This window comes from Schistocerca cancellata, chromosome 7 (assembly GCF_023864275.1).
Source record: "Schistocerca cancellata isolate TAMUIC-IGC-003103 chromosome 7, iqSchCanc2.1, whole genome shotgun sequence".
NCBI lineage: Eukaryota > Metazoa > Arthropoda > Insecta > Orthoptera > Acrididae > Schistocerca > Schistocerca cancellata.
The window spans coordinates 238,871,608-239,015,786 of record NC_064632.1 but is presented as its reverse complement, the minus strand read 5'-3'; the positions used below and the strand labels follow the sequence as shown (position 1 = coordinate 239,015,786).

The 144,179-nt window shown below is 43.9% G+C and overlaps 1 protein-coding gene across 1 annotated transcript; it reads left to right on the top strand.

Moving 5' to 3' along the window:
* Nucleotides 1-81,799: 81,799 nt before the first annotated feature.
* On the top strand, nt 81,800-142,080 carry LOC126092713 (uncharacterized). Its single transcript, XM_049908437.1, has 3 exons — nt 81,800-82,000; nt 116,241-116,431; nt 141,873-142,080. Exons 1-3 carry the CDS (start codon nt 81,800-81,802, stop codon nt 142,078-142,080), a joined length of 600 nt encoding a protein of 199 aa, XP_049764394.1.
* Nucleotides 142,081-144,179: the final 2,099 nt, after the last annotated feature.

The window sequence follows — 144,179 nt, the reverse complement described above, 5'->3', positions numbered from 1 at the left end:
ACAGAGAGCGTCCAACGTACGCGCTGGCGCCGCCCGGTCGCGCGCTGTTTTAGCGCCAAATGGGCTGAGCTCTGATTGGGCAGTTCATAAGAAAGTACGGGAAACGCTGAGAGTCAACGCCCGCTGTCTGAACGCAGAAATTTTGGATAGGTGAAGAAATTGTATTACTCCGCGAGGGAGATGTGGGAGGCCTTTGCAGCGTCGGGATTGGCTGATTCGAGTTTGGCGGCAAGATTGTCGCAAGAGCATCGTGCAGAGCGAGGCAAGAAAGAGTGTCTTGTGCCGTGAAAGCGGGACAGTCGCAAAGTTCGGTATCTCTGAGATAGGGACTTAGATTCTGAAGACTGTGCTGTGTATGATCTAGAGTCTGCAGCTACAGTAGTACATCGGCGTTCGCGATAGGCATTGCATTGACTACTAGTATAAATGCAGTTGATTCCGCCTTATAGGTTGGCAGTCACTATTGAACGTAGTGAACCAGTGCACAGAGTTATCATACTGGTATTGCACGTTAGTACAAGACACACTGGGCTGCACCTTAAAGGTTGTTGAGCCAGTCTTGAAAACGTTGTATGCCATTTAGAGGAAATATAGGGCTTGTGGTATTAGTGGTTTCTTAGTAGTTTATTCTGCTCAAGATATTTGAGAGACTTCTCTTAATTCAGCGACTTCGCAGCTGCAGTCGTTGCCCCAGCAGTATCGACGGAGCCAGCACGCTGGTAGACGGTATTGTAAAACTTACAGCAGTGGCAGTAAAATCAGAAATAGTTGCTGGATCGTGTTCTTGCCATCCACTGAGCATCCGTGCAGCTTTGCTTACGATATGTTATTGGTTATTTGTCTTTTTGCATGTTGTTTGGTTTGTTTCTTGGTGGTGGTGTCCGAAGTATGTATTATTTCAGACACAAAAGAGATTATAGGAACGCAGTCAGATCGCATTTGCCATTTGCTTATCCAGGGGCATAATTAAATCTCACTTCGTATCAACATTAAGAGCTGAGAGCCAATCTTACCAGTGTAGTATATCTACGAACAGTGTACAATTTGTTTAATTTGTTTTTATTCATGATCTGTTCAAGATGATATAATTTATATCGTGAGATAATTTACAATAAATAAAAGTTATTTACAATATCGCTTTTGATTCAGCAGTAGTGGTAGTTAGCCCTCACAGTCACATTAATATATTTTATTCATGTTTAATATCGGCCACTACCCCAATAGCAAGACCTCCAACTGAAGCAGCCATCAAGCAATGGCGCACAGACGCGACACAGGCGTGGCGAGCCTGCTCCTTATCTTGGCGCTTCACGGGTGTAGGGAGCGGGAGGGAGTGGGAGGGGGGAGGAGACGTACTGCAAGCTGCCGTCTGCAAGGGCGGAGCTGGGACGCAATCTCGCGGCCTCCCGGGTTCGAGTCTGTCCTCAATCACTGACGGAGCCGTCCTGGGCAATCGACTGGATCTGCTGAGACTGTGCTGCAGCATCGGTTGCTGACTGTTACCCTTCGGCGCTCTGCATGGTGATCGCACCTGAGGGAGTAGCCAACCGTGCTCCGGAGGACAGGCGCGGGGCTTCTGGCTCTTCCGACAGCCGTGCTGTCAGGACGAGGATAGGAGCCGATACGTCACGAGGATGGAAAGTGCTACTGATGTGCGGTTTTCGCAGAGTGGATTGGTTGTCCGGAGTTCGTATTGGTAGCGAATAAACATACTGTAATAATACTTAAAAAGTGTATTTTTTGTGCAAACAAACACTTTTTAAAAGGAAAATCGCCTATTCATAGTATGAAGGCTTTCACGACCGGATGACATATCTTCTGGTAAACCTTCCGGGATGTAAGGTCGTGGTCCATGAAACTCTTCAGCTCCTAACGTTTCGTCCAGTGCTGCGCTGGACATCTTCAGAGGGGTGTATCTCCTCCGGTGAGTCAGTCGGCAAGACTCACCGGAGGAGATACACCCCTCTGAAGATGTCCAGCGCAGCACTGGACGATACGTTAGGAGCTGAAGAGTTTCATGGACCACGACCTTACATCCCGGAAGGCTTACCAGAAAATCGCCTATTGACATTAACATACTAAAAGTAAGGCATATTAGAATATCAGCGATGTTTGTTGTAGAATTTTATTGCGAGTAGTTTACGAGATATCGTTTTTTGGAAAGTTTCAACATTGACACTTGTTTGTGCCATTCAACCTGAGTAGCTAAGTACATTGTTGATATACAGCGTGTTACAAAAAGGTACGGCCAAACTTTCAGGAAACACTCCTCACACACAAATAAAGTAAAGATGTTATGTGGACGTGTGTCCGGTAACGCTTAATTTCCATGTTAGAGCTCATTTTAATTTCGTCAGTATGTACTGTACTTCCTCGATTCACCACCAGTTGGCCCAATTGAAAGAAGGTAATGTTGACTTCGGTGCTTGTGTTGACATGTGACTCATTGTTCTACAGTACTAGCATCAAGCACATCAGTACGTAGCATCAACAGGTTAGTGTTCATCACGAACGTGTTTTTGCAGTCACTGCAATGTTTACAAATGCGGAGTTGGCAGATGCCCATTTGATGTATGGATTAGCATGGGGCAATAGACGTGGCGCGGTACGTTTGTATCGAGACAAATTTCCAGAACGAAGGTGTCCCGACAGGAAGACGTCTTAGGGAGCACGGAACATTCCAGCGCCGGCCGCGGTGGTCTAGCGGTTCTAGGCGCTCAGTCCGGAACCGCGCGACTGCTACGGTCACAGGTTCGAATCCTGCCTCGGGCATGGATGTGTGTGATGTCCTTAGGTTAGTTAGGTTTAAGTAGTTCTAAGTTCTAGGGGACTCATGACTACAGATATTAAGTCCCATAGTGCTAGAGCCATTTGAACCATTTGAACATTTCAGCCCATGACTCGCGACTGGGGAAGACCTAGAACGACGAGGACACCTGCAATGGACGAGGCAATTCTTCGTACAGTTGACGATAACCCTAATGTCAGCGTAAGAGAAGTTGCTGCTGTACAAGGTAACGTTGACCACGTCACTGTATGGAGAGTGCTACGGGAGGACCAGTTGTTTCCGTACCATGTACAGCGTGTGCAGGAACTATCAGCAGCTGATTGGCCTCCACGGGTACACTTCTGCGAATGATTCATCCAACAATGCGTCAATCCTCATTGCAGTGCAAATGTTCTCTTTACGGATGAGGCTTCATTCCAATGTGATTAAATTGTAAATTTTCACAATCAACATGTATGGGCTGACGAAAACCGCACGCAATTGTGCAATCACGTCATAAACACAGATTTTCTGTGAACGTTTGGGCAGGCATTGTTGTTGATGTCTTGATTGGGCTCCATGTTCTTCCACCTACGCTCAAGGGAGCACGTTATCATGATTTCATTCGGGATACTCTACCTGTGCTGCTAGAACATGTGTCTTTACAAGTTCAAAATGGCTCTGAGCACTATGGGACTTAACATCTGTGGTCATCAGTCCCCTAGAACTTAGAACTACTTAAACCTACCTAACCTAAGGACATCACACACATCCATGCCCGAGGCAGGATTCGAACCTGCGACCGTAGCAGTCTCGCGGTTCCGGACTGAGCGCCTAGAACCGCTAGACCACCGCGGCCAGCCGTCTTTATAAGTACGACACAACATGTCGTTCGTGCACGATGGAGCTCCTGCACATTTCAGTCGAAGAGTTCGTACGCTTCTCAACAATAGATTCGGTGACCGATGGATTGGTAGAGGCGGACCAATTCCATCGCCTCCATGCTCTCCTGACCTCAACCCTCTTGACTTTCATTTATGGGGGCATTTGAAATCTCTTGTCTACGCAACCCCGGTACCAAATGTAGAGACTCTTCGTGCTCGTATTGTGAGTGGCTGTGATACAATACGCCATTCTCCAGGGCTGCATCAGCGCATCAGGGATTCCATGCGACGGAGATGTGGATGCATGTATCCTCGCTAACGGAGGACATTTTAAATATTTCCTGTAACAAAGTGTTTGAAGTCACGCTGGTACGTTCTGTTGCTGTGTGTTTCCATTCCATGATTATCGTGATTTGAAGAGAAGTAATAAAATGGGCTCTAACATGGAAAGTAAGCGTATCCGGACACATGTCCATATAACATCTTTTCTTTATTTGTGTGTGAGGAATGTTTCCTGAAAGTTTGGCCGTACGTTTTGTAACACCCTGTATTTGTCTGCCGTGTGCTTGTGTTCCTTGACTGCATTTCGACCTACTAGTCAGTTAGTGTGTGACAGTCCAAGCAGCAGGTCGTGAGTGGACGATGGGATGTGTCGATGTAGAAAAAACCTGTATGCTAATGGTGTATGGAGAGTGTAGGAAGAATGCAGTTCGCTCGTGTACGGTGTATGAGGCAAAATATCGCAACAGACGTCAACCATCTCGGCAGTTATCAACATCTTCTACCAGTTATGTGAGACTGGTAATGTAACACCTGGATAACGTAACATATCTAAGCATGTGACGACAGAAGAGGGGGAAATTAATGTTCTTTCTGCTGTTGCAAATCATCCGTACGTTAGCTCCTGCGCCATCGCACGAGGAAGTGGCATGAGTCAGGCAAGTGTCCTGCGCATTCTCCATCGACGTATGTTCCATGTCTACTACACCTGTCTCCATCAAGATCTGCATGGAAACGATTATGAGAATCGTGTTACCTTCTGTGCATGAGCATTAAGACAGGATACTCCAGATGTAGTGTGTATCTTGTTTAGTGATGAAACCATGTTTCGACGGTTTACCTGGCCATAACTTGTAAATATGAACTATTGGTCTTGACAACCCCCTTAGGCTTCATCAGGTGTAACGTCAGGGTCCATAGAGTGTAAACATGAGCTGAGATAGTGAACCATCGGCTCATAGGTCCGTGTTTCATAGACGGGTCACTGAACGTGCACAGTATCACAGCCTCCTAACAGACCATCTTCCACAGATGCTAGAAGACGTTCCTCAGAAGACTAGGACGAACCTGTGCTACCAACATGATGGCAGTCCAGCCCATAGTGCACGAAGCACTACAGCATGTCTTCACGAATTGTGTTCATATCGTTGGATTGGACGCAGACCTGTATCTTGGCCGGCCCGTTCTCCCGATTTGACGACTGTGTACTTTTTACTGTGGGGAATTTTTTTTCACTTGCTGCTTTTGTTTAATGACCCACCGTCTTATTGCTTATGGTGGGTCTGTGAATGCCTCTTGGCCGCTGTGACTGGGTTCGGGGTCCGAGGCGGTAGTGCAATACTACCCCGGCACCCGACTCCACTCCCATTGTTGCCTGTGTCCCGCTACGTGGAGGCGGGCTTTTTTTCTGAAGCTCACTGAAAACTTTTCAGATTATAACTATTGTAGATAAACAAATACAAATCCATTACCATGAAACAAATAATAACAATTACAAAAACAAATATAAATCCAAAATCATTAAACAATGAAAAATAAATTCTGTTAACTACGAGAAGAAAAGATGGAAAGAGGAAGAGGAAAGAAAGGAGAAGAGAAAATATGTCCATCACCGATCTGGAGCGGCGGTGGGGGTCTTGGAAGGACTTCAAGTCCGCGACAGCGCTCCCAATTTCTATTCGTATCCTTGAATTTGCTACTTCTCTAGTAAAACTATATGTAAGTACTACTCTAAATTACATACTAATCTATTTACAAGACTACAACTTGAACCACTCCCAACGGCCAACAATCCGGTCGTTAGCTCGTCCTAGCTGCGGAAACGAGTCAGTCTGTCCAGTGGTTTCCCCCGATCTACTCCCGCATCTGTCGGGCTGGGCTTTGTGCAGAGGAATCACAATTAAGATCCTTCTGGCCAGGCTGCACGTCGCTGCTCACCAGGAGGCACAGGTCCCTCTAAGAGCTACCTGACAATAAGCCCCTTACCGACTGCTGCCCTCGTGGGACTGGACCATTTGATTTTCTGAAGGCAGCTAGATGTGTTTATATTGCATCGTCATCGTCGCTAGTAGTGTTTACGCTACTGTCCGATGAGATGTCTTCAGATGCAGCCTCATCACCGTCCACCCTGTGAACTTCCTGTCGTCTTTCCATATAGGCTTTCCTTCTGTGCAGTCTTGTCATCAAGCATTCTGTGTGTCTTGGTTTGGAGATATCGTCAGTTAGTTTACTAAAGCCGAAAGACGCTGTCTTCAAAGACATACCAACTACACCTGATGATATGCAGCGACGTATTACTGCAGCCTGCTCGGACACCTCCACTGAAATGCAAGCACGTGTGCGGCAGTTGTTCCGTACCAGGCAGAAAGCGAGTATTGCCGCTGCCTGTGTTAATTTTGAACACAATCTGTTATGGTCAATTGTCTCGTTCGTTACTGGTCAGAATCCAAATAACTAGTGTATGCACTTGTATTGTTCTCTAGTGTGTGCTACCATAGGTATCGTACAAGTGTCAGTGTGGAAACTTTACAAAATTTGTATTTTTTCCATCTTCTAACAAGATAATGCCCAAGGAGGCAAAATTAACTAAATGCTAAATTGTGAACTGAACGATTTATTTCAAAATAAAGCTTATGCAAAAAACTGACATTACTCAAATTATACAATTTTTCTTATATGTTTCCCATTTACACATCTGTAGCAGCAGCTGTACAGTTTACTTTTTCTTCTAGGTTGTAAATATAAGGTATGATTGCAAACAGATAAATAACTAAATAAACTACTACATCTTATTGCACCATACGCTTGCAACGAGTAATGCTCAACCTTTGACAACCGGTTATGAATTGTAAACATTGGTAAACTTCACCACACAGTCAGCACAGATTATTAAGTATTGTTTTTTTCAAGAGAGTACCACCAACGTCGACGCATCAGGCAATTGATGGTTATAAAAGGTAAGCGGCTGACAAAAAAATATCACACACTTATGGCTCATTAAGACCTTATACCTCCTGTAATACCACCCATTGCTACCTTATCTGAAAAAACTCAGTTTAGGACCCTTTGCCGTATGCATAATTTTGACCGCAAATGACTGGAATACACTGCAGGTTTAATATAGATTTATTCAATACTGCATCAAAATGATTTTCTTCCTCGTGAATTTACTACTAAAAGTATATCTATTTGTGCATTGGAATTTACATGTCTTGCGTCGCACACAGCAACAACTCTGTTAACATTTAGAGACTAGTAGCCAAATTTACACAGCAAATTGAAGTAAACAACGTTTAATGTGTTAATTGGCTCCACTGATAATAACATATTGATCCTTAACGAATGAATTTTCGAATGTTTGCACCACAGTGTTGGAGGCTATGGACGGTGTAACATTTTTCGGTCGGCACAGCTCTCTTCATTTCGGCGGAATCGTGGTGTCAGCGCTGTTCAGCTTTTGCTATTAGTTTATGGTATTAAGGATGTTCACTGGTCCAGCGATATATCGTCACAAGCCTATAAAAACCAATGCAAATGACAGAAGAGAGCCAGTATGAGATTTTCACTCTGCAGCAGAGTGTGCGGTAATTTGAAAGTCCCTACCAGATTAAAACTGTGTGCCGGACCGAGACTCGAACTTGCGACCTTTGCTTTCCGCAGACAAGTGCTCTACCGTCTGAGCTACCCAAGCACTACTCAGGTCCCCGCCTCACAGCGTCACTTCTTCTACCTTCCAACCATTACAGAACCTCTCCTGCTCTTTTCGAGTCTCGGTCCGGCACACAGTTTTAATCAGCCAGAAAGTTTCATAGAAGAGCGCGATGAGAGTTCTCAGTGTTTATCATGCAGTCGCAAAAGCGACGGGTACTGTCAATTTACCTATGAAACGACACTATAGTACCATGCAGAAAGAATTTAAAGACTGAGTTGACAATGAAAGAGAAAAAAATTACAAAGATCGACAGATGGGATTAATTGTTCTCTACATTAAAAATCAGGTCTTCGTTACGAGGTTACAAAATTGCTACAATATTTCGATAAATATATGTGGCTGAATGCTCTTTTTTTCGATTACGAAACTGAATAAGTCACGATTAATGGCAATGTGAGTGCGAAAATCTGTGAAATTGTCTGCCTCTGTTCTTAAGCTGACTGTTTGCACCAGATAAAAATTAAATTAGGTCTTCAGCACACCAAGAACAATTAAGTAACACTGAAAATTTGTTTTGTTTCAGATCAATGTTTTTGCGAAATGCTCTGCCATCTCTGCTTCCTCAGACATCGTGGCATGGTGGTGGGGGAAGTGTGCATCGAGGCTAAGCACTATTGTACTCGTGACAGGGCAGGCTCACAAGGCGAATTCCTGCCCACCCGTGCCGTAGGAGGAACCGGAAAAGGCAACTAGGAAGAATAGGTGATGAGATACTGTTGGCCATAACAGTGCAATACCAGGAATGACACAAATAACGAAATTGTACTTGTGCTGATGCACTATAGTAAGAAGGATACATTATTAAATTTGTTGGAGATATACAGGGGGTATAAAGCACTCCGTCTTCAGGCCACAAGTGGCCCATCGGGACCATCAGACCGCCGTGTCATCCTCAGTTGAGGATGCAGATAGGAGGGGCGTGTGGTCAGCACACAGCAACAGCGCATGGCGGCTGGATGGTCACCCATCCAAGTGCCGGTCACGCCTGACAGCGCTTAACTTCGGTGATCTCACGGGAAGCGATGTATCCACTGCGGCAAGGCCGTTGCCCATACAGGGGGTATACGGAACGTGAAATTTAGTGCACACAGCTGCCACTTCCGCCAGCAACAATGGCTATAGCCTGACTGGACAGCGAGTTTTAGCTTGGATGACAGATACGGGTACATGATTAAATAGTGCTTCAACTTGGCTGGAGTTCATCAATAGAGGGGGCTGGCAAATTATGGTTTGCCAGTCCCAGTGGGTGTGAGTTCTGTAACAAATTCTGGCAAGAGTAACAGCGCTATATCCTCTGCAATGTGGACAACGCAGGCAACATGTGGTCTTGTGTTATGTTGTTGAAATACTTCACGGAGATTTCGAAAATAGGGTACGTCTTCTGGCCTCAGCACATGTTAAGCGTAATGCGCGCTGTCCAAATTAACTGCCATGAGAACAAAAGATGTTTGTTGTGTAGAAAACGGGACCCGATACATCACACGAGGTACTCATTCCGTAAGACTGTGATGAATGCAATCTGGCAACGAGTGTTAAGAACATATCACAAGCTGTTATTTTAAGTGCATTAATTAAGCCATAGCTCGTTCTAGTCTGTATGAACACTGTCAGTTATCGCAGTGGTAGATACACTTCGGTGTCTTGACTTAAATTGCTTAATCGACGAGCAAAACATTGAACAGTACGTGTTGAAATACAAATACAATGTTTCACAATGTTGACCGTGCTTGGTATAACTACAACCGATAATACATCTTGGATACAGAACAACGTACAGTGCTACAGACAACTGTGGTGGTTTTTATTTCATATTAGTCACATGTGCAGTCTCCTCAAATGGATATGTCCATTACGTTGCTGTTTGTTGAATCAGTATTCGTCTGATAAGGAAAACGTGATGCCACACTATATTCACTGCCCACTGCTGCTGCTCGGCGCGTCACAGTCGGCAAACCACCCTCTGTTGCCAAATTAGGGGAAACCTAACAATGGTCATCTTTCTGACTGCCTGTCGTGTTCGATACGTCGTAGCACTGTCTGTACGCACACTTGTTGTAAACAGGTTCACATCCTCAAAGTACCGGTACTACCCAACCGCAATATTATTCCACCTGGTCTCCAGTGCCGTTTTGGAAACAGGCGGTGACGTTGCAGTACACAAGTACAGTGGCAAAGAGCACTGAATTATAGACGGTTTCATGCCACTTGTGCGTATACTATCAAGTTGTTCAACTTATTATTTTGAAATACCATCAGTAATGCAGTGCTGTGTTTTTCATAATCACGAATACCGCACGAGAGTGGAAATCAGAGGAAGATGTCGTGAAAGCGGAGACATTCAGGCGAAAAAAAGCTTATAATCAAAATTGTATAATTTTGTCAGGAAGAATAAAGCAGAATCAAGTAATGATGCCCTTCAGAAAACCATCTTTCGGGTGGAAAAAATGGTAGGGAAGGCAAAAATAGCAGTAGTAAAATACATTTTGAAAGACTTCAGAAAATCGGAAGAAACCAGAGAAAAAGCTAAAAATCATAGAAAACTTCTATAAATGACTTCAATAAAGGACTTATTCGTAGAAAATTTTTGGATTATTTTTAGCAGAAGAAGAAGATCGTAACGTTGAGAAAACTGCTTATATTTTTAAAAACTGAGATAAATTTTTAGGGGAGAAGAGATTAGATTTCGTTTCAGAATCTGTCAGAATAAGAGAATCATCCTAACACAACGTTCCGACATCACTGCAAGGCGTGCGAAATACTTGAAAGCGATCAACAAGTGGTATTTGCGAACGAAACGAGGGTGCATACGCATTATACCATGGGAAAGTGCTGGCAGCAACATAGGCCAAATAGTTATTGCCCGCATTAGAGGAGTAATGGGTTTCATAAAGAGAGCTGATTTAATTGATGATTCGCATCTAAATCCTAAGATGATTACGATGATATGAATGACATAATTACCACAGACGGTTAGAAGAGGAACTGATTCCTAACATCTCAGCAGGTAGTATTGTCGTTTTTGATTCCGGACCGGGTTATTCCAATCAGACGACTACAGTCTGCACAAAGGACATAACTGAACAGCTCATTCAAAATAAAGTTCGTTTTAAACCGAGAAATTGTATGTTATAATAAGCCAAAGCCTCTTTTTAAAGCAGTCTGGAACCGCGCGGCCGCTACGGTCGCAGGTTCGAATCCTTCCTCGGGCATGGATGTGTGTGATGTCCTTAGGTTAGTTAGGTTTAAGTAGTTTTCACTGTTCTGAAGCTCCCACCGTATCATTCCGCGTTGAACACAACACAGCTAACTTGGAATACAATGAAACAAAAAATGCAGAGAAAAACGTTTCTTCCATTAATTTAAGTACCTTAAAACAAATAAAAGTTTTTATCTATGTTTACACAACATGATAGGTTAAAGGTTTGTGAACATGTAAAAAGAACTGAAAATTGATACTGGCGCAGAGATGGGTTAATGGAAGAATAGATAATGTTGTTCTCGGGAGTGAAAAAGAATAAACAGAGGGAAACTCATACGGATGATGAAACTTTGACGGATTACAGAGAAAAAGATACAGCAAATGAAGAATTTGGCGTCTATCCCTTGTGTGATGGACCATCCACTGCAAAAAGTGGTTCAAATGGCTCTGAGCACTATGGGACTTAACATCTGTGATCATTAGTCCCCTAGAACTTAGAACTACTTAAACCTAACTAACCTAAGGACATCACACACATCCATGCCCGAGGCAGGATTCGAACCTGCGACCGTAGCAGTCGCGCGGTTCCGGACTGAGCGCCTAGAACCGCTAGACCACCGCGGCCGGCCATCCACTGCACAGTTGTAATCATCTAGGGTAATGCAATATTCATTGAATAACTGTAGTTGTACCGTCCTTCCTTCCCTCTGCAACACCGATTCCGAACGGATTCATGATAAGCCAATCGAATCGCCCTCACTCCCAAGTGCAGTAATACTCCCAAATGCAATAAAATTTCGGTCGACTAGTAGGGGATGAGGCTCTATGAGCCCGCTTGGCCGAGAGGAAAATACTCTCCGGTGCTAATCATGTGGAGGCATTGAGGTCCCTCTTGATTCCATAGATTCCACATTCGCATAACGACCATGGTAACCCGACCAATGCGAGCATCAATATCACCGACGATAAACCGACGTTTCTCCTCCTTACACGAGGCGTAAGAACAATCCTCTCAAAAAACTGAATGAGAATCTCGCTGCGTAAAATTTCGTTATGTACAGAATGTGAGTGCCTCTCCCACCTGGAATTAGCTGTGGGAGAAGCTGTCAAGATACCGCTTAGGAGTCATTGCCTAGTATAGTGACGGACTGAAAAACAGACAAAGGTGTTGGAGCCGAGGTATGTGTGGTACAGCCTACAGAGAGCAGTCTTTCTAGGGAAACTGGCCACGGTACTCCAGCGGAAATATGCGCCAGCGGAATGTGCAGGGAGGCCGAAGACAGCCGAATTTCGCATGGCCTGCCGGAAGCAGGCTAGTTCCGACGGCACGCACAACCGCAGTAGAGGCCGCCACATCTGCCGTGCCATTTTCCTCAGCCAACCCGAGCCCACATTGCTGGATTAATAGCTATCTAGTAGTCATCCGCTAAGCGGTTATAACTGCCCTTTCCCAGGTGAGTAACGGACAGTTCTGTCTCCACCAGCAGAAGCAGAAGATCGCCAGCATCACGCCCCCGCCCGGACTCGAAGTCGCCCTTGCCACCCGGAACCATCGCGCATAGCTACCCGCTGCTTCGGCCCTGGATTCTGATGATGGAACTCCTTATACTACTAAGACGGGACTTTAATTATCTGCCTATGTTGATGTCTAAGAAGATAGTTGTTCGTTTTGGTTCAAATGGCTCTGAGCACTATGAGACTTAACATCTGAGGTCATCAGTCCCCTAGAACTTAGAACTACTTAAACCTAACTAACACAAGGACATCACACACATCCATGCCCGAGGCAGGATTCGAACCTGCGACCGTAGCAGTCGCGCAGTTCCGGACTGAAGCGCCTAGAACCGCTCAGCCACCGTGGCCGGCAGTCGTTCGTTTGCTAGAGAACTTTTTAGAAGTTAGTCTCACGCAAAGATTTACTTATGTTGTTTCTCAAGAACTTTCAGTTGTCAAAGAAACTATTCCTTTATTTTCAAGAAGGACTTTTCTTGTTTGTTTTGAACTTATAACGGACCACAGTACTGACGTTTGTGAACATAAACTGATTGTGTCAATAAACTGATTTGTGAGTGTAATCAATGACTTACTATGAAAGTGCACCAAGCCAAGACTCTTCAGTTGGCGATGAGATGTTTCGAGAATTTCACGGGATTGTTACAGGGTTCCTTTATTTCTGTCGCCCTGGCGTTGGCCGACTCATCCCATCATCCTTCTGCTACACCAGATGCAACGGACCAACGAGGCTTTTCTGGTGGAGCTCACGGATCTGGAGCACTGACCAGTGGTGGTTTCATCCGGCGCCTCCCTTCTGTGCGTTCCACCACAAAGTAGAACCGTGATTGTGCTACATAGTGCAGAAGGAACGACATTTCCTGGTACACCGGTTGGCAGGCGACACGCAGCTGTACATTTATCTTCTGACCAATGCCGACCCCTCTGTGTACCAGCTCATCTAACAACTGCAACCCCAGGATCTGGACTCTGTTTCCTACGAACTTCTGAAGTCCAGCCTGTGTGACTATTCTGATTCCAACATTCATGCGCTTACGGCCCGGCACCGTTTTCTTAGTTGTCACGAACTTCCTCGTGAATCTTATGGGGAGTGGAATACGTGAGTCCAGTGACTCCGTCGGGACTGTCGTTTCCAGTGTGCTAAAGACCAGTGTAAACATTTGTACGCTTCTTCCCTGGTGCGTGACGGGGCTCTAGTGACTCCCCAGATGAGGCTCTCTGTCACAGTTTGATCGACCTTAAGCATCGCTCCCTCGAGTCTTACCTCCCCTTTATTCAGGTTTAGGAGGAGTCTCAGTACCACTGTCTTGATGAGACTCTTCTTTTTCTCATGTCATACCGAGCCACTCTGGCAGAGCGGCTCCATGGTCGTCCTCTCTGCTCCTTTCTCTGACTATTCTCCACCCCACTGACCGTCCCACCTCTCCCCCTTCTTCCTGTCGACATCGTTTTTCTTCTAGGGACCCAGCCTGGCCTATGCATTTTGTTTGCAGCCAATCCTGGTGGCTGCTGGTCACCGTTTCCCATCTCCTTGGTCTAGCTATGGTTCTCAGCACACTCCTCGATGACTCCCAATGCCACAAGCATATCAACCAACTCCGCCCCTGATGTAGTTCACTGCCTCCGACTCTATTCTCTGTTCCAGATACACAAGAGTCCGAATGCTGGCTGCGTACATGGCCGATGGGTTGCTTCCTCCACCTCATGCGCCCAGCCCATCCACTCCTTCATTCCGATGGACGTCGATCCACCTGCAGCCCTTGCCAGGCCCTGCGGCGGCGCTTCCGGCAACGACGCCGCCCTCGACTACGACTCCTGCCTCCCTCTCTACTCGGGGTTTTACGGAGAAGGAGGGGAAGCTATGTTTCGGGGGTCTCCTGCAATGTCAGCAACCCGCAACACAGCAGCGCTATGCCGGTCATCGCTCCAGCTCCGCAGGCGCATCAGCCGAAGGCGGCAGAAGATCGTCTGCTTCCTGCAGACTAGGAGTGCGCACAAGCGCAGTAGAGGCCGCCACATCTACGGACCTTTTAGTGCATACGCCGCGCCATTTTCCTCAGCCAATCCGAGCCCACATCGCTAGACCAATAGCTACCTAGTAGTCATCCGCCACGCGGATATTAATGCCCTTTCCCAGGTGAGCAACAGGCAGTTCCGTCTCTGCCAGTAGAAGCAGAAAATCGCCACCCGGGACCACGGCGCATCGCGATCTGCTGCTCCGGCAGTGGACTCTGATGCTGAAACTCCTTGTCCTGCTTGTGAGTTGGGACTTTAATTTTCTGCCTTCTGTTGATGTCTAAGAAGATGGTCGTTTTCTTTGCAAGAGAATTTTTCAGAAGGTAGTCTCAGGCGAAAGTTTACTTATGTTGTTTCCCAAGAACTTTCAATTGTCAAGAAGTTACTTCTTTATTTTCATGAAGGACTTCTCCTGTTTGTTTTGAACTGACAACGGTTCATAGGACTTACATTTGTGAATATAAACTGTTTGATCACTGACTTACTATGAAATTGCCGCAAGCCAGGACACTTTAGTTTCATTTCAGGCGTCCACGCCTGCTGAGGGAAAAAGAAAAGTGTCAGTTGTTTGTACTGGTATGTAATAAGGTAGACGTGGGGTCGTATGAAGAGTTTAATTTTCGACACTCGTGTTGAGACGGAGAAAGATCTGCTGGCACGAGCTCTGGCTGCTGCACTAGAAATTGAAGAGACACCAGGTGGGAAGTGGAGTGTGTACCAGAACGTGCTTCATAGGTAGAATGTCTGTAACAACATTGATGATCGCCACATCTAGCCGCTGTTGGTCAGTACTGTTCTGTAGGTGCAGTATGCTGGGTTCTTTTTTGTTTTGGAATAATGTAAACACGTAATGTTTAAGTGTTAATGCAAACAAATGTGCGTAAGTGATGAACGGGGGTTTCGTTGTGGTTTATTTAGAGCTGTAAACGTTATAACTGTACGGTGGCAAGCCAATTTCAGTACATCAAGCAGAAGTGGATGAGTTAAACATCTGTAGTGAAACTGTTGTAGAACGGAAACGGTATATTTCCAGACATGGATTCCTATTCAAAATATTTTGTACTCATTCCCCTCTGCAAGTTCGGTATAAATGATCCAGTACAAGGCTTCGGATGTTCAAGGCTATGCTCAGATGATGCGGCCGTGCTCAACAACTCCAGAAGACATTACCGATATGCGGGACGATCTTTAGAGGATCGGTGTATTGTGCAGGTTTTGGCAATTGACGCTGGACGTAAATAAAAGTGACATGTTGGGCAAAGACAAGTAAAGAGAGCCACTAGTGACAATTATCTTATTGATGAGAAACTGGCGGAAACAGTATCTATCGCAAAATATCTATGAGTAATTATCCAGAGCGACCTTAAGTGGACTGACAACGTAAAACAAACAGTAGCTAAAGCAGATGCCAGACTGAGATTCGTAGGAATAACATAAAAGAAATGTAATTCCTCCTCGAAGGAAGTGGCATATAGGGCGCCTGTTCGACAGATTCTTGACTACTGTTTATTCATATGGGATCCCTAGCAGACAGCACTGATAAGAGAGACAGAGAAGATCTAACGGAGAGCGGCGCGTTTCGTCTCGGGATCGTTTAGCCAGCACGAGAGCGTTCTCGAGATTCTCAACAAAATCCATTGGCAGTCGTTACAAGAGAGGCGTTGTACATTGAGGAGAGGTTTACTATTGAAATTTCAAGAGAATGCTTTCCGGGAAGTATCGGAAAACATATTACTTCCTTCCATACAGACCTTGCGTAATGATCACCAAGAGAGAGTTCGAGAAATTAGAGCCAATGCAGAGGCTTACCTACAATCATCACTCCCAAGCGCCATTCGCGAATAGAACGGTGTAAGGGGGATCAGTTAGTGGTAACAAAGGTACCCTTCACCACGCTCCATTAAGTGGCTTGTGGAATGTATTGTAGACGTAGATGTTAAGGCTATCGGCTGGCATTACTAAAATCACATTCAAAACAGTCTGTCAATCAGTACATCCATCCATCAATCAAACTTTCCTTATATACAGAGTGGCTTTACGCCTACATACTTTAGGCGATTCTGTTGGAATGCTGATGGTTGCATATACTGGTTTGTAAATCTCAGTTTGACCTTTCTTGCATGCTACTTTCAGGTGTTGAATTTCAATCGCCAGCAGCCAGTATCAGTGTTCGCCAGATCAAGATTTTGTCAGGGGGTGAAGGCGGGGAGAGGGGGTCCGATTTGTTTAAGTGGACCTTAAAACACTCCTGTTTTTTTTATTTATTCTGAAAATATCCATAAAGGACGATTAACAGTTTTATTCGACAATGATCTTGGAGTTTTCGCCAAGCGGAGATATGATCTCGTTACTCAGGAGTGCTATATTTTCGCAAACCACTAGCAGTCATGCTCCATTCTGCCTTCATCCTGTAAGGCCATTTTACGCTATACTTCGTTCTGCCTGGATTTAATTTGGGGAAATGATCAGGAAAGGACGAGCGCACATTTTCTGGGACACGGTGATTATTACCGACAGGGCTATTGGAATAAAGAGATCTCTCTTCGACAGAGAAGCTAGAACAATTTTAGGAGGCGAAAACGCAAAGGATCTGGAATTATTCAACTAGACACTCTCCCAAATTCCCTCATTTAAGTATGCATCTGTCACTTCTTGCAATGAAAGGAAGATCATTTATTGCATTAACGAATGTCCCGGCAGAAAAATGCATGAGCCTAAATGAGGAGAATTTGGACTGTTATTTATTTATCACATGGAATTTAGTGCCGGGAGTCTTTGAAGAGAAGTTCGGCTCGTCTTCAATTCAGCTCTTTTCATTTAAGCAGAGGGACTGCACTTTAAGGGAACTGGAATATGCCAGGAAAGAAAGGTATTTGGTAGGAATTGGCAGTGATCTGTACAAACGGACCAACTGCAGCATTTGCCTAAATTGAAAATGGGAAACCACATAAAACCGTTTTCAAGGTTGTTGGCGGATGGATGCGATCCACCTCGACTCCGGAATCCACGGACTGGTAGCTCAGCCACTCAATATGCATAGCTACTACAAGTCGGTGGAGAACTTGGAAAAACTAATTGTTGTACATTGTTTTAAAATAAAATAAAACGCGTTACAACAGAAGATTGAATTCTGACACTGCATGTTTTTCCCTTAGTGGTGCGTCTTTAGTCGTTTGATAGTGCAAGACAGCATGAGTATTTTAATGATTAATTGTGCTTGGTATTGTTGGCTTCAGTAATTACAGCATTACACGAGCGTAAACAGATTTTGGACGAAAGGAAGGAGGAGGATCCAGGGTGCAGTGCGCTCTGACGAATCGAAGCAGGTCGCTGAAAATATCTTTTAGAAACGAACTATAAAATGAACTGGCATCGTATACCCCTTCCGCTCCCCACAAATCCCTCCCCATGGTTCCGTGTCGGGCTGGGTTTACATAACTGGGTACCGACCAGGTGACCAGACTGTGCGATATATTTCCATCTGGGCTACTAATTATGGAAAATTGTGAAATTTTTTTAAAGAAAGCAACCATCGCCATTTGGGCGATATTTTTGTTCATCACTGCCTTTTTTCAGCGACACTGATAAAGCCAAGTATATTTTATGCACTGGTTTTCATTTAATGTTATTTGTAATAATATTTATCGCTCCGCTGTCTTGTGGAATACTCAGATATCGCAACCCCAAAATTCTACCAGCCTCCAACTAACGACTCCATTGGTAACATTAAACTGCTATAGATAGGAAATTCGGCTATTACAGGAGTAAATACATATTTTTAACTTACCGTAACATCTACATTTATACTCCGCAAGCCACCCAACGGTGTGTGGACGAATCAATATCGGTTTTCTTCTTTCTTGATACAAATTATAAACGATAGCACTTACAACATTTAATTCAACTTGCAAGTAAAAACTGAACTGATTAACAAAAGTGTTCAAGTAAGGCCAACAATTTGTCTCGGCTAAAAAAGAATGGGTGATAGGCGACAGAGCTATGGATATGCAGATAGTTTAAATCCATCGTTGGCCTTGCTAACTGTGAATAGTGAATACTCTTTTTCCGTCGTGTGATTGAAAATAAACTATCTTCCACCTTCACTACGTGGCAGTTAGGTCGTGTGTAATTTCCTTTATGTGCTAGGGAGGGGGGAGGTACAGAACTCCTTGACCCCCCCCCCCGTCCGGCCCCGCTTTTGGCTACATCCTTGGCCAGAGCTTAAACGTTTACAGCTCCAGGTCGTTGAGGCGGGCCAAAACGCTCGCAGCATTCAGAGTGGACGCGAAAGATACGGGACGTGGATCTCTGAAGCAGCAGTGCGACGTCAAAATAAAATTCGCCTTTTGGGCGGTCGAGCGCTGCGTGGGGCCAGGCGGCCGTCTAGTCGCCAGTATCGATTATAATTAGCTGCGAGCGGGGCGATAAGTCTGCGGCGCAGGTGCCGGCCGTGGCGCGGGGAGGGGGAGGGGGACGGAGTGCAACACCTGGCCCGCTACTACAGCGGCATTAAACTCGGTTTTACTCCCGCCATGAGAAGTGTAACAAAGTGCAAACAAAACTGCAGCACCGAGCACCAGGTGCAAGCGCACGCCGACGCCCCAGACGGCTGTAGCAGCACTTGCAAGCTTCAAGAAATAACCTGACCAGCTGCCGTCTGGTGTTTGACTACTGTCTGACGCAGAGCTCCGGCTGCACATAACATTCCCCTTTGCCTTACGTTCCTTTATTAAAAGCTACAGGTAGAGGTCTGCTGTCTTCAGGCAACTGACATTGGACGTTTTAACTACATGGTGTACGATGCGTTACCAGTCATCTATTATAGGAACATTAGACAATGTTGTTGTTGCTGTCGTCTTCAGTCCAGAGACTGGTTTGATGCAGCTCTCCATGCTACTCTATCCTGTGCAAGCTTCTTCATCTCCCAGTACCTACTGCAACCTACATCCTTCTGAATCTGCTTAGTGTGTTCATCTCTTGGTCTCCCCCTACGATTTTTACCCTCCACGCTGCCCTCCAATACTAAATTGGTGATCCCTTGATGCCTCAGAACATGTCCTACCAACCGATCCCTTCTTCTGGTCAAGTTGTGCCACAAACTTCTCTTCTCCCCAATCCTATTCAATACTTCCTCATTAGTTATGTGATCTACCCATCTAATCTTCAGCATTCTTCTGTAGCACCACATTTCGAAAGCTTCTATTCTCTTCTTGTCCAAACTATTTACCGTCCATGTTTCACTTCCATACATGGCTACACTCCATACAAATACTTTCAGAAATGACTTCCTGACACTTAAATCTATACTCAATGTTAACAAATTTCTCTTCTTCAGAAACGCTTTCCTTGCCATTGCCAGTCTACATTTTATATCCTCTCTACTTCGACCATCATCGGTTATTTTGCTCCCCAAATAGCAAAACTCCTTTACTACTTTAAGTGTCTCATTTCCTAATCTAATACCCTCAACATCACCCGACTTAATTCGACTACATTCCATTATTCTCGTTTTGTTTTTGTTGATGTTCATCTTATATCCTCCCTTCAAGACACCATCCATTCCGTTCAACTGCTCTTCCAAGTCCTTTGCTGTCTCTGAAACAATTACAATGTCATCGGCGAACCTCAAAGTTTTTATTTCTTCTCCATGGATCTTAATACCTACCCCGAATTTTTCTTTTGTTTCCTTTACTGCTTGCTCAATATACAGATTGAATAACATCGGGGAGAGGCTACAACCCTGTCTCACTCCCTTCCCAACCACTGCTTCCCTTTCATGTCCCTCGACTCTTATAACTGCCATCTGGTTTCTGTACAAATTGTATATAGCCTTTCGCTCCCTGTATTTTACCCCTGCCACCTTTAGAATTTGAAAGAGAGTATTCCAGTCAACATTGTCAAAAGCTTTCTCTAAGTCTACAAATGCTAGAAACGTAGGTTTGCCTTTCCTTAATCTTTCTTCTAAGATAAGTCGTAAGGTCAGTATTGCCTCACGTGTTCCAGTATTTCTACGGAATCCAAACTGATCTTCCCCGAGGTCGGCTTCTACTAGTTTTTCCATTCGTCTGTAAAGAATTCGTGTTAGTATTTTGCAGCTGTGGCTAATTAAACTGATTGTTCGGTAATTTTCACATCTGTCAACACCTGCTTTCTTTGGGATTGGAATTATTATATTCTTCTTGAAGTCTGAGGGTATTTCGCCTGTTTCATACATCTTGCTCACCAGATGGTAGAGTTTTGTCAGGACTGGCTCTCCCAAGGCCGTCAGTAGTTCCAATGGAATGTTGTCTACTCCGGGGGCCTTGTTTCGACTCAGGTCTTTCAGTGCTCTGTCAAACTCTTCACGCAGTATCGTATCTCCCATTTCATCTTCATCTACATCCTCTTCCATTTCCATAATATTGTCCTCAAGTGCATCGCCCTTGTATAGACCCTCTATATACTCCTTCCACCTTTCTGCTTTCCCTTCTTTGCTTAGAACTGGGTTTCCATCTGAGCTCTTGATGTTCATACAAGTGATTCTCTTATCTCCAAAAGTCACTTTAATTTTCCTGTAGGCAGTATCTATCTTACCCCTAGTGAGATACGCCTCTACATCCTTACATTTGTCCTCTAGCCATCCCTGCTTAGCCATTTTGCACTTCCTGTCGATCTCATTTTTGAGACGTTTGTATTCCTTTTTGCCTGCTTCATTTACTGCATTTTTATATTTTCTCCTTTCATCAATTAAATTCAATATTTCTTCTGTTACCCAAGGATTTCTACTAGCCCTCGTCTTTTTACCTACTTGATCCTCTGCTGCCTTCACTACTTCATCCCTCAAAGCTACCCATTCTTCTTCTACTGTATTTCTTTCCCCCATTCCTGTCAATTGTTCCCTTATGCTCTCCCTGAAACTCTGTACAACCTCTGGTTCTTTCAGATTATCCAGGTCCCATCTCCTTAAATTCCCACCTTTTTGCAGTTTCTTCAGTTTTAATCTACAGGTCATAACCAATAGATTGTGGTCAGAGTCCACATCTGCCCCTGGAAATGTCTTACAATTTAAAACCTGGTTCCTAAATCTCTGTCTTACCATTATATAATCTATCTGATACCTTTTAGTGTCTCCAGGGTTCTTCCATGTATACAACCTTCTATCGTGATTCTTAAACCAAGTGTTAGCTATGATTAAGTTGTGCTCTGTGCCAAATTCTACCAGGCGGCTTCCTCTTTCATTTCTTAGCCCCAATCCATATTCACCTACTACGTTTCCTTCTCTCCCTTTTCCTACACTCGAATTCCAGTCACCCATGACTATTAAATTTTCGTCTCCCTTCACTATCTGAATAATTTCTTTTATTTCATCATACATTTCTTCAATTTCTTCGTCATCTGCAGAGCTAGTTGGCATATAAACTTGTACTACTGTAGTAGGTGTGGGCTTCGTATCTATCTTGGCCACAATAATGCGTTCACTATGCTGTTTGTAGTAGCTTACCCGCATTCCTATTTTCCTATTCATTATTAAACCTACTCCTGCATTACCCCTATTTGACTTTGTGTTTATAACCCTGTATTCACCTGACCAGAAGTCTTGTTCCTCCTGCCACCGAGCTTCACTAATTCCCACTATATCTAACTTTAACCTATCCATTTCCCTTTTTAAATTTTCTAACCTACCTGCCCGATTAAGGGATCTGACATTCCACGCTCCGATCCGTAGAACGCCAGTTTTCTTTCTCCTGATAATGACATCCTCTTGAGTAGTCCCCGCCCGGAGATCCGAATGAGGGACTATTTTACCTCCGGAATATTTTACCCAAGAGGACGCCATCACCATTTAATCATACAGTAAAGCTGCATGCCCTCGGGAAAAATTACGGCCGTAGTTTCCCCTTGCTTTCAGCCGTTCGCAGTACCAGCACAGCAAGGCCGTTTTGGTTATTGTTACAAGGCCAGATCAGTCAATCATCCAGACTGTTGCCCTTGTAACTACTGAAAAGGCTGCTGCCCCTCTTCAGGAACCACACGTTTGTCTGGCCTCTCAACAGATACCCCTCCGTTATGGTTGTACCTACGGTACGGCTATCTGTATCGCTGAGGCACGCAAGCCTCCCCACCAACGGCAAGGTCCATGGTTCATGGGGGGCATTAGACAATATATGTCTGTATATAAAGCAGTCTCCTCGCGACAGTCTGTATGTGCAGGCTAAACTCAGGAACTGCTGTCGGGGGTTTGATACGGTTTTCAGTACAAACTGTCTTAATCAAATATATTACAGTACTGGCCATTAAAATTGCTACACCCAGAATAAATGCCGACGATAAACGGGTATTCATTGGACAAATATATCATACTAGAACTAACATGTCATTACATTTGCACGCAATTTAGGTGAATAGATCCTGAGAAATCAGTATCCAGAACAACCACCTCTGGCCGTAATAACGGCCTTGATACGCCTGGGCATTGAGTCAAACAGAGCTTGGATGGTGTGTACAGGTACAGCTGCCCATGCAGCTTCAACACGATACCACAGTTCATCAAGAGTACTGGCTGGCGTATTGTGAGGAGCCAGTTGCTCGGCCACCATTGACCAGGCGTTTTCAATTGGTGAGAGATCTGTAGAATGTGCTGGCCAGGGCAGCAGTCGAACATTTTCTGTATCCAGTAAGGCCTGTACAGGACCTACAACATGCGGTCGTGCATTATCCTGCTGAAATGTAGGGTTCTTCAGGGTTCGAATGAAGTGTAGAGCCACGGGTAGTAACACATCTGAAATGTAACGTCCACTGTTCAAAGTGCCGCCAATGCGGTCAAGAGGTCACCGAGACGTGTAACCAATGGCACCCATACCATCACGCCGGGTGATACGCCAGTATGGCGATGAGGAATACACGCTTCCAATGTGCGTTCACCGCGATGTCGCCAAACACGGATGTGACCATCGTGATGCTGTAAACAGAACCTGGATTCATCCGAAAAAATGACGTTTTGCCATTCGTGCAGCCAGGTTCGTCGTTGAGTACACCATCGCAGGCACTCCCGTCTGTGATGCAGCGTCAAGGGAACCGCAACCATGGCCTCCGAGCTGATAGTCCATGCTGGTTCAAACGTCGTCGAACTGTTGGTGCAGATGGTTGTTGTCTTGCAAAGGTCCCCATCTGTTGACTCAGGGATCGAGACGTGGCTGCACGATTCATTACAGCCATGCGGTTAAGATGCCTGTCATCTCGACTGCTAGTGATACGAGGCCGTTGGGATGCAGCAAGGCGTTCCGTATTACCCTCCTGAATCCACCGATTCCATATTCTGCTAACAGACATTGGATCTCGACCAACGCGAGCAGCAATGTCGCGATACGATAAACCGCAATCGCGATAGGCTGCAAACTGACCTTTATAAATGTCGGAAACGTGATGGTACACATTTCTCCTCCTTACACGAGGCATCACAACAACGTTTCAGCATGCAACGCCGGTCAACTGCTGTTTGTGTATGAGAAATCGGTTGGAAACTTTCCTCATGTCAGGACGTTGTAGGTGTCACCACCGGCGCCAACCTTGTGTGAATGCTCTGAGAACTAATTGTTTGCATATCACAGCATCTTCTGCCAGTCGGTTGAATTTCACGTCTGTAGCACGTCATCTTCGTGTGCAATTTTAATGGCTAGTAGTTTATTTTTTTTCAATACATACAAATCGTACAGGGATGAATGAGGTATCGTTAGAAAGGTTTTTTAGCCGGCTTCTAGCACTGCACACCGAATTTTCGCTGAAAATTACTATTTTTGGAAAATTTTAACATAAGGAACTTCTAACTATCATAGAGGTCAACGTGGATGCCCAGCTTCATATCTACATTTTACGAAAATAACTTATTAATCACGGATAAGAGACTCCCTTTTCATATTATCTCATTACAAAAAGAGTTTTATTCGTTTTAAAGAATTTATTAACTGGATAATTAGTATACAGCATTGTCATAGACAATATGCGCGACCATTGTGGTACTCCAGTGTCTCTGCCGTCGTACAAGTTGAGTTTTCTAGACGAATATACCTTCCCAAACGACAAAGATATTTGCCATTGTCGCCCTAAGTTGTGATTTATCTGTTGCTTCCACGTCCTAACGTGCTCATTGTACCTGAAAATGTTTGTCGAGGTAAATTTAGAGGTTATGTTGCTTAGGACAGTTAATATTTGGCTTGCCAGAGACCTGCCTGCTCCACTTGCTTGCAGCAGGGGCGAAGTTTTTCTTCAAGGGCTACTGCAAATGATCATCACCACATGCGCGTCTCCACTGAATGCTGTTTTTACTTGTGCGTCTTCTTTGCTGTCTGTCGGTAGCTCTGTGTCATTGGCCATTGTTGAGCAATGGATGTTTTGTGTACTTTGACTTTGTTTGAAACTTATAATTCTGTGTCACCCGAGTCTCCAGCGTCATTTATTCCAAGATTTAATTGTTCTGTCGGTAACATCGGCGACTATAGTTTTGTCATCTGATATTAGAAATCCTAGATATTTGAGTCTGTTGTACCTTGATAATTTGGTTAAGGTGCGACATGAAGCCGCACAAGAGGGTTGCAATCATGATAGAAATCTGAGGAGACCTATGGTCGCTAAAATAACTGGTCACTTGCTGTTCAAAAATTCTGATTTATTGATGTGTTTCGCGCACTGCCCATCATAAAAAAATCGAAAAGGGAAGTTTTCTTACAGAGTATACAGTCACATGTATCAGCCATTGGGTTCGGATACTGACGGCTGGTACATGTGCCTGCATGCTCTGTTACGAAAATATTTCTCTTTGATTTTATGATGATGGGCTGTGCTCGAAACGATTCAACAAATAAGGATTTTTCAACACCAAGTGACTAGTTATTCTGACGAACTATTCAACAGTGGCATAAGTCACTTGAAGCTTTGTAATTTCGTTCCTTTCGGTGTGGACTGACATCATTTAGGCTAGGTTTAGTGACGAAGTTTCATTCTGTCGATGTACTAAAAGACATTTGTTTCATATTTATTCTTCCGATATTTCCCCACAAGATTATTTTGATTGTCATACTTGATTTCGTAGATTGATATGGCTGCTCATCTTCTGAAATCCTTAAATTTCATGAAAAAGCTCTTGCATAATTTACACAACTCTACGCTGGTCAAACTTCTTCTCTTTTTTTCCGTCAATATTACTATAAGCGAATTCTGTAAAGCAAAACTAGGTCGCATACCTACACACTGGCTACAAAACGTGGAAACAAACTAAGAGTAACAAGAAATGGGTGCTGACGGCGGAACAGCTTTGGACTTATATGACAGAGCGTCGCATAACGAAAAACTCTGCTTTGTAGAGAAATAAGCTGAAATATGTTCCCGTACGTAAAATTTCCACTCTCTTCTCTACCGGATTTCAGTTAAAAAGTTTTATGAAAGATTCTAAACTTCTGTTCTTATTTGAATACTTCTCAAAGATGTGGCAGAGCGTAAAAATTTTTTACGTTGCTCCGCAGAAAGGAAGGATCTCAGGAGTAGAAATATCTTTGTAGAAGAGTTTCCTTATTGATATGAAAAAGCGATCTCCCTCTTGGAAGGGGTAGTGTATAATTACGAAACGACAGTCACATAGAAACTAGTTGTCTGTATAGACACGATAGATTGCGAATGGAGACTGGCACAGAGTTCTTCATTCACACACATTCTCTTTGCAGGTCGTTTTCTTGTAGTATGTTGATATTTTCAAGTTTAGAATTGTTGTGCCGATACAGTCGACCTATCCATCTGTTCCTTTAACAACGGGAACCAAACCAAAGACGTATCTTTCGTGTAGCCTTGAAAGGATCATACACGATTCTACTTACAGGCGTCAATTAATCAGACAATTGCTACGTTCCTTAGTCAAGATTAGTCATGGGAATCTGCAGTCTTTCGCCCCTACTGTTCAATCTATACATCGTAGAAGCAATGACGGAAATAAAACAAAGGTTCAATAGTGGGATTAAAAATCAGGGTGAAAGGATTTCGACGATAAGATACGCTGTCTGCAGTACTATTGTTAATGAAAGTGAAGAAGAATTACAGGACGTTTTGAATTAAATGAACACACTAAAGAAAACAGTATATGGACTGGAGGTAAACCGAAGAATGACGAAATAATGAGAAGTACAACCAAAAATGGTGACTATGAAATAGATACAGTCGAGAAATTCCGCTACCTTGCAAGCTGCATACCACATTACAGACGAAGCAAGCGCACATAAAAAGTTGATTATTGCAAGAGAAGAGAGCATCTCTGGCCAAAAGAATTGTACTGGAATCAAACATCGACCTTGAGGAGGAAATTGCTGTGAAAGTACGTTTGGAGCACAGCAATATAAGGATGTGAGTCAGGGACTGGAGGAAAACCGGAGAATCGAAGGGTCTGAGATGTTGAAAATTAGGTGGGATGCTAATTTAACAACTGAGGATGTTCCCCACAGAATCTTCGACGAAAGGAACGTATGGAGAACACTGATACCCAGGACATGTGTGAAGACATCATGAAGTAACTTCCATGGTAATATAGGAGCTGTAGAGAGAAAAAATTGTAGAAGAAGACATAGATTGGAACGCATCCAGCAAATAATCGAGGATGTAAGTTGCCAGGTCTACTCTGACATGGAGAGGATGGCATGGGAGCGAAATTCGTACCCGGCCATGAAACTTGTAGATCCAGAAAAAATGTTCAAATGTGTGTGAAATCTTATGGGACTTAACTGTTAAGGTCATCAGTCCCTAAGGTTACCCACTACTTAACCTAAATTATCCTAAGGACAAACACACACACCCATGCCTGACGGAGGGCTCGAACCTCCGCCGGGACCAGCCGCATAGTCCATGACTGCACCGCCTTAGACCGCTCGGCTAATCCCGCGCGGCTGTAGAATCAGAAAAAGAAATGTTGTAACACTCTTAGATCCACCTTATTACTCCGTCCACAAAGTGGTCGCGATGTTTCCGGTGTAGTTTGTCCTCCTCTCTTTGACGGAGGCCCTAATCGGGTCAGGAGGTTAGCAGGGTTGCTTTGACGATGTTCTCCGAAAGAAAACATTTTCCGTTGTGGGCGGGACAATTTTCAGTTTATTTGCTGTTGGCTAATTTCGACCTTATTGACATGGTCAAGACGTTTGGAACTACTTATAAATATTAGCACGATAGCTATCAAACCTCCAAGGATATTCAAAATGGTTGAAATGGCTCTGAGCACTGTGGGACTTAACATCTGAGGTCATCAGTCCCCTGGACTTAGAACTACTTAAACCTAACTAACCGAAGGACATCACACACATCCATACCCGAGGCAGGATTCGAACCTGCGACCGTATCAGCAGCGCGGTTCCGGACTGAAGCGCCTAGAACCACTCGGCCACAACGGCCGGCTCCAAGGATATTAAATGTGGGCCTGAGTTATACTGTATGTGGTTCACCTACAATTGAGTTCATGTACTCTTGTATTGTCAACGTGAAAAATGAACCCATTGCTGAAATGCTGAATGCAGGGATGGACAGTAGGGTGGAAGATCCTGTCCTCAAATTAGCCTCTTAAGCGATGAGTGGTGTCTGACTTGCGTCTTTGGTATCGTTCCAAAACGTGACTGACCCTCCTATTGCGGAAAACGAGGGTTTTACGTCTGAGATGAGCTTTGCTGCCTAGTCGTCTCTACACTCTTTTACGACAATCGTCAGGCAAATTCAGCACTTTTCGCTGAAGACAATCTGGTGCCATTGGTCTAGGTTCTACTCCAGTTGCTTCTTGTCGTACCACAGTGCTGTAGGATTCGTATTGTTGATCGCAACCGAATTGGCGAACGACTTCTCCTACTGATAAACCTTCTTCCCATAATGTGACAACAGGCGCTCATGTTGCCTAGGTTGTTTCGACTAAGCTGCGGAAGTTCCGCTGGGAAGCCCTTACACATCCTCCGAACAGTCCTGATCTCCCCCCACGCGATTTCCATATTTTTGAAGCCCTGAAGAAAGTAATTCGTGGCCGTCGATTTGCTACGGATGAAGCAGTTCACACCTGGATTGAGTCATGGTTCCGTCGGCAATCGCAAACATCTTTCCGTGGAGGCACTGACCGTCTGGTCTTACAGTGGGATAAATGTGTTAATAGTTATGGTGATTGCTTTTGAAACGACAAACAGTTCACTTAATTTCATGTCGTGTGTATTTTTTGACTCTTTTAGAAACGTACGCTTTCGGAATTTCAACAATAAACAATGCAGAACACCTCTCTTGTAGCGTCTGTCGCTGTAAATGGCTGAGCCTCCCCGTGACGCCTTGCCGTTACTAAATACACCTGTAACAAGAAGTACTGTATCTCCGTTTCCTCTCTCAATCCTGTTTGGTGCGACTCACAGACTGACAAGCAGTATTCAAGTAGTGGTCGGCCGAGGGTTTTGGAACGTTCCTCCTTTACAGGTGGGTTACATTTCATGACAATTCTTCCAATGAATCTCCTCCTGGCATCTACCTTACCTGCTATTAGCTTTATGTGATCGTTCTATTTTAAATCGCTGCGACCGCGTACTTCTATATATTATATGGATGTGATAGCTTCCAGTGATTGTTCTGCAATCACGTAATAATACAAGTAATCATACAATGGTGCACCTTTTTTAAGTTGAGGGTTAACTGCCAGTCCCTGTACCCAAATATCGATCCTCTGCAAGTCAACCTGCATTTCGCAACATTTCTCTAGCGTTTTGGTTCCTATGTGTAAAACAGCATCCACGACGTCCTCATGGAACTTCTACATCTATATCTACATTTATACTCCGTAAGCCACCCAACGGTGTGTGGCGGAGGGCACTTAACGTGCCACTGTCATTACCTCCCTTTCCTCTTCCAGTCGCGTATGGTTCGCGGGAAGAACGACTGCCGGAAAGCCTCCGTGCGCGCTCGAATCTCTCTAATTTTACATTCGTGATCTCCTCGGGAGGTATAAGTAGGGGGAAGCAATATATTCGATACCTCATCCAGAAACGCACCCTCTCGAAACCTGGACAGCAAGCTACACCGCGATGCAGAGCGCCTCTCTTGCAGAGTCTGCCACTTGAGTTTGCTAAACATCTCCGTAACGCCATAACGCTTACCGAATGACCCTGTGACGAAACGCACCGCTCTTCTTTGGATCTTCTCTATCTCCTCTGTCAACCCGACCTGGTACGGATCCCATACTGATGAGCAATACTCAAGTATAGGTCGAACGAGTGTTTTGTAAGCCACTTCCTTTGTTGATGGACTACATTTTCAAAGGACTCTCTCAATGAATCTCAACCTGGCACCTGACTTACGAACGATTAATTTTATATGATCCTTCCATTTCAAATCGTTCCGCACGCATACTCCCAGATATTTTACAGAAGTAACTTCCGACGTTATCCACTATGTTATTTATATATGTTGTGAGAAGTGATGGTAACATGAGGCAAGTACTTACTTCTCCGTCTGAATAAATCCACCCGGTAAGATGATAATGATGTTTGGCTTGTGGAGCGCTGAACTGCGCGGTTATCAACGGCCGTACAAAATCCCAACCTTTTCTCAGTCCCATCTCGCCAGTTACATGAATGATGATGAAATGATGAGGACAACACAAACACCCAGTCATCTCGAGGCAAATGAAAATCCCTAACCCCGCCGGGAATCTAACCAGGGACCCCGTGCTTGGGAAGCGAGAACGCGACCGCGAGTCCACGAGCTGCGGACCATCCGGTAAGGATGACATGATGTGTTTTGCTTGTAAGAAACTCTTCAGTCTAATCACACAGCTGGTCTGATATTCAGTACGCCGCACTGAATCGAACATCATACGGAAGTCGGGAAATCGGGGAGCCGATATTTGCTATACAGAGGAGATTTTGGTCTCCAGAAGTGTCGTAACACACGATCGTGGGGCGATTTAAATGGGGAACCACATTAGTCTTCCTCAGCGAAACAGTTTTGGAAAATTTAAAAATAGATTACGACATGAATATTTTCTTTCTTTTAGAAAGGAACTATAGGGCTGAGACGAGGTAGAAATAGAAGTAGCAGACCAGTTGATAAAATATCTATGCAGATGATTTTAATCTCAGTAAGACGCAGCATAATACAGTAAATATTTGAGACCGTTGTGTGATGCTCTGAGACGAAAAGAGATTGGCACACAGAATGAACTCGAAGTGTATAAAGTCAGAAAGCTGAAGGTCTCATATAATGCTAATAAGACACAGTACAGCGCGCTGAGATGTTTTGAAGATTTGTAATGTCATAACAGCGAACGAGTAACAAACTGTGCCATTGAAGGGAGATATTTACTACCCGTGAAAGTCTAGAGGTAAATTTCCCCGTTAATAATCACAGCTATTAGTACAGGTGCTTCATCATGTGTCTTTCAAGCCACGTTTACTATGATTTCCTGCACAAAGCGTCCCAAAGAATTAGTGTCAAAGCCGTTCAAACGAGTGAGCATCCGGAACCAAGTGATGTGATCAGTTTTTGATGTTGCTGAGCAACAGTCATGTAATATTTTTTAAAGGAACACACCAAAGTTTGACTATTCTATTGTTTAATTAAGTAAAATAAGGTTTCGGCCTTTTATGGCATTTTTCAGGTATTTGACTTTATGTGTTTAACATATCTTGCACGACCCTTAACATGTCATGTGATTTACGGATATACTGGTTGGAAATGAAAATCAAGTTTCTTGTTTGTCATAAATAACGTACAGTTTTCTCCCAGAAACCGTGGACCTTGCCTACTATCTGTTTCATAATGACTGACTCCTGACTTGGGGATAATATTCTTGTCATATCGATGACGAAAACAGACGTGTTATACCTACCCAGCATTGTGGAAATCTGTACTTTTATTTGGTACATGGATATTAGATTTTATTGTAAAATTGGGGGGGGGGGGAGGGGGGCAAAAGCGGTAATATTTAAGAGAGAGAGTCGACCATTTTTTGGCGAATTGCGAGTTTACCGCAGGGAGACACAAAAAGAAAAATCCACAACTTCTATGGGGAAAAGTAGTTTCCACCATCGGCAGCCGTGTTGGAAAAGTTGAAGATTTTCTTGATATGAGTGAAACAGCCCTTTGGTATGCTACTTGAAAACAGGGCTTCAGCTGCAAAAAGTTAAAAAAAACCCTGTACTGATGGAATATAACCAAGTATCTTGAACAAAGACAAGTTCTTGCGGGACATAAGACACCTGCGCAGCACTATATGGACTATTTATTACACTGATGAGAGTTTGTGTAGTGCAAATCATTCCAGAAAGTTTGGTTGGTAGGAACAACAAAATGCCTTATGGATCAGAAAATGCATACGGTTATCACAGAGGAAGTGTACAAGAGTGGAATGGCTGTAAGGGAGGAATTCAAACACCGTACGGTTCTGGAAAAAAGATTATAATGTACTACACTGGAAACGAAGATAGGTTGGTGTAGAATTTGCGATTCTTTTAGATCAGGCTCCATATGACACGATGATAAATCGAGTATCACGAAATGTATCTACGGAATTGAGGAAATGATTCTGTTATTGAATGGATGGAAAGCTTTCATTTAATACCACATCATATGAGAAATTTACAAAAGCAGGCCTACTGGAACACGCGCGACCGCACTTCAGGGCGCAGGAATACCTTTTGGAAAGTATATTGCGAACAGTGAACAAGGGAATTAAACTTCTGTGGCTGGTTGCAACACACTGCGAATTGAACGCTATTGAACTTGTTTGGGCATTTGTAAAGAACGAGGTAGCGACGTAGAACAAACTAAATAAAAGTAGACATTTCCATGATTCCGACTAGGTATAACAGCCTGGATGTGGTTTTTAGGCGGTTTTCCACATCCTGATAGTTGAGTATCAGACTGGTCCCCACGTCTCGTCTCAGTTACACAACTCGCAGACATTTGTAACACGTTCGCACTTTTTCATGGCTTACGATAGACACAGAGCTGGGGTACACTGATTCCGTCCTGTGGGTACGAGGTGGCGGCAGGAAGGCCACCGACCACCCCTTCAGATTAACCTAGCCAAATCCGATTGTAACCAAGCCGACGCTGCGCAAACTGTGGGACAAGGCGACACTAAAAGAAGAAGAAGAAGAAGTTGCAGCTAATGGTGAGTACATTGAAGCCCAGTAAAGGTATTTGTTGGTAACTTCGTTTCCTTTATTTTCTGAGACCATTCACTGAATCTTTCAGATGCACCTTGTATAATTACAAAATGCCCTGAGCAGACACCTTGACAAAGGGCTTAAGAGGCTTTACAGCAGGGATTCCCAAACTTTTCCTCGTAACACTTTATTTAGAAGGTTAACAGAATTAACAATGAAGAAAAAACTTCTTTTATTCAGTGATTATTCAACTTTAAATCATAACTAATAACGCAGAAATCATCATAAAAATTTTAAAAAGATAACTGGTATCGTCATAATGATGACAAAGGAACGCCATGTTACTGATAGTTTTTGGTGAAGCACTCATTCACTTCCCACGGAACACCATGGAACACAGTTTGGGAGACCCTGTTCTAAAAAAAGTATACGGTAAGCGAGATCGTCCATGTTGGCCAGAACACGAGTCGAATTAACAATTGACCATTATACACGTCACGATTCAAATGCGCGGCCAGCGAAAATCAGCTAATCTAAATTTCGACCATAATACGCCGAGAATGTTACATTAAACGTCAGCGATAATTGACAAAAATGACAGTGATGATCAAAGAAAGTACTGTACCCATGAAACATACGGTAGTTTCGGAACATAGCTCCACGTGCTTGCCGTAACGTTTCTTACGACAAGTCTGTGGCGGTAATAAGTTCATATTGTAAGAAATCATCATTCACAAGAGGTAGGCCGAAACCATTTCGCCACCGAAACCCATCTTCTCGAGCATACCCTCACACAAACATTTCTACCTGCCTTTCCGGCATTTCCCGACTAACTCCACCGAAGAAAGCATGTGACACACGAGTGCCTCGGTCACACTGAGTTTCCTGCTTCAACTGCTTCATCTGCCGAAAGCTGTCATAGAACTAGCAGCGTGATGAAAGTTAAGAGTGATAGAAGTTTATTGCTTCAAATGGCTCTGAGCACCATGGGATTTAACTTCAAAGGTCATTAGTCCCCTAGAACTTAGAACTAATTAAACCTAACTAACCTAAGGACATCACACATATCCATGCCCGAGGCAGGATTCGAACCTGCGACCGTAGCGGTCGCGAGGTTCCAGACTGTAGCGCCTAGAACCGCTCGGCCACCCCGGCCGGCTATAGAAGTTTATCATCTTACATACAAGACACTCAGCAAACTTTCAAATCCCTTAACTTGTGCAATTCTTGTTGCTGTGTCTTCCGTGCAGTTTCCCTTTTTTATGTATTCTCCTTGTTAAACAGCAAATTTGGGTCTAATTTGTCAAATAAAATAAAAAAAAGTTCAAGAGTGGAATCAAAATTCAGCATGAAAGGATACCAACGTAAGATTCGCTGGTGACAGTACTTTATTCAGTCAAAGTGAAGAAGGATTACAGGAACTACTGGATGGAATTAACATTCTAATGAGTACAGAATATGCACTGAGAGTAAATCGAAGGAACACGAAAGTAATGAGAAGTAGCAGGAAAGAGAAAACCGAGAAACTTAACATCAGATTTGGGGATCACGAAGTAGTCCACAGAGACAGCGAAATAACGCATGATGGATGGAGCAAGGACGACCTAGAAAACAGAGTAGCACTTACAGAAAGGGGATTCCTGGTCAACAGAAGTCTACTAGTAATACCAAACGTAGGACTTATTTCAAGAAGGAAACTTCTGAGATAGTAAGTTTGGAGGACAGCATTGCATGGTAGTTTGGGAAAAGCGGAGCGGAAGAGATTCGAAGCATTATGGACAGCGGATTTAGTATGGACAAAAACAAGAAAAAATAGTCGTAAATGGGGGGTATAAAGTGCCTACCCCAAGAGCTGTGAGCAGTTGTTCATGTTTGTTAATGTGAAACGCATCTCTTTTACAGAATAAATGCTCGTAATTCTTAAGGTGTGTGTGGTGTCACCGCCAGTCACCACATTTGCTAGGTGGTAGCCTTTAAATCGGCCGCGGTCCGTTAGTATACGTCGAACCGGCGTGTCACGACTATCAGTGATTGCAGACCGAGCGCCGCCACACGGCAGGACTAGTCTAGAGAGACTCCCTAGCATTCGCCCCGGTTGTACAGCCGACTTTGCTAGCGATGGTTCACTGTCTACATACGCTCTCATTTGCAGAGACGACAGTTTAGAATAGCCTTCAGCTACGCCATTTTCTACGACCTAGCAAGGCGCCATATTCAGTTACTATAATTACTATCTTCAAGAATGTATTCTGAAGATAATATTGCGAATCCTGTAACGTCAAGAGCGACGTTCATCATTAATGGATTAAAGTTAAGTATCAAACTAATTACGTCGGCTTTCTGAATTCTCATTCCTTATCATGATCCAGACCTCACGTCAGTATTGTTCTTGCCTCCTCACGCCAGCCTGAGCGAGCTAAAACGCGTGCATTTCGGCCTCCACTCGTAACACGGTGTTGGCTCTTCTGCTGACACAAAAGTATGCATTTTAGAACCCACGTTTACTGACCTTTTTGCTTAGGCTTATCGTTACTGATATATTGACCATCCCTCCTCGGACGCGCTGTATATGCACAAGAATTCCATCGTTACGAAACTGTAGTTGAACGAGCAGCGTATGGGCTATAACACAGTAGGCATTTACATGCCTGTTAATAGCAACGGCATTGAAATTACAATAGCAAATAAAAGTATCAGATAAAGTTACGGCTCCAGCGGAGACTTGTCCTCCTTTGAGTCTGAAATAGCTTCAGAAGTGCATGAGCCGCCGCCGCCGCCCCCCCCCCCCCCCGACACACACACACACACACACACACACACACACATACACACACACCCATTTTGTTTATGCGTATTCCAGATTCTGCGTAGAATGTCAGTTGTTCTACAAGTTCACTTATAAAGAGCCGTCAATTAGACGTCATAGACGTCAGAAATGCACTGGGAGTATTGAGGACCCGAGACCTAGGGTGAGTGGCTATCGCGTGGCTGGGATTTTGGTGTACGAGTGGCATTCGTGGTAAGCAGGGCTGGCGGCGAGCCGGCAGGCCGCGGTCCGTATCGATCAAAAGGCCTGGGAAGGAAGCGGCGCCGCAGCTGGCAGCCCAATTACAATAATAAGGGAAACGGTGGGTGGGGGGAGAGTGGCGAGGGAGGCAAAGCGTGGGAGAAACAGCTGTGGCCACCGCCGCCAAGGAGCGCTCGCTGCGCAGCGCACTACACTGGGCTACACTACCCCACACTGCACTGCGACCACCACCGCTGTCCAGAGTGTACAGCAGTCCTTCATAGACCTTACCAATGCTGACAACTTCAGGACATGGCACAGAAATGTGTTGTTTGTTGTGGTCTTCAGTCCTGAGACTGGTTTGATGCAGCTTTCCATGCTACTCTATCCTGTGCAAGCTTCTTCATCTCCCAGTACTTACTGCAACCTACATCCTTCTGAATCTGCTTAGGGTATTCATCTCTTGGTCTCCCTCTACGATTTTTACCCTCCATGCTGCCTTCCAATGCTAAATTTCTGATCCCTTGATGCCTCAGAACATGTCCTACCAACCGATCCCTTCTTCTTTTCAAGTTGTGCCACAAACTCCCTTCTCCCCAATTCTATTCAATACCTTTTCATTAGTTATGTGATCTACCCATCTAATCTTCAGCATTCTTCTGTAGCATCACATATCGAAATCTTATATTCTCTTCTTCTCCAAACTATTTATCGTCCATGTTTCACTTCCGTACATGGCTACACTCCATACAAATACTTCCAGAAACGACTTCCTGACAATTAAATCTATACTCGATGTTAACAAATTTCTCTTCTTCAGAAACGCTTTCCTTGCCATAACCAGTCTACATTTTATATCCTCTCTATTTCGACCATCATCAGTTATTTTCTCCCTAAATAGCAAAACTTCTTTTTTACTCATTTCCTAATCTAATTCCCTAAGCATCACCCGACTTCATTCGACTACATTTCATTACCCTCGTTTTGCTTTTGTTGATGTTCATCTTACATCTTCCTTTCAAGACACGGTCCATTTCGTTCAATTGCTCTTCCAAGTCCTTTGCTGTCTGTGATAGAATTACAATGTCATCGGAAAACCTCAAAGTTTTTATTTCTTCTCCATAGATTTTAATACTTACTCCGAATTTTTCTTTTGTTTCCTTTACTTTTTGCTCAATATACAGATTGAACAACATCGGGGAGAGGCTACAACCCTGTCTCACTCCCTTCCCAACCACTGCTTCCCTTTCACGCCCCTCGACTCTTATAACTGCCATCTGGTTTCTGCACAAATTGTAAATAGCCTTTCGCTCCCTGTATTTTACCCCTGCCACCTATAGAATTTGAAAGAGAGTATTTTAGCCACACAGTAAAGCTGCATGCCCTCGGGAGAAATTACGGCTGTAGTTTCTCCTTGCTTTCAGCCGTTCGTAGTACCAGTACAGCAAGGCCGTTTTGGTTAGTGTTACAAGGCCATATCAATCAATCATCCAGACTGTTGCCCCTGCAACTACTGAAAAGGCTGCTGCCCCTCTTCAGGAACCACATGTTTGTCTGGCCTCTCAACAGATACCCCTCCGTTGTGGTTGCACCTACGGTACGGCCATCTGTATCGCTGAGGCCCGCCAGCCTCCCCACCAACGGCAAGGTCCATGGTTCATGGGGGTAGGCACAGAAATATGTTGTCTATTTTCTTACCATTATAAGGAAGGGTGCTCAATACTGGCTACGGAGAGAGAATTCAGAAAAAAATTAGGCGTATACTAGCTGACATGGAAGGAACGGTTCAATGTATACGAAATTCCTCAGACATACAGTGACGGAAAATGTTAAACCATGTAAAGCATGAAACACTAGTCCGATATTTATAAAATTATGTGGAGATATTAATCACATAATTAGTACTTGATAATTAAAATATCATTCCTTTAGGGAACACAGTCTACCATAATTATTAGTAAGGGTTCTGAGAACCTTGGCCACGAACACATTATTGTATTCTCGTGGCATGCAAACAAAGAGTCTTTCAATATCATCCAGAGGAATATCTTGGCATGCCTGAAATTCAAGCAGACTCGCTGAGTTTGAACGTGTACGCTAGTTACCTTTGAAATTAGACATCGTGAGTAGATGTTAGTCGAGAATGCCTTTAAGGCGGTAAAGAAGCCTTTATCAACACCTCACTGAGTTTGGAGGGAGTGTGTAATAGGGCTACTAGAAGCTGGACGTTCCTTCTGCGATACTGCAGAAACACTTGGCAGTAATGTAGCCACGGTGCATGATTACTGGCAGCGGGGGTCACGAGAATGTACGGTCGCAAGAAAATCGGGCTCAGGACGCCCACGCGGCACTGCCGAGAGGGAAAACCATAGTGTTCGGCAAGGGGCTCTAGCGCATCGTTTTGCATATGCAGCAGCAGTTTGAGCAGCAGTTGGCACCTCAGTGAAACATCTACATCTGCACTTACATTTATACTCCGCAAGCCACCCAACGGTGTGTAGCGGAGGCCACTATACGTGCCACTGTCATTACCTCCCTTTCCTGTTCCAGTCGCGTACGGTTCGCGGGAAGAACGAGTGCCGGAAAGCCTCCATTCTCGCTCGAATCTCTCTAATTTTACATTCGTGATCTCCTCGGGAGGTATAAGTAGGGGGAAGCAATATATTCGATACCTCATCCAGAAACGCGCCCTCTCGAAACCTGGACAGCAAGCTACACCGCGATGCAGAGCGCCTCTCTTGCAGAGTCTGCCAATTGAGTTTGTTAAACATCTCCGTAACGCTATCACGATTACCAAATAACCCTGTGACGAAACGCGCCGCTCTTCTTTGAATCTTCTCTATCTCTTCTGTCAACCCGACCTGGTGCGGATCCCACACTGACGAGCAATACTCAAGTGTAGGTCGAACGAGTGTTTTGTAAGCCACCTCCTTCGTTGATGGACTACATTTTCTAAGGACTCTCCCAATGAATCTCAACCTGGCACCCGCCTTACGAACAATTTTACATAATCATTCCACTTCAAATCGTTCCGCACGCATACTGCCAGATATTTTACAGAAGTAACTGCTACCAGTGTTTGTTCCGCTATCATATAATCATACAATAAAGGATCCTTCTTTCTATGTATTCGCAATACATTGCATTTGTCTATGTTAAGGGTCAGTTGCCACTCCCTGCACCAAGAGCCTATCCGCTGCAGATGTTCCTGCATTTCGCTACAATTTTCTAATGCTGCAACTTCTGTGTATACTACAGCATCATCCGCGAAAAGCCGCATGGAACTTCCGACACTATCTACTAGGCCATTTATATATACTGTGAAAAGCAGTGGTCCCATAACACTCCCCTGTGGCACGCCAGAGTTTACTTTAACGTCTGTAGACGTCTCTCCATTGAGAACAACATGCTGTGTTCTGTTTGCTAAAAACTCTTCAATCCAGCCACACAGCTGGTCTGATATTCCGTATTCTCTTACTTTGTTTATGAGGCGACCGTGCGGAACTGTATCGAAAGTCTTCCGGAAGTAAAGAAAAATGGCATCTACCTAAAAACCTGTATCTAATATTTTCGGGGTCTCATGAACAAATAAAGCGAGTTGGGTCTCACACGATCGCTGTTTCCGGAATCCATGTTGATTCCTACAGAATAGATTCTGGGTTTCCAGAAATGACATGATACTCGAGCAAAAAACGTGTTCCAAAATTCTACAACAGATCGATGTCAGAGATATAGGTGTATAGTTTTGCGCATCTGCTCGACGACCCTTCTTGAAGACTGGGACTACCTGTGCTCTTTTCCAATCTTTTGGAACCTTCCGCTCCTCTAGAGACTTGCGGTACACGGCTGTTAGAAGGGGGGCAAGTTCTTTCGCTTACTCTGTGTAGAATCGAATTGGTATCCTGTCAGGTCCTCTGTTGAGTGATTCCAGTTGCTTTTCTATTCCTCGGACACTTATTTCGATGTGAGCCATTTTTTCGGTTGTGCGGGGATTTAGAGAAGGAACTGCAGTGCGGTCTTCCTCTGTTGCATATCCGAGCCAGACGCCCTGTGGTATTCATTCCACTGTCCCCAAATCACCGCCATTAGCGACCCAGTGATGTCAAGCGAGAGCTCATTGTAGGGCAGGGTGGACGTCTGTTGTGTGCCAGTGTTGGCTGCGTGTTAAGAATGAGGCTAGTTGAGGACCTGCAACCAACCTGTCTGAGTGCTGGATACGCTGGACCTACACCTGGAGTTATGGTCTGGCGTGCGATTTCGTATGACAGCAGGAGCGCTCTCGTGGCTCACCCACGCACCCTCACTGCATAATTGTACTCGTACGTCACTTCGGTGATTAGACCTGTTGTGCTGCCATTCACGAACAGCATTCCAGGGGCGTTTTCTAACAGGTTACTGCTCGTCCATAACGCTGCTGTGATCCGACATGCTCTCCAGAGTGTCGAATGTTTCCTTCACCTGCTCGATCACCACTTCTGCCACCAATTGAGCGTATACGGTGTTTGACATTATCGAACGACAACACCAGCGCCATTCACAAACACCATTTACCGAACCTGCATTGACCGAACAAGGACAACTGCCATGGAACGCTATCCCACAAAATGACATCTAGCATCTGTACAACACAATGCACGCGCAAAAAGGGATGCTAAGGTAAATCTGCGTCTGATAATGATTGTTAGGAACTGGAGCAACCTGTTTTGAAACAGACTTTCTTTAAATAGGGAAGAGTGTTGTATCTAGAAAAACATTGTGTTTTTTGTTCGGTACTTCAGTCCAGTGGTTGATTTTTAGAAACGCTCGAAGGAATGCGCACTACGGACCGCCATAAACAGTTACTGCCGTTGTTGTTAGACATAAGGTTATATTTATCTCACCATTTCGTGTTCTACACCTTTAAGTGTTGTCTAATATATTAAATCTAAGTGGAATGTGTTGTTAATTCGTCAAGTACAGAATTTTACGGTGAAAAAATGCTTTATATTTTTATATCTGTTCGTATGACCTAGGGACCGTACGCCATACTTCGTCGATCGTGCTTCGTCTTCTACCTTGAAAGAGTGGACCATATTTTACCTTGGAACGTGTGTTACTTGCAGATGAAGCGAGCTTCTTCAATGTCTGAAAAGTTTTCCCTGTCTTGAAATTCCAGTAGCTTCTCTTTCATAATGCATTTAACGTCTATCTGGCTTTTGCTAATGCTACTACTACTGCTTAATTTGATTTCAATCAATGATAGTTGGTGTGTAGCAGAGTAATAATGTAACAGGTAGACTATTAAATACAGTACTGACAAGATTTTCTACACTCCAACGCTATTAAATGTCAATCGAATATTTGTTATTAAGCACATGACGATGCTGTCCCTCAGAACATGCTTTCACATTTGGAAAAATCCTCATTTTTTTGAAGTAATTTTTGTAACTTCAGACAGAATGCAGCAGTTAAAAAGTGAGCGCCATCTTTAAAAATAGACTAAGAAACTATATTTAACTTCCATTACAGGGCAGGATACATACGAAAGTCTGAAAGTGTACTGAGGTACAACAGTCATTCCCGCTCTAAGAGCTGAGGTGCGAACGCGCGTGTGGAAAAACCAGGCGTTTTACTGCAGCTGCAAGGAAATAAAGAGGATGTATAAAATTTAACGTTCTGTCGTGTGTGAGATCCATCTATGCTAGAGAAAAAGGTGCCAGGAAATTTATTTATTATTTCTTTCTTTATTTATTTATTGCCAAATTATAGACCTGTTACCTGATGTTCAAAACAGGAGGCCGGCCGAAGTGGCCGAGCGGTTCTAGGCGCTTCAGTCTGGAACCGCGCAACCGCTACGGTCGCAGGTTCGAATCCTGCCTCGGGCATGGATGTGTGTGATGTCCTTAGGTTAGTTAGGTTTAAGTAGTTCTAAGTTCTAGGGGACTGATGACCTCAGATGTTAAGTTCCATAGTGCTCAGAGCCATTTGAACCGTTTTTTTAAAACAGATCGTTCATCTTACAATTTTCGTTTTTCATCTTTTTACAGTTGTCTATTGTTTTATCTACAACATTAACAAAGAATGATACTTTTTAAAATAACAATAATTTAAGGTTGAAATATAAATAAAATTTTGTTGTTTTTTTAAGAAGAACATAAAAAGATGATACGATAGAGGAGAGATTTGTTAGTACCATCACCGAATGTGACTCACGGTGAATACCTCGGAATGGTTTCTTCGAGCCGTTGACCGCCAAACAAATACAAATGGTTATCAGTAGAGAAATGATATTGTTTATCCTATTTATTACTAATCCTATGTATTAACTACTTTAGGTGCCCATCCATGTACAGCACCTTATGCTTATTTACTGTCACATCTCAGTCACTTTGGGTATCGCTGTCCACCCTCTGGAGATTGTTGTTACGCTGCAAATAGGTATGTCTGTAATGTCGTGTCCGCATGTACTCTTCATATGTTGTTTTTGAAATACTGTTTGTCAGTGCGTTTAATTGTGCCCGTTGCTCTTCGTCTCTTATTGCTGTGTATAGCCGGCCGGAGTGGCCGAGCGGTTCTAGGCGCTACAGTCTGGAACCGCGCGACCGCTACGGTCACAGGTTCGAATCCTGCCTCGGGCATGGATGTGTGTGATGTCCTTAAGTTAGTTAGGTTTAAGTAGTTCTAAGTTCTAGGGGACTGATGACCTCAGATGTTAAGTCCCATAGTGCTCAGAGCCATTTTTTGCTGTGTATATATCTATGTCTATATCTGTGTAGTATAAGTGTAGTGTATGTCTATTGTTCGCGTATCGCCCGCAGAAAAAGACAGCGTGTTCTGGGAACCTTCTTCCCCGCATGTGCATGTAGGTGCCTGCCTCAGCCTCCGCGGTTTAAGTGCGTGGGATAAGATCCGTGTCCGGTTAAGAAATGTACCATACCGCGGCTGGGATCGATATGTCTCATTCTCAACCGCTCCCTTATGTCGGGGAGGAAGTCGTGCAGTCTACATCCCTTACCAGGAAATCAGCAGAAGCAAAATATCCTAACTAAAGCCTCAATCGATTTGGAAAAACGAAGGGAAACCTGAATGAGCATGACGAAACAGCAGCCATTCGAATCCAGAGTGTGTTAATCATTGCTGCAATTGGTGGATCAGCCAAAACCGTTGAGTCTTCCAGCCAACGCCGTCACACGATATTTCTTTTCGCGTCGGTGCACTTTACATTTGCAAACAAAGCCACGAATACCTGAAACGCAGTACGATAGATGAAACTCATCGTGAGAATGAAAGACGTGACTGGTTTTGGACTATGATTCCTGTAACAATGTGATAAAACGGGTCACGAGCCAAAGCAATCTAAACAACAAAAAAAAGTATGAGGAATACCGGAAAAAATTTAATGAAATCCAGCCAACGTCGCCACATGATCTTTCTTTTCGCGTTGGTGCACTTTACATTTGCAAACAAAGCCACGAACACCTGAAACGTAGTACGACAGAAGCAACTCACCGTTAGAATGAAAGACGTGACTGGTTTTGGACTATCATTCCTGTAACAATGTGATAAAACGGGTCACGAGCCAAAGCAATCTAAACAAAACCAAAGTATGAGGAATATCGGAAAAAATGAAGTCTTGTTGCAACCCTTGTTCACTCAAGTACGAGTCGCCCTTAGCGGCTCGCCATCTTATTTACAACTATTCATGACGTCGCCTTTCCGGCTTACATTTTTTTTTAAATGTGACTTGTAAGTACTGCATCTCTTTCCAGTCAGTACAAACTTTAATTTTATTAACGTATTATATACCTAATACGTTTAGAGCAGTTAGCTTAATTCTGAAAACGACTCTCATAGTAGCGTCGAAACCTGGTCAATTTTGACTTAATATGAGTGACCGAGGGCTTATTTGTTCTAATGTAATATGAACGAAATCCATTTTGCACACTGCCTACATATAGTAGATGGATTATGTGTTTATCAGTCGGGAATAGTTTCTGAGCACCGATCCGCGGAACTGTATTCTTCGTCGGGGTGCGACGAACAAGTAGTGGTGCCGCCCTCCTGCCGGAGGTGGCTGAGCGGACGGCCGGTCACTGGCGGTCGTCACGACGCTAAGACGACGTATTGATTAAGCCGTCAGCTCCAGAAGTCGTTCTCCTGCCGCCGCCTACATCTAGCGCACACTGCGTCCGCGCTGCCACTTTCCCCGCGTGCTGATTAGTTTCTTATACGAGCTTCCACCCAAAATTTCCAGGAATATCCACGTAAAATTGGGGACATCTACATCTACGTGGTTACTCTGCTATTCACATGTTCTCAGCTGGAATATAATGAATTTCCTTGAGACAGAGAAGTTGCTGTCCATGCATCAGCACGGCTTTAGGAAGCATTGGTCCTGCGAAACGCAACTCGCCCTTTTTTCGCATGATATCTTGCGAACCATGGACGAAGGGTATCAGACGGATGCCATATTCCTTGACTTCCTTGACTCGGTGCCCCACTGCAGACTCCTAACTAAGGTACGAGCATATGGGATTGGTTCCCAAGTATGTGACTGGCTCGAAGACTTCTTAAGTAATAGAACCCAGTACGTTGTCCTCGATGGTGAGTGTTCATCGGAGGTGAGGGTATCATCTGGAGAACCCCAGGGAAGTGTGGTGGGTCCGCTGTTGTTTTCTATCTACACAAATGATCTTTTGGATAGGGTGGATAGCAATGCGCGGCTGTTTGCTGATGATGCTGTGGTGTACGGGAAGGTGTCGTCGTTGAGTAACTGTAGGAGGATGCAAGATGACTTGGACAGGATTTGTGATTGGTGTAAAGAATGGCAGCTAACTCTAAAAATAGATAAATGTAAATTAATGCAGATGAATAGGAAAAAGAATCCTGTAATGTTTGAATACTCCATTAGTAGAGAAGCGCTTGACACAGTCACGTCGATTAAATATTTGGGCGTAACATTGCAGAGCGATATGAAGTGGGATAAGCAGATAATGGCAGTTGTGGGGAAGGCGGATAGTCATCTTCGGTTCATTGGTAGAATTTTGGGAAGATGTGGTTCATCTGTAAAGGGGACAGCTTATAAAACACTAATACGACGTATTCTTGAGTACTGCTCGAGCGTTTGGGACCCCTATCAGGTCGGATTGAGGAAGGACATAGAAGCCATTCAGAGGCGGGCTGCTAGATTTGTTACTGGTAGGTTTGATCATCACGCGAGTGTTACGGAAATGCTTCAGGAACTCGGGTGGGAGTCTCTGGAGAAAAGGAGGCGTTCTTTTCGTGAATCGCTACTGAGGAAATTTATGGTACCAGCATTTGAAGCTGACAGCAGTACAATTTTACTGCCGCCAACTTACATTTCGCGGAAAGACCACAAAGATAAGATAAGAGAGATTAGGGCTCATACAAAGGCATATAGGCAGTCATTTTCGCCTCGTTCTATTTGGGAGTCGAACAGGGAGAGAAGATGCTAGTTGTGGTACGAGGTACCCTCCGCCACGCACCGTATGGTGGATTGCGGAATATCTATGTAGATGTAGATGTAGAAAGTGCCTGGCAGAGGGTTCAGTGAACCACCTTCATGCTGTCTCTCTACCGTTCCACTCTCGAACGGCACGCGGGAAAAACGAGCACTTAAATTTTTCTGGGCGAGCCCTGATTTATTTTATCGTGATGATCATTTCTCCCTACGTAGGTGGGTGCCAACAGCATGTTTTCGCAATCGGAGGAGAAAACTGGTGATTGAAATTTCACGAGAAGATCCCGTCGCAACGAAAACAGCCTTTGTTTTAATGATTGCCACTCCAATTCACGTATCATGTCTGTGACACTATCTCCCCTATTTCGCGATAATACAAAACGAGCTGCCCTTCTTTGTACTTTTTCGATGTCATCCGTCAGTCCCACCTGATGCGCATACCACACCGCTCAGCAATGCTCCAGAAGAGGGCGGACAAGCGTGGTGTAAGCAGTCTCTTTAGTAGACCTGTTGTACCTTCAAAGCGTTCTACCAATGAATCGCAGTCTTTGATTGGCTCTACCCACAACATTATCTATGTGATCGTCCCAATTTAGGTTATTTGTAATTGTAATCCCTAAGTATTTAGTTGAATTTACAGCCCTCAGATTTGTGTGACCTATCGCATAATCGAAATTTAGCTGATTTCTTTTAGTACTCATGCGAATAACTTCACACTTTCCTTCATTTAGAGTCAATTGCCACTTTTCGCACCATACAGACATCTTATCTAAATCATTTTGCAAGTCGTTTTGATCATCTGATGACTTTACAAGACGGTAAATGACAGCATTATCTGCAAACAATCTAAGACAGCTACTCTGATTGTCTCCTACGTCGTTAATTTAGATCTGAAAGTCTCATCTTAATTTTCACCGTCATCCTTAAAGTATTCACGCTGTTGTGCAACGCTTCCAGCTACTTTCCCGTTTTGGGATGCAGTGCTGGAAGTCTGCTGGCTGAAACGAGTTCAAAATTTGTTACGATACGCTTGATAATCTTCTATGGAGTGAAACTCCGCCATTTCAGCTTAATTTTTATTTTCTGGAAGAGGAATACAGCGCAAGGGTTAAGACGAGACGAGTAGGATAGGAGGTGTGTGTTTGTGTGTGTGTGTGTGTGTGTGTGTGTGTGTGTGTGTGTGGCGCGGTGGGAGGGTGGTGGCCGCATCTTTTTGTTCCAGGAATTCCTTCAAATTGAATAAAAATTAAAATTTAAAACAGTCTTGATCGCAATCTTGTTAAAATATTTTTTAAATTTTTTTATTGGAGTGAGTGACCGGTTTCGAGTCTATGAAAGAGGTATCTTCAGACTCTGTAAAGATGTATTGCCAAAGGAGTATAGACGATATAATGAGCATATAAAAATAAGATAAATAGTAATAAATTATACCCGGAGCGGTGGATGGACACTTCTAGATGAGTTCCGCCGACCCTCCACGGTCGTGTAACTGCTAACTGTGCATGGAGGGAACGGGTATTATTAGGTCTGGTCACACCCACCGTTCTGACATCGTAAGTAGCCAATCAGAAAACACGTTCATGATTAGATAACTTAATACATAACTACGAAGGAACAGTTACAGTTGGAATACATCGTAATGTCAATTATTGATCATTATTCGTCAATGAATATAAATTATAGTATTAAAATGGTTCATTGGTACTAAATAAGGCTTAGAGTAGCTGCCCTCTAAACTCATAACTACAAAATCTGCATCGAAGATTGTCCTTGCCCCAGCGTTTACGTGGATAATCGAGGAAATGGCGTCCTGTTCCGCTGTGGACGTTAGTAGTGCTGTCAAAGATTGTACTAGGGGGAGATACGTCGTATGTTACGGTTATGCGATGCCATAGAAATACGGTTAATTTTGCTCTCTTCTGATGTCAGCGCCATGGAAAATAACTGTACTAAGGCCGAATCACACTAAAATTTCTGTAATAACAGCGGAACGATGTTACTAAAGTGCATCGATAGTTGCCGTGCAAATGGCGTCCTAGCCCGCTGAGACAGGCATCAGATGATCAGAGATTATTGTGTACTGCGAAAGATGTCTCAAGGGTTGACGATTCGACCACGAAAACAGTGTTTGCATAGATATGTCGGCAACTGCCTTGGAAATAGCGTCTTATTCTCTCTGCGACAATCTATGGTGCTGTAACAAGGTTATAACTGGCGGAATTTGACGCCTTTGTCAATATTAGCATAGTAAACGTCATTATGACGAAATTATACGTCATAAAAGGATAAAATTATTCAAATTGAACATGGTATATGCAGGTACACTGTCATGACGCAACAACTATATTTTTTCCACCTCAATGGCCGTTTGCGTTTAACGTCTCCACTCAATCTCTTACAACCAGCGCAGCAGACCCTCCCTGTGACTTATACAATTTAGGCTTTCGCGGTCGGCGTCTTCTTGATTTAAAACTTCCGGGCTGAGACGCCGAGGTGGTCGATGTGTAAAACTGCTACGTAAAGTTTATCTCCAATTGCAGGAGACATCTTCCGACGTAAAAGGGATACTGCTACTAACGTTTGGGGGACTCTCCCATTTACAGAGCGCATTGGGGGCACCACCATACGTCACGTGATGACTTCTGTATAACTCTAGATGGTGCCATCATTCTGCCGCGCGGAGTGGCCGCGCGGTTAGAGGCACCATGTCACTAATCGTGCGGTCCCTCCAGACGGAGGTTCGAGTCCTCCCTCGGGTATGTGTGTGAGTGTTGTCCTTAGCGTTAAGTTAGTTTCAGTAATGTGTAAGTCTAGGGACCGATAGCCTCAGCAGTTTGGTCCCATAGGAAATCACACACATTTGAACATTTGTGTCATCATTCCCGATTAAAAATAATCGATTGTCGTTGTGTTGGCACAAAGTCGGCACCCATATTTTATCTAACTTCAGACCTTCTTCTTTTGTCTTAAAATTACTACGGTGTGGATATCTACTTTTTCTTTACGTATGCATGAATAATAATGCGATGTCCTTGCTAAAAAGCTTGTCTCACTGAATTTTATTTCGTGGTTCCGATCTCGAAAAACATGTTCCACAACGGCCGATTTTTCGGTATGTCTCAGATGACAGATCCTTTTGCGTTCGGCTATGCGAGTGTTGAACATCGTTCCGTAGTCCTAATACACACTTGCCCGCAACTGCACGAACTTTTATACAGCATAGGTGTTGCTAGGGGAAACCGTGCATCTTTTGCCGTCCTTAAAGCTTCGTTAATCTTCTTGATGGGGTCCATATGCTCTTGGCAGCATCGCAAACGTTGAGCCGCTGTGAGCGTGTCAGTGGAACACAACGTACTGGACGTCGGGCAAAGATACCACAACCACGCAGTTGTCGTGCCACTGTGGAGCGTGAGATAGCGTGCCTTGTGATCCCGTTAAATGCGATTGCAATTGCTCCCCTTTTTTGACGTGAATCACTTCTTGTCTTTCATCTGCTGCTATAGTTGATCGTGGTAGACTACCTCCTCTCCTGCGAGCAGAGGTATCTTCAGTTCGGAACGCTCCTCATGCGCGTGAAATGATGCTGTCAGTAGTACCAATCTCCTGGGCTACACATGTCAGCTTCGTCCTCTTTACAGTTTAGTAATGATTCTTCCCCAAACTTTAATCCGGGTCATGTTGTAAAGAGACCGGCCGAAGTGGCCGTGCGGTTAAAGGCGCTGCAGTCTGGAACCGCAAGACCGCTACGGTCGCAGGTTCGAATCCTGCCTCGGGCATGGATGTTTGTGATGTCCTTAGGTTAGTTAGGTTTAAGTAGTTCTAAGTTCTAGGGGACTAATGACCTCAGCAGTTGAGTCCCATAGTGCTCAGAGCCATTTGAACCATGTTGTAAAGAACTGCACCACCACTGTGCACCGTTACTGCTCGCTGACTGACACACACTGACTTTTCCAGTTCCTTCAACTGCGGGTCCGCCGCACGTGGCGCTACAGCCACGCTGACGTCCAGTTTTCTGTGCTGGGAGGTCTCTGTTAACATGCTCCCTCACTTTCACTTATTTCTAGCGAGTTGTTAGTATGATACGTTACGTGACGTATCTCGTCCTTAAGGGGCGGTTTACTATCTTTGGCCCGAAAAAAGCATGTTCTTTGAGATTTTTTTCCTCCGGGTGTGTTATAGATATCAATGTCATATTTGGTCAATTTTTTTTGGTGTTTCGTCTACAAACTGTTATTTTTTCGACCGGAAATGTCGAAGAGCGAAGGCGGAAGTGCCATCGGAACGAAACAAAATTTCGATGCAGACCTCCTCGCGCGGTATGTCGCAGGTCAGCCGGCTCGTCTGAAATCAAAATTGAGTTGACGTTAGCGACGTATATAAGATTCCAGAATGAGATTTTCACTCTGCAGCGGAGTGTGCGCTGATATGAAACTTCCTGTCAGATTAAAACTGTGTGCCCGACCGAGACTCGAACTCGGGACCTTTGCCTTTCGCGGGCAAGTGCTCTACCATCTGAGCTACCAAAGCACGACTGACGGCCGGTACTCACAGCTTTACTTCTGCCAGTACCTCGTCTCCTACCTTCCAAACTTACTTTGGAAGCGTTGCCTAAAAGTTACTGAAAAGCTAGAACAAACACCACAATAACAAAACATCTTCTCTCTCTGTACTACTATCAAAAACCCCACTTAACGAAAACAAATTGAAAAAAGTCCACAACACCAAAAAATCAAAACTCGCAGAGCTATCATCGAAAACCTAACTTGACCGAAACAGCTACAACCAACTCCATCATCCCCACAATTAGTTACCATTATCTGCAAGTAACGCAAACCGCGAAACAAAACGATGATTAACATCAGTTTCCGTATACAACTAAACACAATTATACACATAAATGAAACACACAAGCCATATCTCTTACAATAAACGAAAAAAATTCGTGAAACACACTTGTCAAACAAAGAAAGCAGACCTTAAATTTAGATTGGCATAAAGAACGTGCATGCGTCAGTCTTCAACACACACCTACATACTCCCTCTCATGAACAAAAAACCCAGTCGACGATGATAGCGAGAATAATAAGTTAACAACTATCACGAATGGCCAGATTTGATTTATCGAACCAGAAATACCACCGACAAGATAGCCAAACATTATCACGAGGACAACGCCACATAGGGTATTTGTCCCCGGTCAGAAACGCAGTCACTTTCGCTATTTTCTTACGGCGTGAAGTCAAGCGCCGGGACGCCAGTCGGTGAACACAGAGAAGAGATGGCTGTGAGAAGACGTCAGCCAATTGCACGCTGACCGGACCTCCCTCCAGGACGAAAATGCGGCTGCAGTGGCCCCTAGGTGAAGAGTGCTAAGCGCCGCGCCCTACTGGTAGCAGCGCAGTAGAAGAGTAGCTTCAAGATAAGCGAGTTCTGTAGCAGCATCGCCACTAGATACTTTGCTTGTACAATCTACATAACAGTGACTTGGAATTTTACACTATTGGCCATTAAAATTGCTACACCAAAAAGATGACGTGCTGCAGACTCGAAATTTAACCGACAGGAAGTAGGTGCTGTGATACGCAAATGATTAGCTTTTCAGAGCATTCACACAAGGATGGCACCGGTGGCGACACCTACAACGTGCTGCCATGAGGTAAGTTTCCAAACGATTTCGCATACACAAACAGCAGTTGACCGGCGTTGCCTGGTGAAACGTTGTTATGATGCCTCGCGTAAGGAGGAGAAATGCGAACAATCACGTTTACGACTTTGATAAAGGTCGCATTGTAGCCTATCGCGATTGCGGTTTATCGTATCGCGACATTGCTGCTCGCGTTGGTCGAGATCCAATGACTGTTAGCAGAATATGGAATCGGTGGGTTCAGAAGGGTTGTATGGAGCGCCGTGCTGGATCCCAACGGCCTCGTATCACTAGAAGTCGAGAAGACAGGCATCTTATCCGCACGGCTGTAACGGATCGTGCAGCGACGTCTCGATCGCTGAGTCAACATATGGGGACGTTTGCAAGACAACAACCATCTGCACCAACAGTCCGACGACATTTGCAGCAGCATGGACTATCAGCTCGGAGACCACGGCTGCGGTTACCCTTGACGCTGCATCATAGACAGGAGCGCCTCCGATGGTGTACTCAACGATGAACCGGGGTGCACGAATGGCAAAACGTCGTTTTTTCGGATGAAGCCAGGTTCTGTTTACAGCATCATGATGGTCGCATCCGTGTTTGGCGACATCGCGGTGAACGCACATTGGAAGCGTGTATTCGTCTTCGCCATACTGGCGTATCACCCGGCGTCATGGTTTGGGGTACCATTGGTTAAACGTCTCGGTCACCTCTTGTTCGCATTGAAGGTACTTTGAAAAGTGCACGCTATATTTCAGATGTGTTACGACCCGTGGCTCTATCCTTCATGCGATCCCTGCGAAACCCTACATTTCAGCAGGATAATGCATGACCCCCATGTTGCAGGTCCTGTACGGGCCTTTCTGGATACAGAATATGTTCGACTGCTGCTCTGGCCAGCACATTCTCCACATCTCTCACCAACTGAAAACATCTGGTCAATGGTGGCCGAGCAACTGGCTCGTCACAATACGCCAGCCACTACTCTTGATGAACTGTGGTATCGTGTTGAAGCTGCATGGGCAGCTGTACCTGTACACGTCATCCGAGGTCTGTTTGACTCAATGTCCAGGCGTATCAAGGCCGTTATTACGGCCAGAGGTGGTTGTTCTGGGTACTGATTTCTCAGGATCTATGCACCCAAATAACGTGAAAATATAATCACATGTCAGATCTAGTATAATATATTTGCCGTTTGCTTGCGAAACATCTGTGTAATAACAAAGTTAAGTATTGTAACTTTTCCTTTTGTAATAAATCTCATTAATACGATTTGTTTGAATGTTCTATAGCGATTTGAGAAAGCAGGTCTCCTAGACACCCCGTATTTGACGATTAGGCTGGATTTAAATTTGGTAAATTTTATAAATTCCTCACAAACAAGGCACTTGACACACTCGGCCAGTAGATCACACAGTTTCCAAAACTATTTCACTGTGGCCATATCATTACCTGTGACGGCGTGCAATGACATACTAGTGAATTTCCTCATCATATCCATAACTAAAACGAAATGCAGAGCAAAAATTAAATCGGCAACCATTAACGGCAAGCCTAGCTAACGGTTCCATAACGGAACACAAATCTGTAGCTAATGATTACCGACACTATAAAGCTTCAAGCTCACAAATATAATACGGAGCAGATGTAATATGCAACGCCTGCAAACAACACTGAATCAGTCCAGTCACTCACTAATAAAACTCAAACGGAACTTTGACACACCAGCATTACAGAAGACCCACGCATACTACAAAAGACGCTCTTCAAACTAGATCCATTTCAACCGTGACGCCACATTAGGCAACACAGTTACATTGCAGGCCAAAGACGACGACCGCTACTGCGCGTTTTGACTGACACCAGAATTTGAATGTCATCGGCAAAACTCAATGTGTTCATTTCTTCTTGTTGAGCTTTTAATTTCCTTTGCAAAATTCTCGTTGGTTTCGATACTGCTTGATCAATGAACAGATTGAGTAACATGGTATAACCCTGTCTCACACCCTTCTCAGTCACTGCTTTCCTTTCATGTTCTTCAACGCTTATAGCTGCAGTCAGGATTCTGTATAAACTATAGATAACCTTCTGTTCCTTGTATTTTATCCCTGCCACCATCAGAATTTCAGTTGGTGTTTTTCAGTCAACATTATCAAAAGTCGTCTTAAAAGATTCAAATGTCGTAAATGTAGGATCATGTTTGTTTAGCCTATCTTCTTACATGAGTCGATTGGTTCGCACATTTCTCTGGAACGCGAAATTATCTTCCCCTAAGTCGGCTTCTATAAGGTTTCCCATTTCTTAGTACATACATCAGTATTTTGAAACAGTGACTTAATGAACAGTTCGTGTTGTGGAGATGATGGGTCTTCACAGAAATTTATCCAGACTTTAAAACTACCATTTTTACATAAATGTGATGGTCTTTTTCGAGACAAACTGTGTTTTACAGGTGACACAAAAACTTATTACAGATGACCATTTTTTCCAAGGTACGACCGGTCAGGAAATTAAAAATAAGAAATGTTTTACTTGAAACGTTTCACTATACATTCTACCTGCTTCTCTACAAAGTTGTTTAACAACCTTAGATACTTGTCATAACGTTGTACTAACTTTCCAATACTCTCGTCATGGAAGGCAGCCGCCTACGATTTCCGCCAGTTCTCTGCTGTCTGCAGCTCATTGTCTGTGTTCAGGTGCTGTCCTCACAGCGGGTAGTGTAAGTAGGCTGTTTATGTTTTCTTATTGGCAACGTTACGTAGCGCTCTGTATGAAAATCACTGGCTGTGCTGTGTGCAGTCTGTGGTTGGTTTGCATTGTTGTCTGTCATTGTAGTGTTGGGCAGCTGGATGTGAACAGCGCGTAGCGTTGCGCAGTTGGAGGTGAGCCGCCAGCAGTGGTGGATGTGAGGAGAGAGATGGCGGAGTTTTGAAATTTGCAATACTGGATATCATGAACTGCTATATACATTATGACTTTTGAACACTATTGAGGTTCAAATGGTTCAAATGGCTCTGAGCACTATGGGACTCAACGTCTTAGGTCGTAAGTCCCCTAGAACTTAGAACTACTTAAACCTAACTAACCTAAGGACATCACACACACCCATGCCCGAGGCAGGATTCGAACCTGCGACCGTAGCAGTCCCGCACTATTGAGGTAAATACATTGTTTGTTCTCTATTAAAGTCTTTCATTTGCTAACTATGCCTATCAGTAGTTAGTCCCTTCAGTAGTTTGAATCATTTATTTAGCTGGCAGTAGTGGCGCTCGCTGTATTGCAGTAGTTCGAGTAATGAAGATTTTTGTGAGGTAAGTGATTTGTGAAAGGTATAGGTTAATGTTAGTCAGGGCCATTCTTTTGTAGGGATTTTTGAAAGTCAGATTGCGTTGCGCTAAAAATATTGTGTGTCAGTTTAAGCATAGTCTTGTATAATTTTTCTAAGGGGACGTTTCATAGTAGTTCACGTGAATGAAAAGTTTGACAGAGAGCCAGGTCCGGGCTGTATGGTGGGTGATCTAACACTTCCCATCTAAAACACTGCAATAGAATCCTGCTTCAACGTTCCTTCATCATCGCTGCTCGATGACATACATGTCAGTTATGTTATGGGGTCCGCCAACTGCCTTGCCCATGGTAACACCTGTTCCCGTCAGATCACCGAAGTTAAGCGCTGTCGGGCTGGCTAGCACTTGACTGGGTGACCATCCGGTCTGCCGAGCGCTGTTGGCAAGCGGGATGCACTCAGCCCTTGTGAGGCAAACTGAGGATCTACTTGATTGAGAAGTAGCGGCTCCGGTCTCGGAAACTGACATACGGCCGGGAGAGCGGTGTGCTGACTACATGCCCCTCCATAACCGCATCCAGTGACGCCTGTGGGCTGAGGACAGGTACGTGCCGAGTAAAACTGTGAGGGACGGGAAAAACCCACCGTGGTTCAACAACAAAGTTAGGAAACTACTGCGAAAGCAAAGAGAGCTTCACTCCAAGTTTAAACGCAGCCAAAACCTTTCAGACAAACAGAAGTTAAACGATGTCAAAGTTAGCGTAAGGAGGGCTATGCGTGAAGCATTCAGTGAATTCGAAAGTAAAATTCTATGTACCGACTTGACAGAAAATCCTAGGAAGTTCTGGTCTTACGTTAAATAAGTGGCTCGAAACAGCATATCCAGACACTCCGGGATGATGAAGGCATTGGAACAGAGGATGACACGCGTAAAGGTGAAATACTAAACACCTTTTTCCAAAGCTGTTTCACAGAGGAGGACCGCACTGCAGTTCCCGCACAAACGAAAAAATGGCTGACGTCGAAATATGTGTCCAAGGAATAGAAAAGCAACTGGAATCACTCAACAGAGGACCTGACAGGATACCAATTCGATTCTACACAGAGTAAGCGAAAGAACTTGCCCCCCTTCTAACAGCCGTGTACCGCAAGTCTCTAGAGGAGCGGAAGGTTCCAAATGATTGGAAAAGAGCACAGGTAGTCCCAGTCTTCAAGAAGGGTCGTCGAGCAGATGCGCAAAACTATAGACCTATATCTCTGACGTCGATCTGTTGTAGAATTTTAGTTTTTTGCTCGAGTATCATGTCGTTTTTGGAAACCCAGAATCTACTATGTAGGAATCAACATGGATTCCGGAAACAGCGATCGTGTGAGACCCAACTCGCTTTATTTGTTCATGAGATCCAGAAAATATTAGATACAGGCTCCCAGGTAGATGCTATTTTTCTTTACTCCCGGAAGGCGTTCGATACAGTTCCGCACTGTCGCCTGATAAACAAAGTAAGAGCCTACGGAATATCAGACCAGCTGTGTGGCTGGATTGAAGAGTTTTCAGCAAACAGAACACAGCATGTTGTTCTCAATGGAGAGACGTCTACAGACGTTAAAGTAACCTCTGGCGTGCGACAGGGGAGTGTTATGGGACCATTGCTTTTCACAATATATATAAATGACCTAGTAGATAGTGTCGGAAGTTCCATGCGGCTTTTTGCGGATAATGCTGTAATATACAGACAAGTTGCAGCATTAGAAAATTGTAGCGAAATGCAGGAAGATCTGCAGCGGATAGGCACTTGGTGCAGGGAGTGGCAACTGACCCTTAACATAGACAAATGTAATGTATTGCGAATACGTAGAAAGAAGGATCCTTTATTGTATGATTATGTGATAGCGTAACAAACACTGGTAGCAGTTACTTCTGTAAAATATCTGGCAGTATGCTTGCGGAAAGATTTGAAGTGGAATGATCATATAAAATTGTTGGTAAGGCGGGTACCAGGTTGAGATTCATTGGGAGAGTCCTTAGAAAATGTAGTCCATCAACAAAGGAGGTGGCTTACAAAACACTCGTTCGACCTGTACTTGAGTATTGCTCATCAGTGTGGGATCCGTACCAGATCGGGTTGACGGAGGAGATAGAGAAGATCCAAAGAAGAGCGGCGCGTTTCGTCACAGGGTTATTTGGTAACCGTGATAGCGTTACGGAGATGTTTAACAAACTCAAGTGGTAGACTCTGCAAGAGAGGCGCTCTGCAACGCGGTGTAGCTTGCTCGCCAGGTTTCGAGAGGGTGCGTTTCTGGATGAGGTATCGAATATATTGCTTCCGCCTACTTATACCTCCCGAGGAGATCACGAATGTAAAATTAGAGAGATTAGAGCGCGCACGGAGGCTTTCAGACAGTCGTTTTTCCCGCGAACCATACGCGACTGGAACAGGAAAGGGAGGTAATGACAGTGGCACGTAAAGTGCCCTCCGCCACACACCGTTGGGTGGCTTGCGGAGTATAAATGTAGATGTAGATCTAGATGTAGGATGACACGGCGACCGGTCGGTACCGTTGGGCCTTTATGGCCTGTTCGGGAGTTTTTTTTGTTTTATGTGATGGGGGCTGCATGAAATCCGGCGAAACACCTCATCAAGAAGAAATCGAAAGGTAGGATGGATTTCACACTTTGTGGGAGACTCTATTGTTACGGACATGTTTACGTGCTCACTTTGTGTTCAGAAGCGGAAAGTACGACTTCACCCAATCGACGGGCGTACTAGAGACACTGCAGACCACGTATGTGCAAAGTATCAAAGCATCAGCAGATTTTCAGGCTGATCGGATCATGAAAAAAAGCCTTTGTATACTGATGGTTCAAAATGGTTCAAATGGTTCTGAGCACTATGGGACTTAACATCTGAGGTCATCAGTCCCCTAGAACTTAGAATTACTTAAACCTAACTAACCTAAGGACATCACACACATCCATGCCCGATGCAGGATTCGAACCTGCGACCGTAGCTGTCGCGCGGTTCCAGACTGAAACGCGTAGAACCGCTCGGCCACACCGGCCGGCAGAACTGATGGTAATGCATTAACTTCTAGAAGTCTGTAAGGAATAAAAGAATAGGGGGTGGTGTGTGGTGGGGGAAGTGGGCAAAAGTCCCGTCTTCCCTCCTTGAGGACGCCTGTGGTACAGTTGTTGTTGTGGGCTTCAGTCCTGAGCCTGGTTTGATACAGCTCTCCATGCAACTCTGCTTCATCTCCCAACCTACTGCAACCTACTGCAACCTAAATCCTTCTGAATTTGCTTAGAGTATTCATCTCTTGGTCTCCCTCTACGATTTTTACCCTCCACGCTGCCCTCCAATACTAAATTGGTGATCCCTTGATGCCTCAGAACATGTCCTACCAACCGATCCCTTCTTCTAGTCAAGTTGTGTCCCAAACTCCTCCCCAATTCTATTCAATACCTCCTCATTAGTTATGTGATCAACCCATCTAATCTTCAGCATTCTTCTGTAGCACCACATTTCTAAAGCTTCTATTCTCTTCCTGTCCAAACTATTTATCGTTTCACTTCCATACATGGCTACAGTCCGTACAAATACCTACAGAAACTACTTCCTGACACTTTAATCTATACTCGATGTTAACAAATTTCTACATCCACATCTACATGATTACTCTGCAATTCACATTTATGTGCTTGGCAGAGGGATCATCGAACCACAATCATACTATCTCCCTACCATTCCACTCCCGAACAGCGCGCGGGAAAAACGAACACCTAAACATTTCTGTTCGAGCTCTGATTTCTCTTATTTTATTTTGATGATCATTCCTACCTATGTAGGTTGGGCTCAACAAAATATTTTCGCATTTCGTAAATTGATCTCGCCACGACGAAAAACGTCTTTGCTTTAATGACTTACATCCTAACTCGCGTATCATATCTGCCACACTATCTCCCCTATTACATGATAATACAAAACGAGCTGCCATTTTTTGCACCCTTTCGATGTCCTCCGTGAATTCCACCTCGTAAGGATCCCACACCGCGCAGCAATATTCTAACAGATTACGAACGAGTGTAGTGTAAGCTGTCTCTTTAGTGGACTTGTTGCATCTTCTAAGTGTCCTGACAATGAAACGCAACCTTTGGCTCGCCTTCCCCACAATATTATCTATGTGGTCTTTTCAACTGAAGTTGTACGTAATTTTAACACCCAGATACTTAATTGAATTGACAGCCTTGAGAATTGTACTATTTAGCGAGTAATCAATTCCAACGGATTTCTTTTGGAACTCATGTGGATCACCTCACACTTTTCGTTATTTAGCGTCAACTGCCACCTGCCACACCACACAGCAATCCTTTCTAAATCGCTTTGCAACTGATACTGGTCTTAGGATGACCTTACTAGACGGTAAATTACAGCATCATCTGCGAACAACCTAAGAGAACTGCTCAGATTGTCACCCAGGTCATTTATATAGATCAGGGACAGCAGAGGTCCCAGGGGAAATCCTGACATCACTTCAGTTTTACTCGATGATTTGCCGTCTATTACTACGAACTGCGACCTTCCTGACAGGAAATCACGAATCCAGTCGCACAACTGAGACGATACCCCATAGGCCCGCAGCTTGATTAGAAGTCTCTTGTGAGGAACGGTGTCAAAAGCTTTCCGGAAACCTAGAAATACGGAATCAACTTGAGATCCCCTGTCGATAGCGGCCATTACTTCGTGTGAATAAAGAGCTAGCTGCGTTGCACAAGAACGATGTTTTCTGAACCATGCTGATTACGTATCAATACATCGTTCCCTTCGAGGTGATTCATAATGTTTGAATACAGTATATGCTCCAAAACCGTACTGCAAACCGACTTCAATGACGTAGGTCTGTAGTTCGATGGATTACTCCTACTACCCTTCTTAAACACTGGTGCGATCTGCGCAATTTTCCAATCTGTAGGTGCAGATCTATCGGTGAGCGAGCGGTTGTATATGATTGTTAAGTAGAGAGCTATTGTATCAGCGTAATCTGAAAGGAACCTAATCGGTATACAATCTGGACCTGAAGACTTACCCGTATCAAGCGATTTGAGTTGCATCGCAACCCCTAAGGTATCTACTTCTAAGAAACTCATGCTAGCAGCTGTTCGTGTTTCAAATTCTGGGATATTCCATTCGTCTTCCCTGGTGAAGGAATTTCGGAAAATTGCGTTCAATAACTCCGCTTGAGCGGCACAGTCGTCGGTAACAGTACCATCGGCACTGCGCAGCGAAGGTATTGACTGCGTCTTGCCGCTTGTGTACTTTACATACGACCAGAATTTCTTCGGATTTTCTACCAAATTTCGAGACAATGTTTCGTTCAGAAATCTGTAGTACGGATGCAAACGAAATCACAGCAGAGTTGTGTTCGTGCCAAGGTACTGTGAAGGGGTGGCGGCAGTGTGGGCGCCACGGCAGCTGCACCCCCTTCCCCTGGGCCGCCGCACCTGTCGCCTGGCCAGCGGCGATTACGCGCGACTTGTTGTGGGGTGCGCGCCTGCAGGGGCAGATTAGGGCGGCCGGCGCCCAGAATAATGGCTCGGCTTAATCTGGTTATTTGAGGAGCTAAGCCAACCGGGCTCCGGAAGGAGGCCAGCGCCGGTGGCGATGCTGCGGGTGGGAATTTTTCCCCCCCCTGTCCCCCTTCAAAACCCCGCCCCCCACGCGATTTTTTTTCAGCCGCCCCGCTAAAGCCGTGGCCGGCGTGCGGGCGGCGGCACGCGCGCCCCTGGCGGCTGCGCGCCGAGTTATCGCGCCGGCGGTGACGGCGCTTATCTGCGGCTGCCAGCCTCCAGCCTCCAGCGGCTGGGTGTGTACACAGCGCCGGGCACCTGCCGCTATCGCAGCCCCAGCAGCCGAGGAAAACGCCGGCCGGCAGCCGGGGCGTGCCGGCGCACAGCCGCCGCCCTCTTCTGCCAGCCAAGGCAAACACCGGCACCCCGTTGCGTCAGCCCTGCTCGAGCTGCGATCCCCAGCGATGACAACGACAATGCGCTGCTCCATATTTTGACAGCCCGTCCCCTTACTTAGTCCCGAGTGGTTATCTCGCATCTGTCCGGCTACGACCTAGAAAAAGCGGTCGACGATGAACAGTGGCGGAACAAGTTTCGAATCGCCACAACAGTTTAATTACAGACATCCTGGCAGCGCTGCGCTCGATCACAACTCACACTCCCCGCAGATGATTTTGTTGTTGTTGTGGTCATCAGTTCGAAACTCGTTTCGTACGCGCTGAGTCGGAAGGAAAGGTGATAATAGTATTGGTGATTCTGAACAAAAACTTCAAACGAAAGTTACCCTTTTCCTACGAGCCACAGTGGAGTGATATGGGACCATTGATTTTCACAATATATACAGCGTGTTACAAAAAGGTACGGCCAAACTTTCAGGAAACATGCCTGACACACAAATAAAGAAAAGATGTTATGTGGACATGTGTCCGGAAACGCTTAATTTCCATGTTAGAGCTCATTTTAGTTTCGTCAGTATGTATTGTACTTCCTCGATTCACCGACAGTTGGCCCAATTGAAGGAAGGTAATGTCCACTTCGGTGCTTGTGTTGACATGTGACTCATTGCTCTACAGTACTAGCATCAAGCAAATCAGTACATAGCATCAAGAGGTTAGTGTTCATCACGAACGTGGTTTTGCAGTCAGTGAAATGTTTACAAATACGGAGTTGGCAGATGCCCATTTGATGTATGGATTAGCACGGGGCAATAGCCGTGGCGCGGTACGTTTGTATGGAGACAGATTTCCAGAACGAAGGTGTCCCGACAGGAAGACGTTCGAAGCAATTGATCAGCGTCTTAGGGAGCACGGAACATTCCAGCCTATGACTCGCGACTGGGGAAGACCTAGAACGACGAGGACACCTGCAGTGGACGAGGCAATTCTTCGCGCAGTTGACGATAACCCTAGTGTCAGCGTCAGAGAAGTTGCTGCTGTACAAGGTAACGTTGACCACGTCACTGTATGACTTTCATTTATGGGGGCATTTGAAAGCTCTTGTCTACGCAATCCCGGTACCAAATGTAGAGACTCTTCGTGCTCGTGTTGTGGACGGCTGTGATACAATACGCCATTCTCCAGGGTTGCATCAGCGCATCAGGGATTCCATGCGACGGAGGGCGGATGCATGTATCCTCGCTAACGGAAGACATTTGAACATTTCCTGTAACAAAGTGTTTGAAGTCACGCTGGTACGTTCTGTTGCTGTGTGTTTCCATTCCATGATTAATGTGATTTGAAGAGAGGTAATAAAAGGAGCTCTAACATGGAAAGTAAGCGTTTCCGGACACATGTCCACATAACATATTTTCTTTCTTTGTGTGTGAGGAATGTTTCCTGAAAGTTTGGCCGTGCATTTTTGTAACACCCTGTATAAATGACCTAGTAGATAGTGTCGGAAGTTCCATGCGACTTTTCGCCGATGATGCTGTGGTATACAGAGAAGTTGCAGCATTAGAAAATTGCAGCGAAGTGCAGGAAGATTTGCAGCGGATAGGCACTTGGTGCAGGGAGTGGCAACTGACCCCTAACATAGACAAATGTAATGTATTGCGAATACATAGAAAGAAGGATCCTTTATTGTATGATTATATGATAGAGGAACGAACACTGGTAGCAGTTACTTCTGTAAAATATGTGGCAGTATGCGTACGGAACGATTTGAAGTGGAATGATCATATAAAATTAATTGTTGGTAAGGCGGCTGCCAGGTTGAGATTCATTGGGAGAGTCCTTAGAAAATGTAGTCCATCAACAAAGGAGGTGGCTTACAAAACACTCGTTCGACCTATACTTGAGTATTGCTCATCAGTGTGGGATCCGTACCAGGTCGGGTTGACAGAGGAGATAGAGAAGATCCAAAGAAGAGCGGCGCGTTTCGTCACAGGTTTATTTGGCAAGCGTGATAGCGTTACGGAGATGTGTAGCAAACTCAAGTGGCAGACTCTGTAAGAGAGGCGTTCTGCATCGCGGTGTAGCTTGCTGTCCAGGTTGCGAGAGGGAGCGTTGCTGGATGAGGTATCGAATATATTGCTTCCCTCTACGTATACCTCCCGAGGAGATCACGAATGTAAAATTAGAGAGATTCGAGCGAGAATGGAGGCTTTCCGGCAGTCGTTCTTTCCGCGGACTATACGCGACTGCAACAGGAAAGGAAGGTAATGACAGTGGCACGTAAAGTGCCCTCCGCCACACACGGTTGGGTGGCTTGCGGAGTATAAATGTAAATGTAGATGAGATTCCATGTAGTAAAGAATGTCTTGGCTGTAGCTTCCGTCAAAATGTTCGTAATTGGAGGAGCATCTGCCCAAGTGGTGTAGAAGTGGCGTGATGACATCGGAATCCTATCCGACATACAGGTGTTTGGAAATCACGGGCGTCAGTCGCTTGACCCTCTTCACCAGCTCTCACGTGCGAATAACCCCAAAGCGACATTAGGCTACGAAGTGTTGTTACTGCTGACCAAAGGTTATTTTTGTGAAACCACATCTTGTTCTCCACACACATATTGACGTAGTGGGCCGGCCGGAGTGGCCGTGCGGTTCTAGGTGCTGCTGTCTGGAACCGGGCGACCGCTACGGTCGCAGGTTCGAATCCTGCGTCGGGCATGGTTGTGTGTGATGTCCTTAGGTTAGTTAGGTTTAATTAGTTCTAAGTTCTTGGAGACTGATGACCTCAGAAGTTAAGTCGCTTAGTGTTCAGAGCCATTTTGACTTAGTGGGCCCGCTGCTCACAGCAGCTGGATTCCGTTATGTCTTCACGGCAACTGACCAGTACGGCTGATACGGACATTTAGACGGAAAACAGCCAAGACATTCCTTACTACACGCAGCTTCTCGCTGGTAGTTTACGTACGCGTGCTCGAGTAAAGGACTGTACGGATGAGCTCAAATCAGCAATACAGAACCTGCCTACAAGACCTGCAAAATGATTTGCATCTGACAGTGCACATTTTCAACGTCTTCATTGAGGAAATGTACACAGTTGTTTACTTACTATCACCTACATTTGTCCTGTGCCCCGTTGTTTCCATTAGCTTCTTCGGAAACTGTTAAGACCAGGACACCCGTTCATATGAAGGGCTTATTTCAATAGCGGTACAAGACCATTTTTGTTCATTTTGAGATACAGAGTCCTAATGTTAAATAAGCGCTGAAAAATCTGCATTTGAGATACCAGAAATATGCAAGCATACGGCTTCTTGCTAGAGATGAACCTTTGTTTCTGTTTGTTTCGATAATTAATTTCAGAAGCATTATAGGCAGAAAAGTGGAGGTAACGGGCTTGTACCGCTATTGAAATAAGCCCTTCATATGATGTTGTCTGTTCATAGTCACTATCACGCCTCAATGCATCTAACTTTCCTCCTGACTCACCCTCTATAAGCCCGTCTATTTTGTCCAAGCTTCTTCGTCTTAGCAGGACTACTGCAACCTACATCCATTTCAACCCGATTACAGTACATCCAGGAGTGTTCTACAGACATACCATCGTTTGACTGTGGTACATGGCGTATGGAGGACACAGAAATAGACATTCTGGCAAATGAGAGCGATGAAAACAAAATAAGTCGCCAGGTTTGTAGAAAAAATCTACATAAATGAATTCTAAATTCAACACATTAATCTGTCAAAATAGTAATCTAATTAATATTAATCAATATAATAAAAAATATTTCAATCACGGAATCTCTATTTAGTTTTCTAGTCGTCGTAACTGGCTCCCTTACTCAGATTACATTTATCGCGAAAATCTCACTCCCAAGCGACTGGATAAAACGACAGGTAGCTCCTGTATATAAGAATGGTAAAAAACGGATCAGTTGAATTACAAATCAAGATACCCAACATTGGTTTGCTGCGAAATTGTTCAGCGAATTCAAAGTCCAAAAATAATAAATTTCTTGAGATATAAAGGCTTTTGATTACAAACCAGCACTGTTTTAGAAAACGTCGCTCTTGAGAAGTTCAGATTGTCCTTTTCTCGTAAGAAATCCTTCGAACCACGGCTGAAGAGCAAAGGGCAGATTCCATATTCCTAGATTTCTGGAAATCGTTTGACAAAATGAGCCACAAATTACGGGCAGATGTAATGAGTTCCCAGATATGTGAGTGACTCGAAGAATTCGTAAGTAATAGAACTAAGTACGTTGTCGGGGATGGAGAGTGTTCATCAAAGACAACGGTATCTTCAGCAGTGCCCTAGGGGAGTGTGAGAGGACCGTTCTTATTCTATATACATAAATGAGCTGACTGGCAGGGCAAGCATCAATCTGCGACTGTTTTCTGCTGATACTCAGGAGCACTGAAAAGTGTCGTCGTTGAGTGACTGTGGGAAGATACAGGGTGACTTAGACACAATGTCTGTTTACGATATTACAGTGCCTGTGTTATTCTGGATTTCAATACAAAGTTCCTTTGGAGACGCATGCATGTCCAAAGGAACAGACACTGCGGTGAGTACAGCTGTTATGAAATACATTTGATGTACTTGCAATTGAGAAAATGGACAACATTTGATGTAGAATGGAATGAAGGCAATGAAAATTTCTGCCGAGCCGGGACTCGAATCGTTATTTCCAGCTTATTGCGAGCGGTCGCCTTATCATTTGGCTATCCGTGCACGACTCCCTGCCAGACCGAAACTTCCATATGTCGTCAACCGTGAGTCTACAACCTGTACTCGGACATCCATTATGTGCATTCACGTACAGGTGAGACATTTTACTTGAAAGTCGCTTGCTCGGTGTCGGCGGATAAATACGATATTGCAGTACCTGCATTATGCTGTCCAAAGGAACTTTGCAACGTAATTCAGAGTAAAAAAAGGCACTACAGTATCGTGGTCATTGGTACTCGCTAGACTTATTCGGTGAACACGTTAGTGTGTGGACTGTATGAACAGGTATTCGGAGCTAATCGCTTTGCCATAGGATTCCTTAAGCTGAGTGTGTTATATAGTTTTGGCTTTGAGTTAATCCTGATTTTATTTAATGAGTTTAACGGTTACGACTGCCCAAATTGCATTGCTGAAACTGATTACGTCGCTAGGATTTGAGGCGAGTTGTATAGTCCCTTTCTATAGGGTTTGAGCACTGACCACTGTTGGTACTATATGAATATTATATGTGCTGGTTATGTGTAATTTATTTTGTACTCAGGATTAATGAAGCTCACTTTTAATACCTGCTATTTTGGTTTATACCATGTATGCACAATTTAAAACCAGGTTACGCACATTGGTACATTCACTCTTGGCTGAGATATGCCTTCTAACTAATACCGCATTTGGCCATTTGTTCCTAATCTCGACATCTTAATGAGACAATCGCCGCCTGTTTATGGGAGTTCAAATAGTGTTTCTATGATTTACGTAGAGGCTATATTTCATATGATCTTTATAGTTTCTCAATAGGTGTTGTGAGCTTGTGTGCTTATAGGTGTTGGCTGATCTGTTAACTAAACGATCATTGGTGTTTGATGTATTGTATTGTAGAAACGACGGAGAGGCTCCGTCCCCGCCGCAGCCGCAGTGGTCCGCAACCCCACGACGACTACCGCAGTCCACTTCACCCCTCCGCCGCCCCACACCGAACCCAGGGTTATTGTGCGGTTCGGCCCCCGGTGGACGCTCCAGGGAACGTCTCACACCAGACAAGTGTAACTCCCTATGTCTGCGTGGTAGGGTAATCGTGGTGTACGCGTGCGTGGAGAACTTGTATGCGCAGCAATCGCCGACATAGTGTAACTGAGGCGAAATAAAGGGAACCAACCGGCATTCGCCGAGGCAGAAGGAAAACCGCCTAAAAACCTTTCATAGACTAGGCGGTTCACCGGACCTGGACACAAATCCGCCATGAGGATTCGTGCCGGGGACCAGGCGCTCCTTCCCGCCCGGAAAGCCGTGCGTTAGACCGCACGGCCAACCGGCCAGGCTTGATGTATCACTATGGAACCATTCTTTGTTAACTGAAATATTTTTCGTCAGTTCTAGTAGTACCCGAGTCCATACAGTGCTTCATTGAATTTATTTTGAGACAGAACTACCTGAGCGAAAATCTATTCAATGTCACGTTTTGAAATCTGAAATTAATATTTATCAAACTTGAAATTCTGGATGTTTATTGCTGATTTTCTTATATTGTTACAAATAATTACATATATTTCAGTGCGTCAACTTTCACATGTCAGAAAAAAAGTTTGCACGAATTATTAAATAAAATCAGTTAATCATTTCTGGTGACGTGTTAAGTTTCTTGTGGCTCGGCACGTTACCATTCCTAGCTCCTCGCTTGGTAAGTTTTCAGTCAAACGTAGAGGCACACAGAGAAAGGAATTCGAGAGTGAATGTTCAACCACTATCTTGACTCCCCTCCGTTTATCAGTAGAACTTGTAGGTTTGTAAGACTCCTTTACGCTCAATTATTCGAGCTTTCTGAAAGTCGCTGATGCTGCACTTCATAGAAGATACTCAGACAAACCTTTGCTAGCTGGTGGTAATTAGCCTTTCGATGCACAGCTGTAAGAGTAGCTAGTAAATGTGTGAAAAACATAATTCACTATTAACAGTTCTAATAAGTAGACTTATTATTAAATCCACGTGGAAGATATTCGGAATTCTTCCTAATAAACTAAATTGTGTAATACGTCACTCTATACTTTAACGTTTCATTTTGGGTGGCTTCACCGCTGAGCCGTTAACTATGAGTTAAACGTGCTCTGAGGGGAAAGATGGATAATATTCAATACATACGTCCATTTCACTGATCTCTGTACTACCTGAATGTAGAAGCTGATCGTGGAGAACGGTACCTGCCATCACGTGTAGTGCTAACAGTGAAATACGAAGCAGGTGATGTCACAGTATGAGGGTTTTTCTCGTGGTTAGGGTGTGGTCCCGATATTGCGCTTAAGAAAACCCTAAATGTGGAGGAACATGAATACATTTTACATCACTGTGTACTGCATACAGTAGAAGAACATTTCGGAGACAGCGAGTGTTCCCACCTGCACAATGTGCCCTGTCATAAAGCAGCATCTGTAAAGCGCTGTTTTCTGGATAAGAACTTCGCTGGAATGGGGTGGCATCCCCCGTGGTACCTTTGGGTTCAAATGGCTCTGAGCACTATTGGACTTAACATCTGAGGTCATCAGTCCCCTAGAACTGACTAACCTAAGGACACCACACACATCCATTCCCGAGGCAGGATTCGGACCTGCGACCGTAGCAGTCGCGCGGTTCCGGACTGAAGCGCCTAGAACCGCTCGGCCACCACGGCCGGCGTACCTTTGGGATGCGTTAGGACGTCGACTTCGGTCCGGACCCCTTCATCAAACGTCACTAGCTTCTCTGGTTTCGGCTCTTGGGGAAGAATGGGTTGCCATTCTTCTACGGGTTTTTATACACGTCACTGAAAGTCCGCAGCAGTGCTAAAGCAATCATAAAGGTGAAGGGATGACGTAGATCATACTGATGTCCAATAAGAGTTTTTTGGATACTTTTGGGCAGATCATGTTTTACCCAGAATGCATTACCTACTAATTGTTGTCCAGTTTAGAGAAATGAAAGATGTTTCTTTTGGCACACGAGCGCTGTCTCCTGCTTAACACGAAAACCATTATCCTCATAGACAGCGAAATTGCCACCACCACTACCACCACATGGCACTGCGTCCCATTGCTCGAACAGTGTCGCAGGTGCCGTATCAGATTTAGTCGAGAACCAAACTGGACGAGATACCAGGCGACATGCAAAGAAATCTGAGGAAGTCGCTGCACCGTTTAGCATTTCAAACTGGTGTGTCTACCGTGAAATGAGGTGAATAGAAACAAATTTCAACTTGATAAAGACAAAAATGATAATTTTAAAAATAAATGTGAAAACCAATATTATATGGATTTATAATTTTTGTACCTAATTTTAGACTTATTATTAGATTTGGGATCTACCTCATGCTTTTGTAAAATATAAAAGAAAATGAACAAGAATTTGTCGTTTCCATTCAGCCCCAGAGAGCGGCGAACAGAAACAGCAGTGTTAATCTTTTTATTTTTCTATTTCTTGGTGTCTGGTACGAGCAACTACACGTATAAATGTTTTGGCACTAGAAGAACAAGAAACAAGATTTATGTGGTTCAAAAATACGCATTACTAAAACAAATAAATATTGCATGAAATGTGTTTGCTACTTTTTTTCAAATGGAAATTGTCATAGCTCTAATTTCTTTCTTCTAACATTAAATTAATGAGCTCTGTTTGTTTGTTAATACTCCAAGGAACTGACTTTATGTTTAAAACTGATGGCTTCGAATCCTAAGACGTACGTCAAGAAGTGATGAAGAAGTTTCGAACAACACCTCTTCGACTAAAAATAACTCATCTGTGAAACGTGTTTAATCGACCGTTTCTTTTTTTTTTTTTAAATAAAAAATTTCACAAACACACTATCCAAATGACTACTTATTTTTCCTTATACTTTAATCAAAGCACAATATCCTGGGTTGGGAACAGTGCTAAACGGTTCCTGATTTAAGTCAAATTCTTGGTCTTCTTAATAAGAAACACTGACGATTACTGTTTCTATCCGCCCCAACAATTCCGAAAACACAACCGCTGTAACACAACTCAGATTAAAGTGCAGTTTAAAACTGAGCTTTTGGTTAATGAAACGGAACTGCAGTTTCGTTTATCATGTAGAAAAATTAAAACATAATTTAGATCGGTTCTTGCAGATGAATATCGAAGTTTTCCAATTCAGCACAACATGCGATATTTAACACAGACTGAAAAAAACATAATTGACAATGTCTCTAACTTCGATATTAGTAATGTCACTGTTAGATTTGTTCACTACAAACGTAGACAAACAGTTATTTGCACGATATTGCCATTTGTTTTCCGACACGATAGCACAGAAGTTTTTGGAACTTTCATTTCTGTTCACCCCATTTTCCGGTAGCATCCGATCACAGACCTGTGACCAGACGTACAGATTAAAAATACTGCTCGGCGTCGGTATTGCAGCTGGCTATTGAAGTCTGTGCTCGTTAGAGACATTGAACCTAAATTCTTTTTATGTTGAAGTATGGCGCCATTTACAGCGGTAATTCAACTCACATAACAGTTGTCTAGGTAGTCCCGAAAGTTCTTATGGCTTACATCAAATGCCTCCGCATGATGAGAACATTTAGTGTAATTGATGCTGTTGGAATTACTGGACCGACCTTTGTCACGAGACCATAACTTGAGATAGATGTATGAAGAAAACAATGGGAAACTTTTCAGAGAACTATTATCTAACAAAGGCGCCTTCGGTCGTTTCGTACAGTACAATGACGGAGCACGCACTGTAATGTCTCACTGAAAAAAGGATATTTCAAGAACCTCATCATACGCAGACTGCGAAAAAATGTTGTCGTTTTTTAACAGATTTATACTGTAGTTTTATGCTCGGGTATATCGAAATTTCTGAAGTACGAAAATTACCTCGTTGGGAAAAAACATGGAGTTCGTAAACAACGATCATTTGAAACCTAGGTCACTCTGTTCGTCCACGAGACCTAGAAACATATAAATACCGGTGGCCAGGTTGATCGCGTGTTCCTTCACTTGCGGAAGGCGTTGAGTACATTTCTGCGCTGTCACTTAATGAATGAAATGTGAGTGTACGGAATGTAAGGCATGATTTTTGACTGGATTCAAGATTCCTAGCTATCGAAATAGTGTCTAATTTTCGTAACGAAGGAAAATATTCAGACATAAATATAAGTCTGGATATAGCCCAAGGTAGTGTTATAGGACCATTAATTTTCACTGTTTATAAAGGGTGACCAAAAAAAGAAACCACCGACGCCGGCCTTTGTGGCCGAGCGGTTCTAGGTGCCTCAGTCCGGAACCGCGCGACTGTTACGGTCGCAGGTCCGAATCCTACCTCGGGAATGGATGTGTGTGGTGTCCTTAGGTTAGTTACGTTTAAGTACTTCTAAGTCTAGGGGACTCATGACGTCAGATGTTAGGTCCCATAATGCTTAGAGCCATTTGAACTATTTGAATCCACCGATGTGCTTTAGGAACAGATTCCTTACACAAAAACGAGAAGAAAAATCTAGTAAACGTAGACTCTAAAATGCATACTTTAAGAGATATGAGCACTTGTTCATCTTCTATACAGTGACAAGCCATGGCCCACCTCCTAACACCGTGTCGGACCTCCTCCTGTCCGGTGTAGTGCAGTAGCCCGACGTAGCACGATCTCCAAAAGTCGTTGGAAGTCTCCTGTAGAAATGTTGATCCATATTGCCCTATAGTGACCATAACTGTGAAAGTGTTTCCGGTGCTGTAGTTTGTGCACGAACTAACCTCTAGACTATGTCCCACAAGTGTTCAATGGGATGCATGTCGGGCGTTATGGGTGGCCCAATCATTCGCTCGAATTGTCCAGAATGTTCTTCAAAGAAATCACGAACAACTGTGGTCTGTTGACATGGCGCATTGTCATCCACAAAAATTCCATTGTTGCTTGGGAATATGAAGTCCATGAATGACTGTAAATGGTTTCCAAGTAGCCGAACATAACCATTTCTAGTCCATGATCGGTTCATTTGGACCAAAGGACCCAGCACTTTCCGTGTAAACACAGCTCACACCATTACAGAGCCACCACCAGCTCGCACAGTGCCGTGTTGACAACTAGGGCTCATGGTTTCGTGCGGTCTAGGCCACACTCGAATCCTACGGTCAGGTCTTACCAACTGAAATCGGGACCCATATGACCAGGCCAAGGTTCTCCAGTCGTCTGTGGTCCAACCGATATGGTCACGAGTCTAGAAGCGGAGCTGCAGGCGGTGTCGTGCTGTTAGCAAAGACACTCGTGTCAGTCGCCCGCTGCCATAGCCCATTAACGCCAAATTTCGCCTCACTCTCCTAACGTGTGCTTCAGTCGTACGTCTCACATTGGTTTCTGCGGTTATTTCGCGCAGTGTTGCTTGTCTATAAGCACTGAAAACTCCACGCAGACGCCGCTGCGCTTGATCGTTAAGTCATGGCCGTCGGTTACAGCATTGTCCGTGGTGAGGTGAAGTGTTTAATATTTGATATTCTCCGCACACTTCTGACACTGTGGATCTGGGAAAATCGAACCCCTAAGGTTTGTGAAAGGGAGTATCCCCTGCGTCTAGCTCCAACTATCTTTCCTCTTTCAAAGCTTGTTAATTCTCGTTGTGCGGCCATAATCACTTTATAAACATTTTCACATGAATCACCCGAGTACAAATAGCTCCGTCAGTGCACTGGCCTTTTGCACATGGTTTACACGATACTGCCGCCATTTGTATATGTGCATATTGCTGTACTGTGACTTGTCACCTCAGTGTACATCTCTTCTACAGTAAGCAATTTTCTTGCCGTATTTTAGCCTATGGACTAAAACAAGAAAAAAATGTCCAACAAACATAGGATCTAAAATGCATAACTTAAGAGCACTTGTTCAGTAGGAGATGTAAGCTTCACACCAGCGATGATGAACAACTGCTCAGAGCTCTTAACGTATATGTTTTAGTGCTCATGTTTACTGCACATTTTTTTCTTGTTTAGGTGAAAGGAACTTGTCCCTAAAGCTCGTCGGTGTTTTTCTGCGGCACCCTCTATACGTAACCTAGTGGATAAGTTGGAAGTTCCATTACCCCTTTTCGGATACGATTCTATTGTATGCAGAGAAGTCGTTAAAGGTAGAAAATTTCAGCGAAATACAAGAAGATCTCCAGCGAATCGACATTTGGTGCTGGGATTGGCAGTTGACCCTCAACATAAACAAACTCAACGTTTTGTGTGTAATTAGGGAGCAAGACCCATGATTCTATGAATATACGATTCCCGAACCATCACTGGAAACAGTCACTTACATAAAATATATTTAAAGAGGAAGGACCACATAAATCCATTCATAGATAACACAGCTGTCAGACTAAGATTCATCGAAAAATCGTCGGGAACTGCATCCCAAAAAAGATAGCATAGGGAACCCTCGTTCAACCAATATTTGAATTTTGCTAGTAATCTGGGATCCGTGCCAGATTTTATTGATAGAGGAAAGAGAGAATATCGAAAGAAAAGCAGCGAGTTTCATTACCGGTTCACTGAGTAAGCGTGTAAGCGTCATGTGAATGCGTCCGCAGCTCGTGATGTCGCGGTCGCGTTCTCGCTTCCCGAGCACGAGGTCGCAGGTTAGATTCCCGTCGGGGTCAGGGATTTTCACATGCCTCGAGATGACTGGGTGTTTGTGATGTCCTCATTATTTCATCATCATTCATAAAAGTGGCGAGATTGGACTAAGCAATGTTTGGGAATTTGTACGGGCGCTGATAATCGCGCAGTTGAGCGCCCCACAAACCAAACGTCATCATCATGTGGGTGCTCGGTGGCAGAAAATAGACGAGAGGGGTTGCGTATCACCGAGTGGTTAACTGTTGAAGTTCCGAGAGCGAACGTTCATAGAAAAGCGAACAGTTTATTCAAATGGTTCAAATGGCTCTGAGCACTATGGGACTCAACTTCTGAGGTCATCAGTCCCTTAGAACTGAGAACTATTTAAACCTAACTAACCTAAGGACATCACAAACATCCATGCCCGAGGCAGGATTCGAACCTGCAATCGTAGCGGTCGCGCGGTTCCAGACTGTAGCGCCTAGAACCGCTCGGCCACCCCGGCCGGCGAACAGTTTATTGGTTCCTCCTACACATACCCTGCAGAAAGACCAGAAAAGTGAAATTAGAGAGACTGGAGCGCACACCGAACCTACCAACACTATTTTTCACGCGAACCATTCGGAACGAATAGGAGGGAGGGGTATGATAGTGGTGCGCAAAGCACCCTCCGCCACACACCGTAAGGTGGCTTTCAGAGTATAGACGTACACGTATTAGGTTGGTGCATAAGTTAGTAGCATTTTTCATAAGTTAATAACCACAAGTGATACACATAACAGAGGCTTTAGTCATCAAAATTATATCATGTTCCTTCATTATTTACAACAGCCTACCAGCGCACATGTAAAGTTACGATTTTACAACTTTAGAAATCTCGTTGTTTTGAGATCTCGTCGGGCCGTTTGAGCGCATTTTCATTCAGGAAGGAAGTTCCTTAAAGGTTGTACGATAGAGAGCGGAAAAGGTGAAAATCTGAGGGCTCAAGATTAGATGAGGGGTGCGGAATGACTCCCAACTCCCCTCTGATATAGCCTCTGATATAGCGTTGTCAATCTATCAGAATGCGGGCGGCCGTCATCGTATAGTAGCATCACTTCAAGCAGTGTTCCTGGTCTTTGTTCTTGGACTGCGTCTGCAAGACGTTTCAGTTGTCGACAATACATGCCAACAATGATGTTTTACACCTTGGGGTAGCAAATCGGAGTTCACCACACCGTCTCTGTTCCACCGGATGCATAACATTATCTTTTGTGGACGCGTGCAGGTCTTTGACGGGAATTTGGTACTTTTTTGGCCTCAGGCATTCCTTACTTTTCAGTCTGTTAACACAAAGACGCCATTTCTCGTCACCAGTAACGATACAGGAGATGAACAGCAGATGTTGTTCACAAGTCAACTGCTAACGAGCAAGCAGATATGAACTTTGGCCACCCGCTGATTTTTGTGATTTTGGGGTAGAGTATGCGGTACCCATAAACCCAGTTTCTGAACTCTCCCCACTGCATGCAAATGTCGGACGATGGTGCAATGATCACAGTTCGTCACATTTGACAGTTCTCAAGTACACTGAAGTGGATCATCGTAGATTAATGCGTTTAAACGATATTCGTCAAATCCCGAAGGCCTTCGTGAAAGTAGGGAGTCAGTATCCAGAAACGATCCTTCTTAAAACGAGCAAAGCATTTTCTCGCCGTACTCTGTCCAGTGGCATTATTCGGATACAGGCGCAAATGTATGTGGCTGCCTTCGGTACTGCCACTCCTCTAGTGAACTCCAACAATAACATATTTTCGAAATGTTCCAATTTCTCCATTTGGCACTCCATTTTCTAGCGTTCACATCTCTAATCACAATCTCCACGTGACAAAATTACAATATTTAAACCAAAATAGCAACAGTGAACTACAAATAAAAAATGACACTCGATAAATAAATCCATAGCAACCGGAGTACTAACATTCAAAAGAAAAACGCTACGAATTTATACACAACCTGACAGAATACAATAGCCAGTTGCAGAACCGATATCGAGCAACAGTATTGGTCAGCAGACGCGCTACTGTTGCTTTGTAAAGTTTCAATTTGTATTTGTGCGCAGCTCTGTGAGCAGATTGGTTCAAATGGCTCTGAGCACTATGCGACTTAACTTCTGAGGTCACCAGTCACCTAGAACTTAGAACTAATTAAACCTAACTAACCTAAGGACATCACACACATCCATGCCCGAGGCAGGATTCGAACCTGCTACCGGAGCGGTCGCTCGGCTCCAGACTGTAGCGCCTAGAACCGCACGGCCACTCTGGCCGGCTGTGAGCAGATTGCACTGACATCAGCGTCAAGAGCTTTATAGTGCTACTTTCTCGGGATGCTCTCCAGAGCGATCCAAATATTTCTAAATGTTATAACATTTCTGATAGTGTTAGTGTTGATACACATAATGTTGATTTTTACATCTTTTTATCACCAGTAGCCTTGTCTGAGCAAACCCCATCAACATTGTTCAACAGGCGTCTGCACTGCTCACGTGATATGATTCTATGAATTACACGTTCTTGAAGTTTTGTATAATATAGTATCCATTTTATCGATTTATGCTGAGTCTCGTGGCGTTTCATTGTACAACATGAGCAAAATTAAAGAAACAGAGCAGTATAACCTTTCTAACCTGCCTGCCACTTATAGCGTTAGTCACAACCTTTATATAACTGTGACGAATGTTAGCTACCATGTCGGCCAGCAAACTGTTTAATAACAACTCCAAAACGACGAGCTTCTATCAACATCAAGACGCAGCAATATAGTGCTTCAAGTCCTCGAAAGCAAGCTGCAGTATTAGGAGGAATGAGGCACACCTCTGCACAAATTACGCTTCCCACGAACAGCCAGCCACTAAGAAACTCCAGTTGACAATACCACCTATGGACAAGAATCATGAATATGGAACTTGAAAGAATTCTCATGAGTGATGTCTAAATACTTGTTTTTCCTGAATTACTAATTTATATTGGATGTACAGGATGTTAGGGATATAAGTGCAGATATTTTTATGGGTGAGTGGGGACAATGTGAACCACATTAGATCAGTGTTTACTTCATTTTCAGGGTAATAATTATAGCTATTAGATGTAGTACGTTTTTAAATTGGGTAGTGCCTCCAAGCACACTTGCCAAGAGGAAGTCATTATTTCTTCTTATTTTCCCCTGGACAGCAGGTCAGGTGTTGAAGTATGAACACATGGATGCCAAACAGATAGTCTACACTGACAGGTGCAGTCCATTTCATCAGGCAGTAAAATATGTGATATATTTGTGGGAAATGTGTTTGACACAGAGAAAATCATCCAACACACTGATGTGTGTACATATTAAAGCACCACACGTAAAAGTCTGCACTTACAGCTGTGCACCATATATACAGACTGAGCCACTTAAACCTTTCAGCGCAAGCAACTCTGGAACAAAAATAGATACTGAAAAACGTCTTTCACTGGTATGAATAAGACAAGGGCTCATGGAAATGAATACTATGATACATTCTAAAACTTAAGCAAATTTTAGTTTCAACACAAGCATACGTTGTTTTTTAAAGGACACCCCACACTATTTCTACGCAATCAATAACATGAAAAATCACAAAAAGAATGGCGTTGGTTGCATCACTGTACGTCAATTACATCACGAGAAATAGCAAAGCGGAGCTGACGCTGGACATAAACAAAACGCGCCGCTGTGGCACACCTCGAGATGCAAGCGTGAACCTCACGTTGCTCACAGTAGCGATGTGACTGGCGTACGTAATCTTACTTTCACTTCTGTCACAATGGCCGAAAGTAATAATAGGATTCTTGCCACAGACACTGATATGCGAGGATCACAGTTGCATTTCGGGAGTGGAATAGCGGCGCGTTTCGTTTGTTTCAAGCGTCAGCTTCACTTTGCAATTTCTCGGGATGTAATTGACGTATTGCGAAGCAACCAACGCAACTCTATTTGTGATTTTTCATGTTACTGATTCTCTAAGAAATAATATTGGGCCGGCCGGGGTGCCCGAGCGGTTCTAGGCGCTACAGTCTGGAACCGCGCGACCGCTACGGTCGCAGGTTCGAACCCTGCCTCGGGCATGGATGTGTGTGATGTCCTTAGGTTACTTAGGTTTAAGTAGTTCTAAGTTCTAGAGGACTGATGACCTCAGAAGTTAAGTCCCATAGTGCTCAGAGCCATTTAAACCATATGTGCTGAAACGTTTCTAGTGAACCAGAAGTCACTGATAAACTTTCTGTAGTTGTTCAGGGATGCTTAAGGATACCTTCTGAGTAATTTGGTGTAAGGGACAATTGGCTTTCCAGCTGAATCGAACTGGAAACGGTGCAGAATAGAGCAAATGACGACAGTATGCGCTGTGTGTCTTGTTTCCACTCGCTCGCAGCATCTACTGTTGACCACAGTAATGTCATCTTTAACTCGTTGCCCTAAAGTTTGCATTCAGTAGTGCTTGGTTCTGTCTAGGCTTTTGTTTTCTGGCAGTGTTAGTTGTGAGCTAACACTGATACACAGCAGAACTATGATTAGGTTACTTATGAAAAGTGTGAGAACGACGCTATGCTGAGCTGTTCCCATCGCACTACTTTTGCATCAGAGGTATTTTGGTTTATCCTCTGTTATGTGTTGTACGATTCGGTGACTCCGCATTATAGGCTTCATCACTGTGTGAAAATATTTTGACAGAAACAGGACCCCGGTAGCTAACCGAATAAATCATATATACACTAACATGTACGTTTATGTTAAATCTGTCATTACTAATAATTTCGAAGTCATATTGGAACGATAGCGATAATCTTAAGCAGTGTACTAAGAACGCCAATCAAGATCCGAACAAATATTTGTTTACTATGGTAACCCGTTTCATTCAAACATGACCATCTTCAGACCAATAACCACTTGGTGACTACAGCTGTTGACCGGTATGTATAGCAGCTCCGCTTACTGGCTCAAAGGAGTCAGAAGATCGTCATGTATGATTGAAATATATTACCAGAATAAATAAACATTAGTTGCGAGCTAGGCTTACTGTTCTTTTTGTCTTTCTTCATTTTCACTTCAGAAATTTAAAATGTTTGATTACCTATGTAATATTCATAATATAACAATAAACGTCACAAAAAGTAAAAAAAAATCACGCTAGATTTTTGGAATGTTGTAGCAGTACTGTCACAGTGTTTCGCACTATTTGAAACAGTTAATTTTGGTTTCCAGATACGTGAAGCATGCAGTGTAATTGAGTTATGTGAGCGCAGGCTCGGAGAGCACTTTCTTTGTCGTTCTACTGACAGTGTTGAGAAACAACAGAAACGAGAACAGCTACAAATTTAACAAAAAATAATTCTGTTACTTTAGAGGATAAATAAGGCATGAAGGACAGAGCAAGGAATTTAAAAGAAACAGACCACTACTGGCAAAGGAAGCAGTTCTCGTCAAATGAAGTGTAGTAATAATAAGCACACGAGTTAAGATATTGCAGATCGATATTTATGAGAATGTGTGGGGCACAACATTGTTTGGAAACCATTGACAGTAGCAAAGCCAGAAATGAAGAAGATTGAAATGTTTGACATGTTAAAAATTAAGTGCACTCACAAGATGTGAAATGAAGATGCTCTCTGCAGAATCGTCAAGAAAATTTAGGTAAGGAAAATGCGAATAACAATAACTATACAAGGGACACGATGGCTGGACATGTTTTAAGTTATAGCTTCCGTGACTCTGGGCGTAACAAAAGGACGCAAAAATGGTATGTATAATGAAACTGAGCAACGCCTCGTTCGAACTTGTTTTTTGTAAATAGCATGATACAGCACTTTCGTAAACAATAGGGTACATTAATATTAGACACATGATTAATTGGATTTATGTCTTGTAACTTACATGTTATTTTTACATGAAGTACCCATATGTATCAATATAAAACATTTTTGTTAATTGTGCCTGCACGCTAATAATGTTAATTGAAGAATACCGTATACAGACTGTCAGTTATTTATACATTTCGTTTTCATTTGCAATTGTTCTATATTATAATACAGTTGTAACTTGTATCATCGATTATTCAAACAGTGGTAAAAATCGGGTTGGGAATTTTTCTGCCAGGGGACTGGGTATTTGTGTTGACCTCATAATTTGATCAATATCCTCACCATTCGTGACAATGGCTAGAATGGACTGAGAAAAAATTGGGACTTTGTATGGGCGCTGATGACCGCGTAGTTGAGCGCCCCACAATCCAAATCATCATCATCATCATTATCATCATCATTATCATCATCATTATCATCATCATTATCATCATCATTATCATCATCATTGTTAAAATATCAGAAAAGTATATGTCTTAAATCAGGTTCGTTTGTTTTCGTTAAAATGTTGGCACTGAGACTACTGAAGTCAGAGATACAATTTTGACTGATAGAGGCCACAAAACAAAATTATCTATGAGAAACAGCTATATCTAAACATAAATAAATCGCACTAATGATGCTTTGATCTGTAATCGAAATTACTATTTTGAAAGAGTCTCAGTGACTTGGTAATAAAGTCATTGCGATGAATCTTGTTTAACGTAAAACGTTTTGGTGACAGGAGGTGCACTTAACGTCTTAGGGATGTATTAATGAAATACTACATGTGAAAGAATAGGAAAGTGTATAAAATGTGGACGATCTGAACTAGCGTCCTGTGACAAATTCATATAATATTGTGCCTGATTTGCCTCGGAACCTGGAAAAATCCGCTTTTTGCGAACAAGAATCACCGACTCGACAATTGTGCCAGTAACGAGCGTGATGGGCAATCAACACGAGATAAGTAGAAAACATATTTGCTTATTATAAAGTCTCAGACCTTTTACTGTTGTTATATACTAGAGTCAACTGCCCTAGTCGCTTGGGACATCTACATCTACATATATTCTCCGCAAGCTACCGTACGGTGCGTGGCAGAGGTAACCCTTTACCACTAATAGTCGTTTCGTTTTTCTCTACCACTAGCAGACAGAGCGAGGGAAAAACGACTATTTACATGACTTCATATGAGCCCTAATTTCTCATATCTTTTCGCCATGGCCCTTACGCGAAAAGTATGTTGGCGGCAATAGGATAGTTCTGCATTCCGCTTCAAATTATGGTTCTATAAACTTTCTTAATAGTGTTCCTCGAAAAGAACGTCGTCGTCTCTCCAGGGATTCACATTTGAGCTCTCAAAACACCTCTGTTACATTTGTTTGTTGTTCGAACCTACCTGTAAGAAATCTAGCAGCCCGCCAGTGAGTTGCTACGATGTCTTTTTTTAAGCCAACCTGGTATGGATCCCAAACACTCGAGCAGTACTCATGAAAGGGCCGCACTAATGGTCTATACTTGTCTCCCTTACAGATAAACTACACTTTCCCAAAATTCTCCCAATAAACCGAAATCGACCATTCGAGTTTCCTGCTACTTACCTTACGGGCTCGTGCCATTTCATATCGCCTAGATAGTTAATCGAAATAACTGTGTCAAGCACCACAGTAGTGATGCTGTATTCGAACATTACGGGACTGTTTCCGCTGCTCATCTGCATTAACTTGCATTTTTCTGCATTTCGAGCTAACTTCCACTCATCATGCCAAATAGAAGTTTTGTCTATGTCGTTTTGTATCCCTACCGATTCGAGGCATGATGTCATGGCATGGTAGGCCCGCATTTGTACGGTACTGAGGAAATTGGATGATTTTTTTTTCGTCAGTCTCAGTTGGAGTAATATACAATTTTCGCAGCAGTGTTTATGATATAACCAATGTGTCCGTCAGGTGCAACAGTAGACTCATAGGGTAATACTCAGACGATAATACCAGTGAAAGAGTACTTGTTGCCCACAGTTTAACTTTGTGCACTGAAGCTACTCGTGCCTTTTGGCACCACGCTGTACGACTACTTTCGGTTGTTAATAAGGTGTGTGTGGTTTGAGAAAGGCGTGTCAGCCAGAAACCGGTAACCACTGCAGCAAAAATTGTATATCAGTGCAATTGAGACAGACAGAAAAAAAACCTATTCCCTCATCTTGTATTCTCCCGCAGTCACAGATTGCTGTCAATCCAGTCCACTAAATCATTCATGTACACAGAAAATAACAGCGGTCCTATCACACTTCATGGGACACTCCTGACGATACGCTTGTCTCTGATGAACATTCGCCGTCGAGGACAACGTCCTGGGTTCTGTTATTTAAGAAGTCTTCGATCCACTCACGTATCTGGGAAGCTATTCGGTATGCTCCTACGTTCGTTAACAATCTGGTGTAGGGCAATGTCCTTAACGTCGCTTTGCTGCAGAATTCTTTAACTTATTCTTTGTTCGAATATAGCAAATTTTCTTGAGAAGGGAAAGCTTCAGTCCACAGGTCAAAGCATCAGTCTTGTGAAACTCAGTTTGCCGTTCTCTCACACTATGTACTGCGAATCATGAATAAAGGGCAACAGGCAGCCTCCGAAAAGTATTTGACATAGAATGAAATTTTCACTCTACAGCGGAGTGTGCGCTGATCTGAAACTTCCTGGCAGATTAAAACTGTGTGCCGGAACGAGACTCGAACTCGGGACCTTTGCCTATCGCGGGCAAGTGCTCTACCAACGGAGCTACCCAAGCAAGACTCATGCCCGTCCTCACAGCTTTACTTCTGTCAGTACCTCGTCTCCTACCTTCCAAACTTTACAGAAGCTCTCCTGCGAACCTTGCAGAACTAGCACTCCTGAAAAAAAAGGATACTGCGGTGACATTGCTTAGCCACAGCCTGGGGGATGTTTCTAGAATGAAATTTTCACTCTACAGCGGAGTGTGCGCTGATATGAAACTTCCTGGCAGATTAAAACTGTGTGCAGGACCGAGACTCGAACTCGGGACCTTTGCCTTTCGCGGGCAAGTGATCTACCAACGGAGCTACCCAAGCACGACTCACTTCCCGTCCTCAGTTTGTAGAGCACTTGTTCGCGAAAGGTAAAGGTCTCGAGTTAGTTCGAATCTCGTTCCGGCACACAGTTTTAATCTGCCAGGAAGTTTCATATCAGCGCACACTCCGCCGTAGAGTGAAAATTTCATTCTATGTCAAATACTTTTCGGAGGCTGCCTGTTGCCCTTTATTCATGATTCGCAGTACATAGTGTGAGAGAACGGCAAACTGAGTTTCACAAGACTGATGCTTTGACCTGTGGACTGAAGCTTTCCCTTCTCAAGAAAATTTGCTATATTCGAACAAAGAATAAGTTAAAGAATTCTGCAGCAAAGCGACGTTAAGGACATTGGTCATTAATTTTGCGGGTCAGTTCTCTTTCCTGTTAATATCCAGGAGTCACCTGCTCTTGGGACTTCGCACTGAGCGAGAGGTTTGCCTTAAATGCAAGCTCCACTGAAGGGAGCGCCGTATCAAAATAGTCTTCGTACTGAAGACCACAACAGGCAAAATTTAGGAACTAGAGAGACGGAAAGCCTGAATCTGAGCTTCTTGCGTCACGTGTAGCAGGCGATTGAGCGAGCCGACAGATGGCAGCGGGCGGTGCGTAAGCAGTGCGTAAGCGGCGGGCGGTGCGTGCGGGCGCCCTCATGGTCCGGGAGATAGGCCGGCACGGCAGCGCCCTCTGTGCCTCTTCCCCACCCCCGCCCCCGCCCCCCACATTCTGCCGCGTCTGTTGGTGGCGGCGCCCGCGCCCGCGCCCGCGCCCGCTTCGTTCCACAAACAGGGAGGCTGCGCTGCGGGTAGCGGACGTGCAGGCGCCAAGACGGCGACCCCGAGAAAGGCGGCCCGTGAGGAGGGCGACACACTGTCGACCGCGGGCTCCCGTCTGCTGGTCGGGGGCCACTCCACACTAACTGCCCTCAGAGGGTTAACATAAATACGATTACTTCCACAAAAAATAAAAAAATAACAAAAACATAACAGGGGACTAGGGTAATTAAGAACGAACCCATTCTGGCAAAGTGGGATAGTCAGAACACTCGTAAGTACGCTTATTTTAGTTACACATATCAGGCTCACTACGTAATATGAGTGACATCCTGTACACCTCCGCAAACTCGATCCTCCTCATCCGCTTGTCTCACCCATCCTCTCCCACCCCCGCCCGCTGCCGCGCCTGTATTCCCACGTCCCACCCGGTCTCCATCTCTCCACCCTCCTCACCCTCTCCCAAGGTGGCTTCCACCAGCTCCCCCTCCCTGATGATGTCCTCCTCCCCTCCATCTACCCCTCCTACCAACTTTGATCCTCCCCCCACTTCTTATGTCCTTTCCTTTCGGCACCCTCCCTCCCTCCCTTCTCTTCCCTTCCCTTCTCTTTCCTTTTCCCCTGTCTCCTCCTTCCTCCCCTCTTCCCCCGGGCTTCCCCTCCCCCTTCCTCCCTTCCCCCCATCTCCCCTGCCCTTGGCATCTGCTCTCCGCTCTCCCTCTCCCTCTCCCACCCCCCTCCTCCTTTCTTGGCAGGTCCCCGGACTCGCACACGGTTAGTGAACATTCGCGCGCCGGAGATCTACGGCTCGTGTTCTGTGTGTATCGTCGTTTTGTGCTTCAGTGCTTCTGTATTATTCGTTTTGTGCACCTCTGTTCACGTGTGACAATATTCGTCTCTGTCCAAGTGTCTGAACAAATTTTATCTTGGACTCTACGCCCGTGAACGGCTCCATGTATTTTAAATAGTGATTGTCTCCGTTTCTATGTCCACCATGTTTTTTCTCTCAATGTCTTCCTTTATATCTTGTGTGTATCTCTGAGGCCAAAGAGCGCCGTAGCATGCTGCTGCTGGCTTGCCTGTACCCAGGTTTGAAAATAACAATAAAAAAATGAGTGACATAACGGAAGAGACAACATGACGTAAAAATGAAAGGAGGAGTTTTGTACTTTCAGAGCATCACTGAGATAAGCTGAGAACGGATAAAATTGTTTCATTTATAATGTTAATATTGCATTTAACGATGGCGAGTCCGCTTGAAGATTCCAGTTTAGTTGAACAACGTTCAGTCACCTGTTTTCTGCTTTTTGACCGGCTAAAATATTTTCTCGAATGATTCTACAGAATGGTGGAAGCTGTATGAAATTTTTGTAAGTGGGTAGAACACTTCGAAAACGGTCGAACTTCAGTGATGGACGGGCAACTCTTCCCACTGACAATAGAATTTACGATATTCTCCGCGAAGACCGACGTTTTACAGTTCAATATACTACAGCAAATATAGTTGCAGTAAGTGCTGGCACAGTTCGTACCATTATCAGTATGAAGATGATGCACAGCAAAACAAGTGCAGTGTGATCCCGAAAGATTTAACACAACAACACAAGGAAAAAAGACTCGAAGTGTGCACAGACACGAAAGAACGCAATGAAAGGGAAGGTGTACCTTTTCTAAACCAGATTGATGAAAATCGACGAAGCATTACGTGGGAAAAAGTTTAGCAACTATGAGGAGGTCAAAGAATTTGTGGGAAAGTGGATTAAAGAAGAAGACAAAGAGTGTTTTTTACCAGATACAAAAAACAATAGTTCATTGTTCAAAGAACTTACGAGAATGCCACCGGATCGTCGACAACCGCTGATATTTCGACAGGAGAACACCCTCTAACATTCTGCGTGGTGTCTGTTTGTTCTATATCGTGTCTCTCTACCACTTTCGCGCAACGACGCTCTGAGCGTGTTTTTTAGGGAATTGACTATTTGAACCTGGGACCTGTTGCTGGTAAGGAGACGCCAGACCACACATGACATGTAGAGTTCAGAAGAGTTCAGTGAGACTAGCGATGATATAACCAAATACTTAATGATTTCAGCGTCAGCTCCACTGCACTCCCTGTAAAAGAATCTTAATACTAACTAAATTCAGTGGAAGGGGTTCAAGGCTTTCCTATTTTTAATTAGCTGGTAAAACAACGTCGAAAAAGCAGTTAAGTTTACCATTGGAAATTTTATTCTCCTCACTAAACATGGTTTACAAATTGCACTATTGATAAAAGGAAATGTTTTAATACAGGATGGTAAAAACCAACTGCGTTCAACAAAAATGTGAACGAAGTTCCAAGTTCTACAATGGATCGAAGGATGATCTATGCCATATCACATCTATAATCTAGGTTTAAATTAAGTTTCACAAGAGAGAAAACTATCAAAATGGTCTACAGTGACCCTCAATTATCTTTAATTACTTATCTAACTTGTCGTAAATTACAGTGGCTGATGTGGCTTCTCAATAATTATATAACAGAAAAATCATCCCGTTTCAGATTTTTACTTCAAGTGGCAAATGTGAACACCATGAGCTTTAATTGACGATCGACACTAGTATCACGCAAAAAGGGGGTGTAACAGATGAGACTTCTGCAGTTCTGAGTGAAGCTTTATGCACTGTTATGCGGCATCGCGTGCGTTCATTACCTTGTCAGTGTCCGCTCACCTCGCCGTCTCGGAAGCAACTCCCTCCTAACTTCTCCTTACTACAATTTACCGAAGTTGGTTTAAAAAAACTATCTGGCTGTGTTTTCATCTGACCAATCAGGGTCTCAATGTTAACCTTAAGCTCCGCCTACAAAAATTCTGTCTATCCAATGAGAAACGTTATACTTTTCGTGGTGGGGCAATGTTTTTTAAAGTTTGCAACGTAACAGAGACGCGAAAAAGTCTCACGCTAAAACTTGCAGCTGGTGTGGTCCTTTTAGTGTTATCGTAAGATCTATACTGTTCTTCTGGAGGGCTCTAGATTTTAACATGGGCTGGGGGGTTGTCCTAGTGGTTATCTGGCGACGTGGGTGTCCGTCCCTTATCGTAGGGCCTTCAGCTTAACACGGTTCTGCTCTCGGCTTCTGTTCTCGTTTCTCCCCTCGGAACTGCGTCTGTCTCACGGTGGGAAGGTATGACATGCATTTAGGCATTCCTGTATTAGTTTGTGGTATTCCATTTGCTCACTCGTTACTCGTATAGCTTTGGTTAATTTAATGTCACGATTTATTCGGAGCTATGTGACATACTACTGGATTTGCTTATCATGTCAGGGTTTTCATGGAAGGTGTTGGATTTGCCTGACACCTTACAACCCTGCCATTTTCAAGGCAAAACTGCTAAACTGTGGCAGTATTAGATATATGAAGATGGTATCTGTTCTTTTGGACATGTCTGAAAGAACAGATAATAACGGTGACCATGCAGCTCGTTATAATCTGAGCCACCGACGACATGTAGTTAAGGCTCACCGACCATTTGACCATCTTCTTCTGTGAGGATGCACAAACAGTGCCAAAACTCTTAAGGGAATCGTCATAAAGCCGCGAGTAACGAGTATAATGGACAGGGGCACTATGAATGTAGTGCAGGACAATAAGTTGGGAATGTGGGTCTCACGGGAGGCGTGCCAGAGATAAATTCCTGCAGTCGCACTCTCCTCTGTGTCCTCGGTGGCTCATATGGATAGAGCGTCTGCCACGTAAGCAGGAGATCCCAGGTTCGAGTCCCGGTCGGGACAAACATTTTAAGCTGTCCCCGTTGACTTATATCAACGCCTGTATGCAGATAGGGGGATTCGTTTCATTGTAATGTGGCGGTTTTGCCTTGAAAATGGCAGGATGTGCTTCTGTCCAAATATCGGTGGTTGTCAACGACCTCACCCGGCTGCAGTCGCGTAAGTTACTTGAACGGGGTACACCCCCGAAGAAATTCAGGTCTCTCAATCAGTTCATCGTTGATACAAGTGCATAAATATTGGTGGTGATTATGTTGTAAGAAGTCTCATTTTGAAAAATACAGTTTTTTCTACATCAGTTTGTATCTTTAATTATTGAATGTCCCTGGTAGTTTTTTAGAAGTAGAAGAATTATTTCTAACATATTTGTGGTCAATAACCGCTGCAGCTAAGATGACAGTAAACTTCGATGCGCAATTGTTGGAGTCGCACTTTTTGCGGTATTTTTCATTCTTTTGCATGTGGATGATAGTCCTATGAAATTTCCGAGCATAGACAGTGATCGAATAGAGAGGTTAAAAAATTTAAAAATATTGGGGGGGGGGGGACAAAATGATTTGTAAAAGGCTGCGATAGAGGGCATATTGAGTAACTGAAGATCTGTATAGTAAAAAACATAAACAGGCAAAGTTCCGCGTTCTGCTCCTGACGGGGACCAAAAGTCATGTCTTATTCTTCTGATAATGACGTCATTGGATGCGTTATGGAAGTACGAGTAGTTAGCACAGGGTTCTCCCGGTCATCATTGGTTTTATCCACTACTTCTCACGCAAGTAGCTCATAAATTGGCACCACAAGGTTGAATACACCCCATCCCAGTCCTCTCGCTAAGGAAAAATCCCTGGCAATAGCGGGATTCGAACCCACGTCCTGCGCATAGTAGCCAGACACGTTGATCACTGACCTACGGAGGCGGAAGCGAACGAGAAGCCTGTCAAAAAAGGCAAAAATTAACGCATTGCAGTACAGTAGCGGAGCGAGAATGTCTGTATGCAAACCTATGTTTAGCATTAAACTATAATATAAATAAATTAGAAACACTGGAGAGGTGAATCGTTAGGAAAAATCATGCGCACGTAAACCTATGGCATATTGGAAATTACGAAGTGAAATTTACGGAAACGTAAAGGTATGTCAGAAATTATGAGAAAAAGAAGACTGGTATAGTTTTGTCAATTCAATCCAGTAGACTAACCAAAAAGACCTTAAAATATATATGTGATAAAAGGTCAACAATAAGTAGGATTCACGAAATGAAAGAGGATTAAAATACAATAATAAAAAATCTGCAGAAGTAGCTGACAGAAGTGTTTGGGGACGTTGCACAAGGACTACTTCGCAGGTAGGAGAATGAAGAAATCAATGTGAACAGATGGAAGAATACTGGAAAAAAAGAAAAGAACAACGGATAAGGAATTCAAATTGGTACATGCTTCTCAGATCGCCCACAGACAGAAAAAGAAACATGAACTTCGTTGTAAACAAGGGGGGAAACGATCACCATACTGTTGTACGTACTTTAAAAACACTTGTGCAATCTTCGGTGCAGAGTGCATATTGTTCTGTGTTTTTTCTCGGAAAATACATTATCTTCCTCTTGGGAACGTAAAGATGACGAAGCGTAAAAACCTGTTACGTAGCTATTGTATGAATCTCTGTCTCCCTTTCTCTCTCTCTCTCTCAAATGTTAATAAAATTGTTTATAAATCAATATTGTCTATTACACTAAACATTCCACTATTTTAATGTTATTTAAATCATAATCGAAAATGAATCGTGTGTGGAGCGAAATGCTGCAATCATCAATGATAATGACCTGTTCGGGGGGGGGGGGGGGGGACTCGGTTCAAAACCAATCCAACTATTCAGATTTAAATTTTCCATGATTCCCCCCACACAGCTAAAGGTTGATACCTTGAGCGTTCCTTTCAAAGAATATGGCCGATTTGCTTACACATCCGTCGCCAATGTAAGCTTGTTCTGGGTCTCACTCTTTGTAGTTGTTTTTCGACCAACATGCGGTAGAAAGGACAATTGTTTTACGCTTACAAAGAGACTTTTCTTGACGGTTAATTTTGATGCGTACGAAAACATCCTGTGATTTAATGGGACTGGTGAACGTATGTACAAGGCAGTTACTGTATCTTTATTTAAAAACAGTGCTTAACTCACACGGAACTTCGCTGTGATCATACACAGGTTGTTCCTCATATACACGGTGAATGCAAACGCCACCAATCACGGAACCTGGTGGGGTTCTTTCAAAATATTTGAAACGAAGGACCTGTACTCTTCGATGGCTAATTAAAGAGTAATAACACAATTTTGATTCATTCGGTTTGTTGTCCATTTAGCTTTGTTTCTACGAAAATTCCTTCGAAACCGTAAAAAAGCCTACAATACGCAATCACCAAGACCTACACCATAAAAGATAAATCCGCCATCCTCACACGAAGTATATACACTTTTCTCTGATTGTGTTGAGTCTGTTCTGTCAGTACCTTGTCCTTGTTAATATGACGCGGATATCGGCCAAACATATCCGCATTGCTGTCTTTCAAACAAACTCGAGACAGAAACGAGCGATGCTGAGTACTAGCTCCAGTGGGCTTTGCTGCTGTAAACAGTAAGTGTCGAGAGTAAACAGAATGAGTTTGTTTCCTAACAAGAAACACAGAAAACATTGGCGACATATGCACTGTTGCGTAAAGACTTCAGTGCAAAGCAAAAGTTATTTTTATTTAATCGTATGGCTAGGGACCGCCGTCGGGCAGACCGTTCGCCGGGTGCCGGTCTTTCAACTTGACGCCACTTCGGCGACTTGCAGTCGATGAGGATGATAGGGGGATGATGAGGGCAGTACAACACCCAGTCGCTGGGCGGAGAAAATTCCCCGACCCATCCGGTAATCGAACCCGGGCCCAGAGGATTGACAATCCGTCACGCTCACCATTCAGCTAGCGGGGGCTGACAAAACTAAAGTAAACAGGTGTAATAAATCAGACCAAATGTTGTTAGTCATTATGACAACTGGTCACCACAACTATGGATGCCGCCTTGTGGCTTCGATGCCACGTGATCCATTAAGGAAGATGTACACCTTCCATTCAAAAAGTTCCGAGACTGATTTTATTCCTGGCACATAGGCGACGTCGGCGTATAACTACGGTGGCAACTTGAACTAACAACTATAAACAACAGATGTGCATTCAGCCAGTCAGTTGTGAGCAGACATTTTTAATTAATGGACATTCGGTCATAGTGTGTCAACGTTATTGCGGCACAAATTGCAATGGAGCAACATTTTCCAGGCATTTTTCAGAATGTTTTGAAGAAGATTAAACTTTGTGGAAAATTTGTCATCCATATCTTGACTATCGCACAAAAACACGCGTGGACGCCTACCATGACTTGATTGAAATGCAAAGCGCAGACAATTATCTGGAAAATATCATCACGATCGTCGGATCTGGTGTTATCAATACGTACCCACCACAAAAAGACAAAGTGAAGGAGCCGTTCGGAGTGGCCGGGTGGTTCTAGGCGCTACAGTCTGGAACCGCGCGACCGCTACGGTCGCAGGTTCGTATCCTGCCTCGGGCATGGATATGTATGATGTCCTTAGGTTAGTTAGGTTTAAGTAGTTCTAAGTTCTAGGGGACTGATGACCTCAGAAGTTAAGTCCCATAGTGCGCAGATCCATTTGAACAAAGTGAAGAAATTGACATGAGGTATCAAAACTTTGACGACATAACCGTCATTCAAACAAATGTGACTCGGCTGTCGAACAACATCTCAAAGAAGGACATTTCTGCCAGTTTGCCACGGTTGTATAAAATTCCTGTGCGTTGTAATCAAGTGGGAGGAGACTATGGACGAGGGCGTGCTGAAACTTAGTGCCTCCGAATTTCGTATGCGAAAACTCTTCAAGCTTTTTATACAAACTCACGTTATTAATACACCACATCTCTATTCTTCACGTCCATATATTTATTTCTCAACATAGTCACCGCGTCAACAAACACATTTCTCCTAACAAGAGATGTGATTGTTGATACTTCATTGTAGAATGTGTGACTTGGAGACGGAACCACAACCTCATCTCTGCTTGACAGCTTCAACTCTATCGGAGTGAAGCCCTGTAAGGTGTCCTTTAAGTTTTGGAAACACGTCGAGAATTTTTTGGAACACTGTCCGTGGAAAAAACAGCGGTCGATGAAACTACATAAAATTATTTCAATAAAAACAGTCTTGATCGCTTATAAGTTAACTGTTTCATTCGTTGATCGGTTTCTTACTCTTACAGCAACATCATCAGACTATTTTACTCAGTGAGAAGGAGCGGTACACTTTCTTACAGGTTAAAGGACTTGAATACAACCATAAGAATAATATGATATAAAAGGATAGCTGAAATATCGTTGGCGACAGCAGGAGACGGTGGCTTGGCGCAGGTCGTCCAAAAGAGACGTGGATAACACTGCTTAATAAGGCTCAGTTGCTAGTAGTTTAATAGTGAAAGCTCCACCTCCCGCCTCAAGCATAACATTACGTAGCGGAATCCTTTTATAAAATGTGTAATTATTAGAACTTCCGTCATAGAACGAGCAGCCAAGCCACTACTTACAAGTGAAATAGAAGCATCAAACGTTACAGTCTTGCTCGCAGTTTACGAAAGTACAGCAAACTTCGTGTAAACGCTATACGCATATATACATCAAGGATGCAAATGGCTTCAGATCACACACGAAACTTAGTCGAGAAAAAACAAAAAAGTTGATAACAGTAATATCATAGTCCAGTGTAAAGTCTGTATGTAACCATTACGTACTATATTTACGTTACATACAAAGTAGGCGCGAACACAGAACGCTACACCCTGTAATAAGAGACTAGTACAGTAAAACAATATTTTCGAGAAATTCGAAGGTTATAACGTAAAAGTTGTAGTAGATATAAAAATATTTTAAATATTGCGCTATTTTAAACAATAAATATCACAACAAATGAAAAAATGGACGATAACGGTCAGCTCATGTGTACATAGTACTCTGAAAATACATTTATGTGTGACGTAGACTAATATTTGTTTATTCGTAACCCACGAAATATATACAGGGCGAAACATCTTGTGAATTTATTGCCTCCTCAAGTGTGTTTAAAAATAATGAGCAAGCGACTGTTGCTCTAACAGTAGGGTAGGAGAATAAAACTTTACGCACATATTATATATAAGGTATGCTTGTCAATTCAATGTAATTTATCGAAGCTACTAGTAATAGGGGTAAGGTTTCTTATAATTAGATTGGCCAGAGGTATAAGAGGCGTCAGTTACGGGCTGGCTTCACTTACAAGTGCGTATTAAAAAGAACGAAATTAAAACATCGCTATGAATGATGCAAGCTTTTTGTCTTTAAAGTAAAATTTGTTCAAATGTGCAAAAGAAGTAACTGGAAAGTTAATGAAAAAAAGTAAATGTATGCAAAATATAAAGAATTAAAACACGGAATGGATAAAAAGTCAAGTGATTAAATAATTTCATCTATGTAGTAAAAACTAATTGAGAATTTATGAACGGGAAGAGATGGGAATTTTAAAGCAATTCAAGAAAAGATCGAAGAAAATCTTCTCTCTAAAACCTAATTGTCCATTAAGGAGAGACAACAATTCCTTTTTAAGATGAACATAGACTTCAAGTTCCTCTAAAATATTACGTAAGAAGCCGTGTGAAGAACTTTGAGGTTACTGACAATAGTTCCCTCGGAATGCTTATTACGAATAATGTGCTGATCGAAAATAAATTTACTACTGGCTCTTCCAGAAGTACGTTCATAATATCTAATCTGGAAATTCGTGCCTTTTTTGCCTATGTTATGGTTTTCACAAGTGTTATACTTAATTGTACAAACTCTGGAGTGCAAATATTGGCTACCATAGTTGCAAATAATATCAATTTATTCTGCGAAAGGTTATTCGTTGAAAAGGCTACGATCATATATATATTTTTAAATAATTTATTTTATCAATGACATTGCATAGGTAGGTGATTTTAGTAAACCTTTGACTGTCGCCTCAACTGAATTTTTAGTTTAGTAAACAGGGTTCCAACATATTCAGAGCCGTAATTATCAGCTCTGGCGATCTGTTTGGGTGTTTTCAATTTCTTATGAATTGCACCTGTTTCTAATAGTAGCTTTGCAATCCTAGTAATCATGTATGAGAAAAATATCTTTCTACATCTACATGGATAACAGGAGGTGGTGTTAATAATAACATCAGAAATTATAGGTTTTCTGTGGATTGCGAATTGATATTTACCATTATTATTAGTAACTGTGATACCTAGGAAATTGATGCAATTATGGATCTCATGTTCAGTGGTACGCTTGGCAAGGATAACTCCCAAGCAGATACAATTGCAGGCAAGAAGAAACGGAATTCCTAACAGCTATGTCAATCTGTCATCTTTACGTTTTCGCTGCGTAGTGACTGCTCCATTAATTTCGGTGTGTGCAGCCGCATACGTATTTCGGCTGTATATGATTTAACCGTCTTCAAAGTGAGCAGAAAGCCTGAAGCTCCAGGACTCGCTCCGCTCTTTTAAACCCGCAGGCTCTGCCCCCACAGATCCACAGGTGCCAGAGTCGTTGATCGGCGTCCAAGTAATACAATATGCATGAACTTGATCTGTCGCTGTGCGGTCGATCCAAGCTAGGATGTCCATGCATCACTGTGAGCTCCACTGTTGCGAAGCCTTTGTAAGTTTGTTACAGAAAGCTTGGGATTCCATGACCTATCCAAACTGAAGCCGCATTGTTTTCAATTAGGTCCGCCGCCAATCGTATTTCAGTTGCCTATTTCACCATCGAGTCCCAAGGAAATGAAGTTGACGCTAAAATTTCGACGTTTTCGCACAACAAAGAGTGACCGGTATCAATACAGCGCTCTGCCACCGCAGATTTAGTGGGCTGTAAGAAGCAAGCTATCCTTCGGTGTTCCGTACATCTTTCATGTACTATATGTGTCGTCTGTCCGATTTATGGAAAGCTACATTCGCAGGGAATCTTGTAAACTCTAACCTTTCGGGGCATAAAACCGTATTTTACGGAACCCAAGAGTGCTGCTGTATTCGGCGGAGTCCTCTGTTCTTGCTGAGGTTCCGTCCCGTTTTTTACGATAAGCTTCCCATATATGAAAGGAAATCTATGGATTTAAATATTTCTGTGTCTTCTTCTGGATGGACTACGGCCACCCTGTGTTTCTTTCGTAGCGCCTTACGCATCTTCTGTGGAGAATTCCCGTTGGCTTCTCTGATGGAGACGAGAATCTCGTCCTGCAGACTGAACTCGTCAGCAATGATGACGTCGCCAGTTGCGGTGGTCTCGCGGTTCTAGGCGCTCAGTCCGGAACCGCGCGACTGCTACGGTCGCAGGTTCGAATCCTGCCTCGGGCATGGATGCGTGTGATGTCCTTAGGTTAGTTAGGTTTAAGTAGTTCTAAGTTCTAGGGGACTGATGACCACAGATGTTAAGTCCCATAGTGCTCAGAGCCATTTGAACCAATGATGACGTCTCTGTGATCCAAAATTCCGCTGCCACCATTATTCGCAGACGATGAGTGTTCTTAGAACACAGAATGTAGCCAGAGAGCCCATTATCTGTTTGTTCTTGGACGGCACGAGCAGATGTGAAGGGGTTACGGCGCGCTTGGTGCACAATACGGCGGTCGGCGGTCCTCCCTTAGTAGACACGAACAACACTAATGCGGTCTGGTGTCAGTTGTACTCATCACAGAGAACTACTTACATACCAGTCGATTGTGTATACATAAACGAACTTACATTGACATCCGTCCATGTCTTTTGTGTACTTAATATTTTTGTCACATTGTGTAATTCCCTCGGAACGACTTGACTTAATATTACTGCACTTCATTGCCCTTGTTTTGCTTTTGTCGATTTCGTCTTATATTTCGAATATGCTACCGATTCAACTCATCTTGTCTTCCAGGTGGCTCAGATGGATAGAGCGTCTGCCATGTAAGCAGGAGATCCCGGGTTCGAGTCCCGGTCGGGGCACACATTTTCAACATGTCCCCAATGAAGTACATCAACGCCTGTTTGCAGCTAGGGTGTCCATTTAATTATCATTTCATTTCTAGCAAAGCTGCATGGTCATCCACGGCAACTGTTCTTTCGGGAACAGATACTACCGTCATATATAGTTAAAATATGGCTTCCCGGCCGTTGACCTTCGTGTGCGAACGCACACGCTATGCCCGAACTCGTACGGGACTTGGTAGATTAATCTGCCACGAGTAATGAGTATGATGGGCAAAGATCTATTAGGCGCACTACGAATGAAGTGGAGTGGAAATGTTGGGAATGTGGATCTCACGGGGAGCGTGCAAGGGATAAGTCCCTGCAGACGCACTATCCTCTGTGCCCGCGGTGGCTGAGATGGATAGAGCGTCTGCCATGTAAGCAGGAGATCCCGGGTTCGAGTCCCAGTCGGGGCACACATTTTCAACATGTCCCCAATGAAGTACATCAACGCCTGTTTGCAACTAGGGTGTCCATTTAATTATCATTTCATTAAACTCTTGGAGGTTATACGGAACACCAAAACAAAAATATTTCCCTGATTCCATAATTAGCTGCGAGCATTGTTTAATCCGGTAGAGTCCGTTATCGCTCTCAGAGGTCCTGCAATTCTGCATAACATGGGAACGATTCAAACGAAAGTACGAAACGCCATTTATGGGCAAATATTAATCCATTTCGCTTATAGCGTGTGTACAACCTGGAACCAAATGGTTATCTGCTCAGAGCGCAGTTTCCGCAGTGGTACCTGGAACAGTGTCAAATACATCCAACATTTCCGTCCATTTAGCTGGGCCATATATCCTACCTAGGCCATGAAATGACAGGCATTAACAATTTCCTGTGCGCCCATTCTTGAACCGAAAAGTGGATTGGTAGTGGTGGTCTTATATCATGGCCTGCTCTATTTCCTATTTGACTATTCTGTGTGACGACAGATGTGCAGTCTTGTTTATGATACCACTGCTGAGTTAGAATAGGTTCTGGTTGCTGGTGTAATAGTACAGCAGCAATAGGAATTGTAGTGTCCTGCGGTCGCCAGAAAAGAACTAACAATCAAGTTTGAACACACCTTTTTAAATAAAACGCCTTCTTGGCCTGCACTAATTTCCAAACTCAAGAACAACAAGAAACACAATAATTCTTCTTGTGGAAAAAGCCAGATAAAAGTTACAAGACAATGAAAAGAAATAATAACAACTAAAATACTACCCTACACAATTCCAAAGTGGCGTTCTGCCCAACAAGATACAAATTTCTACAGAATGTCTACTGGGCTAGAGCCGGCGTGGTATTGGCTGGAGCTGTCCTAGCTGTAGGTATACACTGCCCGTCTGCTGGCGTGCTTATAACACCGATTCTACAGACTGCTACTCTTAGTTACATTGGTTCTGATTGATGGATCTCTGTGACATGGCTTTTCACGAAGCAGTGCCGTGTTTATGCGGAAGTTCTGTTGATATTTACATTCACTGGCGATGTTTTGATATGAGGTCTTGAAGGGAGGTCGGCAGCCCACCTTGCTTGTCTGTTGTGTGGGCCCTCTAACTGATAAGGGGCCGGTACAACAGGAAGTAAGGACACCACTGCAGTCTTTAACGGTGTTTGACACAACATGACCCACTGGTGTAATGTCTGTTTACAAGTCAAACATAGGCCATTTCGAACTTCTACCATACCTGAAGCACTGTGTTGTGTTAATGTTATTGCCTATTGGTAATATATATTTAAAACTAGTTTTTGGTACTTTTTGTCCTCGCAGGAAAACACATTAGAAAAAAGTATTTTTATTGCTCTATGCAGCCTCCCATAGTCTATCAGTTTAAAAAAACCTCATAGGAGAATCTGACACTAGAGAAAAAATTTGTTTGAGTACCCGTGCAACCTCCCAGAGTTTGTCGGTTTAAGTAATTTTCACCCTGTTGAGACAGATAGGGGCTGAAAATAATACAACAAATAATTAAAAACTTTGGGTGCAAGTGCTACTCTAATATGAAGTTATTGGCAGAGAATGTGAAAACCTGGTGGGAAGCAACCAAGCAGCCAGGCAATCGAATGGAATAAGTTTTTCGAAACGCAGCATAACATGAAATCGGGAAGGACTGTCAGTTCATAATTCTATGCCCTGGCAATGAGTGGTGGGCCATTCTTTTATGATTTGCGCTAATTTGACGTAGATTACGGGCGTAGAAGTGACATCCATTGTACATAAAACACTAGTGACGAAGACCTACGTCACACCCGACACGGGATACGTTGTTCTATCATTTCACGCAGAATTTTCGGTGCGATAATTTGGCAGAGCAGCAACGCGGGGTAATTTTTAGGTAATTACCAGCAAGCGCTGGGCGTTACCCGGGCTTGGGATGTGCGGCGCGGCTCAGAGAAACCGCAGCGTCGCCCGACCGCTGCCGGTCCGCCACATCCATCACGGCCGTTTACTTTGCCGAGCCTCCCTCATTAATTCAGTTTGTTAATTGTTATTCGGCGCGCCCCTGCTCTGCCTCAGTTCCTCTCCCTCTTTTTCCTCGCGCTGCGCTTTGCCTAGGCCCGCCACCCACCCTCGCACTTTTCCTTCGCCCACTCGGCACTCTTTTACTTATCAGCAGCTATCGATCGTTCTCGAACGCGCCCGCGCATGTCTTTCTCTCCCAAACAGTTATGCGGCAACTAGTGCACGATCGTCGGAAACTGTGAGCTTCCATCCACATATTTTTTTCCTGAATAGTTCGTCACTAGCTATCGGTTTATCAGGAGTAGCCCCACAGTTTTAACCATCAAGTCGAAAAAAATAATCAAGGTGCTAGCATCATGCACACGTTGACAGGCGCTCAGTCGTATTTAAATCAAGTAGCGGACTCCGGTCCTTTGGTAGAATATTAGGGAAATGCAATCAGCCGACAAAGGAGACAGCAAACACTCTTACGAATCATTGTATATTGTATTGCTCAAGTGTGTGGGAACCATCCCAGATAGGTCTGGCAGCGGATACTGAACGGAGACAAAGTAAGGCAGCACGAATGATCACAGGCTGGTTCGACCAGTGACAGGATGACACGAGCATCTTGAAAGAACTGGGCCGGCAGTCGCTCGAGTATAAAAGCATGCGCCCGCATCTCGTGGTCGTGCGGTAGCGTTCTCGCTTCCCACGCCCGGGTTCCCGGGTTCGATTCCCGGCGGGGCCAGGGATTTTCTCTGCCTCGTGATGGCTGGGTGTTGTGTGCTGTCCTTAGGTTAGTTAGGTTTAAGTAGTTCTAAGTTCTAGGGGACTTATGACCACAGCAGTTGAGTCCCATAGTGCTCAGAGCCATTTGAACCATTTTTTATAAAAGCATGCCTTCGGTAACAAACTTGAAGTGATGACTCCAGAAATACACAGAGCGTCCCCTGGAGGAATGGTTAGCTAAAAACTTCAGGTGGACGTATACCCTATTGCGAATGGCTTCCGAGATAGAACCTACTTAAAGTACACTCGTTCTTGGGGTAGTGGCGCGCACATATGTGTCTTACCCACTGAACCTCTTCGACGATTTATATCAGCCCAACATACCTCGTTGCTTTCAACTTCACTCGGAATGTCTTTCTGCCATTAAACTAGCAAGTTAAGCGGATAGTTGTCCATGGTGCGGTGTGAGTAAAACTAGAGTATATCAGAGGAAAGCGTCGTTAACTGTGTTTGTGCACGGCCTGGCTAAATTGCCAAACATCTACGCTAATGAAGAATATGTAGATATGGTGTAAGTTCACGGCTTCTGCGATGGTAGTGCTCCTGCTACTGTCCAGGAAGGTTCTAAGCCTTCGTTGCGTCACTGATCTACAGTAAAATGCTGCTGGAACAGGAAAAAATTATTTCGCATGATCTGAAATTGTAAAGGTATCGTGTCAGATTCATGTGCCTTTTCCTAGATGAGCGCGTTTAATTGATTGGCTTGGTTGCTTTTTTTTTATCAGCGATCACTGATCTCGATATCAGCCATTTCGATACAACATATAGTGCAAATAACTTATATTTCGGAGTCCACTCAGTCGCATCCTGGGTCATTCAGGAAGTGCCTTTACAATGGCTGGATACATTGTTAAAGTACACTTTTGCGTGATCTGGGGTGAGTCGACAAAACTGCTAGGTGGTTGCACACCCAATTGCTAATCCGGATTCCGTTGGCCGTCTTCTACGTTCCTCGTGGTAAATGGAAGCGTTTTTGGAAAGAACGACATTTTGGTCGAACTGGATGCTTATTTTGAGAGTAATTTATTTTATGGCATAGCCATACACAATTTTAGTAAGAAATTGTCGGATTGTTCACAGGGCTGTAGTTTAGTTCAACCTCTGGGGAAAAACACATTGTCAGTTTTGAAGACAAGCAATCAGAGATGGTTCTTGTAATCCCAATGTTAAGGTATGTTTGTATTTCTGCCGGTATTTGCTGCATCCATATCTGCTCCTGGTTATATTGTACATCAAATCCTTCATCGAGATCTACAGCAGTTTTCATTGCTGGTTGTCTGAATGGCAAGCTAGATATTGTCCTGTATCTTCTTATATTCTGCATTGTAAGTTCAGGTGGAAAGGTGTGGTTAAGCCGTGTTTTCTTGCGAGAAAAAAGTTTGTGCCATGCAGACAGGACAGCGCGTTTTGCGTCGGCGCGGATGCAAAATTAAATACGTTATTTCTTTTTTATTCCTCCAGAAAACCAAACCGCAGGAGCATTAACTATTGTCTATACGTGCGATCTGGGAAGTGTGGCCCCATCTCGTGGTCGTGCGGTAGCGTTCTCGCTTCCCACGCCAGGGTTCGATTCCCGGCGGGGTCAGGGATTTTCTCTGCCTCGTGATGGCTGGGTGTTGTGTTCTGTCCTTAGGTTAGTTAGGTTTAAGTAGTTCTAAGGTCTAGGGGACTGATGACCATAGCTGTTAAGTCCCATAGTGCTCAGAGCCATTTGAACCATTTTTTTGGGGAAGTGTGTACAAACACAGCGTTGTTTCTTTCTCCAATATACTGAACAGCACTGATGAATTGCCTGAGAGAAAAGAAAATGGAAGTCCTGGAATAGCTAAACATAGAATGGGCGATGAAGAAAAGCGTTATTTGCTCCATACTTATATGGAGCCAGCGAAGCGCAGAGAAACAGTCAGTAATATGTTTTTGACACTGAGTCAATTAATAGTTAATCTCTCTTGTCACTGAAACGCAGTTGTGGTTTTTAGCACAAATGTACTCTTTTTCACACGAACTGTACCTGACTTGCAGCAATTGTTTCACTAGAATGCAGCATACAATGCATTAGACTATCCAGAACCAGCTGCCCTGTGACGATGCCCACAAGAAAGGCAGGCAGCGCGCGTACGTGACATCACGTGACCATGCAGGTCTTGTGAGTGCCAGCAGTCGCCTCTGGAGGGGAGCAGGTCACTATTTCAGACGAGTTTAGTAATTCTTAACTGCGCGTTTCAATGCATGTACACTACTGGCCATTAAAATTGCTACACCACGAAGATGACGTGCTACAGACGCGAAATTTAACCGACAGGAAGAAGGTCCTATGATATGCAAATGATTACCTTTTCAGAGCATTCACACAAGGCAGGCGCCGGTGGCGATACCTACAACGTGCTGACATGAGGAAAGTTTCCAACCGATTTCTCATACACAAACAGCAGTTGACCGGCGTTGCCTGGTGAAACGTTGTTGTGATGCCTCGTGTAAGGAGGAGAAATGCGTACCATCACTTTTCCGACTTCGATAAAGGTCGGATTTTAGCCTATCGCAATTGCGGTTCATCGTATCGCGACATTGCTGCTCGCGTTGTTCGAGATCCAGTGACTGTCAGCAGAATATGGAATCGGTGGGTTCAGGAGGGTAATACGGAACGCTGTGCTGGATCCCAACGGCCTCGTATCACTAGCAGTCGAGATGACAGGCATCTTAACCGCATGGCTGTAACGGATCGTGCAGAAACGTCTCGATCCCTGAGTCAACAGATGGGGACGTTTGCAACACAACAATCATCTACGCGAACAGTTCGACGACGTTTGCAGCAGCATGGACTATTAGCTCGGAGACCATGGCTGCGGTTGCTCTTGACGCTGCATCACAGACAGGAGCGCCTGTGATGGTGTGCTCAACGATGAACCTGGGTGCACGAATAGCAAAACGTCATTTTTTTTGGACGAATCCAGGTTCTGTTTACAGCGTCATGATGGTCGTATACGTGTTTGGCGACATAGCGGTGAACGCTTATTGGAAGCGTGGCTTCGTCATCACCATACTGGCGTATCACCAGGCGTAATGGTATGGGGTGCCATTGGTTGTACGTCTCGGTCACCTCTTGTTCGCATTGACGGCACTTTGAACAGTGGACGTTACATTTCAGATGTGTTACGACCCGTGGCTCTACCCTTTATTCGAGCCCTGCGAAACCCTGCATTTTGCAGGTCCTGTACGCGCCTTTCTGAATTCTGAAAATGTTCGACTGCTGCCCTGGCCAGCACATTCTCCAGATCTCTCACCAATTGCAAACGTCTGGTCAACGGTGGCTGAGCAACCGGCTTGTCACTATACGCCAGTCAATACTCTTGATGAACTGTGGTATCGTGTGGAAGCTGCATGGGCAGCTGTACCTGTACACGCCATCCAAGCTCTGTTTGACTCAATGCCCAGGCGTATCAAGGCCGTTATTACGGCCAAATGTGGTTGTTGTGGGTACAGATTCCTCAGGATCTATGCACCCAAATTGCGTGAAAATGTGATCACATGTCAGTTCTAGTATAATATATTTGTCCAATGAAATCTTCTGCATTTCTTCTTTGTGTAACAATTTTAATGGCGATTAGTGTAACTCCCGACAGCACACGACTAAGTTGAAACCTTTAGTGGGTACGTCCCCATTTAGACATTGCTTTTATGTGGACCCTGCACTTAGCCTAGCGTTCGCGAAGTGTGGCGGTCAAGCCCAGTAGTGTGACGGCAGAAGCTCCTTGTAGGGCACCTATTTCTCGGAGGCCCCAGTCTGTCACACCTAACGTACAGCGTACACCATGACGGCTCGAGTAAAGTCGTTGTTTCTCTCCAAAGCATTTGAAGACAGTGTCCTCTCGCCAAATCCTCGGCATGCTCACCGACGGTAGTCATCCGGAACAGATAAGAAACGCGATTCGTCACTGAACAAAACACGATGCCACTCATCAGCTGTTTATGGCTCAAATGGTTCAAATGGCTCTGAGCTCTATCGATTAACTTCTGAGGTCATCAGTCCCCTAGAACATAGAACTACTTAAACCTAAGTCACCTAACGACATCACACACATACAAGCCCGAGGCAGGATTCGAACCTGCGACCGTAGCGGTCGCGCGGTTCCAGACTGTAGATCCTAGAACCGCTCGGCCACTCCGGCCGGCAGCTGTTTATGCTTCGAGGTCACGGCACCACTCCAAACAGAGCTGTTTGTGTTGTGGTATTAAGCAGACAATGTTCCCAGAAACGTGGATTGGCAGAGGTGGTCCTGTAACACGGCCTGATCGATCCCCAGATATGTCCGCTCTGGACTTTTTTGTGTGGGGAGAGATGCGCAATCTTGTTTACGCAACCTCTGTTGCATCAGAAGAGGATCTGGTTGCCCGGATAGTAGCACCAGCAGGAACAATTCAGCAAACTCCTGCAGTGTTTGCCCGTGTCAGACAGAACATGATCCGACTGTGTCACCTTTATTTACGTGTTAATGGAGGCATTTTTTTAAATCTACTGTTATTGAAATTGGGTTGTGTTAATGTGATGTCTCTTGGTCATAAAAAAATGGAAAAGTGTTTGTTGGTTTAATCAATTTGTCGCCAGAGAAATCTTCCTCTACCGGTTTAAATACTCATCATAGGAAAAAATGACATTAGGGAAAAATATTTGTTTTGATGTTCCTTACAACTTCCCAGAGTTTGTCGGTTTAAATACTTTTCACCCTGTAGACATTGCACGATTCGACCATCCAACCAAATTGAGATCCACAATAATGCCATTTTCGAACTTTGTCAATTGCTGATAACACTGCTGAAACAGGATTTGCGTAAACAGGATTGTGCATCTAGCCCCGCACAAAAAAGTCCAGAGGAGACATATCTGGGGATCGAGCAGGCCATGGTACAGGACCACCTCTGCCAATCCAAGTTTCTGGGAACCGTCGGTCCAGGAATCGACGCATACGACGACCGAAATGTGCCGGCGCCCCGTCATGTTGGAACCAGATGCGTTGTCTTGTAGGGAGCGGGAGGTCTTCCAGCAATTCTGGCAATGCTCTGGCATTGTAATAGTGCCTGCCATTTAATGGCCTAGGTAGCAGATACGGCCCAATTAAACAGTCCCAAGAACACCGACCCACACATTAACGAAGAACCGAACTGATTGAAGGATGCCGCTCCACATGCTGCAAGACAGCTTCCTCAAATTGCAGCATTCTTACCGTGCAACGGCTTCCCTATCCAGCTTATCTGCTAAATGGCCCGGTCTCACGCAGACGTTGGTACACAGCAGCAAAGGTCGTAGGATACTGTTGTTGATAAACCCGCTGTGCAGCTCGTCCGTTGTGGTGCGCTACGTAGTACACACCAACCATATCAGTGTACTCACTCCAGGTGTATCGCTCCATTAGTAAACAGAGACAATGCACTACTACACCGGTGGACAGCAGTTGACTACAACAGAAGAGCGTAATACGCCCTCTAACAACTGAAGACCGTAATACGGCCTCTAACAACGGACGAGCGTAATACGGCCTCCACCGGTTTAAATAATCCTCATAGGAAAAAATGACATTAGGGAAAAATATTTGTTCTGATGTACCCTACAACCTCCCAGAGTTTGTCGGTTTAAATACTTTTCACCCTGTATAATGAAGTGCAGCTACTTGCGGAGGTCCAGTATGGGTTGTAACTATTGTTTCGCAGTGAAACTTAATACATGTCCTAATGGGTTTATGCGGAACCGATTTAAGCTGGAGAAAAAGTAGTTCCAGTTTTGGCCACCATGTGCAACTCTGGCGCTGTATGCTGTTCGTATGGCGGTATGACATCCAAGCTGTCATTTGACAAGCCATAACGTGAGTGAACGGTGTGGCTATCGAGAAGAGGGACAGTGTGCCGCTGGTGAATCTATTTTATGTGAACGGTAGCAACTACACTACCGCGTTGAGAGAGCATCGCCCAGTGAAAGGTCTGAGGAGAGGGCCGATGCCAATAAATGTTTTAAAGAAGATGATAATGAAATTCGAAAACATGGATGAGCTTGGTATGGCAACTGGAAGAGGAAGGCGTCTTATGCCGGTGGAAGATATTAATGCGGTTGCTGTTGCTGCGATTAACGACGTAGAACGTGCCCCGGATAGTTCTAGTGATCGTCAGAGTCACAACAATTGGTCAACAGCACAGAAGGTTTTGTAGTCTATGTTACACTGGTATCCGGACAAGATCCAAGCGGTGGAGTACTGGAGCCTTATGATCCGCAGCAACATACCGAATTCGCTCCTCGGTTTCTGGCATGGATCGAATTGAATGATATGTGGCCACACAATATTCTATGGAATGACGAGGCATATTTTACATAACAGATTGAACTGAATACAAACTGCCGGATTTGGTGTGTTGCGCACGAAGTTTTCACAGCACTCGCTGTGTTTCACTGGGTGGTTTGGATTCCCAAACACATTTACTCTCGGTCCGTTCTTCTTTGACGAGAATACACCTAGAGGACCAGTCAAGTATACTGTAAACTCTGCACTTTCTTGACACCTCCTTGTACAGCGTGTGATTTCTGCTTTGAAAGAGTGGAACTCTGTGGAAATCACGTTTTCGTGGAAAATAGGGCAACACCCCATGTCGCTCGTACAATGAAAGGTCTGCTTAACGGAACCTTCAACGAACGTGTTATCTACGGAGATTTTTCAGGTGCATGACCTACAAGATCACCTGAATCCATGTGACTTTTGGCTCTTGGGATGTCTAAAAGAACATACTTATAGGGATAAATTCGATCTCTACCTCATTTAAAGGCCACTGTACAAGAAAACGCTGCTCAAATTCCATCGTTACTTCCACGACCAAGCTGATCACGTCGTTTTACGAGTGCAGCACCTCGCTCACCTCTCTGGTGCTCGTAGTGAACAAATCGTGTAAACAGTGGTAAATAATAACATAAACAATAAGCCTTTCTTACCTGTTTGATCTTTTCTGCCCACGTCCCGTCCCTAACCCATTACATAGGGAAACATTTCTATACGTCTTTCTTGCATTCACAGCTAGATTTACACCTGCTGGCCAACACTGAAACTGTTTTCTTCCAGCGTCAATCGGTTCCGCATCAACGCATTAGAATATCTACGAAGTTTCACCGTACAATAGTTACGGCCCATGTGACGGAACGTCACATAAATTGACATTTCGAGAAAAATTAAAAGGGTTTGTGTGTGTTAAAAAATATGAAAGACTACGTCAGTGTGCGCGACGAATATAAAATACTAAAAAGTGTAGTTTATTATCTGTAAAGCTACCAAACAGCGATGCGTTTAACAAATAACCTTTTTGTATATAGTATCTCTGTTATGTAGATGAAGAAGAACAGAGATAATGTTTTTTGGGTTAGATTTTTTTTCTAGCTTGTTTTCGTCTAGCGGAAGGCCGCCAGTGTACCAAGTCTGATGTTTAATAACTTCGTGTTGTGGGGAGTTCTCTTTCCCTTGGTCGGACATTACACTGACGATACTTTTTTAGTTAAAACTCAGTCTGTAATATTAAATGTAAATGCGGGAGATTCTCTATTGTGATTTTTTAATAGTTTCAAAGCTAGTAAAGTAAAGACAAATTCCATTCATTAATGTTTTCGTACTGAATGAGTTCAGTACGTTTATGATTGGTCGCTTACCGGCAGATGAGATTCTCCTTAGTTTTGGCCTTGCAGATAACGAATAGTAAATACAGAAAAATATTCCGTTTGATAAGCATAAAAGATATCTCAGTTTCTTTGTGAAAGTTGATACATAAATGACCAGTAGCCCCTGAGAACCAAATTGATGATTACCGTTTGTGTAAAGGCACGCATATTTTCTCTACATAATAGCAGCGCTCAGGCGAGCTATCAGTTAGAAGGCGGTGAGTCGCGCGCTGCGTACTTCGGAATAGCCGGTGTCCGTACGTATGTTGTCGTGGTATTGGGTTATTTCAGAGTCTCCTGCTAGCCCGCAATATTTAACAGAGTAAATAACATTGCAGTATTCACTATTTATTTTTTGATTAATCACTGCATATATAGAATTTAAAAAAAAAAAAAGCTACCAATCTCGAGTACCGGGATACCTATCGGAAATAGGTGCATTTCAGTTATAACCAGCCGATTGTAAGGAGTGATAAGAAACAGGAATGCGGACAATGTGTAGTGCGTAAGACGAATGGATGGCTTCGATTTGCTGGAAGCGTTCTGAGAATATGTAATGTATTTATTGTAATGCATTTGTATAGGACACCGTATAAAAAACGCTATTTCTTTTAAAGATTGCCACAATATTACTTCAACCATTGTAGTAATTATCAAATAAGCATTACAGCAAGCTTTAAAAGTATTCAGAGAACCGTTGTTCTGATCGCTACAGTCGGAATAACTCTTACGAAAGACTAACATAGTTGTTCGGAGAACTTTAATGTAGCTCTTTCTAAGACAATCGACGTATATGATGTTGCATAAATGAAACGCTATTCCCGAAAGACTATGTGATAATATTCAGCTTCCAACATCGTTTACCTCACGTAGGGATAGTGAGAATAACACAGATTACGGTACGTGTTGAGGCATAAGCTAGATGGATAAAACAAAACGCGCCCAAAAAATATTTATAAGGTGGACGCGGAGTTGACCCTTGTTAATGGAGAGAAGAGCAGCCCATCACTGAAAATGCTGGATGCCGTGATTGCTCTTCACCAGTCAGCTGCTGTCATATATCAACGCATGCGCAACTGCTGCATGTTCTGTCCCAAGACTTCGCAGTGACATTAAGTTTTAGTGAGTCAGAGAAGCGAATGTTTTAAGTGACCAGATGAATGCAACACGATAAAAGAGCGCGTGTTCATTGTCGAGAGTTATGCGAAGCGCACTTCGTGAAACTGAAAAAGACTGGAAAAGTTTCGAAAAAAAACAGTGAAATTTACTATGAAAACTTTGCGAAACGACATGAAACAGTGACCACTTCTGCATGCTACGTGACGTTCATTAGCAAGGGACAATCCTGCGTGAGTCTTATTCTAATGATTTTGCGGGCCATCTTTATTTTCACCAGCTTGTAGATATGATTAGTCTTCAATAGTTCAGTAAGCGAGTAGAATAGAATAGAAATTCGCTGAAACTGGTACGAAGCCCAGCCGCGTTGCGCTGTACGGTGGCTTCCGAAGTATGTGTGTAGATTAGGTGGTAAGAGCCCTTTCTCAGGGATCGTCTTTCTTTACTGCATGAACAACGAAAGTTGTTTTACGTACCGTGAAATGCCTCCTGTATGAAAACGTACCGTAAAATGACTGGTACGCGTTTATTTTTATACAGAACTCTACCAGTAAGCATCATCGGCTATTAATGGCCACTGTACTCAGTCAAAAAATGCTGGCACACCGCTCGTAACCACTTGTTTCGAGATGTGTCTGTCACCGGTCGACCACAAACCGCAAATACGCGTTACAGGCGCCTTGATTGAAGCGGTATGCTTGCCGGGAGACTGCTGATTAAGTGCCTGCATGCGTACCTTATATGACAGTATTTCCAGAACCTTATTGCGGCCTTATCGAAAAGTGCATATATTTGTCACTCGCGTCCTGCGTGACATAAGCGTTTCGACAGATATTCTCGGGCAGTAGATGTGTCTTCGAAGGACGAGGCAGCTATATTGGTGTCGAGGGCAGGATATTCTGATCCAGGGCTTCTCAGGCAGCCGTAATGTCAATGAAATTGATCTGACCGGATCGTTGCCTCTGTGTTTAATTAAAGCATCAGCAGTCACAACACCCCGAGATCATTTTTTAGTCACGAGGCGGATTTCACGATGCCCACCTTTACTATTTTGTGCTAATTTTTTCATTTCCACAAACTACTACAGCTAACATTCTGTGTAATCTGTTTGCATATTGTACTCGTTATGTGCACCTTCTACATTTCCCTTGTGCTGCTCCGTCCATCGCCAAGTTATTTAATCTTGAATGCAGTAACAGATCTCCCACTAACCTGTCCCTTCTTCTGTTAAGGAACTTCCGTACACTTCTTTCCTCAAACATTCTTTCTATTGCTACGTCATTTCGCACTTTATCTCTCTACATGATTCGATGATGGCAGCACTCTGAAAATGTATACAGTGTCTTTTTCTGTGTATTCCTAAGGTCCACGTCCCACTACCGTACAATATTGTGTTCCAAACGCATACTTCCTCATTTGTCCGAAACGGACCAAGTAGCAACCATAATAAAATAGGAAAACAGAATGCAAAACTTATATATCATCACGTTGTCGGAACAAACACAGGTGGGAGCCGGCTGTTCGAGCTACGTGTCTGAGTTTTACATTCTGGTGTCCTGTTTTATAGCGGTTGTCATCTGATCTGCTTTTCTGCGTGCTTACCACCTTCTGCTACTGCCACACTAGTCTATTTCACATTATGTTGCTCTCCAGAAGCATCCTTGGCTGTTTGGTATGGCTGACTCCATCGTTCTGCCGATTTGATTAACTGACTACCGTTCTTTCGATGGACGTTTCACTTTGATTTGACTGAGAATGTTGGGTTGTCCATTTAATTCCTGTTTGGGTATCACATTTTTAAGGGAAGATTTTAATTCATCTGCGGCAAAAAGGGAGAGTGAAGACTGAAGGTTCGAGTCCTGTCACAGTCGCCTATTTTGAATTTCCCTTTTTTGTAGAGAGTGAGTTAAATTGATGAAAAGTCTACAGACTGAAGTTTTACAAGACCCTCAATATGCTATATTCATATAGGCCTTCAATGTACTCTTTCCATTTGTCCGCTCTCTCCTCTGCATTTAACAATTATTTCTTTTTCGATTTCTTCACATTTTTCATGCAGCCATTTCGTTTTAGCTTCGCTGCACTTCCTATTTATTTCATTCCTCAGCGAGCTGCAGTAATTCCTCTGTTAAAAGGAGACGAGAGAGCGGACAGGTGGAAAGAGTACATTGAAGGCCTCTACGGAGGGAAATTTGTCTGATGTGATAGAAGAAGAAGCAGGAGTAGATTTAGCAGAGGAAGGGGACCCTGTATTAGAATCAGAATTTAAGAGAGCTTTAGAGGACTTCAAATCAAATAAGGTAGAAGGGATAGATAACATTCCATCAGAATTTTTAACGTCAATGAAGGAAGTGGCAACAAAACGACTATTCACGCTGGTGTGTAGAATATATGAGTCTGACGATATACCATCTGACTTCCTGAAAAATATCATCCACACAATTCCGAAGACTGCAAGAGCTGGCAAGTGCCAGAATCATCGCACAATCAGCTTTACAGATCAAGCGTCAAAGCTACTTACAAGAATAATGTACAGAATAATGGAAAAAGAAAACTGTTAGACCATCGGTTTGGCTCTAGGAAAAGCAAAGGCACCCGAGAGGCAATTCTGACGTTGCGGTTGATAATGGAAGCAAGACCAAAGAAAAATCAACACACGTCCATAGGATTTATCGACCTGGAAAAAGGGTTAGACATTGTCAAATGGTGCAAGATGATTGAATTTTCTGAGAAAAATAGGATTCAGCTATAGAGAGAGACGGGTAATATACAATAAGTACTAGAACCAAGAGGCGACCAGGAAACGAAGTTTTCTCATTGAAAAAGGTGTAAGATAGGGATGTAATCTCTCGCCTCTTCTGTTCAATATGTGCATCGAAGAAGCAGTTATGGAAATAAAAGAAAGGTTCAAGAGTGAAATTAAAATTCGAGGTGAAAAGACATCAGTGATACGATTTGCTGATGACAATCCTATTCTGAGTGAACGTGAAAAAGAATGGCATGGTGCTGGTGGTAGGTAGTGTTTAACGTCCCGTCGACAACAAGGTCATTAGAGACGGAGCGCAAGCTCGGGTTAGGGAAGGATTGGGAAGGAAATCGGCCGTGCCCTTTCAAAGGATCCATCCCGGCATTTGCCTGAAACGATTTAGGGAAATCACGGAAAACCTAAATCAGGATGGCCGGAGACGGGATTGAACCGTCGTCCTCCCGAAAGAATCGCATGATCTGCTGTAATTTGTAAATTTGTGGTAAGATCTTATGGCACCAAACTGCTTAGGTCATCGGTCCCTAAACTTACACACTACTTAAACTAACTTAAACTAACTTACGCTGTGGACAACACACACACCCATGCCCGAGGGAGGAGCCGAGTGGACATGTTCTCCTGAATGGAATGGACAGTATAATGAATACAGAATATGGACAGATAGTAAATCGCAGAAAGACGAAAGTAATGAGAAGTAGCAAAATGAGAACAGCGGGAAATTTAACATCAGGATCGATGGTCTCGAAACAGATGAAGTTAAGGAAATCTGCTACCTAGGCAGCAAAATAACCCATGAAGGACGGAGCAAGAAAGACATCAGAAGCAGACTAGCAATGGCAGAAAGGGCATTCTTGGCGAAGAGTAGTCTACTAATATCAAACATAGCCCATGATTTGAGGAACAAATTTTTGAGGAAGTACGTCTGGAGTACAGCATTGCGTGGTAGTGAAACATGGACTGTGGGAAAACCGGAACAGAAGAGAATCGAAGCATTTGAGAAGTGGTGCTACAGACTAATGTTGAAAATTATGTGGACTGAAAAGGTAAGGAATGGAAAGGTTCTATGCAGAATCGGAGAGTTAAGGAATATGTGCAAAACACTAACACGAAGAAAGGACAGGATGGCAGGACATCTGTTAAGGCATCGGGAAATGACTTCCGTGGTCCTAGAGGGAGCTGAAGAGGGCAAAATTTGCAGAAAAGACAGAGATTGGGCTACATCCAGCAAATAATTGAGGACGCTCTGAGGTGAATGCTGAGGTGAGTGCTGCTCTGAGGTGAATAGGTTGGCGTACAAGAGGAATTCGTGGCGGGCCGCATCAAACCACTCAGAAGACTGATGACACAGAGAAAAAGAAAAGGAAAAAAACTAAATTTGTTTACACTGACGGTCAGCTACCAGCCCCTGCTACAATCGTCGGCCGGCCGCGGTGACCAAGCGGTTCTAGGCTAAATCGCCGGAACCGCGCTACTGCTACAGTCGCAGGTTCGAATCCTGCCTCCGGCATGGATGTGTGTGATGTCTTTAGGTTAGTTAGGTTTAAGCCGTTTTAAGTCTAGGGAACTGATGACCAAACATGTTAAGTCCCTTAGTGCTTAGAGCCATTTGAACCATTTTTTGAACAATCGTCGTAGAGAAATACACGTGGTTCATGCTTACATAATAGGCTATTTACAGGAGTGCTTCACCAAACTGACCCATTAAAGTGAATACATGTAATCTACTTTGGTCGTGTTGCCTCGTTTTGATTACATATCAGAATGATTGTACTACCGCAGGCAACACAGTGTCAGATTATCCCTATACACGCAACTGAATGCAAGTAAAAGTTATAATTTAATTAATATTTAATAAGTTAGGGACATTAAAACATTACTTACTTCAAAAAGTATTTATGTCAGGAACATTTTAATGTCATAAAAACTCTTTACATATCATAAACTTATTCTCAAATATTAAATAAAAATTACTTTTATTTTCTATAACCCATACTGATTGCTTCTTGCAAAATGAGTTCACTAAAATAATAATGTATAATGGTTCCATAACAAAAAAATTGGCATTCTGCGCGGGATACTGCTGAAAATTATAAATTCACCTGTCTGTAATTTCTCTTCGTAAATAATGATATAGATTCTGCCGTTTTTACACAGAACCGCTTCAGACAGAAGGGCAGCTACGGCTAAACTGTTTTACGAGGGAGACACGTGGTGTGCTTTATGACTGTTTGCTGGGTGACTGTGACTTCTGTCAGCAATTTCTGCTTTACAACAGATTAGTCATGTCAACTAGTACTGCAACTGTGATGTTTGCTTCTTTAATATCTAAATAAGCACTTAATAAGCCGACAGTGAAGAAACGTATAATCTGCGCAAGTCACATTTTTTTCAGTTCATCCAATACCCGTCGCATGCTTAAAGCGTCATCACCAAGGGAAAGGGATCATCTACGTAGCCGTCTTCAGTAGGAAGCATCAGAGACATCTTGCAGCAGCATTTGAGGAGGTCTTGAAGTTACTTTGCGACTTGCAAGTGCTTGAACAGTATGTGTGCTGTATTTTCTCACGGAGAATTGTACACTCCTGGAAATGGAAAAAAGAACACATTGACACCGGTGTGTCAGACCCACCATACTTGCTCCGGACACTGCGAGAGGGCTGTACAAGCAATGATCACACGCACGGCACAGCGGACACACCAGGAACCGCGGTGTTGGCCGTCGAATGGCGCTAGCTGCGCAGCATTTGTGCACCGCCGCCGTCAGTGTCAGCCAGTTTGCCGTGGCATACGGAGCTCCATCGCAGTCTTTAACACTGGTAGCCTGCCGCGACAGCGTGGACGTGAACCGTATGTGCAGTTGACGGACTTTGAGCGAGGGCGTATAGTGGGCATGCGGGAGGCCGGGTGGACGTACCGCCGAATTGCTCAACACGTGGGGCGTGAGGTCTCCACAGTACATCGATGTTGTCGCCAGTGGTCGGCGGAAGGTGCACGTGCCCGTCGACCTGGGACCGGACCGCAGCGACGCACGGATGCACGCCAAGACCGTTGGATCCTACGCAGTGCCGGAGGGGACCGCACCGCCACTTCCCAGCAAATTAGGGACACTGTTGCTGCTGGGGTATCGGCGAGGACCATTCGCAACCGTCTCCATGAAGCTGGGCTACGGTCCCGCACACCGTTAGGCCGTCTTCCGCTCACGCCCCAACATCGTGCAGCCCGCCTCCAGTGGTGTCGCGACAGGCGTGAATGGAGACGTGTCGTCTTCAGCGATGAGAGTCGCTTCTGCCTTGGTGCCAATGATGGTCGTATGCGTGTTTGGCGCCGTGCAGGTGAGCGCCACAATCAGGACTGCATACGACCGAGGCACACAGGGCCAACACCCGGCATCATGGTGTGGGGAGCGATCTCCTACACTGGCCGTACACCACTGGTGATCGTCGAGGGGACACTGAATAGTGCACGGTACATCCAAACCGTCATCGAACCCATCGTTCTACCATTCCTAGACCGGCAAGGGAACTTGCTGTTCCAACAGGACAATGCACGTCCGCATGTATCCCGTGCCACCCAACGTGCTCTAGAAGGTGTAAGTCAACTACCCTGGCCAGCAAGATCTCCGGATCTGTCCCCCATTGAGCATGTTTGGGACTGGATGAAGCGTCGTCTCACGCGGTCTGCACGTCCAGCACGAACGCTGGTCCAACTGAGGCGCCAGGTGGAAATGGCATGGCAAGCCGTTCCACAGGACTACATCCAGCATCTCTACGATCGTCTCCATGGGAGAATAGCAGCGTGCATTGCTGCGAAAGGTGGATATACACTGTACTTGTGCTGACATTTTGCATGCTCTGTTGCCTGTGTCTATGTGCCTGTGGTTCTGTCAGTGTGATCATGTGATGTATCTGACCCCAGGAATGTGTCAATAAAGTTTCCCCTTCCTGGGACAATGAAATCACGGTGTTCTTATTTCAATTTCCAGGAGTGTATATGCTTCACACTGTACATCCATGATACACTGATGTGGTGGTATCGCAATGAAGACACTTACTATAATTAAATGTTACAGTCCTCGCAACATAGTCTATGTTGGATTAAGCTATTTGCAGTGGTTTTTTAATTAGTGAATTGTTTTCCGCAAAACCAGTATTTTTAAGACGATGAACCTATGGCCTGGAGTTCGTTATCGAGCGGAAGGGTGATAAGTATCAACTATGGTCCAAACGTACGCTGAGGTGTTAAAAGTCGTGGAATATCTCCTAATACTGGGTCTGACCTCATTTTTCGAGGCGCAGCGCAGCAACTCGATGTTGCATGGACTCCACAAGTTGTCGGAAGTCCCCGTAGAAATGCTGAGCTATGCTGCCTCTACAGACGTCCATAATTGCGAAAATATTTCGAGTGCAGGATTTTGTGCACGAGCTGATCTCTCGATTATGTCTCATCAGTGTTCTACGGCACTCATGTCGGGTGATTTGGGTGACCAAATAATTCGCTCGAATTGCATAAAGTGTTCTTCAAACAAATCGCGAACAACTGTGGCCCGGTGACAGGGCGCGTTGTTGTTCATAAAAATTCCACGGTTGTTTGGGAACATGAGTTCAATGAATGGCCGCAAATGATGTAACCGATCATATCCATTTCCAGTCACTGATCGGTTCGATTGGACCAGAGGGCATTCCATGTAAACACCACCCACACCGATATGGAGCTACCATCGGCTTTCACAGTGCCTTGAATCCATGGATTCGTGGCCGGCCGTTGTAGCCGAGCGGTTCTAGGCGCTGCAGTTTGGAACCGCGAGACCACTACGGTCGCAGGTTCGAATCCTGCCTCGGGCATGGATATGTGTGATGTCCTTAGGTTAGTTAGGTTTAAGTACTCGTAGTTCTAAGTTCTACGGGACTGATGACCTCAGATGTTAAGTCCCATAGTGCTCAGAGCCAATTGAACCATTTTTGAACAATGGTTTCGTCGGGTCTGCAACACACTCTAAGCCTGCCATCAGCTCTTACCTGCTGCAACCGAGATTCACATGACCATCCACGGTTCTCCAGTCGTCTAGTGTCGATAAGGAAATTAGCCCAGGAGAGGCGCTGTTAGCAAAAGCACTCGCGTCGGTCGTCTGCTGCCATACCCATTGCGGGCTTCCAAACAGTGTGAAATGAGGTGATGTGGTGTGGCCCTCATTTACAGACCCACAGACTCAGATTTGCAATATTAAAATTTTTGGCTGGTTTCGTTGTCTAGGGACTGGGATACGTAATTGCCGCACTACAGGCCAAATACTGCTGAGTCTACAGTATACGATAAGAATACACACATGAATCGAATGGTCGAAGGTTTCTATCACTCGGCAATTGCGAATTATGAATGTAACATACAAATTTATAAATGAAAGATTGCTATTAAATAAAATCTGCAGGTACTATCTTAACTACTTTAAATGATGAGTACGATAGTAGAAGTACTTCTGAGATTGCGGTATATTTGTACAAAACACTTATTGGTGTCGATGGTCCAGCAACTAAATAAAATATAAGTTGAAAACCAGGAAACAGTAGATTCCTACTGCACGCAATTAGCTATGAACAACAACATAGCTCGCGAGATGTTCACTTCTAAACGCAAACTACGTCTTCACTGTAGAAGCCACGGAAATCTCACAAGTGCACAAGTCGGCACTCCGAAGTATTTCCATCTCTCGCGTCACGCGCAAACCGCTCCACACTCCAAGTCTCGTTCACAACCGTGCGTCCAGCACCGTCCGTGTCCTGTGCGAATATCCCGCACTGCCGCACTCCCAAACTCCATTCCATTCACTTCGGTAGTCGGCTCCCTTAGTAACGAGCGCTGTGATTGGCTAGAGCGCTCCCTCCACGTCTCCAAGCTAACGTACACACACAAACATAAAACACTCTCGAAATACTGGATTTACATTTAAATAACTTGAAATTAAATAAATATTCCTACGGCTGGACCATAAACACGCTCTAACACACATTGTTAGATACATAAACAAATTAAATAAACATATATCAAAGGAATAGAACAAAAGGTAGGCCAGTAGTCTAATGTCTCTGTGCTTTCTATAACACAGTAAATATTTAACTAATTTCTTCATGAATAGTATATATCGGATATTAACAAAGACATAGATGAATAAATATATATATAAGCATGCTGCCAACGTTTTTTCGTGTAGGTGTGGAGTACTTATGGCCTGACGCGATCGATAGTAATCGGCCACTTTGACCTCCAATAACTCATGTATTATTCAAGTTAGATGCTTGTAGTTCATACCAATCTAGGTTTATCCTAATAGCTTTCTAAAGACACGTCGATCGACAAAATCTCAAGAACCGTTTAGATTTTGGAAATTCGTTGCTGGGTTCTGCTTGTATAATTTACCGTCGGATACTAAACTGTAAACTAATAAAGATATTGAAAATGTGATTACACCATCAGAATCGTCGTGTAAATAATAGTAACGTACATGTTTCTTTTTGAGGTATCACGATTCATCTGGCTACAATTAATTTCTATACGAACTGCGAAATGTCTGCCATTAAGGTTTCACAACGTAGGCCATCTTTGGCACTCCCGGTATGGAAATATCCTGTAGCGACACAAAGCACAGTCCTCGTCATTAAAGAATTCCCAGCTACGCCACGGCTAACGTTCGGCACCACTTGGTCCAGTTATTGTGCGGCATCACGCGGTTGCTAACTAGTCGCGGCTTTGACGAGCGTTTTGTGCGGCCGCCGAAAATAGAATATTTCCAGGGCGCCACAACTCGCCCGTTACGTCACACCATTAACGCCACATTTCGCCGCACTGTCCTAACGCATACGTTCGTCGTACGTCCCACATTGATTCCTGAGGTGCTGCTTGTCTGTTAGCACTGACAACTCTATGCATACGCTCTGCTCTCGGTCGTTAAGTAGAGGCCGTCGGCCACTGCATTGTTCGTGGTGAGAGGTAATAACTGAAGTTTGGTATTCTCGGCACACTCCTGACACTCTTGATCTCGGAAAACTGAGTTCCCTAAATATTTCCAAAATGGAATGTCCCATGCGTCTAGCTCCAACTACAATTCCGCGTTCAAAATCTGTCAATTCCCATTGTGCGGCCATAATCACGTCGGAAACCTTTTCAAGTGACAGCTCTTCCAACGCACCGCCCTTTTTTACCGTGCGTCCGCGATTCAACCACTGTCTGAATATGCAAGTCGCTATCCCATGACTTTCGTCACCTCATTGTGTATTCAAGTACTTGTAGAGTTCACCAGATGCACTTCAACAAGTGACTAAAACCTTTTCTGAGCTGGTTAAGCACGTTTTAACTTCCACTGTGGAAGTCGAACAAGAGATTGTAGATCGCGTACCCAGTCATTTCGCATATCAGTGTCACAGAGTTGTTTCCAGCGCTCAAGTTGGTAAGCGATAGGACAGTGAGTAACGCCGCTTGAAGCCCATTCCGCTATGTAGTGTACAGTGACATACAGAGTAAGTACGTTGATGTAGATGTAAAGAGCAGAAGCACTGCTGGGAGCTAATCTGTCAGTGCGCCACTAGGACGGGTGTTTTCTAGCGCGTGTTTTGCGAACCGATGGCGACTAGGCGGCTATGGCGTGGCGGCGGTTGGCCTGTTTCCAGGACAATTGCCCCGTGCGCCGTGCTAGCTCGCAAAATCGAGCAGCGGCTGACAAAACAGCGACACCAGCGGCGGCCGCAGCTGAGCCAACACGCGCGCCTCCCAGCGGCGGAAAAACCCAGCTCTCGGGCCGCAACGAGGCCGGGCTTCGACACGTACCCTCTGAGGTGACCGGCGGGGGCGGTGGTATTTCGTTGGCACTCGTTCAGTGTAGTCTGGTCATACAATGAAGGCTTTCACGACCGGATGGTACTGTTGTTGGTAATTCTTGCGGGTTATATGGCCGTGGTCCATGGAATTTTTCTATTCCTAACGTTTCGTCCAATACTACGTTGGACATCCTCAGAGGTATGGCTGGTCCTGTTGAGTCCTGCCGACTGACGAGTCGGGCGTCGGAGAGCGGCCTAAATACCGAGGAAAGTGGGTGTGGTCTAGCTTGCACATAGTCGCAGAAAGAAACTAGTCAAAGACAAAATGTAACTATCGATAATAGTCCGTCATAGATAAAAATCACTTATCGATTCTGTAAGTCACTCTCCATATCTCGCTTAATTTCAAGGCCTCTTCTTCTCTATTAAAATTACCTTTATGTTTAAAATTTCAATAGCCTCCCTATACAGTCGTGGATAATAGTTCGTGGTAGCACTTAAAACTGTAGTTTCAGAAAACTTAACTACATGGTCACTTGACTGAAGTGCATGTTCCGCAACGGCCGATTTATCTATTTTTCCCAGTCGGCAAAGACTTTTATGCTCCTTTACCCTCGTACCACGTGGTACTACGAAAAGAAGTGTGAATACGAGGGTAAAGGAGCATAAAAGTCTTTGCCGACTGGGAAACATAGATAAATCGGCCCTTGCTGAACATGCACTTCAGTCAGGTGACCATGTAGTTAAGTTTTCTGAAACTACAGTTTTAAGTGCTACCACGAACTATTATCCACGACTGTATAGGGAGGCTATTGAAATTTATAAATATGAAGATAATTTTAATAGAAAAGAAGAGGCCTTGAAATTAAGCGAGATATGGAGAGTGACGTTACAGAATCGATAAGTGATTTTTATCTATGACGGACTATTATCGATAGTTACATTTTGTCTTTGACTAGTTTCTCTCTGCGACTATGTGCAAGATAGACCACGCCCACTTTCCTCGGTATTTAGGCCGCTCTCCGACGCCCGACTCGTCAGTCGGCAGGACTCAGCAGGACCAGACATACCTCTGAAGATGTCCAACGTAGTATTGGACGAAACGTTAGGAATAGAAAAATTCCATGGACCACGGCCATATAACCCGGAAGAATTATCAACAACAGTGTAGGCTGGTATTCTTAGGCTCGGAAGGTATCGAACCCTTGTCCCAAGATATGATATCAGGCAGAAATTACTGAGCTGTTACTAGTACAGTTACCATATAAAGTCGGAAATTCCGTGAGTTCTCGTGGAAGACGCAATGCTGGAAAACTGTAGCGAAATGAAGGGAAAACCTCTGGAAGATCGAGCATTAGTGCAAAGATTGGAACTTTCAAAAAGCAAAGCTCCGGATTCTGATTGCCATGGGTGAATCTGGATCGACCGACCGCCATGTTATCCTTTGCCAACGACGGCACTGGATACGATATGACGGGTTGGGGGATCAGCACACCGCTGTCTCGGTCGTTCGTCGTCCTTCTTGACCTTGCTACAGCTGCCTCTCAATCTAGTGGCTCCTCAGTTGGCATCGCGTGGCTGAGTGCACCCCGTTCCAGTCGTCCCTACAAGGAAAAGTGGCTGAGAGTACCGGGAATCGAACCCTAGTCTTCCGCATAGCAGCCATGCACAGCGACCACTGGATTACGGAGACGCAGTTGGCAACTGGTCTTCAGCATAAACAAATGTAACTTTGACAAATAAACACGTAGAAAGGCCCACGGCTGTATTATTACACAAGTGCAGAACAATCACTGGAAACATCCATAAAACAACTATGCGTCTGGAGCGATTTGAAGTGGAACGACCACAAAGAAACTAATCGCACGTAAGGCAGACGCCATATTAAGGTTCACTGGGAGAACTCTCAGGAAATGTAGTCCATCCACAAAGCTTACAAAGCCATCATCCAACGAATAATAGAATATTGCTCGTCAGTCTGCGATCTGTACCAGACAGGATTGATAGAGCAAATAGAGAAGTTGCAAAGAAGACCAGCGCGTTAGTAAGCGCGAAAACGTTACGGAGATGCCCAGGCATCAAGTGGCAGACGCTGCAAGAGAGGCGTTCTGCACCACAGTGTGTTCTACTGTTAAAGTTCCTAGAAGAGTAACCCATACTTTGCTTGCTACTGAGTATATCTCGTTAAAAGACCATGAAGATCAAATCACCAAATCAGAGATTTTCATGATCACACAAAGCGTTACCAGCATTCGTTTTTTCTTATTGTACAGAAGGGGAGGTGATACTGGTATGGAGAGCCACACACCACAGATGGTCTGAAGACTAAGATGTAGATGCCGGTGTAGATGTAGAGTTACCAGATCTCCTGAAACATCAGAGTCACAGTGTCACCTGGGCCTATATTATGTCAGAGACAAAATCGACTATCAGCACCTGACCACATATCCCGTCTTTGTGAAGGTTGTTTGTCTGCCCCGCCTCCATCAATATATATCGCCTTCCTTACAGTCACTCTATGTTCGTTCACTACGTAATTTCAATTGTCTTCCCATCCCGGACCATCATATGTTTCCTGAATCCTACCTATTCTGATAATTATAATCTGCTTACCTCTTCTATTCCAAAGCACTACTTCCCTTCATAATTGCAACCCTATCAGCTTCTGTTACCTACATCTTCTCTCTTAACCCATTCAGTAATCATCTCATATCTGTTTTCATACTACTTCCTCACTAATGTCACCAGCATTTCAATCCGTTGAGTAGAAAATAAAAACTTTGAGGTTTGCCGATGATATTGTAATTCTGTCAGAGACAGCAAAGGACCTGGAAGAGCAGGTGAACGGAATGGACAGTGTCTTGAAAGGAGGATGTAAGATGAACATCAATAAAAGCAAATCGAGGATAATGGAATGTAGACGAATTAAATCAGGTGATGCTGAGGGAATTAGATTAGGAAATGAGACACTTAAAGTAGTAGATGAGTTCTGCTATTTAGGGAACAAAATAATTGATGATTGGCGAAGTAGATAGGATATAAAATGTAGACTATCAATGGTGAGAAAACGTTTCTGAAGAAGAGAAATTTGTTAACATCGAGTATAGATTTAAGTTTCAGGAAGTGTTTTCTAATAGTATTTGTATGGGGTGTAGCTATATATGGATGTGAATCATGGACGATAAATAGTTTAGACAGGAAGAGAATAAAAGCTTTTGAAATGTGGTGCTACAGAAGAACGCTGAAGATTAGATGGGCAGATCACGTAATTAATGAGGAGGTACTGAAAACAACTGGGGAGGCACAACTTGAAGAAGGGATCGGTTGGTAGAACACGTTATGAGGCCTCAAGAGATCACCAATTTAGTGCTGGAGGGCAGCGTGGAGGATAAAAATCGTAGAGGGAGACCGAGAGATGAATACACTAAGCAGATTCAGAAGGATGTACGGTGCAGTAGTTACTTGGAGACGAAGAAGCTTGCGCAGGATAGGGTAGTGTGCAGAGCTGCATCAAACCAGTCTTTGGACTGAAGACCACCACAAAAACAACAACAATGTAGAAAATGTTACCAGAAGCCCACAACATCATCCTCACGGTATTCATCAATACATACATCACCAACATCTATGAAGGTTCAGTTAATCGCTGTAAGGTGAATATCATCACCAACATCTATGAAGGTTCAGTTAATCGCTGTAAGGTGAATATAATGTATTTTTAGTTTTTTTATTCAGCGATCGAAATGCGGTAAATGGGTATTGTCAATCAAAGCACAGTAGATAAAATATAAACAAGAGAGTAGTGGGTAGTAGGTGACAAACTGCGACACGGTCGCGAATTGAACAGTGACCCAAATATGGAATAAATTTCCTTTACTTCACGTCTATGGTCATGAACATCTTCCGATTTGTTTTATAAAAACATAAAACAGATCTGAAGATGGTCATTATAGACCGAAACTGGCAGTCTGATGACAAAAAATTTGTGACATAGACGTGAAGTAAAGGAAATTTATAGTAACTGACAAAGTTCTGAACGAATCTTTAACGTTGTGTCCTATTTTTTACTGTAAGAAAACTTTTCAATGTCCAGAATCTACTTCCCTCTAAGCATAGGGTTTTATTTTGGAACATTTTAAGTACTTTTACAACTCTTCTGTCTGGATATTGCGGTACAGTTATGATTGCCACTTCTCAAGTTCCTCATCATCGACTATCTGCCACATCGACAAAGATGGTGCTACCTTGAAAACATGATGTTTCGGCAGTGGAGTTTACGAGTTTTTGCAGTTGATTGTTGCTGACGGTGCAGCATTACTTCTTTCAGCAACTTGTAGACATGCATTTTATGAATGCTGCAGCAGGATTTGTTCCCCAGAAAATCGAATGAATGTAAAGAGAAAAGCACCACAAGAGGTATTGTGTTAACTGAAAGAAATTTGTGACTGGAGATAGGAAGTTACGAAATGGATCCTTCATAGAATAAGTTGATACGAACAAAAGTTGATGTTGCTGAGTGTAAGTCAATTATGTAAAACGAAAACTAAATTTTTCTTTTTCAGCATTAGTTATTTTTCTCAAACTATTCAGTTCAGGATCCTATACTATCTGTATAATTACAAGAGTGGGGATTGGGACAGCCTGCATCACTGGTAACACAGACATCTCTGAATATATTTTTCTTGCTTGGTTTGATGTGAAAAATTCAGCCTCAGTGTTTGTAGACATGTTTGTGGTCTACCATGTATAACGATGAGCGACCTTGCGGAGTATGTAAAGGTGCAGCATCGTATTGGTCAATCAGGAGCGATCGGCGAGCCTGAAGCTTGGTTAGAATCTTCTGAAAGTTGTCTGTCGAGTCGACCTGCCACACTCGAAGAATTTCCAGGCACAGTGTAAGCTGGTCACATACTCTGCAGCCGTCTACTTCTACGTCCGTACTCTGAAAACCGTTGGGAGTGCGTGGCAGAGGGTATTTAGCCTTGAACAACCTGTTACGGGTTCTTCCTGATGAAAAGCATATGGAGCGCGGGACAGCTTACATGCTACTGAGAGTTCTGCAAACATACTTTCTCGGTCGCCACGGTAGCGAAGTATAGCGGGGTGAAGAATATCTCTAGATTCTCCACTTAGACTTGCGAAGGCATTTATGAGATAACTAGCGTCTATCTTCTGCCAATTGAGGTCTTCGTGTTTTTCAGCATTTCCGTGATGTTCTCACGCCATAAAACAAACCTGCGGCCACTCGTACCGCCGTTCTTTCTATACGTTCTGTATCCCCTGTCAACCTATTTCATAAGAGTCCAACACAGCAGCATCCTATATAAACAATATGAATTTTATACATGAGTGGTGTCCGTTCTGTATAACATGTCCTACAGAGCAGACACCACTCATATCTAAAATTCTATAGGTGCGACGGCTGCTTGATAAAAAAAGTTTCATTGCGAATACACAGCCAGCGTCCCAACTCCTAAGGAAATTAACAGGCGGGGGACATTGCGGCGTGGCGAGAGGGAAGTTTGGTATCTGGATCGGACGGAAAGTGTGTCCGCGTGGCCGAGACTCTAAGGCAACAGTTCTAGGGAAGTGGAGCTTCAGTTTTCAAGTCCCGGTCCGGCACTAATTTTCAGCTCTTGGCGTTGCATTGCAGCAATGCCCTGTGCGGATGGAAGACATTATTTCCTCCCTACCTTTTTCACATCCTGTTTCCTTTACATTCCTTTCATCCCAATTGTTCGTCACTAAACTTTAGCATTATCTTGCCAATGAACCGTCTGTTAGATGCCGTACCGATGATAAGGCCTATTCTGTGTTTCCATTTTAAAGACGTGAATTTTTTTTTTTTACACTCAAGCAATTATATGAGTTGACTGGTTTTATTAGATCTAAAACTTTGCTTCCGTCGTTTTACAATAGACGGCAGTAGTGGAAGTAGTGGTGCAAGTCGTTCGTCGTAAGTGTCATACAGTAAGTTAGGCATTTGAGAACACAGCACCATCAAAATATCAGTCGGTTTTTGATTGCATCTTAAAGTTATTCTCTACTGAATACGTCAACTTATGAACCCAATTCTCGTCATCTGCCTGAGGTTTTAATTTTCTGCTTTGACATGAAGAAATCTGCGACTGAGGCTCATAAAAAGCTGGGTAAGGTCTATTATGAGAAACCTAGTAGTGAAGGAATTTCGCAGAAAATGGTTTCCATGCTTCAAGAATGGTGATTTTGACGTTGAAGACCGGCTATCGTTGTGAAAGAGAGAAAGCTTTCGATGCTACTGCAACCGACGGAAACAATCACAGGAGATCGTTATCGAAAGCAATTGATGTGTTAGAGCCGAGCACTGAAAGACAAACGGTCACACTACAGCGATAGACGTGAAAAAATGATTTTGCAGCATGACAATGCACGACCCCAATTCAAAAATCCCGTCAAAGCATACTTGGAAACGTTGAAATGGGAAGTTCTACCCCACCCGCTGTATTCTCCAGATATTCCTCCCTCTGACTGCCACCTTTCTCGATCTGACACACGACCTGCTGACTAGCACTTGCGGTCATATGAACAAGTGTAAAATTGTTGCGGTCATATGAACAAGTGTAAAATTGGATCGATTTATGGCTCCCCTCAAAAGATGCCCAGTTTATACACTGCGGGAGTCATATGCTGCCCTAAAGCTAGGAGAAAGTAGTGACCAACGATGACCAATACTTTGAATCGTAAATTTTTTGTAAGTTTTTCACAATACGGTCTCGAACTTCGAGAAAAAACGGCGGAAGAAAAGTTGTAGACCTAGTAATTGTGATTCGCTGTTATTGCAGTCATTCTGCGTTTTATAAAGCTCACAACCATATTTCTTGTCCTCGTGAAGCAAGTTTCCAACATTAAAACCACATTCATATCTTATATAGATCTGACAGGATTTTGTGCACCTTTTTCAGATAGTAACTAATTACAAATAACTGCATCATCTGCGAAAAGTCCGAAGTTACTAATAATATTGTCTACAATGTCATTAGCATGCGACATGATCAGCAAATGTTTCTCCTCAGTCCATGAATCACTATCATACAATGCTGTGCTACAAAGCTACACGCTCAGAAATATCTTCTTCAAACTATGGCCGATCTTTGATATCAGTAGAATTCTTCTAATCAGAAATGTAGATTTTGCCTGAGCTAGTCTGCTCTTTATTTGGTACTTGCATCGTCCGTCATGTGTTATTTTACATCCAAAATAAGAGAACTCATTGATCTACTTAGATATCACGAACTTTTATAAGTTTGTCGCTACTCTCTACTCTGCTACTACTCATTACTTTCGCCTTTCTTCGATCCATTTCGTTTTGCACCACTTAAAATTGTCAAACGCTTTTTCTACATCTACATCAAGCAATTATGAAGGCCACCCGACGGAGTGTGGTGGAGGGTGATAGTGGCCTCTCCCCTTCCCTGTTCCACTGACGAATGGCACGTGGGAAGAATGATTGTCGTCAAGCTCTCTAACAGCTGTACTTTATCGAATTTTCTTGTTGTGGTCATTTGGTGAGAGGGAGGAAGTAGTGTGGAGGAAGTAAGATGTCCGACTCTTCCCAGAACATACTCTCTCGGAATTTCAATAGTAAACCACTCTCCTGTTGTAGCGTATGCCGCTGGAGTTGGTTGAGCATCTCTGTAATGTTCTCGCGCCGACTCAACGGCCCCGTGACCAAACGCACTGCTCTTCATTGGTTCTGCCTCATCACTTCTCTTTGTCCCACCTGGTAACGGTCCCAGAATGATAAGGGTCGATGAATTCTACAGTAAATTCAATGAACGTGTTTTGATTGTTCTTAAGTTTTGTTTTCACTATCAAGCGCTTTGTCAGGCTTCACAAGTCCTACACCTTTCCGAAAGCCAAACTGATCACAGGTATTACACCTCGCATGACTCCTCCCCCCCAGGACATATAGGTATCTATCCTGAGGTGACAAAAGTCATGGTACACCTCCTAATACATGTCGGGCCTCCTTTTGACCGATGTAGTTGACAACTTGGGTTCATGGCTTCGCAGCGTCTGTACTACAATCGGCGTGGCAAGTCATTGGAAGCCCCCTACAGAGCTATGCTGCCTCAACAGCCGTCCATAATTTGGAAAGTGTTACCGGTGTAAGATCTTGTGCAAGGACTGATCTCTCGATTATGTTCCATAGCTGTTCTATGCGATACATGTCGGGCGATCGGAATGGCCAAATCATCAGCTCGAATCGTCCCGAATGTTCTTCAAACTAATGGCGAAAAATTGTGGCCCGGTGACACAGCTCATTGACATCCCTAAAAGTTCCATCACTATTTGGCAGCAGGAAGTCCAGAATGGCTGAAAATAGTCTCCAAGTAGCCGAACATAACCATTCCCAGACAATGATTGGTTCAGTTTGACCAGAGGACCTATTCCATTGCATGTAAACACAACTTACACTATTATGGAGCCACCACCAGCTTGCAAAATGCCTTGTTGACAACTTGGGTACATGTCTTCACGAGGTCTGTGCCACACTCGAAGCCTATCACCAGCTTTTTTTTTGTCATCAGTCGTCAGACATGTTTAATGCAGCCTGCCACGAATTCCTCTCCTATGCCAGCCGCTTCATCTCAGAGTAGCACTTGTAACCTACGCCCTCAACTATTTTCTGGATGTCTTCTAATCTCTGTCTTCCTCTACATATTTTGCCCTTACAGCTCCCTGTACTACCATGGAAGTCATTCCTTCATGTCCTTACAGTTATCCTATCATCCAGTTCCTTCTCCTTCCTTTACTCTCCGATTCTGTGCAAAACCACCTCATTCCTTACCTTATCAGTCCACCTAATTTTCAATATTAGTCTGTAGCGCCACATCACAAATGCTCTGATTCTCTTCTGTTCCGGTTTTTCCACAGTCCATATTTCATGCTGTGCTGCAAACGTTGCATTCTCAGAAATTTCTTCCTCAAATTAAAGCCTACGTTTGATACTAGTAGACTTCTCTTGGCAAGGAGTGCCCTTTTGCCACTGCTAGTCCCCTTTTGATGTCTTCCTTAGCTATTTTTCTGCGTAGGTAGTAGAATTCCTTAACTTCATCTACTTCATGACCATCAATCCTGATGTTAAGTTTCTCGCTATTCTCATTTCTGCTACTTCATTACTTTCGTTTATTTACTCTCAGTCCATATCTGTGCTCATTAGACTGTTCATTACCATTCAGCAAATCATGTAATTCGTCTTCCCTTTCACTGAGGATAGCAATGTAATCAGCGAATCGTATCATTGATATTCTTTCACCTTGAATTTTCATTCCACTCCTGGACCTTTCTTTTATTTCCATCATTCCTCCTTCGATACAAAGACTGAACAGTAGGGGCGGAAGACTACATGCCTGCCTTACATCCTTTTTAATCCGAGCACTTCGTTCTTGGTCGCCCACTACTATTATTCCCTCTTGGCTCTTGTACGTATTGCATATTACCCGTCTCTACCGACAGCTTACCTCTTTCTCAGAATTTCGAATGTCTTGCACCATTTTAGATTGTTGAACGCTTTTTCTGCTTGACAAATACTATGAACGTGTCTTGGTTTTTCTTTAGTCTTGCATCCATTATCAACATCAACGTGAGATCCTTGTTGCCTTTACCGATCGTAAAGCCAAAATGATCGTCATCTAGCATATCTTCAGTTTTCTTTGTATTATTCTTGTCAGCAACTTGGATGCATCAGGTGTTAGGTTGATTGTGCGATAATTCTCGCACCTGTGAGTTCTTTCAGTCGTCGGAATTGTGTGGATGATATTTTTCCAAAAGTCAGATGGTTTATCTCCAGATTCATACATTCTACACACCAACGTGAATAATCGTTTTGTTGTCTTTTCCTCCAATTATTTTAGAAATTCTGATGGATTGTTATCGATCCCGTCTTCCTTATTTGATCTTAAGTTCTCCAAAGCTCTTTTAAATTCTGGTTCTAATCTGTATTGCCTATCTCCTCTAAATCGACTCCTATCTCATCAGACAAATCTTACCCCTCATAGAGGCCTTCAATGTACTCTTTACACCTATCCGCTCTCTCCTCTGCATTTAACAGCGGAATTCCCTTTGCACTTTTAATGTTCCCACCCTTCCTTATAAGGTCACCAAAGATTGTTTTGACTTTCATTTATGCTGAGTTAGTCACTCCGACGATCATTTCTATTTCGATTTCTTCACGTTGCTCATGCAGCCATTTCGTGTTAGCTTTCCTGCACTTCCAGCTTATTTCATTCCTCAGCGCCTTTTATTTCTGTCTTCCTGAATTTCCCTGAGTATTTTTGACTTCCTTCTTTCATCTATCAACTGAAGTATTTCGTCTGTTACCCATGGTTACTTACGTTTATCTTTCGAGCATCTGTGACCGCGCTTTTTTAGAGATGTCCATTACCCTTCAACTATACTACCTACTGAGTTATTCCTTATTGCTCTTTCTATAGTCTTAGCGAACTTCAAGCGCACCTCGTCATTCCTCAGTACTGTTGTATCCCACTTTTTTGCATATTGAATTTTCCTGACTAATCTCTTAAACTTCAGCTTGCTCTTCAGCACTACCACATTGTTATCTGAGTCTATGTCTGCTCCTGGGTACGCCTTACTATCCAATATCTGATTTCGGAATCTCCGTCGGAGCATGATGTACTCTAACTGAGATCTTTCCATATCACCCGGTTTTATCCAAATATACCTCCTCGTGTTGTGATTTTTGAATAGAGTATTCGCTATTACTAGCTGAAATTTATTACAGAACTCAATTAGTCTTTCTTCTCTCTCATTCCTCGTCCCTAGCCCTTATTATCCTGTAACCCTTTCTTCTACTCCTTCGTCTACAGCTGAATTCCAACCCAAGTGACTATTAGAGTTTCATTTCCTTTTACTTACTGTATAACTCTTTCAATATTCTCATACAGTTTCTCTATCCTTTCATCTTCAGCTTGCGACGTCGGCATGTATACCTGAACTATTGTCGACGGTTTTGGTTTGCTGTCGATTATGTTGGGTTGGGTTGTTGTGGGGAAGGAGACCAGACAGCGAGGTCATCGGTCTCATCGGATTAGGGAAGGATGGGGAAGGAAGTCGGCCGTGCCCTTTCAGAGGAACCATCCCGGCATTTGCCTGGAGTGATTTAGGGAAATCACGGAAAACCTAAATCAGGATGGCCGGACGCGTTCGATTCTGTTAAGAACAACCCTATCACCGACTGTTCGAGTTAACACACTCTCTGCCCTACCTCGCTATTTGTACCGAATCCTCCAGTTATACCATTTTCTGCTGCTGTCGATATTACCCTATTCTCATGTGATCAGGAATTCTTGCCTTCTTTCTCTTTGACCTCACTGACGCTTACTATATATAGAGTAAGCCTTTGCATTTCACTGTTCAGATTTTCTAGTTTCCCTAATACGTTAAAGCTTCTGACATTCCACGCCCCGACACGTAGAGCGTTATCCTTCCGTTAGTTATTAAATCTTTTTTTCGTGGTCACCTCCCACTTGGCAGTCCCTTCCTGGAGATCCGAATGGTGGACTATTCCGGCATCTTTTGCCAATGGAGAGATCATCATGACGTTTTTCAATTAAAGGCCACATTTTCCGTGGATACACGTCAGGTGTCATTAGTGCAATGGTTTCCATTGCCTTCTGCATCCTCATGCCGTTGATCATTGCTGATTCTTCCACGTGTATGGGCAGTTTCCCATCAAGTACAAGAGAGTGTGTCGTGAACTTCTGTCCTCTAGACACCTAGACCTCGCGTACTATCCTAGCAGCTCTTACCGACTGAAATCGGGACTCATTTGACCAGCCCACGGTTTTCCAGTAGTCTAGGTTCTAATCGATATGAACACGAGCCCAAGAGAGGCGTTGCATGTGACGTCGTGCTATCAGTAAAGGCACTCGCGTTGCTCGTCTGATGCCCTCGTCCATTTCGGCGCATGTTCTAACGGATAAGTTCGTAGTACGTCCCGCATTGATTTCTGCGGTGTTGCTTGTCTCCTAGCACTGACAATCCTACGCCAACGTCGCTGTTCTCCGTCTTTAAGACGGCCACTGCGATGACCTTGGTGACAGGTAATGTTATAATTTTGTTATTCTCGGTGCGGTCTTGACACTGTGGATCTCGGAACACTGATTTCCATAATGGTTTCCGTAATGGAATAGCATTTGCTGCTAGGGCCAACAAACATTCCGTTTTCAGTCCGTTAATTCCGGCTCCATTCCAAATGATTGGAAAAGAGCACAGGTAGTTCCAGTCATCAAGAAGGGTCGTCGAGCAGATGCGCAAAACTATAGACCTATGTCTCTGACGTCGATCTGTTCTACAATTTTAGAAGATGTTTTTCTTCACGTATCATGTCGTTTCTGGAAACCTAGAATCTAATCTGTAGGAATCAACATGGATTCCGGAAACAGCGATCGTGTGGGACCCAACTCGCTTTATTTGTTTATGAGACCCAGAAAATATTAGATACAGGTTCCCAGGTAGATGCTATTTTCCTTGACTTCCGGAAGGCGTTCGATACAGTTCCGCACTGTCGCCTGATAAACAAAGTAAGAGCCTACGGAATATCAGACCAGCTGTGTGGCTGGATTGAAGAGTTTTCAGCAAACACAGCATGTTGTTCTCAATGGAGAGACGTCTACAGACGTTAAAGTAACCTCTGGCGTGCCACAGGGGAGTGTTATGGGACAATTGCTTTTGACAATATGTATAAATGACCTAGTAGATAGTGTCGGAAGTTCCATGCGGCTTTTCGCGGATGATGCTGTAGTATACAGAGAAGTTACAGCATTAGAAAATTGTAGCGAAATGCAGGAAGATGTGCAGCGGATAGGCACTTGGTGCAGGGAGTGGCAACTGACCCTTAACGTAGACAAATGTAACGTATTGCGAATACATAGAAAGAAAGATCCTTTATTATATGATTATATGATAGCGGAACAAAGACTGGTAGCAGTTACTTCTGTAAAGTATCTGGGAGTATGCGTGCGGAACGATTTGAAGTGGAATGATCATATACAATTAATTGTTGGTAAGGCGGGTACCAGGTTGAGATTCATTGTGAGAGTCCTTTGAAAATGTAGTCCATCAACAAAGGAGGTGGCTTACAAAACACTCGTTCGACCTATACTTGAATATTGCTCATCAGTGTGGAATCCGTACCAGATCGGGTTGACGGATGAGATAGAGAAGATCCAAAGAAGAGCGGTGCGTTTCGTCACAGGGTTATTTGATAAGCGTGATAGCGTTACGGAGATGTTTAGCAAACCCAAGTGGCAGACTCTGAAAGAGAGTCGCTCGGCATCGCGGTATAGCTTGCTGTCCAGGTTTCGAGAGGGAGCGTTGCTGGATGAGGTATAGAATATATTGCTTCCCCCTACTTATACCTCCCGAGGAGATCACGAATGTAAATTTAGAGAGATTCGAGCGCGCACGGAGGCTTTCCGGCAGTCGTTCTTCTCGCGAACCATACGTGACTGGAACAGGAAAGGGAGGGAATGACAGTGGCACGTAAAGTGCCCTCCGCATCACACCGTTTGGTGTCTTGCGGAGTATAAATGTAGATGTACGTCATACTGTACATGTGCATAATGCTGTCCAGTGCCTTTTGTCACCCCAGTTTATAGCTGCTCACATCAGAATTTCTGGGCTATTTGGAACCCTCGGCATTTATTCTGGGCTAGGCGAGACTGCTGTAGGGCAGCCGCTGCGGCCGCAAAGCTCGGCCGGCGACACGCGGCAATGCATCGGCCGCAACCCGCGCCCTGCCCTGCGCCACAAATCGGCGCCGGCCTGTCCCCTTCTGTCCAAGATAAAGGCGCCCTGCCGACCGCTGGCTGGCTAATTACTGCTTGGAGGGCGGCCAGCGTGATCCTCGTAATGTGTGGCCGCCGTCGCCCGCAGGCCGGCGATATATGCCGCAACCTCCCACCCGGTGGATAGGCCGGCTGCTGCGAAGTGCTCACACTTTCCTGCTGGAGAGCACCTCTGCACACTGCCGATCTGTAGCCGAGACACATACGGATACGGCCGTTACAAATCCTATGTATCCGTTGCTAAGTGACTTCAATGGTACTAGAATCCAATTACGAACGCATTATTCCGTAAAACATTTCGTTACTTCCATGACTTCTTACTCACATGCAAATTCGTAACCGACTTCATTCGTTTCGGTAATTAGCACCTTTTTATTTGGTCGCTTTTGGTCAGTGTGTCTGTTCGGTACAAATTTGGCAGTTGATTTTTAACTAGAGACTTGAAATTTCAAACATATCTCAAAACTGGATGACGATGCGATATTAACGCACTTTCTCGTCTGCCCACTAGCTCCCTTAGATGTGGGGGTGGGGTGAAAAGGTTTGGTAACCCCTGACTTATCGGCTATCCTGCAGCACCAGAGTGTAGTGTAGGTAGTATTGGAATGCTTTCCAAGTGATATGTGAGGGGCAGGCGAGGCTGAGGAGAGAGAGAGAGAGAGAGAGAGAGAGAGAGAGATGGGGGAAGAGCAGATGGTAATTGCTTGCCTGTCTATCTGTAAATTCAGAACAAATTTTGCCATTGATCTAGATATCTGAAATTTTAAACATAGTAGAGAACGCCATGACAATGCAATATTAACTCGCTTTCTTATCTGCTGTATGGCGGAGGGTACTTTGTGCACCACTGCCATTTCCCCCTTTCCTGTTCCAGTTGCTAATGGTTTGCAGGAAGGATGGTTTTCGTAAGCCTCTGTGTGAGTTTCTACCTCTGTATTTTTTACATTCATAGCCATTTCATAAGCGGAGAAACCAGCATATTGGTTAAATTAGGTGAACAGAAACTGAAATAAACTTGAAATTTACGTCTCTGCCATAATCTCATCAAAATCTTTGTAACAGACTGAATAATTTGACACCCATGGCTACAGAACAGAAAATAGTTATTTAAATTGAAACGATTTATTAATATAGCACGTTTCTAAATCGGACTAAAAAGCATTTAGTAATTTCCCCTAGCGCCATACAGATTCCTAACGCCATACACATGGCCCTCAAAATTTGTGACTGTGAATTTTTAGCTATGAAAACTCTTAATATTTAACACGAAAAATATGGGGTGCATACAATACATCATCCTTGCACGAATAGGTCACTTTTTACCATCACATTGCTTACTAATTGATGCATTAATAGCTTGCCTTACTATTATCTGATATGTGATACCCACGTTTTTAGTTTTATATCTTATAAGTATTTTCATAGCTATTAAAAATGCACAATCACAAATTTTAAGGACTATGTACATGGGGTTAGGAATATGTAGCGTGTTTTATACTTTTTAGTTCGATTTAAAAACGTATTATATTAAATCTCATTTTTATGTAAATAATCGTTTTGTTATTTGACCAGATCGTTTCGCCGATAATGGGTAACTACATAGTGCATATTGTTCATGTGCTACCTGAGGTACGCAAGTTTTTTTTGAGACATAAGTCTTTTGACTGGTTTGATGTGGCCTACCACGAATTCCTCCCATGTACGAAACTTTTCATGTCAGAGTAGTACTTCCAACCAACGTCATCAATTATTTGTTCGATGTTTCCCAATTTCTATCTTTCTCTACAGTTCTTACCCTCTACAGCACCTTCTAGTACCATGAAAGTTATTCCCTGATATCTCAACTGATGTCCTATCAGCCTGACCCTTCTTCTTGTCAATATTTTCAATGTATTCCATTCTTCACCGATTCTGTGGAGATCCTGCTGATTCCATACCTTATCAGTCCATCTAATTTTCGACATTCATCTGTAGCCCCACATCTCAAATGCTTCGATTTTTTTTTCGATTTTCCCACAGTCCTTGTTCACTAATATACAACAAACGCTGCCTGTTTTTTACGTCCCGCTTTGCCCCGCCCATCATGGGCTATTTTGCAGCCTAGGTAGCAGAATTCCTTAACTTTGTCTTCTTCGTGATCACAAATCCTGATGCTAAGTTTCTCGCTGTTCTGATTTCTTCCATTTCACATTACTTTCCTCTTCGATTTACTCGCAGTCCATATTATGTAATCATTAGACTGTTCATTCCATTCAACAGATGTAATTAGTTCTCGCTTTTACTGACGACAGCAATGTCTTCATTTGTTTTATTGTTGGTATCATTTCACCCTGAATATTAAAGGCACCCCTGAACACCTTTTTTCTTCCTGTCATTGCTTCTTCGATGTGTGGATTGAGCATTAGGGACGAAAGATTGCATCCCTGTCTACAATCTTTTAAATCTGAACGCCTCGTTCTTGGTTTTCCATTCTGGTTGTTTCCTCTTCGTTGTTGTACGTAGTGAATTCACAAAGTAAGTTACACGTGTGCTTCTAAGAATGACGCTTTGTCAGAAGAGAGTACATGTTCTGGGTTTCCCGCAGGGAGAGGTCTTCTGTGATACGGATAACTGGTGCATCACAGTATGTGACTGAAATGGTGTGGGATTTGGAAACGTAATCCAAAGCTGAAATACGCGAGACACTACTATTATTATAGACAAAACGCCTAAACTTCACACGGATTCAAAGTGAAATTCTGGTGAAATGTAGACAAAACGTGATACCGCGTCCAATCGTATTGAAACGGTGCCTACAGCTTGGCCAAGGCCACAGAGACATGTGTTATGCTGGTCGGTTAGTCGGGATCTTCCACCACCTGAGTTACGTCTTTTGGGCAAGCTGAAAAAATATCTGGGGAAACAGATTTTTGCAACGATGACGACGTTCACAAAGCGGTTCTCGGGAGCGTATTTGTGTCGTCGAGGAGTTGTTTGATGGATAGAACGTTCCGGCCAACCGCTGTTTACGCAGACTTGGCGATTACGTAGAAAAATAGTCTCATAAACCTCTGAAGTTATTGAGTATAGAGTAGCATGCAGTAAAAGTTATCTGTCCTGTAGAAATAACGTGTGAATTACTTTTTGAAGTCTCCTCATACATGTTGTACATTATATGTCTTTCCCTGTAGGTTGCTCCTGCGCGGTTTACATTGTCGAACGCTTTTTCTAGGTTCACAGATTCCATCAACATGTCTTGCTTCCAATATTACAGGAATGTCAGAACTTTCTCTGTGGCCACTTAACACATTCCAAAGGAAAACTGGTTGCCAATGAATCATTTCTTCTGTTCTTAGCAATGAATGTAACGAGTAGCTAATACTTCGTGTGGGTACATGATTCGACGCTACCGAATATGTACTGTTTAAATCTTGTCGTCTCATTTACGGGCTTTACGTGCAATCCTTACGATTCCACAATGAATGTCTTACGCACTGAAGTGCCAAAGAAACTAATACACCTGCTTAATATCGTGTAAGGCCCCCGGGATCACTCAGAAGTGCGGCAACACGACGTAGCATTGGCTAGACTAATGTCTGAATTTGTGCTGGAGGGAACTGACACCATGAATGCTGCAAGGCTGTCCATGAATCCGTAGGAGTATGAGGGAACGGAGATCTCTTCTGAACACCACGCTGCAAGGCATCCCAGATATGCTCAGTAATGTTCACGCCTGGGGAGTTTGGTGGCCGAACAGAAGTGTTTGAACTCAGATTTGTTCCTGGAGCCATTCTGTAGCAATGGTGGACGTGTGGGGTGTCGCATTGTCCTGCTGAAATTGCCCAAGTCCGTCGGAATGCACAATGAACACGAACGTGTGCAGGAGATCAAACAGGATGCTTACCTACGTGTCACCTGTCAGAGTCGTATCTAGACGTATCAGGAGTCCCATATCACTCCAACTGCACACACCCCATACCATTACAGAGCGTCCACCCTGCTGACATGCAGGGTCTATGGATTCATGACGTTGTCTCCATACCCATACATGTCCATCCGCTGGACACAATTTGAAACGAGACTCGTCGACCAGGCAACATGTTTCCAGTCATCAACACTCAAATGTCGATGTTGACGGGAGCAGGCGAGTTGTAAAGCTTTGTGTTGTGCAGTCATCGAGGATACACGAGAGGGCCTTCGGTTTCGAATGCCCTTATCGATGGTTTTGTTGAATGGTTCACACACTGATACTTGTTAATGGTCCAGCTCCTGCAGCAGTTTACGAAAGGGTTGCGCTTCTGTCACGTTTAACGATTCTCTTCAGTCGTCGTTGGATCTTTTCCTGGCCGCAGCGATCGGGGATTCGATGTTTTACCAGATTCCTGATATTCACGGTACACTCCTGAAACGGTCGTACGGAAAAAAACCGACTTCATACCTACCTGCCGGCCGCGGTGGTCTAGCGGTTCTGGCGCTGCAGTCCGGAACCGCGGGACTGCTACGGTCGCAGGTTCGAATCCTGCCTCGGACATGGGTGTGTGTGATGTCCTTAGGATAGTTAGGTTTAAGTAGTTCTAAGTTCTCGGGAACTGATGACCTCAGAAGTTAAGTCCCATAGTGCTCAGAGCCATTTGAACCATTTGAACCATAGCTACCTCGGAGATGATGTGTCCCATTCCTCGTGCGCCGACTATAACACCACGTTCAAATTCCCTTAAATGTCGATAACCTGCGCTTGTAGCAGCAGTAACCGACCTATCAACTGCGTCAGACACTTGTTGCCTTATATAGGCGCTGCCGACTGCAGCACCGTTTCCTGCCTGTTTACATTTTTCTGTATTTGAATACGCACGCTTATACCAGTTTCTTTGGCGCTTCAGTGTATATCATCATTTTACTTCAGCAAATCGCACCTAAACAATGCGGTTTCGATGGAGCTTTAATCGGCTGGCGGCTAGAAATCCCGTGTTTTCCTTGGACACAACTTTTAACACAAAAATATTCAAATACGACACTTCGTATTAATAACTACGAAATCAAATATGGCGAGCTACTGTCTGTCCTAAGCAATTAAAGGAATGAGTAACGAATACTTTGTAAATGGTGGCTTCTCGACTGTACCCAGGACGTACTATTTATATTTGTGTCGTTACTTTTACAGGCCTTAAGACGGAGGCCACCCTGCAGTGGTAGCGAGGTACGCTCCTCGACTGTGGCATCGTAGCCAGCAACTTACATACTAAATTTCCGAACATTAGCTATGCGAACCGTGCAGAAATCAAACGTTTCTTTGTTTATCAGAACTGGACGGCGATTGCCTCCTTTAGTATCTGGATTGTCAGAATGCAGCTGCAGGCGCAATTTCGCATTCAGAAACATGACGGTGACATGCAAAATGTAAATGATTAAAGGAAATAATAATTCTATCGAGGAAACTGTAGAACCTGATGCTTATGTTGAGAAATAAACAAATGGAGCACATACGGAAATCTATGCACTTGTTTTCCGTTGCGGTCGCAGATTCGAATCCTGCCTCGGGCATGGATGTGTGTGATCTCCTTAGGTTAGTTAGGTTTAAGTAGTTGTAAGTTCTAGGGGACTGATGACCTCAGATGTTAAGTCCCATAGTGCTGTGAGCCATTTTCTAATGGTTTACGGTATCGTAGGAAACAACCCAAGCAGTCCGAACTTCTTGATTTGAAGTACTTGGGGAGCACAAATATTTCATTTGATCTTTTCTTTTGAAAAACACATTCGCGAATTTCACAGAGTGTTCGAAGCATAATCAAAAAGTGAGAGGCTTTGGAATATTGACGGCTCAGAATAAAGAACGAAGGTAATAAAACCGGAGAACTCGCAGTACCGTTAAGCAACAGGTTGCTAGCTCTTTTTTTATTTTTTTATTTTTTATTTTTTTAAATGAGCCATATTGCTACTATAGCATTAGAAGATTATATATATATATATATATATATATATATATATATACCGCTAGTGTCGATCGGTACACACATACCTAATTTACCGCAAACATTGGAAAAAGTTCATGAAAGACGCCCAAAACGAAAAATAATATTACTCATGACGACAGGTTGTCACATAGAGCACGATTAACAGTTGAGTATCTGGATGCGCTAAAGGTTAGCACCTCGGACCCTCCGCCGTACAGCTCTGATCTAGTAGCACGTAACTGATCTCTGTTTCCGAAAATTAAAGAAAAAATTCGTGGTACCACTTTTTCGTCATCAGACGAGGCAGTCGAACATTATAAAAACCTAGTTTCCGACGTGTTTCAGGAGTAGCGTCGTGGTTTAAGAACTGATTTCATCGAATGCAAAAACGTTAAAGGCGAATATTTTTGAAAAACAATATCACTTAATCTTTTTTATAAAATTCTCCTTGCTTTATAAAAAGAATAATTGATCAAACATCCCTGTGCGCATTATAATGGGTCTAATTTTGTCTTTACGATTTCCACTGAAGCGACATTGAGTATATACCTAAATTTCTCACTAGTATCTGAAACACTGTGAGTAGGTTGCCGCGGGATTGGAAGCGCCTCTCTTCAAGCGCCTGACAGTTCAGTTTTTTAAGCGTATCCTTGACGCTCTTCCAGTGATCAAACAAACCCGTGACCGTTCGTGCAGTCCTTATTTGTACAGGTTCTTCATCTCAGGTTAGTCCTATTTGGGCCGGGTCCGACACACCAGAGCAATTTTCTAGAATGGGTCGTACGAATGTTTTGTAATGTCCTCTGTAAACTGATTGAATTTTTCTAGCATCCTACCACCTACGTGACACCTGGTTTACCTACGAAAGAGCCTACGTCATCATCCGCTTCATATCTCAACAAATTATTACGTTCAGGTGTTTGTATGAGTTGACTGATTCCAATTGTGAGTCATTGGAAATGAAGTCATACGGTACTACGGTTTTTCGTTTTGCGTTGTACAAAAGATTTTCATTCTGAATATTCAAAGCAAGTTGCCAGTTTACGCACGACTTCTCAGTCTTATCAAGATCTGGCTCTTTGTGTAACTTTTTTCAGGCAGTGCTTTATTCCAGATAACTGAGTTATTTGAGTAAAGTTTGAAGTTACTCTTAATCTTGCCTGCAAGGTCACTGATGTACGACATGAACACTAAGGGCGCAATACGTGGGTGTTTGTCCATCCAAGATAAGATGGTACTTCCTTCTTACCAAGAAATCCTCAATCCAGTCACAAGTCTTGCTAGATACCTCATACGATCGTACTTTCAATGATACTGAGCCAAATACTTTTCGGAAGCCTAGAAACAAAGCTCTCTGCACAATCGATAAGGAAAGTTACTTGTGAAAAACAGTGACAAGAAGAAGGGCAGGAAAATAAGATTATGTGTTAGGACGTCAAGGAATAAGTCCCATAGTACCAAAGGGAACTGTATAGGGTAAATACATTCAAAGACAGAAAAAAAGTCTTACGACGAAAGTATTGTCCAAATAAGTCGGAAATACGTAGATGTATTGTACATGTACAGCCAAACAAATGATTACAGTTTCATTAAAATGGGTGACTTATTCATGAGAAAGTGCTTCACATACTGAGCAAGTTATTAACACGTTGGTCGATCTCCGGCCCTTATATCTACATCTACATCTACATGGATACTCTGCAAATCACATTCAAGTGCCTGGTAGAGGGTTCATCGGACCACCTTCACAATTCTCTATTATTCCAATCTCGTATAGCGTGCGGAAACAATGAACACATATATTTCCGTACGAGCTCTGATTTCCCTTATTTTATTGTGGTGATCGTTACTCCCTATGTAGGTCGGTGTCAACAAAATATTTTCGCATTCGGAGGAGAAAGTTGGAGATTGGAAATTCGTGAGAAGATTCTGTCGCAACGAAAAACGCCTTTCTTTTGATGTTTTCCAGCCCAAATCCTGTACCATTTCTGTGACACTCTCTCCCATACGGTTCTAGGCATTCAGTCCGGAACCGCGCGACCGCTACGGTCGCAGGTTCGAATCCTGCCGTGGGCATGGATGTGTGTGATGTCCTTAGCTTAGTTAGGTTTAAGTAGTTCTAAGTTTTAGGGGACTGATGACCACAGATGTTAAGTCCCATAGTGCATAGAGCCATTTGAACCATTTCTCTCCCATATTTTGCGATAATACAAACTTTTTCGATGTACTCCGTCAGTCCTAACTGGTAAGGATCCCACACCGCACAGCAGTATTCTGAAAGAAGACAGACAAGCATAGTGTAGGCAGTCTCCTTGGTAGGTCTGTTACATTTTCTAAGTGTCCTGCCAATAAAACGCAGTCTTTGGTTAGCCTTGCCCACAACATTTTCTGAGTGTTCCTTCCAATTTAAGTTGCTCGTAATTGTTGTTCCCCAGGTATTTAGTTGAATATACGACTTTTAGATTAGACTGATTAAACGTGTAACCGAAGTTTACGAGTTCCTTTTAGCACTCATGTGGATGACCTCCAAAATGGTTCACAAATGGCTCTGAGCACTATGGGACTTAACATCTGTGGTCATCAGTCCCCTAGAACTTAGAAGTACTTAAACCTAACTAACCTAAGGACATCTCACACATCCATGCCCGAGGCTGGATTCGAACCTGCGACCATAGCGGTCGAGACTGAAGCGCCTAGAACCGCACGGCCACAACGTTCGGCGGGATGACCTCACAGTTTTCGTTATTTAGGGTCAACTGCGACTTTTCGCACCATTCAGATATCTTTTCTAAATCGTTTTGCAGTTTGTTTTGATCTTCTGATGACTTTATTAGTCGATAAACGACAGCGTCATCTGCAAACAACCTTATGCAAGCAATAGACAAATGTAATGTATTGCGAATACATAGAAAGAAGGATCCTTTATTGTATGATTATATGATAGCAGAACAAACACTGGTAGCAGTTACTTCTGTAAAATATCTGGGAGTATGCGTGCGGAACGATTTGAAGTGGAATGATCATATAAAATTAATTGTTGGTAAGGCGGGTACCAGGTTGAGATTCATTGGGAGAGTCCTTAGAAAATGTAGTCCATCAACAATGGAGGTGGCTTACAAAACACTCGTTCGACCTATACTTGAGTATTGCGCATCAGTGTCGGATCCGTACCAGATCGGGTTGACGGAGGAGATAGAGAAGATCCAAAGAAGAGCGGCGCGTTTCGTCACAGGGTTATTTGGTAACCGTGATAGCGTTACGGATATAGTTAACAAACTCAAGTGGGTCCGCCGCTCGTGGTCTCGCGGTAGCATTCTCGCTTCCTGAGCACGGGGTCCCGGGTTCGATTCCCGGCGGGGTCAGGGATTTTCACCTGCCTCGAGATGACTGGGTGTTGTGTGCTGTCATCATCATTTCATCATCATCCAGGAAAGTGGTGAAATTGGACTGAGCAAAGGTTGGGAAATTGTACGGGCGCTGATAACCACGCAGTTGAGCGCCCCACAAACCAAACATCATCATCATCAAACTCAAGTGGCAGACTCGGCAAAAGAGGCGCTGTGCATCGCGGTGTAGCTTGCTCGCCAGGTTTCGAGAGGGTGCGTTTCTGGATGAGGTATAGAATATATTGCTTCCCCCTACTTATACCTCCCGAGGAGATCACGAATGTAAAATTAGAGAGATTCGAGCGAGAATGGAGGCTTTCAGACAGTCGTTCTTCCCGCGAACCATACGCGACTGGAACAGGAAAGGGAGGTAATGACAGTGGCACGTAAAGTGCCCTCCGCCACACACCGTTGGGTGGCTTGCGGAGTATAAATGTAGATGTAGAATTATTCCGTTTGGCATTGATTGGCAGAGTTGTCGGGTATCTTCCCGAGGGATTCCGTGCCAAAATCTGCCCAATTGGCGCGCTTGATTGTCAAAATCGCGAGATGGTTGGAGGCCCTGCTCAGAATGCTCCAAGCGAGGGGGGGCCAAGATAGGGTTTGGTATGCACGAAGACAAGCCGTGTGCGGGCGGGTATTATCTTCCTGACATGTACGCCCAGGTTGGTTTGCCATGAAGGGCAACAAAACGGGGCGTACAGTATCGTAGAAGTACCGCTGTGTTGCAAGGGTGCCGCGGATGACCTCAAAGTGGTCCTGCTGTGAAAAAAAGCACCCAATACCGTCACTCCTGTTCGTCGGGCCGTATGGCGGGCGAGAGTCATGTCGATATCCCATTGCCTGTACGGGGCGTCTCCAGCTGTTTACAAGAATATACATATAATTTGGTCCTTGGTTCGATTTATAGTTCGCTCCTTTCTGTATGACGGACAGAAGATTGTTAGCATCAGGGGCGTCTGTACGGAGGTATCCGTGGACTGCAGCGTCGGCTATGGGCCGCTTAGTGTGACGTCACTAACACTGCTGGGCGGCCTTGTTATCCCGGGGGTGTCGCTCCAGCCACGTTTTCGGCCTCGAATCGCACTGACTCGAGTATAGTAGTCTTCAGTCATGAGTCGCGCTTCGGACTGAGCGCTAATGACCAGCGAAGACGTGTCCTGAGACGCTGCGGACGGAGGTTGGATACCACCCTGACTGTGCCAGCCAGATGGCCCTACAGCCAAGAGTGATGGTCTGGGGTACCATTTATTTTCATAGCAGGACCTCTTTGCTTATCATCCTCGGTACCCTTATATCACAGCGGTATGTCGACGATATTCTAACGTTCCGTTTTGATGCCCTTCATGGAGCCATTGTGGCTTAAGTTTCAAGAAGATAATGGCCAATTTAGGAGAATTATGGGAAGGGCCTCCAGACAGTGCTGGATTTTGACAATCTAACGCCGCCAGTTGGACATAATATGGGACATCCAACAACTCTGTCAATCAACCTCAAGCCGAATAGCTGCTTGCATAAGGGCCAGAGGTGAACCAACAGATTATTGACTTGCTTATCTTGTGTAGCTCTCACCCAGTTTTCTGAAATTGTAATCATTCGTTTGTCTGTGCGTTTACATCACATCTACCGATTCAGTCACACTCAGATAATGGTGTGTCCATTTTTTTTTGTCTTATACTGTATTACAGAATAAGGACGTTTGATGCGAGTGCTACTCTGAGATGAAGAAATTGGCAAACACGACATCGCCGGCCGGAGTGGCCGTGCGGTTGTAGGCGCTACAGTCTGGAACCGAGCGACCGCTACGGTCGCAGGTTCGAATCCTGCCTCGGGCATGGATATGTGTGATGTCCTTAGGTTAGTTAGGTTTAATTAGTTAAGTTCTAGGCGACTGATGACCTCAGAAGTTAAGTCGCAGAGTGGTCAGAGCCATTTGAACCAAACACCACATCATTAAGAACTAATGCTAGGTAGTCCTCCTGGAAAAGGTAGTAAGCTGGTAAAGAAAGGATTAAGGCGTCTGATCGCTAAAGGTGGGAAAAGAGGTCTGTTGCAAACTATTAACTGTCACGACATATTTATTATAGACTATAAAGCGAGGGTCGTTCATCTTTGCCATGACTGTTGACATATGCTGAACACTAATGAGAAAAAATTCCTCTTAATCGAGGTAGAGGGGCGTAATATCTCAGCAGTTTAAACAGCAGTGACGACGGCACGGTAACGGTCGCCAACGCTAACGGTGGCGTACCTTTTGCGGGGGCGGCGCCTTATTACATCGCCCGCTGTGTTTTTCGATTGTCGGCGCTTTTGAGGCAGGTGCGGGCGGCCTGCCGCCGTCATCTCTTCCGCCGGTGGGCGAGATCAATGCTCGGGGGCGGCGCGCCGCTGTGTCAAAGGTGCGCCGCCGCCGCCGCTGGTAGCGCCGCTGCCGCTGCCGCCCCCGCCGCCGCCCCCGCCGCCGCCGCCGGCTGCGTGTGTTGTCAGCTGCGGCCGACAAGCAATCAGCGGTGCTGGCTGGCGCTGACAGCCGCTAACACAGCCGCCAGCCGCGCGGCGCGCAGTTCTGCCGGCAGCGGCAGCGGCAGCGCCCAAACGCCCGGGGCAGGTGCTGCGCCGCTCTGCGCTCTCCACCTGCCTGCTACCGACCCGCCACTGCCTTCCGTCCACAGTGCGCAACTTTCGCACACCTACAGCGCGGTACAATGCTTTTTTTACTTCAAATTAACAGTTTCACAGCCTCTTTCGTTCTAACCATGTAAAAATACACCAACAGAAAAAAAAACGCAACACCAAAAAATAATTACTGTATGGTAATGGAATTTTGCGAATACATTCACCTAGGTAAAATATTTAAGTGATTATCATTGCAAATCACAGGTTAAGGTAAGTGTGACATAAGTCTTTGCAAATGTGAAATGCTGCTAAGTCAATACATCTACATCTACATGGATACTCTGCAAATCACATTCAAGTGCCTCGCAGAGGGTTCATCGAACCACCTTCACAATTCTCTATTATTCCAATCTCGTATAGCGCGCGGAAACAATGAACACCTATATCCTTCCATACGAGCTCTGATTTCCCTTATTTTATCGTGGTGATCGTTCCGCCCTATGTAGGTCGGTGTCAACAAAATATTTTCGCATTCGGAGGAGAAAGTTGGTGATTTGAATTTCGCGAGAAGATTCCGTCGCAACGGAGAACGCCTTTCTTTTAATGATTTCCAGCCCAAATCCTGTATCATTTCTGTGACACTCTCTCCCATATTTCGCGATAATACAAAACGTGGAGCATTTCTTTGAACTTTTCGATGTACTCCGTCAGTCCTATCTAGTAAGGATCCCACACCGCGCAGCAGTAGAGGACGGACACGCGTAGTGTAGGCAGTCTCCTTAGTAGGTCTGTTACATTTTCTAACAAGGGAACCTCCCCATCGCACCCCCCTCAGATTTAGTTATAAGTTGGTACAATGGATAGGCCTTGAAAAACTAAGCACAGATCAATCGAGAAAACAGGAAGAAGTTGTGTGGGACTATGAAAAAATAAGCAAAATATACAAACTGAGTAGTCCATGTGCAAGATAGGCAACATCAAGGAAAGCGTGAGCTCAGAAGCACCGTGGTCCCGTGGTTAGCATGAGCAGCTGTGGAATGAGAGGAACTTGGTTCAAGGCTTCCCTCTGGTGAAAAGTTTACTTTCTTTATTTTCGCAAAGTTATGATCTGTCCGTTGGTTCATTGACGTCTCTGCTCACTGGAATAAGTTTAGTGTGTGTTTTGCGATCGCACCGCAAAACCGTGCGATTAGTCGACGAAAGGGCGTGCCTCTCCAATGGGAACCGAAAACATTTGATCGCAAGGTCATAGGTCAACCGATTCCTCCACAGGACAACACGTCTGATATATTCTATACGACACTGGTGACGGCATGTGCGTCACATGACAGGAATATGTTGTCGACCCACCTAACTTGTACACTTGGCGAATGGGTAAAAAGATTCTTCTACCTTTCCCGATTTAGGTTTTCTTGTGGATGTGATAATCACTCCCAAAAAAGTGATGAAAACATAAGTGTTTGTCACATACACTGAAAATAAAAAGTTAAAATTTTCAACCGAGGGAAGACTTGAACGAAGGACCTATTGTTCCGCAGCTGTTCACGCTAACCACGGGACCATGGCACTCCTGATCTTTCTCTTTCCTTGTTGTTGCCTATCTTTCGCATGGACTACTCAGTTTGTATATTTTGCTTATTTTTTCATAGTTCCACACAACTTCTTCCTGTTTTCTCGATTGATCTGTGTTCAGTTTTTCAAGGCCTATCCACTGTGCCAACTTATAACTAAATCTGAGGGGGGTGCGATGGGGAGGTTCTCTTGTAAGTGTCCTGCCAATAAAACGCAGCCTTTGGTTAGCCTCCCCCACAACATCTTCTATCTGTTCTTTCCAATTTAAGTTGTTCGTAATTGTAATTCCTAGGTATTTAGTTCAATTTACGGCTTTTAGATTAGACTGATTTATCATGTAACCGAAGTTTAACGCGTTCCTTTTAGCACTAATGCGGATGACCTCACACTTTTCGTTATTTATGGTCAACTGCCACTTTTCGCACCATTCAAATATCT

Coding starts and splice junctions, on each gene's coding strand:
- LOC126092713 (XM_049908437.1), top strand. CDS start 81,800: ATGGTCCGGGAGATAGGCCGGCACGGCAGCGCCCTCTGTGCCTCTTCC. Junction 82,001..116,240: donor GACCCCGAGAAAGGCGGCCC/GTGAGGAGGGCG, acceptor GCCTGTTTCCAG/GACAATTGCCCCGTGCGCCG. Junction 116,432..141,872: donor GGCGGGGGCGGTGGTATTTC/GTTGGCACTCGT, acceptor CTTTTGAGGCAG/GTGCGGGCGGCCTGCCGCCG.